We start from the raw sequence: 139799 nt of genomic DNA, 5'->3' as shown, positions 1-139799 counted from the left end.
TTCCCACCTCCAGTTTCTATCCTTGAAGTTGGAGCCCACCCCCAAGTCCACGTCAGCCCCCCTGGACTCCCTCTCTGAGCTAAACTGAGGACTGAACAGAGGGCCAGGAGAGGGGACTGGGAAGAGGCGGGAGGGTGGAGTGGGGGTGGGGGTGGGGCGTAGCTCAGCAGCAGGGTCAGGTGTGGGGGGAGGGGAAGACAGGGCTCTTTGCTGGGAGGAAGGGGCAGGTGCGGGGTGGGGGTGGGCAGGGCCTGGCCGGAGAGGAGAGGACTCACTTTGCAGGCAAAGGAGATTCCATAGGGGGGAGCAGCACACATCATGAACGTTCTCAGCAAGGTAGGGTAGAACCTCCTGCACTCTTTGTAGGAAATGATTTTGACATTCAAGCACATGAGCTCTGGTGCATTTTTCACTGTTAGGAAATTTAAGGGGCTGTCAGTGTCTTGGACCAGAGGACCCCCGGGCGCTGAAGTAAAAGAATGCGGACCTTGGATACTGAAGGAGGCGGGGCTGGGTGACTCAATACTATGGTCAAGAAAAGCGACTTATCTCTTGGACTGCTGGCTCTGAGGGAGGAGGGGACTGGGAGTCTGTGAGAGGTGGGACCTGGGGGCTATTTCCCTTGAGTCTGTCGGAAGTGGGCACTGGGTCCTTGAGATGCTAATAGGGGACAGAGATTCCTTGTTCTGCATGAAGAGGGGCTGGTGTCCTGAACTTCTGGGTCCACAGGATGGAGGCCTGGGATCCAAGGGTTATGGAGCCATGGAGGAGGGTCTAGAGATCAAGGCTCCCGGGTCTGATGGTGGGGGCCTGGGGCCCTGGATTCCTCTGTCTGGGGGAGGAGGGCTTTGGGGGCCTGTTACCTGTCACCTGGGTCTGAGGATAAAGGAGCTGCGTCCTGGGCTACTGGGTCACAGAGGCAGTCTTACCTCTGTACATCGAGGTGCTGCCCCAGCCGGGAACAGTGCAGTTTGTACCAGCTGGTTTGCACCTGGAGGGCACACGAGCAGTCTTCACAGTCTGTGACAACGTGACTGGGCTACTGAGCTTCAGAAGCCTGATGTCATGAACGTTTGTTGCTACGTCATACTTGGGATGGATGAATGATTTTGTAGTGTTGATCCTCTGGGCATTCTCATCAGCCAGAAGACTGCTGCCCAATTGCACGGTGTACTCACTTAAAAAAAAAAAAAAAGCCATATTCGGAGGAAGACACAGTGACTGAGAGAGGGGACAAGTACCCAGAGAGAGGAATGGAGTCCTCATGGCACCCCTGACACGTACTGCATATAACAGTGGGCCACGGTGAGCACCCACTGCTCGTGGATCAGCACGCCTGCACACCGGAACTCACTGCCCTGAAACAGGGCCACCTGCCAGGGTTGGGAGCCTCTTGGACATGGAACTCCATTAACAATCCTTTCCCCTGTGTCCTGGGCTGCATGGAGACATGGAGAAAACATGGGTGGCAGGCAGGCGTCAGGGGAAGACTGAGTCCCCGCGGGTGGATTCCCGGAGACAGTGATGGAGAGAGAGGCAGACAGACAGGGAGGCACGGAGAAGGGCAGAGGCAGAAACTGAGCCCAGCGCACAGAGAGCTGCAGACAGAGACGGAGAGAGATGGAGGGAGCCTGCCCAGAAGCCCAGGGGAGCGTCTGGTCTGCAGGCAGCCCTGGCTGGGCACTGGTGGGAGACACAGTGAGGGCACGGGGCATCATAGGGGTCACACGGACCCCGGGGGTCAGAAGGAAGCAGGAGGAAAGGGGACACAGCAGAAGATCTCCAAGGGAGAAAACTGCTGCAGGGGGAGGGTCCTGACTCAGGGACTCCTTGGAGCGCGGGGCCCTGGGGAGGGGAGGCGGGGACGCTGTGAGGCCCAGGGGCAAGGTCAGGCCCCCCAGTCTGGTCCTCACCTCCTTGTCCAACAGATGCCAGGGCCAAGGACAGCAGTACAACCAGCAGAGGTGAGAGACTGGGACCTGCCATGTGTCCTCTCTGAGCCTCTGTGACTGTCAGTTACAGGAAAGGTCTCTGCTTGTGGGCTGGAAAGAGAAAGAGTTCAGGAACCAGGAGTCCCTGTCCCCAGACCCTTTCTCCTCCCTTAGACCCAGGAGACCTATTCTGTACCCACCTCCTTCCTCAGCCTCAGAAGTCTAAGCCAGAGGCTCCCTTCCACTCAGAACCCAGGGGTCAGGCATCCTATCTCTCTCCATTTATAATTTTATATCCCAAGTTCAATTTAGGTAAAAGAACCAAAACTCTAGACCTCCAGACTGTCCTCCTCAACCAACCAGAATCTCAAGCCCCTACTGCTGTTTTTTTAGGAGCAAGAGTCAGCACCTGCCCCTCAACAAATAGGATTTCTTCTTACCTCCAGCGGGTCTGGTCTGATCTGGGTTTCAGACGAGGTTGGGATTCACCCCTGTCCAGCTCTGTACAGGGTGTCCCTCTTATAGCTCACCCACCCCACCCCTACCCCTAGGGTCATGAAGTGCAGATGCACCCAGCTCTGGGGCGCCCCTACCTGCATTTCTCTTATCTGGAACCCCTGGGGCAGCTACTGCCACAGGCCCGCACTCTCTCCACGCTCACTCCTGATGCCAGGTCAGGGTGGTGCCTAAGGGGTTTGGCCCCAACTGATTCCAATTCCACCATCCCTGGTGGCAGCTGCCAAGGGAGGGACCAGGTGCTGGTTCTGAGAGGAAGGAAACGAGTCAAGGACTTGCACAGCTCAAGAATAGTTTGTGTCGTGGGTCCTCCATTGTGGCCAATATTTCTTCCCTCCATCCCCTTTCAGGGATGGCCTAGATGCCACACCCTAAATCTGAGCAGCCTATGGGGCCTCGTGCAGACTGAACACAACCCCAACCCTTACATTGGGGTATCAATAGCAAAAGCAGGCTTTCCTAACTCCATTCACCAAATGCTCACCAATTACTTACCCTGTGTCTCATATTATGCTTAGATTTCTATACACACTATGTATACATAACAAAAATATGTATAGCAAACATCATTCAATTTAACCTTTTATTTACTCTATAATGTATCCTGAGCTGTTTTCTCTTAGTACATTTGTATCATGTCTTATTCCTGAGGATAGTTCTTTTGGTTCAAGCACTGGCCTCAGACGGGGGTTGCCAGGGGGAGCTCGGTCAAGGCACATGCAAAAGTCTGTCTCTTTATCTCCCTCACCCCTCAGTTAATTAAAAAAAAAAGGAAATAAAACTTATCGAGGTGATATTGGGAAATAAAGTTACACAACTTTCAAATGTATGAGTTGGGGTTTCAAGGTGGGATTTAGGAATGGGTCTGGCACTTAACCCACTGGAGTTTAGGAATCCCATCAATGGGGGGGATTGCGTCATTAATAGGCTCATGTAGCCGTGAATTTGTTTTCAGCCCAATGAGACTCAAAGAGTGTGTGAGGTGTTTCAAGGAAATTTCCTTCCCAGGGTGTGGGCTTGTGTGATGGTGAGATCAACAGCAGTCCCCGTCATTTGATTTCTCTCCCTTCTAACCCCAGAGCTGAGTGACTTTGCTCATGTGACTTTGCCTCTTTTAAGCCTCTCTATTGTCCTCTACATGAATGGAGAAGATGATTTTCACTTGGCCTATAGAAGAATAGTGACAAAGTCCAACAAGTGTTTGACCCGTCACATAAAAGGTACAACAGAAAATTAAAGCTGCTTTATTATTTGGATGACGTGTGGCAAGGGAGCTAATATTAATTTCTTTTTTTCTTTTTTTTTTTTTTTTTTTTTTTTAGTGAGTGAGAGAGATGAGAATGGATAAAGATGAAGCAACAACTTGTATTTGTGTCACTTCAGTTGTTCACTGAATGCTTCTCACATGTGCCTTGACGGGGGACTTTAGATGAGCCTGTGACCCCTTGTTCAAGCCAGAGACCTTGGGCTCACGCCAGCAACCTTGGGCTTCTAACTAGCGATTTCTGGGCTCAAGCAAGCAGTCATGGGATCATTCTGATGATGCCACTCTCAAGTCAGTGACCCTGCTCTCAAGCTGGCGACCTTATGGTTTTTGCTCAGCGTCCCACGTTGATGCTCTATCCACTGTGCCAACACCAGTCAAGAATATAAACATGTTTCATCATATTATTTAATGCTTCCGTTTGCCTTGAGAAATAAGTTTGGGAACTTGGCTTGGATTTATTTAGTCAGTATAGAGTCAGCGTTACAATGCTAATAGTTGATAGACAATGTGAGAGATTTTGTGAAAGTCCAGGTGATGTGTACAGTTGTTGTTATGGCAGTCCTCTGAATAAAGTCTAAGTGGTTCACTGTTCTCCACAACATACACTTCAACTCACTATGACCTACAAGTCTTTCATTGTCTGGTTCCATACAACCTCTGTTCTCTGAGCTCCATCTCAGGACCTTTGCACCTGCTGTTTCCTCTACATGAGTCTCCAGGCCCCTTCCATTCTTTTCTAGTTCATGCTTATTATTCTTTCCACTCTCAGCTCTTTGTTTCTTTCTGGGTCAACCTCCTCACCACAAGTTCATCCACAACCCTGTGCACCTTCACTTCAAAGCACACATTATAGTTGTACATTTACATTTGTATATCAATACTTGAGCCATTTTTTCTCTTACATTTGACTGTCAGTTTCTTGCAGGAAGGGTGTCCAGGTTCAAGCACCACTGTATCTTCAATCTTCATCCCAGCCTGATATACAGCTGGTTTCATACATATTTGCAAGTGAATAAGGGATGAGTCTGAGAGAGGACGCGGCAGGAGAGCAAGAGAATGCGCTATCACGGCAAATAGCACTAAGTTAGTTGGCTAATTTAGATTCTCACACTAAGTTTTAGTGAAAATTATATTGAGATTTCATGGTTTGCGATTAGAGTTGAAATCTGACGAGATTTGAACTCAACACAAAGGTCTTAATAAGCAAGAGTTTTGCTGTAAGAACAACAACAACAAAAAAAAAACTTCAAAGCAAGAAATAAAAATCTGAAGATGATGTAATGTGAATGGGCCCCATGGAGCATTAATTCACCAGCTCAGCAGCCTCATCAAAGACCCTCACTATCTCCACCTCACTGTGTGGCCATCGGTGTTGCTATGGCTTGGTCTACCAGTCAGTCCCCTTCATGACTCCAAGAGGGTTGCCTCACTTCCAGAATTTACATCCAGAAGGGACACCATCTAACAGAAAAAAGAAGAGCTCTTCTCTTGTCTCACTTTGGAAACAAGACAGTGGTTCGCAGAAGTGGTCCAATGATCTTCCCTCATTCCTCATTGGTCAGAACTGCATCACATGTTCATTCCTAAACTAATCCCTGCACAGCAGAATATGGTTGCATGATTGATGCAGGAAACCTTAGCTGTAGTCACATGAGGATTCAAGGTTATCCAACCAAATCAAGGTTCTGACAGAATGGCAGAAGGAGAAATGCTTGGGTAGGCAACAGTAATGTCTATTTTGGGTCAAATTATGGGACAGAGGTAGAATTGGGTTAGAGGTCGGGATTAAGATAAGATCTGGGTTCAGAGCTGAGGAATGAATCACACTTATTCTGACTTAGAAGTGGGGGTCAATTCCACTAGTAGAAATGTGCTATCTAAAATAATGAGGCAATGGTTTCTGCTCACAATAAAGTCGAAGTCCTACCTTGCTCCTCAGTCCCTGTGCCACATGAGTCCTGTGATGGCTCTGACACCAATGCCCGCCCTTCTTACTCACCTCAAGTTAAAAAGTCTTTTCTGCTATGTAAAGTACAGCATATAGAATGTAATCAATAATATGACAACTATGTATGGTGCAAGGTGCGGACTGAAAATATCAGAGGAAAAACTTTGTAAAGTGTGTGATTTTCTAATTACTATGCTGTGCACCTGAAACTAATATGAAATAGTATAGAATGTAAACTGTAATTGATAAATAATAAAAATAATTACACCAAAAAAAAAAAGTCTTTCCTGCTAGAACATTCTAGGTCACACCTTCCTTTCTCAACTCCCTGTTCACTCTGCCAGGTATGCACTGATTGATCCCAAGTAGCTACATGAATCTGTCCACCATCTTCAAGACTATGTTCAATATCTTCTTAATGTGGAATATTTTCAACCACGGTTTCTACTATTATAACCACAGGGGTCCCTGAGAAAAATAAGACCTAATAATTCCCTATTCCTCTTTCTGGTCTTATTTGTCTCCATAGCAATATTTTACTCAAGGTCTCCACCAACGGAATGAAAGCCTCTGTGAAGGAATTTTTGCTATTTGGTTGATGCTGTGTCCTCAGAGCTCAGAGTCAATTCTGGCTCAGGGTAAATGCTGGGTGGATACTAGCAGAATGACTACGACAAGGAAAGATAATCATAGAAAGAAATTCATTCCACTGTTGTTATAATGCAAACTACCCAAATGTACTTCAATGAGGGAAAGATTACATAGATCAGAATAATACTATAATAAGTTATAATAAGAAATAGTAAGCAACAGTATAAAGGAGTAAGAGATGATACAAATATACCGAGAGAAAAATGCTCAAGATATATTATAGAGTAAGTAAAAGGTTAAATTGAATGATGTTTGCTACACATATTTTTCTTACCTATAGATAGCCTGTATAGAAATCTAAGTATAATATGAGACACAGAATAAGTAATGACACTAAAAATTAGGTGAATAAAGTTAAGAAAGCCTTCTCTTTTCTATTGATACCCCAATGTAAGGGTTGGGGTTGTGTTCAGTCTGCACGAGGCCCCATAGGCTGCTCAGATTTAGGGTGTGGCATCTAGGCCATCCCTGAAAGGGGATGGAGGGAAGAAATATTGGCCACAATGGAGGACCCAGGACACAAACTGTTCTTAAGCTGTGCACGTCCTTGACTCGTTTCCTTCCTCTCAGAACCAGCACCTGGTGCCTCCCTTGGCAGCTGCCACCAGGGATGGTGGAATTGGAATCAGTTGGGGCCAAACCCCTTAGGCACCACCCTGACCTGGCATCAGGAGTGAGCGTGGAGAGAGTGCGGGCCTGTGGCAGTAGCTGCCCCAGGGGTTCCAGATAAGAGAAATGCAGGTAGGGGCGCCCCAGAGCTGGGTGCATCTGCACTTCATGAACCTGAGGACTGAGGCAGGATGGGTGTCCTACACAAAGAACACTCTGCACAGGGCTGGACACGGTGGGTCTCAACCTAGTCTGGAGCCCAGATCAGATCAGACCCATGGGAGGTAAGAAGAAATCTTACTTGTGGTGGAGTAAGTGCGTCCGCATGGACAAAAACAATAGAAGGGGCCTGGAGACTGTCATGTAGAAGAAATGCAGGTGCAAAGGTCTGGAGATGGAACAAACTAGAGATGGAGCTCAGAGAACAGAGGTCGTTTGGAACCAGACAATGAAAGAACTTGTAGGTCATAGTGAGTTGGAGTGTATGTTGTGGAAAATGGTGAACCACTTGAACTTTATTCGGAAGACTTCCATAACAATCGTATTTTCAGAATATCAATCTGACTTCTCTGTGAAGGAAGAATTTGAAGGGGATGTGGAAAAACAAAGAGGTGATTTCTGTTGATTTGAGAAATGATAGTCACTAGGTTTAGTCCATTTTGGAGGTGGAAATGGAAATAAGGGAATGGATACAAGATGCATTTAAGAGAGAGAATGAAAAGGCTGTGGCACTAGTTTGAGTGAAAGGTGTGGTGAAAAGATGGAGATGTTAGAGCTTCAAGATCTTTTGCTTGGCCTGACCAGTCAGTGGCACAGTGGTTAAAGTGTCAGACTGGGATGCAGAGGACCCAGGTTCGAGACCCCGAGGTCGCCAGCTTGAACGCGGGCTCATCTGGTTTGAGCAAAGCTCACCAGCTGGGACCCAAGGTCGCTCGCTTGAGCAAGGGGTTACTCGGTCTGCTGTAGCCCCACAGTCAATGAACAACTAAGGTGTCGCAACGAAAAACTAATGATTGATGCTTCTCATCTCTCTTCGTTCCTGTCTGTCTGTTCCTCATTCTGACTCTTTCTCTGTCTCCGGAAAAAAATCCCCAAAAAACAACTCTTGCTTGATGGACATTGCGGTGCCATTCAATAAGGAAGCATGGTCAGATTTAATCAAGAGCTTATGAGAGGATGAGAAAGACCCAAGCTCCTGATGTCGAGTATAATTCTAACTGTACTGTCTACTCTGACACACTCTCAACAACAATCTTGACGCAAGACCAAGTCTTAATCCTTTGAGTTGTATGAACATTCATGTACATCCTCGTGCCTTCTGACCATTCAGAATACAATCGTACATGTACATCTCTAAACTTTGAGCTGGAGGTATGTGAAATTGCATGCGATAACAAAAAAGATTTTATTTTAAAAATGTGTAAGGCAACATTTATAAAAGGCAAATGTATATTCTTCTTGTTTCCATAAATTGGTTATCAAACAAACATGATTTAAGTGAATAAAACTGTAATTGGAACTAATTTCATTTTTAGAAAAAAAAATCACTCCGGGGTCAATGAGCATGAAAAAAACTCACTACTCAAAGAGTGAACCTGTAAACTCATTTCATACCCAATCCCAGTTGTCAGTACTGCTGTATTCTTGAACAAGGCCAATTTATACCTCAAAGTGGTACCTACTTTCTGAGCAAGCTCCTGACTTCAAATATCAACTGAAGTTGCATCTCACACCTCCACCATTTATAACCTTGTCTCTTGACTTGAACCCTGAATCCATATCATAAGCGAAACTCAGTCTTCTTCCAAACACTAGATGTGACCATGCATTTATCCCAATCTTGACCCCCAGGCACGAACTGGACTTTAGTCTGCATCCCTGTCATATTCCAGGAAGTCCACTTTGACATCCTCATGAAATCATCTCCAATTCATGTATGATACCAATCCTAACACTTGGACCACAATCCCAGCCTTTGGCTTATTGCAACCCAATTTCTACTGGAAATCTCATCCTCATTTCCATGCCCAGCTCTTTCCCGAACCCCTTCATCAACAGTACACACCACCTTGACTCAGTCTTCCACAAAATTCCTATCATTATCTACCAACTATTAGCATTCTAATGCTGATTCCTTACTGACTAAATCAATCTCAGCCAAGTTCCCAAACTTACTTCTCAAGGCAAATGGGAGGATTAACTAATATAATGAGGCCTGACTCATGGTGGCACAGTGGATAAAGTGTCAACTTGGAATGCAACGCTGAGGTCACTGGTTCAAAACCCCAGGCTTGCCTGGTCAAGGCACATATGGGAGTTGATGCTTCCTGCTCCTTCCCCTACACCCCCTCCCTCCCTCCTACCACACCTCTCTAAAATGAATAAATTAAAAAAACTTAAATAATATAATGAAAGAAATTAACATGCCTGACTGGTAGTGGCGCAGTAGATAGAGCATCAAACTGGGACACTGAGGTCCCAGGTTTGAAACCCTGAGGTCACCGGCTTAAGTGCAGGCTCATAGGTTTGAGCACAGGGGTCACTGGCTTGAGTGTGAGATCATCAAAATGATCTCATGACCACTGACTTGAGCCTAAAGGTTACTGGCTTGACGCCCAAAGTTGCAGGCTTTGGTCCAAGGTCACTGGCTTGAGCAAGGGGTCACTGACTAGGCTAGAGCCCCCAGGTCAAGGTACGTATGAGAAGCAAGCAATGAACAACTAAAGTGACACAGCTATGAACTGATGCTTTTCATATTTCTTCCTTTCTGTCTGTCTCACTTAAAAAAATTAATATTAGCTGCCTTACCACATATTATACATATGCAATGTGTCAAACACTTATTGGACCTTGCCAACTATTCCTCTATAGGTTCAAGTGAGAATCCCCCCCCCCATTCTTATTGAGAGGTTTAAAAGAGGTAAAGTCACAGGAACAAAGTCACTCAGCTCTGGGGTTAGAAGGGAGAGAAATCAAATGCCGGGGACTGCTGTTGGTCTCACCATCACACAAGCCCAAACCCTGCGAAGGAAATTTCCTTGGGACACCTCACACACTCTTTGAGTCTCATTTGGCTGAAAACAAATTCAGGGCTACATGAGCCTATTAATGACGCAATCCCCCCATTGATGGGATTCCTAAACTCCAGTGGGTTAAGTGCCAGACCCATTCCTAAATCCCACCTTGAAACCCCAACTCATACATTTGAAAGTTGTGTAACTTTATTTCCCAATATCACCTCGATAAGTTTTATTTCCTTTTTTTTTTAATTAACTGAGGGGTGAGGGAGATAAAGAGACAGACTTTTGCATGTGCCTTGACCGAGCTCCACCTGGCAACCCCCGTCTGAGGCCAGTGCTTGAACCAAAAGAACTATCCTCAGGAATAAGACATGATACAAATGTACTAAGAGAAAACAGCTCAGGATACATTATAGAGTAAATAAAAGGTTAAATTGAATGATGTTTGCTATACATATTTTTGTTATGTATACATAGTGTGTATAGAAATCTAAGCATAATATGAGACACAGGGTAAGTAATGACACTGAGCATTTGGTGAATGGAGTTAGGAAAGCCTGCTTTTGCTATTGATACCCCAATGTAAGGGTTGGGGTTGTGTTCAGTCTGCACGAGGCCCCATAGGCTGCTCAGATTTAGGGTGTGGCATCTAGGCCATCCCTGAAAGGGGATGGAGGGAAGAAATATTGGCCACAATGGAGGACCCAGGACACAAACTGTTCTTAAGCTGTGCACGTCCTTGACTCGTTTCCTTCCTCTCAGAACCAGCACCTGGTCCCTCCCTTGGCAGCTGCCACCAGGGATGGTGGAATTGGAATCAGTTGGGACCAAACCCCTTAGGCACCACCCTGACCTGGCATCAGGAGTGAGTGTGGAGAGAGTGCGGGCCTGTGGCAGTAGCTGCTCCAGGGGTTCCAGATAAGAGAAATGCAGGTAGGGGCGCCCCAGAGCTGGGTGCATCTGCACTTCATGACCCTGAGGATTGAGGCAGGATGGGTGTGCTACACAAGGAACACTCTGCACAGGGCTGGACATGGTGGATCTCAACCTAGTCTGGAGCCCAGATCAGATCAGACCCATGGGAGGTAAGAAGAAGTCTTATTTGTGGTGGGGTAAGTGCTTCTGCATGGACGAAAACAATAGAAGGGGCCTGGAGACTGTCATGTAGAAGAAACGCAGGTGCAAAGGTCCGGAGATGGAACAAAGTAGAGATGGAGCTCAGAGAACAGAGGTCGTTTGGAACCAGACAATGAAAGAACTTGTAGGTCATGGTGAGTTGGAGTGTATGTTGTGGAAAATGGTGAACCACTTGGACTATATTCAGAAGACTTCTATAACAATCATATTTTCAGAATATCAATCTGACTTCTCCGTGAAGGAAGAATTTGAAGGGGATGTGGAAACACAAAGAGGTGATTTCTGTTGAGATGATGGTCACTAGGTTTAGTCCATTTTGGAGGTGGAGATGGAAATAAGGGAATGGATACAAGATGCATTTAAGAGAGAGAATGAAAAGGCTGTGGCACTAGTTTGAGTGAAAGGTGTGGTGAAAAGATGGAGATGTTAGAGCTTCAAGATCTTTTGGGTGGCCTGACCAGTCGGTGGCACAGTGGATAGAGCGTCAGACTGGGATGCAGAGGACCCAGGTTCGAGACCCTGAGGTCGTCAGCTTGAGTGCGGGCTTATCTGGTTTGAGCAAAGCTCACCAGCTGGGACCCAAGGTCGCTGGCTTGAGCAAGGAGTTACTCGGTCTGCTGTAGCCCCACAGTCAATGAACAACTAAGGTGTCGCAACAAAAAACTAATGATTGATGCTTCTCATCTCTCTTCGTTCCTGTCTGTCTGTCCCTCACTCTGACTCTCTCTCTGTCTCTGTAAAAAAAACCCCCAAAAAAACAACTCTTGCTTGATGGACATTGCGGTGCCATTCAATAAGGAAGCATGGTCAGATTTAATCAAGAGCTTATGAGAGGATGAGAAAGACCCAAGCTCCTGATGTCGAGTATAATTCTAACTGTACTGTCTACTCTGACACACTCTCAACAACAATCTTGACACAAGACCGAGTCTTAATCCTTTGAGTTGTATGAATATTCATGTACATCCTCGTGCCTTCTGACCATCCAGAATACAATCGTACATGTACATCTCTAAACTTTGAGCTGGAGGTATGTGAAATTGCATGTGATAACAAAAAGATTTTATTTTAAAAATGTGTAAGGCAACATTTATAAAAGGCAAATGTATATTCTTCTTGTTTCCATAAATTGGTTATCAAACAAACATGATTTAAGTGAATAAAACTGTAATTGGAACTAATTACATTTTTAGAAAAAAAAAATCACTCCGGGGGTCAATGAGCATGAAAAAAACTCACTACTCAAAGAGTGAACCTGTAAACTCATTTCATACCCAATCCCAGTTGTCAGTACTGCTGTATTCTTGAACAAGGCCAATTTATACCTCAAAGTGGTACCTACTTTCTGAGCAAGCTCCTGACTTCAAATATCAACTGAAGTTGCATCTCACACCTCAACCATTTTTAACCTTGTCTCTTGACTTGAACCCTGAATCCATATCATAAGTGAAACTCAGTCTTCTTCCAAACACTAGATGTGACCATGCATTTATCCCAATCTTGACCCCCAGGCACGAACTGGACTTTAGTCTGCATCCCTGTCATATTCCAGGAAGTCCACTTTGACATCCTCATGAAATCATCTCCAATTCATGTATGATACCAATCCTAACACTTGGACCACAATCCCAGCCTTTGGCTTATTGCAACCCAATTTCTACTGGAAATCTCATCCTCATTTCCATGCCCAGCTCTTTCCCAAACCCCTTCATCAACAGTACACACCACCTTGACTCAGTCTTCCACAAAATTCCTATCATTATCTACCAACTATTAGCATTTTAATGCTGATTCCTACTGACTAAATCAATCTCAGCCAAGTTCCCAAACTTACTTCTCAAGGCAAATGGGAGGATTAACTAATATAATGAGGCCTGACTCATGGTGGCACAGTGGATAAAGTGTCAACTTGGAATGCAACGCTTAGGTCACTGGTTCAAAACCCCAGGCTTGCCTGGTCAAGGCACATATGGGAGTTGATGCTTCCTGCTCCTTCCCCTACACCCCCTCCCTCCCTCCTACCCCACCTCTCTAAAATGAATAAATTAAAAAAAATTTAAATAATATAATGAAAGAAATTAACAGGCCTGACTGGTAGTGGCGCAGTAGATAGAGCATCAAACTGGGACACTGAGGTCCCAGGTTTGAAACCCTGAGGTCACCGGCTTAAGTGCAGGCTCATAGGTTTGAGCACAGGGGTCACTGGCTTGAGTGTGAGATCATCAAAATGATCTCATGACCACTGACTTGAGCCTAAAGGTTACTGGCTTGACGCCCAAAGTTGCAGGCTTTGGTCCAAGGTCACTGGCTTGAGCAAGGGGTCACTGACTAGGCTAGAGCCCCCAGGTCAAGGTACGTATGAGAAGCAAGCAATGAACAACTAAAGTGACACAGCTATGAACTGATGTCTTTTATATTTCTTCCTTTCTGTCTGTCTCACTTAAAAAAATTAATATTAGCTGCCTTACCACATATTATACATATGCAATGCGTCAAAAACTTATTGGACCTTGCCAACTATTCCTCTATAGGTTCAAGTGAGAATCCCCCCCCCCCATTCTTATTGAGAGGTTTAAAAGAGGTAAAGTCACAGGAACAAAGTCACTCAGCTCTGGGGTTAGAAGGGAGAGAAATCAAATGCCGGGGACTGCTGTTGGTCTCACCATCACACAAGCCCACACCCTGGGAAGGAAATTTCCTTGGGACACCTCACACACTCTTTGAGTCTCATTTGGCTGAAAACAAATTCAGGGCTACATGAGCCTATTAATGACGCAATCCCCCCATTGATGGGATTCCTAAACTCCAGTGGGTTAAGTACCAGACCCATTCCTAAATCCCACCTTGAAACCCCAACTCATACATTTGAAAGTTGTGTAACTTTATTTCCCAATATCACCTCGATAAGTTTTATTTCCTTTTTTTTTTAATTAACTGAGGGGTGAGGGAGATAAAGAGACAGACTTTTGCATGTGCCTTGACCGAGCTCCCCCTGGCAACCCCCGTCTGAGGCCAGTGCTTGAACCAAAAGAACTATCCTCAGGAATAAGACATGATACAAATGTACTAAGAGAAAACAGCTCAGGATACATTATAGAGTAAATAAAAGGTTAAATTGAATGATGTTTGCTATACATATTTTTGTTATGTATACATAGTGTGTATAGAAATCTAAGCATAATATGAGACACAGGGTAAGTAATGACACTGAGCATTTGGTGAATGGAGTTAGGAAAGCCTGCTTTTGCTATTGATACCCCAATGTAAGGGTTGGGGTTGTGTTCAGTCTGCACGAGGCCCCATAGGCTGCTCAGATTTAGGGTGTGGCATCTAGGCCATCCCTGAAAGGGGATGGAGGGAAGAAATATTGGCCACAATGGAGGACCCAGGACACAAACTGTTCTTAAGCTGTGCACGTCCTTGACTCGTTTCCTTCCTCTCAGAACCAGCACCTGGTCCCTCCCTTGGCAGCTGCCACCAGGGATGGTGGAATTGGAATCAGTTGGGGCCAAACCCCTTAGGCATCCACCCTGACCTGGCATCAGGAGTGAGCGTGGAGAGAGTGCGGGCCTGTGGCAGTAGCTGCCCCAGGGGTTCCAGATAAGAGAAATGCAGGTAGGGGCGCCCCAGAGCTGGGTGCATCTGCACTTCATGACCCTGAGGATTGAGGCAGGATGGGTGTGCTACACAAGGAACACTCTGCACAGGGCTGGACATGGTGGATCTCAACCTAGTCTGGAGCCCAGATCAGATCAGACCCATGGGAGGTAAGAAGAAGTCTTATTTGTGGTGGGGTAAGTGCTTCTGCATGGACGAAAACAATAGAAGGGGCCTGGAGACTGTCATGTAGAAGAAACGCAGGTGCAAAGGTCCGGAGATGGAACAAAGTAGAGATGGAGCTCAGAGAACAGAGGTCGTTTGGAACCAGACAATGAAAGAACTTGTAGGTCATGGTGAGTTGGAGTGTATGTTGTGGAAAATGGTGAACCACTTGGACTTTATTCGGAAGACTTCTATAACAATCATATTTTCAGAATATCAATCTGACTTCTCCGTGAAGGAAGAATTTGAAGGGGATGTGGAAACACAAAGAGGTGATTTCTGTTGAGATGATGGTCACTAGGTTTAGTCCATTTTGGAGGTGGAGATGGAAATAAGGGAATGGATACAAGATGCATTTAAGAGAGAGAATGAAAAGGCAGTGGCACTAGTTTGAGTGAAAGGTGTGGTGAAAAGATGGAGATGTTAGATCTTCAAGATCTTTTGCGTGGCCTGACCAGTCGGTGGCACAGTGGATAGAGCGTCAGACTGGGATGCAGAGGACCCAGGTTCGAGACCCTGAGGTCGCCAGCTTGAGTGCGGGCTTATCTGGTTTGAGCAAAGCTCACCAGCTGGGACCCAAGGTCGCTGGCTTGAGCAAGGGGTTACTCGGTCTGCTGTAGCCCCACAGTCAATGAACAACTAAGGTGTCGCAATGAAAAAACTAATGATTGATGCTTCTCATCTCTCTTCGTTCCTGTCTGTCTGTCCCTCACTCTGACTCTCTCTCTGTCTCCGTAAAAAAAAACCCAAAAAAACAACTCTTGCTTGATGGACATTGCGGTGCCATTCAATAAGGAAGCATGGTCAGATTTAATCAAGAGCTTATGAGAGGATGAGAAAGACCCAAGCTCCTGATGTCGAGTATAATTCTAACTGTACTGTCTACTCTGACACACTCTCAACAACAATCTTGACACAAGACCGAGTCTTAATCCTTTGAGTTGTATGAATATTCATGTACATCCTCGTGCCTTCTGACCATCCAGAATACAATCGTACATGTACATCTCTAAACTTTGAGCTGGAGGTATGTGAAATTGCATGCGATAACAAAAAGATTTTATTTTAAAAATGTGTAAGGCAACATTTATAAAAGGCAAATGTATATTCTTCTTGTTTCCATAAATTGGTTATCAAACAAACATGATTTAAGTGAATAAAACTGTAATTGGAACTAATTACATTTTTAGAAAAAAAAAATCACTCCGGGGGTCAATGAGCATGAAAAAAACTCACTACTCAAAGAGTGAACCTGTAAACTCATTTCATACCCAATCCCAGTTGTCAGTACTGCTGTATTCTTGAACAAGGCCAATTTATACCTCAAAGTGGTACCTACTTTCTGAGCAAGCTCCTGACTTCAAATATCAACTGAAGTTGCATCTCACACCTCCACCATTTATAACCTTGTCTCTTGACTTGAACCCTGAATCCATATCATAAGCGAAACTCAGTCTTCTTCCAAACACTAGATGTGACCATGCATTTATCCCAATCTTGACCCCCAGGCACGAACTGGACTTAGTCTGCATCCCTGTCATATTCCAGGAAGTCCACTTTGACATCCTCATGAAATCATCTCCAATTCATGTATGATACCAATCCTAACACTTGGACCACAATCCCAGCCTTTGGCTTATTGCAACCCAATTTCTACTGGAAATCTCATCCTCATTTCCATGCCCAGCTCTTTCCCGAACCCCTTCATCAACAGTACACACCACCTTGACTCAGTCTTCCACAAAATTCCTATCATTATCTACCAACTATTAGCATTCTAATGCTGATTCCTTACTGACTAAATCAATCTCAGCCAAGTTCCCAAACTTACTTCTCAAGGCAAATGGGAGGATTAACTAATATAATGAGGCCTGACTCATGGTGGCACAGTGGATAAAGTGTCAACTTGGAATGCAACGCTGAGGTCACTGGTTCAAAACCCCAGGCTTGCCTGGTCAAGGCACATATGGGAGTTGATGCTTCCTGCTCCTTCCCCTACGCCCCCTCCCTCCCTCCTACCACACCTCTCTAAAGTGAATAAATTAAAAAAACTTAAATAATATAATGAAAGAAATTAACATGCCTGACTGGTAGTGGCGCAGTAGATAGAGCATCAAACTGGGACACTGAGGTCCCAGGTTTGAAACCCTGAGGTCACCGGCTTAAGTGCAGGCTCATAGGTTTGAGCACAGGGGTCACTGGCTTGAGTGTGAGATCATCAAAATGATCTCATGACCACTGACTTGAGCCTAAAGGTTACTGGCTTGACGCCCAAAGTTGCAGGCTTTGGTCCAAGGTCACTGGCTTGAGCAAGGGGTCACTGACTAGGCTAGAGCCCCCAGGTCAAGGTACGTATGAGAAGCAAGCAATGAACAACTAAAGTGACACAGCTATGAACTGATGTCTTTTATATTTCTTCCTTCTGTCTGTCTCACTTAAAAAAATTAATATTAGCTGCCTTACCACATATTATACATATGCAATGTGTCAAACACTTATTGGACCTTGCCAACTATTCCTCTATAGGTTCAAGTGAGAATCCCCCCCCCCCATTCTTATTGAGAGGTTTAAAAGAGGTAAAGTCACAGGAACAAAGTCACTCAGCTCTGGGGTTAGAAGGGAGAGAAATCAAATGCCGGGGACTGCTGTTGGTCTCACCATCACACAAGCCCACACCCTGGGAAGGAAATTTCCTTGGGACACCTCACACACTCTTTGAGTCTCATTTGGCTGAAAACAAATTCAGGGCTACATGAGCCTATTAATGACGCAATCCCCCCATTGATGGGATTCCTAAACTCCAGTGGGTTAAGTGCCAGACCCATTCCTAAATCCCACCTTGAAACCCCAACTCATACATTTGAAAGTTGTGTAACTTTATTTCCCAATATCACCTCGATAAGTTTTATTTCCTTTTTTTTTTAATTAACTGAGGGGTGAGGGAGATAAAGAGACAGACTTTTGCATGTGCCTTGACCGAGCTCCACCTGGCAACCCCCGTCTGAGGCCAGTGCTTGAACCAAAAGAACTATCCTCAGGAATAAGACATGATACAAATGTACTAAGAGAAAACAGCTCAGGATACATTATAGAGTAAATAAAAGGTTAAATTGAATGATGTTTGCTATACATATTTTTGTTATGTATACATAGTGTGTATAGAAATCTAAGCATAATATGAGACACAGGGTAAGTAATGACACTGAGCATTTGGTGAATGGAGTTAGGAAAGCCTGCTTTTGCTATTGATACCCCAATGTAAGGGTTGGGGTTGTGTTCAGTCTGCACGAGGCCCCATAGGCTGCTCAGATTTAGGGTGTGGCATCTAGGCCATCCCTGAAAGGGGATGGAGGGAAGAAATATTGGCCACAATGGAGGACCCAGGACACAAACTGTTCTTAAGCTGTGCACGTCCTTGACTCGTTTCCTTCCTCTCAGAACCAGCACCTGGTCCCTCCCTTGGCAGCTGCCACCAGGGATGGTGGAATTGGAATCAGTTGGGACCAAACCCCTTAGGCACCACCCTGACCTGGCATCAGGAGTGAGTGTGGAGAGAGTGCGGGCCTGTGGCAGTAGCTGCTCCAGGGGTTCCAGATAAGAGAAATGCAGGTAGGGGCGCCCCAGAGCTGGGTGCATCTGCACTTCATGACCCTGAGGATTGAGGCAGGATGGGTGTGCTACACAAGGAACACTCTGCACAGGGCTGGACATGGTGGATCTCAACCTAGTCTGGAGCCCAGATCAGATCAGACCCATGGGAGGTAAGAAGAAGTCTTATTTGTGGTGGGGTAAGTGCTTCTGCATGGACGAAAACAATAGAAGGGGCCTGGAGACTGTCATGTAGAAGAAACGCAGGTGCAAAGGTCCGGAGATGGAACAAAGTAGAGATGGAGCTCAGAGAACAGAGGTCGTTTGGAACCAGACAATGAAAGAACTTGTAGGTCATGGTGAGTTGGAGTGTATGTTGTGGAAAATGGTGAACCACTTGGACTATATTCGGAAGACTTCTATAACAATCATATTTTCAGAATATCAATCTGACTTCTCCGTGAAGGAAGAATTTGAAGGGGATGTGGAAACACAAAGAGGTGATTTCTGTTGAGATGATGGTCACTAGGTTTAGTCCATTTTGGAGGTGGAGATGGAAATAAGGGAATGGATACAAGATGCATTTAAGAGAGAGAATGAAAAGGCTGTGGCACTAGTTTGAGTGAAAGGTGTGGTGAAAAGATGGAGATGTTAGAGCTTCAAGATCTTTTGGGTGGCCTGACCAGTCGGTGGCACAGTGGATAGAGCGTCAGACTGGGATGCAGAGGACCCAGGTTCGAGACCCTGAGGTCGTCAGCTTGAGTGCGGGCTTATCTGGTTTGAGCAAAGCTCACCAGCTGGGACCCAAGGTCGCTGGCTTGAGCAAGGAGTTACTCGGTCTGCTGTAGCCCCACAGTCAATGAACAACTAAGGTGTCGCAACGAAAAAACTAATGATTGATGCTTCTCATCTCTCTTCGTTCCTGTCTGTCTGTCCCTCACTCTGACTCTCTCTCTGTCTCTGTAAAAAAAACCCCCAAAAAAACAACTCTTGCTTGATGGACATTGCGGTGCCATTCAATAAGGAAGCATGGTCAGATTTAATCAAGAGCTTATGAGAGGATGAGAAAGACCCAAGCTCCTGATGTCCAGTATAATTCTAACTGTACTGTCTACTCTGACACACTCTCAACAACAATCTTGACACAAGACCGAGTCTTAATCCTTTGAGTTGTATGAATATTCATGTACATCCTCGTGCCTTCTGACCATCCAGAATACAATCGTACATGTACATCTCTAAACTTTGAGCTGGAGGTATGTGAAATTGCATGTGATAACAAAAAGATTTTATTTTAAAAATGTGTAAGGCAACATTTATAAAAGGCAAATGTATATTCTTCTTGTTTCCATAAATTGGTTATCAAACAAACATGATTTAAGTGAATAAAACTGTAATTGGAACTAATTACATTTTTAGAAAAAAAAAATCACTCCGGGGTCAATGAGCATGAAAAAAACTCACTACTCAAAGAGTGAACCTGTAAACTCATTTCATACCCATTCCCAGTTGTCAGTACTGCTGTATTCTTGAACAAGGCCAATTTATACCTCAAAGTGGTACCTATTTTCTGAGCAAGCTCCTGACTTCAAATATCAACTGAAGTTGCATCTCAAACCTCAACCATTTTTAACCTTGTCTCTTGACTTGAACCCTGAATCCATATCATAAGTGAAACTCAGTCTTCTTCCAAACACTAGATGTGACCATGCATTTATCCCAATCTTGACCCCCAGGCACGAACTGGACTTCAGTCTGCATCCCTGTCATATTCCAGGAAGTCCACTTTGACATCCTCATGAAATCATCTCCAATTCATGTATGATACCAATCCTAACACTTGGACCACAATCCCAGCCTTTGGCTTATTGCAACCCAATTTCTACTGGAAATCTCATCCTCATTTCCATGCCCAGCTCTTTCCCAAACCCCTTCATCAACAGTACACACCACCTTGACTCAGTCTTCCACAAAATTCCCTATCATTATCTACCAACTATTAGCATTTTAATGCTGATTCCTACTGACTAAATCAATCTCAGCCAAGTTCCCAAACTTACTTCTCAAGGCAAATGGGAGGATTAACTAATATAATGAGGCCTGACTCATGGTGGCACAGTGGATAAAGTGTCAACTTGGAATGCAACGCTTAGGTCACTGGTTCAAAACCCCAGGCTTGCCTGGTCAAGGCACATATGGGAGTTGATGCTTCCTGCTCCTTCCCCTACACCCCCTCCCTCCCTCCTACCCCACCTCTCTAAAATGAATAAATTAAAAAAAATTTAAATAATATAATGAAAGAAATTAACAGGCCTGACTGGTAGTGGCGCAGTAGATAGAGCATCAAACTGGGACACTGAGGTCCCAGGTTTGAAACCCTGAGGTCACCGGCTTAAGTGCAGGCTCATAGGTTTGAGCACAGGGGTCACTGGCTTGAGTGTGAGATCATCAAAATGATCTCATGACCACTGACTTGAGCCTAAAGGTTACTGGCTTGACGCCCAAAGTTGCAGGCTTTGGTCCAAGGTCACTGGCTTGAGCAAGGGGTCACTGACTAGGCTAGAGCCCCCAGGTCAAGGTACGTATGAGAAGCAAGCAATGAACAACTAAAGTGACACAGCTATGAACTGATGCTTTTCATATTTCTTCCTTTCTGTCTGTCTCACTTAAAAAAATTAATATTAGCTGCCTTACCACATATTATACATATGCAATGCGTCAAAAACTTATTGGACCTTGCCAACTATTCCTCTATAGGTTCAAGTGAGAATCCCCCCCCCCATTCTTATTGAGAGGTTTAAAAGAGGTAAAGTCACAGGAACAAAGTCACTCAGCTCTGGGGTTAGAAGGGAGAGAAATCAAATGCCGGGGACTGCTGTTGGTCTCACCATCACACAAGCCCACACCCTGCGAAGGAAATTTCCTTGGGACACCTCACACACTCTTTGAGTCTCATTTGGCTGAAAACAAATTCAGGGCTACATGAGCCTATTAATGACGCAATCCCCCCCATTGATGGGATTCCTAAACTCCAGTGGGTTAAGTGCCAGACCCATTCCTAAATCCCACCTTGAAACCCCAACTCATACATTTGAAAGTTGTGTAACTTTATTTCCCAATATCACCTCGATAAATTTATTTTTTTAAATTAACTGAGGGGTGAGGGAGATAAAGAGACAGACTTTTGCATGTGCCTTGACCGAGCTCCACCTGGCAACCCCCGTCTGAGGCCAGTGCTTGAACCAAAAGAACTATCCTCAGGAATAAGACATGATACAAATGTACTAAGAGAAAACAGCTCAGGATACATTATAGAGTAAATAAAAGGTTAAATTGAATGATGTTTGCTATACATATTTTTGTTATGTATACATAGTGTGTATAGAAATCTAAGCATAATATGAGACACAGGGTAAGTAATGACACTGAGCATTTGGTGAATGGAGTTAGGAAAGCCTGCTTTTTCTATTGATACCCCAATGTAAGGGTTGGGGTTGTGTTCAGTCTGCACGAGGCCCCATAGGCTGCTCAGATTTAGGGTGTGGCATCTAGGCCATCCCTGAAAGGGGATGGAGGGAAGAAATATTGGCCACAATGGAGGACCCAGGACACAAACTGTTCTTAAGCTGTGCACGTCCTTGACTCGTTTCCTTCCTCTCAGAACCAGCACCTGGTCCCTCCCTTGGCAGCTGCCACCAGGGATGGTGGAATTGGAATCAGTTGGGGCCAAACCCCTTAGGCACCACCCTGACCTGGCATCAGGAGTGAGCGTGGAGAGAGTGCGGGCCTGTGGCAGTAGCTGCCCCAGGGGTTCCAGATAAGAGAAATGCAGGTAGGGGCGCCCCAGAGCTGGGTGCATCTGCACTTCATGACCCTGAGGATTGAGGCAGGATGGGTGTGCTACACAAGGAACACTCTGCACAGGGCTGGACATGGTGGATCTCAACCTAGTCTGGAGCCCAGATCAGATCAGACCCATGGGAGGTAAGAAGAAGTCTTATTTGTGGTGGGGTAAGTGCTTCTGCATGGACGAAAACAATAGAAGGGGCCTGGAGACTGTCATGTAGAAGAAACGCAGGTGCAAAGGTCCGGAGATGGAACAAAGTAGAGATGGAGCTCAGAGAACAGAGGTCGTTTGGAACCAGACAATGAAAGAACTTGTAGGTCATGGTGAGTTGGAGTGTATGTTGTGGAAAATGGTGAACCACTTGGACTTTATTCGGAAGACTTCTATAACAATCATATTTTCAGAATATCAATCTGACTTCTCCATGAAGGAAGAATGTGAAGGGGATGTGGAAACACAAAGAGGTGATTTCTGTTGAGATGATGGTCACTAGGTTTAGTCCATTTTGGAGGTGGAGATGGAAATAAGGGAATGGATACAAGATGCATTTAAGAGAGAGAATGAAAAGGCAGTGGCACTAGTTTGAGTGAAAGGTGTGGTGAAAAGATGGAGATGTTAGAGCTTCAAGATCTTTTGCGTGGCCTGACCAGTCGGTGGCACAGTGGATAGAGCGTCAGACTGGGATGCAGAGGACCCAGGTTCGAGACCCTGAGGTCGCCAGCTTGAGTGCGGGCTTATCTGGTTTGAGCAAAGCTCACCAGCTGGGACCCAAGGTCGCTGGCTTGAGCAAGGGGTTACTCGGTCTGCTGTAGCCCCACAGTCAATGAACAACTAAGGTGTCGCAATGAAAAACTAATGATTGATGCTTCTCATCTCTCTTCGTTCCTGCCTGTCTGTCCCTCACTCTGACTCTCTCTCTGTCTCCGTAAAAAAAAACCCCCAAAAAACAACTCTTGCTTGATGGACATTGCGGTGCCATTCAATAAGGAAGCATGGTCAGATTTAATCAAGAGCTTATGAGAGGATGAGAAAGACCCAAGCTCCTGATGTCCAGTATAATTCTAACTGTACTGTCTACTCTGACACACTCTCAACAACAATCTTGACACAAGACCGAGTCTTAATCCTTTGAGTTGTATGAATATTCATGTACATCCTCGTGCCTTCTAACCATCCAGAATACAATCGTACATGTACATCTCTAAACTTTGAGCTAGAGGTATGTGAAATTGCATGCGATAACAAAAAGATTTTATTTTAAAAATGTGTAAGGCAACATTTATAAAAGGCAAATGTATATTCTTCTTGTTTCCACAAATTGGTTATCAAACAAACATGATTTAAGTGAATAAAACTGTAATTGGAACTAATTACATTTTTAGAAAAAAAAAAATCACTCCGGGGTCAATGAGCATGAAAAAAACTCACTACTCAAAGAGTGAACCTGTAAACTCATTTCATACCCATTCCCAGTTGTCAGTACTGCTGTATTCTTGAACAAGGCCAATTTATACCTCTAAGTGGTACCTATTTTCTGAGCAAGCTCCTGACTTCAAATATCAACTGAAGTTGCATCTCACACCTCCACCATTTATAACCTTGTCTCTTGACTTGAACCCTGAATCCATATCATAAGCGAAACTCAGTCTTCTTCCAAACACTAGATGTGACCATGCATTTATCCCAATCTGACCCCCAGGCACGAACTGGACTTCAGTCTGCATCCCTGTCATATTCCAGGAAGTCCACTTTGACATCCTCATGAAATCATCTCCAATTCATGTATGATACCAATCCTAACACTTGGACCACAATCCCAGCCTTTGGCTTATTGCAACCCAATTTCTACTGGAAATCTCATCCTCATTTCCATGCCCAGCTCTTTCCCGAACCCCTTCATCAACAGTACACACCACCTTGACTCAGTCTTCCACAAAATTCCTATCATTATCTACCAACTATTAGCATTCTAATGCTGATTCCTTACTGACTAAATCAATCTCAGCCAAGTTCCCAAACTTACTTCTCAAGGCAAATGGGAGGATTAACTAATATAATGAGGCCTGACTCATGGTGGCACAGTGGATAAAGTGTCAACTTGGAATGCAACGCTGAGGTCACTGGTTCAAAACCCCAGGCTTGCCTGGTCAAGGCACATATGGGAGTTGATGCTTCCTGCTCCTTCCCCTACACCCCCTCCCTCCCTCCTACCCCACCTCTCTAAAATGAATAAATTAAAAAAACTTAAATAATATAATGAAAGAAATTAACAGGCCAGACTGGTAGTGGCACAGTAGATAGAGCATCAAACTGGGACACTGAGGTCCCAGGTTTGAAACCCTGAGGTCACCGGCTTAAGTGCAGGCTCATAGGTTTGAGCACAGGGGTCACTGGCTTGAGTGTGAGATCATCAAAATGATCTCATGACCACTGACTTGAGCCTAAAGGTTACTGGCTTGACGCCCAAAGTTGCAGGCTTTGGTCCAAGGTCACTGGCTTGAGCAAGGGGTCACTGACTAGGCTAGAGCCCCCAGGTCAAGGTACGTATGAGAAGCAAGCAATGAACAACTAAAGTGACACAGCTATGAACTGATGCTTTTCATATTTCTTCCTTTCTGTCTGTCTCACTTAAAAAAATTAATATTAGCTGCCTTACCACATATTATACATATGCAATGTGTCAAACACTTATTGGACCTTGCCAACTATTCCTCTATAGGTTCAAGTGAGAATCCCCCCCCCCCATTCTTATTGAGAGGTTTAAAAGAGGTAAAGTCACAGGAACAAAGTCACTCAGCTCTGGGGTTAGAAGGGAGAGAAATCAAATGCCGGGGACTGCTGTTGGTCTCACCATCACACAAGCCCAAACCCTGCGAAGGAAATTTCCTTGGGACACCTCACACACTCTTTGAGTCTCATTTGGCTGAAAACAAATTCAGGGCTACATGAGCCTATTAATGACGCAATCCCCCCATTGATGGGATTCCTAAACTCCAGTGGGTTAAGTACCAGACCCATTCCTAAATCCCACCTTGAAACCCCAACTCATACATTTGAAAGTTGTGTAACTTTATTTCCCAATATCACCTCGATAAGTTTTATTTCCTTTTTTTTTTAATTAACTGAGGGGTGAGGGAGATAAAGAGACAGACTTTTGCATGTGCCTTGACCGAGCTCCACCTGGCAACCCCCGTCTGAGGCCAGTGCTTGAACCAAAAGAACTATCCTCAGGAATAAGACATGATACAAATGTACTAAGAGAAAACAGCTCAGGATACATTATAGAGTAAATAAAAGGTTAAATTGAATGATGTTTGCTATACATATTTTTGTTATGTATACATAGTGTGTATAGAAATCTAAGCATAATATGAGACACAGGGTAAGTAATGACACTGAGCATTTGGTGAATGGAGTTAGGAAAGCCTGCTTTTGCTATTGATACCCCAATGTAAGGGTTGGGGTTGTGTTCAGTCTGCACGAGGCCCCATAGGCTGCTCAGATTTAGGGTGTGGCATCTAGGCCATCCCTGAAAGGGGATGGAGGGAAGAAATATTGGCCACAATGGAGGACCCAGGACACAAACTGTTCTTAAGCTGTGCACGTCCTTGACTTGTTTCCTTCCTCTCAGAACCAGCACCTGGTCCCTCCCTTGGCAGCTGCCACCAGGGATGGTGGAATTGGAATCAGTTGGGACCAAACCCCTTAGGCACCACCCTGACCTGGCATCAGGAGTGAGTGTGGAGAGAGTGCGGGCCTGTGGCAGTAGCTGCTCCAGGGGTTCCAGATAAGAGAAATGCAGGTAGGGGCGCCCCAGAGCTGGGTGCATCTGCACTTCATGACCCTGAGGATTGAGGCATGATGGGTGTGCTACACAAGGAACACTCTGCACAGGGCTGGACATGGTGGATCTCAACCTAGTCTGGAGCCCAGATCAGATCAGACCCATGGGAGGTAAGAAGAAGTCTTATTTGTGGTGGGGTAAGTGCTTCTGCATGGACGAAAACAATAGAAGGGGCCTGGAGACTGTCATGTAGAAGAAACGCAGGTGCAAAGGTCCGGAGATGGAACAAAGTAGAGATGGAGCTCAGAGAACAGAGGTCGTTTGGAACCAGACAATGAAAGAACTTGTAGGTCATGGTGAGTTGGAGTGTATGTTGTGGAAAATGGTGAACCACTTGGACTTTATTCGGAAGACTTCTATAACAATCATATTTTTAGAATATCAATCTGACTTCTCCATGAAGGAAGAATGTGAAGGGGATGTGGAAACACAAAGAGGTGATTTCTGTTGAGATGATGGTCACTAGGTTTAGTCCATTTTGGAGGTGGAGATGGAAATAAGGGAATGGATACAAGATGCATTTAAGAGAGAGAATGAAAAGGCTGTGGCACTAGTTTGAGTGAAATGTGTGGTGAAAAGATGGAGATGTTAGAGCTTCAAGATCTTTTGCGTGGCCTGACCAGTCGGTGGCACAGTGGATAGAGCGTCAGACTGGGATGCAGAGGACCCAGGTTCGAGACCCTGAGGTCGTCAGCTTGAGTGCAGGCTTATCTGGTTTGAGCAAAGCTCACCAGCTGGGACCCAAGGTCGCTGGCTTGAGCAAGGAGTTACTCGGTCTGCTGTAGCCCCACAGTCAATGAACAACTAAGGTGTCGCAACGAAAAACTAATGATTGATGCTTCTCATCTCTCTTCGTTCCTGTCTGTCTGTCCCTCACTCTGACTCTCTCTCTGTCTCTGTAAAAAAAACCCCCAAAAAAACAACTCTTGCTTGATGGACATTGCGGTGCCATTCAATAAGGAAGCATGGTCAGATTTAATCAAGAGCTTATGAGAGGATGAGAAAGACCCAAGCTCCTGATGTCCAGTATAATTCTAACTGTACTGTCTACTCTGACACACTCTCAACAACAATCTTGACACAAGACCGAGTCTTAATCCTTTGAGTTGTATGAATATTCATGTACATCCTCGTGCCTTCTGACCATCCAGAATACAATCGTACATGTACATCTCTAAACTTTGAGCTGGAGGTATGTGAAATTGCATGCGATAACAAAAAGATTTTATTTTAAAAATGTGTAAGGCAACATTTATAAAAGGCAAATGTATATTCTTCTTGTTTCCATAAATTGGTTATCAAACAAACATGATTTAAGTGAATAAAACTGTAATTGGAACTAATTTCATTTTTAGAAAAAAAAAAATCACTCCGGGGGTCAATGAGCATGAAAAAAACTCACTACTCAAAGAGTGAACCTGTAAACTCATTTCATACCCAATCCCAGTTGTCAGTACTGCTGTATTCTTGAACAAGGCCAATTTATACCTCAAAGTGGTACCTACTTTCTGAGCAAGCTCCTGACTTCAAATATCAACTGAAGTTGCATCTCACACCTCAACCATTTTTAACCTTGTCTCTTGACTTGAACCCTGAATCCATATCATAAGCGAAACTCAGTCTTCTTCCAAACACTAGATGTGACCATGCATTTATCCCAATCTTGACCCCCAGGCACGAACTGGACTTCAGTCTGCATCCCTGTCATATTCCAGGAAGTCCACTTTGACATCCTCATGAAATCATCTCCAATTCATGTATGATACCAATCCTAACACTTGGACCACAATCCCAGCCTTTGGCTTATTGCAACCCAATTTCTACTGGAAATCTCATCCTCATTTCCATGCCCAGCTCTTTCCCAAACCCCTTCATCAACAGTACACACCACCTTGACTCAGTCTTCCACAAAATTCCTATCATTATCTACCAACTATTAGCATTTTAATGCTGATTCCTACTGACTAAATCAATCTCAGCCAAGTTCCCAAACTTACTTCTCAAGGCAAATGGGAGGATTAACTAATATAATGAGGCCTGACTCATGGTGGCACAGTGGATAAAGTGTCAACTTGGAATGCAACGCTTAGGTCACTGGTTCAAAACCCCAGGCTTGCCTGGTCAAGGCACATATGGGAGTTGATGCTTCCTGCTCCTTCCCCTACGCCCCCTCCCTCCCTCCTACCCCACCTCTCTAAAATGAATAAATTAAAAAAAATTTAAATAATATAATGAAAGAAATTAACAGGCCTGACTGGTAGTGGCGCAGTAGATAGAGCATCAAACTGGGACACTGAGGTCCCAGGTTTGAAACCCTGAGGTCACCGGCTTAAGTGCAGGCTCATAGGTTTGAGCACAGGGGTCACTGGCTTGAGTGTGAGATCATCAAAATGATCTCATGACCACTGACTTGAGCCTAAAGGTTACTGGCTTGACGCCCAAAGTTGCAGGCTTTGGTCCAAGGTCACTGGCTTGAGCAAGGGGTCACTGACTAGGCTAGAGCCCCCAGGTCAAGGTACGTATGAGAAGCAAGCAATGAACAACTAAAGTGACACAGCTATGAACTGATGCTTTTCATATTTCTTCCTTTCTGTCTGTCTCACTTAAAAAAATTAATATTAGCTGCCTTACCACATATTATACATATGCAATGCGTCAAAAACTTATTGGACCTTGCCAACTATTCCTCTATAGGTTCAAGTGAGAATCCCCCCCCCCATTCTTATTGAGAGGTTTAAAAGAGGTAAAGTCACAGGAACAAAGTCACTCAGCTCTGGGGTTAGAAGGGAGAGAAATCAAATGCCGGGGACTGCTGTTGGTCTCACCATCACACAAGCCCACACCCTGCGAAGGAAATTTCCTTGGGACACCTCACACACTCTTTGAGTCTCATTTGGCTGAAAACAAATTCAGGGCTACATGAGCCTATTAATGACGCAATCCCCCCCATTGATGGGATTCCTAAACTCCAGTGGGTTAAGTACCAGACCCATTCCTAAATCCCACCTTGAAACCCCAACTCATACATTTGAAAGTTGTGTAACTTTATTTCCCAATATCACCTCGATAAGTTTTATTTCCTTTTTTTTTTAATTAACTGAGGGGTGAGGGAGATAAAGAGACAGACTTTTGCATGTGCCTTGACCGAGCTCCCCCTGGCAACCCCCGTCTGAGGCCAGTGCTTGAACCAAAAGAACTATCCTCAGGAATAAGACATGATACAAATGTACTAAGAGAAAACAGCTCAGGATACATTATAGAGTAAATAAAAGGTTAAATTGAATGATGTTTGCTATACATATTTTTGTTATGTATTCATAGTGTGTATAGAAATCTAAGCATATTATGAGACACAGGGTAAGTAATGACACTGAGCATTTGGTGAATGGAGTTAGGAAAGCCTGCTTTTTCTATTGATACCCCAATGTAAGGGTTGGGGTTGTGTTCAGTCTGCACGAGGCCCCATAGGCTGCTCAGATTTAGGGTGTGGCATCTAGGCCATCCCTGAAAGGGGATGGAGGGAAGAAATATTGGCCACAATGGAGGACCCAGGACACAAACTGTTCTTAAGCTGTGCACGTCCTTGACTCGTTTCCTTCCTCTCAGAACCAGCACCTGGTCCCTCCCTTGGCAGCTGCCACCAGGGATGGTGGAATTGGAATCAGTTGGGGCCAAACCCCTTAGGCATCACCCTGACCTGGCATCAGGAGTGAGCGTGGAGAGAGTGCGGGCCTGTGGCAGTAGCTGCCCCAGGGGTTCCAGATAAGAGAAATGCAGGTAGGGGCGCCCCAGAGCTGGGTGCATCTGCACTTCATGACCCTGAGGATTGAGGCAGGATGGGTGTGCTACACAAGGAACACTCTGCACAGGGCTGGACATGGTGGATCTCAACCTAGTCTGGAGCCCAGATCAGATCAGACCCATGGGAGGTAAGAAGAAGTCTTATTTGTGGTGGGGTAAGTGCTTCTGCATGGACGAAAACAATAGAAGGGGCCTGGAGACTGTCATGTAGAAGAAACGCAGGTGCAAAGGTCCGGAGATGGAACAAAGTAGAGATGGAGCTCAGAGAACAGAGGTCGTTTGGAACCAGACAATGAAAGAACTTGTAGGTCATGGTGAGTTGGAGTGTATGTTGTGGAAAATGGTGAACCACTTGGACTATATTCGGAAGACTTCTATAACAATCATATTTTCAGAATATCAATCTGACTTCTCCGTGAAGGAAGAATTTGAAGGGGATGTGGAAACACAAAGAGGTGATTTCTGTTGAGATGATGGTCACTAGGTTTAGTCCATTTTGGAGGTGGAGATGGAAATAAGGGAATGGATACAAGATGCATTTAAGAGAGAGAATGAAAAGGCAGTGGCACTAGTTTGAGTGAAAGGTGTGGTGAAAAGATGGAGATGTTAGATCTTCAAGATCTTTTGCGTGGCCTGACCAGTCGGTGGCACAGTGGATAGAGCGTCAGACTGGGATGCAGAGGACCCAGGTTCGAGACCCTGAGGTCGCCAGCTTGAGTGCGGGCTTATCTGGTTTGAGCAAAGCTCACCAGCTGGGACCCAAGGTCGCTGGCTTGAGCAAGGAGTTACTCGGTCTGCTGTAGCCCCACAGTCAATGAACAACTAAGGTGTCGCAACGAGAAACTAATGATTGATGCTTCTCATCTCTCTTCGTTCCTGCCTGTCTGTCCCTCACTCTGACTCTCTCTCTGTCTCCGTAAAAAAAAAACCCCAAAAAACAACTCTTGCTTGATGGACATTGCGGTGCCATTCAATAAGGAAGCATGGTCAGATTTAATCAAGAGCTTATGAGAGGATGAGAAAGACCCAAGCTCCTGATGTCGAGTATAATTCTAACTGTACTGTCTACTCTGACACACTCTCAACAACAATCTTGACACAAGACCGAGTCTTAATCCTTTGAGTTGTATGAATATTCATGTACATCCTCGTGCCTTCTGACCATCCAGAATACAATCGTACATGTACATCTCTAAACTTTGAGCTGGAGGTATGTGAAATTGCATGCGATAACAAAAAGATTTTATTTTAAAAATGTGTAAGGCAACATTTATAAAAGGCAAATGTATATTCTTCTTGTTTCCACAAATTGGTTATCAAACAAACATGATTTAAGTGAATAAAACTGTAATTGGAACTAATTACATTTTTAGAAAAAAAAAATCACTCCGGGGTCAATGAGCATGAAAAAAACTCACTACTCAAAGAGTGAACCTGTAAACTCATTTCATACCCATTCCCAGTTGTCAGTACTGCTGTATTCTTGAACAAGGCCAATTTATACCTCTAAGTGGTACCTATTTTCTGAGCAAGCTCCTGACTTCAAATATCAACTGAAGTTGCATCTCACACCTCCACCATTTATAACCTTGTCTCTTGACTTGAACCCTGAATCCATATCATAAGCGAAACTCAGTCTTCTTCCAAACACTAGATGTGACCATGCATTTATCCCAATCTGACCCCCAGGCACGAACTGGACTTCAGTCTGCATCCCTGTCATATTCCAGGAAGTCCACTTTGACATCCTCATGAAATCATCTCCAATTCATGTATTATACCAATCCTAACACTTGGACCACAATCCCAGCCTTTGGCTTATTGCAACCCAATTTCTACTGGAAATCTCATCCTCATTTCCATGCCCAGCTCTTTCCCGAACCCCTTCATCAACAGTACACACCACCTTGACTCAGTCTTCCACAAAATTCCTATCATTATCTACCAACTATTAGCATTCTAATGCTGATTTCTTACTGACTAAATCAATCTCAGCCAAGTTCCCAAACTTACTTCTCAAGGCAAATGGGAGGATTAACTAATATAATGAGGCCTGACTCATGGTGGCACAGTGGATAAAGTGTCAACTTGGAATGCAACGCTGAGGTCACTGGTTCAAAACCCCAGGCTTGCCTGGTCAAGGCACATATGGGAGTTGATGCTTCCTGCTCTTTCCCCTACGCCCCCTCCCTCCCTCCTACCCCACCTCTCTAAAATGAATAAATTAAAAAAATTTAAATAATATAATGAAAGAAATTAACAGGCCTGACTGGTAGTGGCGCAGTAGATAGAGCATCAAACTGGGACACTGAGGTCCCAGGTTTGAAACCCTGAGGTCACCGGCTTAAGTGCAGGCTCATAGGTTTGAGCACAGGGGTCACTGGCTTGAGTGTGAGATCATCAAAATGATCTCATGACCACTGACTTGAGCCTAAAGGTTACTGGCTTGACGCCCAAAGTTGCAGGCTTTGGTCCAAGGTCACTGGCTTGAGCAAGGGGTCACTGACTAGGCTAGAGCCCCCAGGTCAAGGTACGTATGAGAAGCAAGCAATGAACAACTAAAGTGACACAGCTCTGAGCTGATGTCTTTTATATTTCTTCCTTCTCTCTGTCTCACTTAAAAAAATTAATATTAGCTGCCTTACCACATATTATACATATGCAATGTGTCAAACACTTATTGGACCTTGCCAACTATTCCTCTATAGGTTCAAGTGAGAATCCCCCTTCCCCATTCTTATAGAAGGGTTTAAAAGAGGTAAAGTCACAGGAACAAAGTCACTCAGCTCTGGGGTTAGAAGGGAGAGAAATCAAATGCCGGGGACTGCTGTTGGTCTCACCATCACACAAGCCCACACCCTGCGAAGAAAATTTCCTTGGGACACCTCACACACTCTTCGAGTCTCATTTGGCTGAAAACAAATTCAGGGCTACATGAGCCTATTAATAATGTAACCCCCCACATTGGTAATATTCCTAAACTCCAGTGGGTTAATTGCCAGACCCATTCCTAAATTCCACCTAGACAACCCAACTCATACATTTGAAAGTTGTATGACTTTTTTTCCCACTGTTACCCCAATAAATTTAACCTTTCTTCCTTCCTTCCTTCCTTCCTTCCTTCCTTCCTTCCTTCCTTCCTTCCTTCCTTCCTTCCTTCCTTCCTTTTTTCCTTCCTTCCTTTTTTCCTTCCTTCCTTTTTTCCTTCCTTCCTTCCTTCCTTCCTTCCTTCCTTCCTTCCTTCCTTCCTTCCTTCCTTCCTTCCTTCCTTCCTTTTTTCCTTCCTTCCTTCCTACCTCCCTCCCTTTCTCCTTCCCTCCCTCCCCTCTCCCTCCCTCCCTCCCTCCCTCCCTCTTTCTTTCTTTCTTTCTTTCTTTCTTTCTTTCTTTCTTTCTTTCCTTCTTTCCTTCCTTCCTTCCTTCCTTCCTTCCTTCCTTCCTTCCTTCCTTCCTTCCTTCCTTCCTTCCTTCCTTCCTTCCTTCCTTCCTTCCTTTCTTTCTTTCTTTCTTTCTTTCTTTCTTTCTTTCTTTCTTTCTTTCTTTCTTTCTTTCTTTCTTTCTTCTTTCTTTTGAAAGGAAGGCAGATAGAGAGACAGACTCCCACATGCGCCCCAACCAGGCTCCACCCAGCAACCCCTGTCTGGGTCCAATGCTCAAACCAATTGAGCCACTGGCTGCAAGAGAGGAGGAGTTAGAGAAGGGGGAGGGGGAGAAGCAGAGGGTCACTGTTCATGTGTGCCTTGACCGGGGATCAAACCAGGACATCCGCACGCCAGGCAACGCTCTATCCACTGAGCCAACCAGCCAGGGCCTAAATTTAATTTAAAATAAAAAGCAATGTCACCTCCAGCATTATAGACAAAAGAGTGGGTGTCACTGTTAAGGTCATAAGAGACACCATGGTTTTCAGTATAGCCCAGGATGCCCTTGAGAGAACCCTTCAACTACAGTTTCACCACCTTCTTTTTTTAATCCATATTTTAAAGACCATTCTGATTTTCTTTTTTTTTTTAAATTGAATTAACTTGGATGACACTGGTCAACATAATTATACAGGGTTAAGATACACATTCCACAACACATCATGTGTACACTGCACCGTGTGCTCACCACCCCATGTCAAGTCTTTGTCCGTCACCATTTATCTGCCCCCTGTCCTCCTTCATCTCCCCCCACTCTGGCCACAAACACCACACTGTTGTCTGTGCCTGTGAGGTTTATATTTTTCTTTAAATCCTTTTCTGCTCAACCCCTCCACCCCTCCCCACCAGCTCCCCACCAGCTGTCAGCCTGCTCTACATCTATGAATCTGTCTCTCTTTTGCTTGTTAGTTCATTTCCTTCATTAGTTTCCACATAAGTGAAATCATATGGTACCTGTTTTTCTCTTACTGGCTTATGTCACTTAGCATAATACTCCCCAGGTTTATCCATGCTGTATCAAAAGGTAAGGTTTCCTTCCTTTTATGACTGTGTAGTATTCCATTGTGTAAATATACCACAGCTTTTTTATCTTCTCATCTACTGATGGGCACTTGGGCTGCTTCCAAGTTTTAGCTATTGTAAATAATGCTGCAGTGATCATAGGGGTGCATTTTTTTCTTTTAAATAGATTTTCTGCTTCTGGGAATTGCTGAGTCACAGGCAGTTTCATTTTTAATTTTTAAAAAATGTTTATTTGTTGACTTTAGAGAGAAGAGGGGAGAGAGAGAGAGAGAGAGACAGGAACATCAACCTATGCCTGTATGAGTCTGACAGGATCAAACCAGCAGCCTCTACACTTTGGGATGATGCTCTAACCAGTGTTTTGCAACCACTGGTCTGTGGACTGGTGCAGGTCCTCCAGAAATTTTGTGCTGGTCCATGAAAGAGTTGACCACTCTAATGTTGTATGAAGATTATGGACTCAGTGATCTTAGTTGAATTTGCCTATGTTCAGGGTGATTTCTGCCTTAGCAGTCCTGGAAATAATTCTCCTACTTTCACGGTCCCCAAGTGTAAGAAGGTTGAAAACCACTGCTCTAACCAACTGAGCTATCTGGCCAGGGACATTTTAATTTTTTTTTTTTTTTAACAGAAACAGAGAGAGTCAGAGAGAGGGATAGACAGGGACAGACAGACAGGAATGGAGAGATGAGAAGCATCAATCATTAGTTTTTCATTGCACATTGCAACACCTAAGTTGTTCATTGATTGCTTTCTCATATGTCCCTTGACCGCAGACCTTCAGCAGACTGAGTAACCCCTTGCTCGAGCCAGTGACCTTGGGTCCAAGCTGATGAGCTTTGCTCAAACCAGATAAGCCTGCGCTCAAGCTGACGACCTTGGGGTCTCGCACCTGGGTCCTCCGCATCCCAGTCTGATCCTCTATCTAGTGCGCCACCGTCTGGTCAGGTGGGACATCTTAAATTTTTTGAGGAACTCCATACTGCTTTCCTCAGAGTCTGCACCAATCTGTGTTCCCACCAACACAGCACAAGGGTTTCCTTTCCTCTGCATTCACTAACACTTGTTTTTTGTTGATTTATTGATGATAGTTTTTCTTACAGGTGTGTGGTGATATCTCCTTGTGTTTTTAATTCACATTTCTCCAATGGTTAGTGACATTGAGCATCTTTTCATACGTCTGTCGGCATGTGAGCTACTGTGCAGGTGCTACCACACAAAGTGGCATTTGCCTCGGCAGGGTCTGGCACCTGACAAGATCTCCCTTTGGATATGCTGACTGTGAAGCTTCTGGATCCTGCTCTGATGTTATCTAAAGCTGGCCACCGGGTGTCTTGGTTCTGGGGGTCTTCAGAAGGACTCTTGTGCTGGTCTGTTTAAGATGCTGCCTGTGATGGCCCTCAGCAACCTATTTGGAGGTACAAGTGGTCCACAGTTTGTGGACCCCTCTGCTAGGCCTGGGTGTCTTCAGGAAAGACCAAGCTGTGTACCAAGGCCAGTTTTTACTAGCACCAGGCCTGGGGGCACGTCAGCTAAAGTCCCAAGGCACCACTAGATCTGCCTTTACCTATTTCCACCTTTTTTTTCTCTTTTTTCTTTTTCTGAAGTGAGAGGCAGGGAGGCAGAGAGACAGACTCCTGCATGTGCCCAACCAGGATCCACCTGGCATGCCCACTAGGGGGCAATGCTCTGCCCATCTGGGGTGTTGCTCTGTTGCAACCGGAGCCTTTCTAGTGCCTGAGGCGGAGACCATAGAGCCATCCTCAGTGCCCGGGCCAACTTTGCTCCAATGGAGCCTTGGCTGTGGGAGGGGAAAGAGAGGTAGAGAGAAAGGAGAGGGTAAGGGTAGAGAAGCAAATGGGCACTTCTTCTGTGTTCCCTGGCCTGGAATCGAACCCAGGACATCCACACGCCTGGCCGACATGCTATCACTGAGCCAACCAGCCAGGGTTGCCTATTTCCACCTTTAGGGTACATGTTAGTCTGTCACTGAAATAACTCTTGGGTGTAGTTCTCAGGAAGGCAAAGGTTCCATAAAGTTGGTCAAGGGGGTAGGTCCAGAGAGGGAGGCTACTGCTTTTCCCCCATTTGTGATGCTGCACAAATGGGAGTGGCCCACCCAAGAAAGATGGCACCTGCGTTGAGGGAGAAAGACTCAGTACAGGGATCTTGGTGGCTGTTTCTTCAGCTCTCTCCTGAGAGTCACAAACCCCAGACTTTCCTCCTGTGACTTTAGTTTGCTCTGCCCTCCCTTTGTGAGAGCCCAGGGTTAGTGGCTCCAAGCAAAATTTTGTTAGTTGGCTCTTTAAGAGAGTGCTGTGTCTGTAGCAAAGTCCTGTCTCTGTCTGTTGGACAGAAAACCTGCTGCTTTTCATAGCATCATGCTATCTGGGTACCTCTTCCTGGCTCCGGTGCTCTGGGAAGGGGAGCCCAGCTTGGGGGTTACACCCCACACTTCTGAGAGGAAACACCCCACAAGTGAGATATCCCTCCAGAACTTCCAGCCACTACTTGTGGGAGCAGGCCCCGCCCTTTTCACATCTCCATTCTTTCTACCATTTTTGATTTGGCTTCTTCTGTAAATCCTTGGTTTTAAGAAGGCTCTTCAGCTGGTCTTCAGGTGGTTATTCAGCATAATTGTTGTATAGTTTCATTGTAACTTCAGTTCGGTATTGGGAAGTAGTGAGTGTAGCTTCCACCAACTCTACCACCATCGTGGACTCCTTATAATTTCCTTCTTGCTTCTATTTGCCAATCTGCACCCATGCTGTTGCATAGAGGCCATGTTTCTGATTGGTTCACAGGGAACTGGACTGGGAGTTCTTGCTGCGGTTCAGCATCTGCTCCCTTGGGTCATGGATTTTGGCCTCAAATCAAACGTAATCTCTCTTTCTTTAAATTCTCAGCTAAAGGGGCCTTAGCACTGAAACAGTGGAGGAGGTGGAAGCATGCCTGGGAGCCAGCTAAAGGGAGCCTAGAAGACTTCCTTCATCATCTTCTTGATGTCATTGGACTTGGCAGCTTCCTCCAGGTAGCAGGTCAGATTTGAGATGGAGACATTGAGATTGAGGACATAGAAGGTCATACCATTGAGCTTCCCATTTAGCTCAGGTATAATCTTGCCCATGGCCTTGGCAGCAACTGTAGAACAGAGACGCTGTTCTAGACAGATCTTCGGCCATCATGCTGCAGCTTCCCAGAGGATTTGTCCACTGTCACCTGGGTGTCAGTGATGGCAAGGACTGTCTGCATAAGATCCTCCACAAGGCCAAAGTTGTCATGGATGGCCTTGGCCAGGGGGATCATGCCATTGGTGATGCAGAAAGCAATGCTGACCATCTCAAGGAAGTTGTCACACTTCTCATGGTGCACACGCATCACAAAAACTTGAGAGCATCTATAGATGGGGTGACAATGGTGACGTTTCTGCCTCTACCCTTCCAGTGAACCCCAGCCTTCTCCAAGTTTGTGGAGACACCAGTGGGCTCCACGTATACTCAGCACCAGCATCACCCCATTTAATGTTGGCAAAGTCCCGCTCCTGTAAAGATGGAGATGGGTTTTCCTTAGATGAACAGCTTCCTGTTCTCAGCATTGACTGAGCCTTTTACCCTTCCATGGGTGGAACCATACTGGATTATGTAGGCCATGTAGTTGAGGTCAATGAAAGGGTCATTGCTGGTGACAACACTGATGTTTCCAGAGCTAAAAATAGCCCTGCCCCTGGCCGGTTGTCTCAGCGGTAGAGCGTCGGCCTGGCGTGTGGGGGACCCGGGTTCGATTTCCGGCCAGGGCACATAGGAGAAGCACCCATTTGCTTCTCCACCCCCCACCCCCTTCTTCCTCTCTGTCTCTCTCTTCCCCTCCTGCAGCCAAGGCTCCATTGGAGCAAAGATGGCTTGGGCGCTGGGGATGGCTCCTTGGCCTCTGCCCCAGGCACTACAGTGGCTCTGGTCGCGGCAGAGCGACGCCCCGGAGGGGCAGAGCATCGCCCCCTGGTGGGCAGAGCATCGCCCCTGGTGGGTGTGCCGGGTGGATCCGGGTCGGGCGCATGCGGGAGTCTGTCTGACTGTCTCTCCCCGTTTCCAGCTTCAGAAAAATTCAAAAACTAAAATAAAATAAAATAAAAATAGCCCTGATGATCAAGTGCCCAATATGTCCAAATCAAATCCCTAGGACCTTAACCAGGTATAACTGGCACTGTCCAGGAGATGTGACATTCTGTGGAATGGGAGGAGCCCAGAGCCCACAATAACTTTTTGAAGGACAGATGGATTCATTCATTCATTTATTTATTCACTCATTTAATAAATGCATTTAACAGGTATTTACTGAGCATCACCCTAGCACTAGGCACACACTATAAAGAAAAACATATATAACATATGCCTTTATAGAGCTTAAAAATCTATTGCTCAGTTATTCCCATTTTGCAGATGAGGAAAGTGAGGCCCAGATAGGCGGAAGGGCTTTCCCAGAGTCCAGGGGCAGAGCCGTGATTTGCCTGGATCTGCCTAATACATGGGCAAGTGGAATTCCATGGTCTCCCTGGAAGTGACTGTCAGACAGGCAGGAACTTGAAACCTAGCTTTGCTGCTTTCCGGTAAACCACATCACCTCTCTGAGATGAGCCCCCATTTCTTCATTGTGAAGAAGGATGAGGGGCTACCGAGACTCCAAAGTCCCAAAGGGAGAGCCTCAAATGATGTCCAGACTTTTCTGTTCAGAATGAAAAGTTCAACTAGACCATCTAGTCATTGGGACCGTCCCAAGTCATTGCAAGAATTTCACCTCCAGACTTGTATAAGGACGCCGAGAGGCGGGGCTGGGCATCTCCAGCCTGGCTTCGCGCAACTGCCCTGCTTTGTTGCTTGTTAAAATTTTAGATTGAATATGGACTTGGGGTAGCATGCTGGAGAGAGGGGGAGACGATGAAGCTTCATGGGTGTGGGTGACTCAAAACCCCAAACATTTTTTTAAACTTATCAGTGATCCAGAGAAAGAAAGAGGCCAGAGGCCCAGACAGTTCAGTCTGAAGGAGGAGGCAGTGAGGCCTGAAATTCTGGCTCTGAGGGAGCAGAGGATTTGAGCCCAGAATCCTGGGGATGAAGGGATTGGGGTTTTTACACTAATGGGTCTGAGGAAGGGGGGCTTGAGGCTTGAACCCTTGGGTCTGAAAAATATGTGAGATTGGGTCCAGAATTTCTCACCTGAGAGACAGTGTCTTGCAGATAAGTGTCCTGGGCTGAGAGAAGCCAGGAGTCTAACTCCTGGTTTGTATAAGGAGGAGGCTAGGGACCCACCATTTTGGGTCTGAGACAGGAAGGGGTTGAAAGAACTGTGGGTCAGAGAGAAGGGTTCTGTGTTCCAGACTCCTGGGCTTGAGATATGAGTAGCTCAAGGATTTGATCTGGGTCTGAGAAAGGGGGGGTCTGGGTGCCCAAACTGCCAGGTCTGAAGGAGAGGTTGGGGGCCTAGACTTTTGGACCTGAGCAAAGAGGGTTTGGGAGCCTAGGATCCTGTATTTTGTGGGAGAAGGGGTCTTGGTTTCCTCTGGGAAGAATATTATTGTCTGCAGAATTTCTGCAATATGGGGGAGTTTAGTTGTGTAGTAAGTGAAACTCTAAAGAAGAGTGAGACAATGAAGAGAGGAAAGATCTGGAAGATGTTGGCCAGAAGGGACTTGAGTGAGTCTTTGGTTGGGGAAGATCCCTGAGTTGGCAGGTTTGTGGTGTGATTGCCTGGGGAGCCCAGGATACCATAAGTCTGGAGACCCTGTCTGGCTCTGTGTCACAGGGGAGTCCTCCCTCCTCTTTTCCAGAGATTGCAGAGTGGACTTGCGATCCACTAATTTGGCCCATCTTCAATGTTTCCAGTTTTTGAGAATAGGAGCCCACCAACCAGAATTTCCACCTCCATTGTTCTCTTTTATTCCAGACTCTGGGTGCTCACTTGTGGCAGGCCCTTGTTGGATTCCAGTGAGCTGTCTGTGTGCCAACCACCTCCCCATCTCCTAGTTTGTCACCTGTGAAATGCTCAGACCCACCTTTATGTCGCTTTGTGTACTTATGAAGAGAGCATTTATGTCCTCCTTCCTTTATTCCCTCTTTCCCTTCTCTCTCTTTCACTCTTTCTCATTTTATGGATGGGGAAAATGATGCTTGGCAAATGTAGAGAAATGTGCCACTGTATTGGTGGGGGGCAAGAGGCAAAGCAAGGTTTCAAAATCAATTACATTTTTCTTCCCTGTCTCTCTCTGTTAAGGTCTCCTCTCCACAACCTTAGCTCTGCAGAGGTTCCCACCATATTTTTCAGGTTATAAAAGTGCACAGGCACAGAGACAAAATTGAAAGAATGAGGCACCCGTGACTACATCCACATGCAGTTTGATTCATGCTCTTTATTCTGGCACTAATTCATTTTATATGAGGATCACATGTATATACATTTCTGTATATTTCTTTTTTTATTTAACAGCAGATAGCATAATCATTCTTGTATGATACTAACAATTCTACATAATCATTGCCCTGACCAGCTTTAGTATCCTTGTCTTTCATCAGTTTATTGTTTACATAAACGATCCTCTAATTTGGGACAGGTTCAGTGTTTCCAGTTTTTGACAGATAATGTGATGAATTCAAACCTTGCCCACATTTTGGATTTACTAGAATTACTAGGTCCAAGTGATGAAGAAGGCCCTGGATTCGCCTTGTTTAACCATTTCTTTGTAAAGCTTGTACCAGTTTGTAGTTCCAGTGTTGAAGACTGCAGGTCTCATGGTATCTTTGCCAGCACGGAGGTTTCTGTGTTTTGCTAATAGCTTTCCGCTACGTGTATTGTTTTATCACGATATGATGGATGTTTTACTCTGACTTTTTAAATGGCAAAGTCAAATGTGGCTGTTAGTCATAGATGTCTTTATTTCTGTAAGTTTCCCATTCAGAGCATAAGGCTGGAGAGATGGGAGTATGGAGAGATTAGGTATTCGCTTTTATGGTTGTACCTATCCATTTGAGATACCTGCAAACACGGGTGTAGACAGCTGGATCAAAGGGTGGTACACAAGGGAAATGTCCCGATGACACCAGGCCTTCCAGGTAGCCGTTGCACATCAGTGGACTTCCTGAGTCACCCTGGAAGGGAGACAGCAGATAAGCGTTGGCTTCAAAGAAACCAGCACTGCGGCCCCACGCTCCCCCGCAGTAATCAAGTCTTTGTCCTGCCAGACCACTGTCTTCCACCTGGACCAATGAGAAGAGACTCAATGTCTCTGTGAACTAAAGAGAGAGCTTAATGCTATCATGGAAAGGACCAACCAGGTTTTCTGAAGACATTGGCTTGAGCCTTGGCCAACCACAGGGAGGGGGCGGAGCTTTCAAGAAGTCAGAACCTCGTTTATTTTCCATCTGGGAGAGGGAGCATTAGGTCCAGGCAGTCTGATACATTCCCTTTCCCAGGCATGGGGCACAGGGTCGTTCTGGAAACCAGGGGCAGGACCAATGACCTAATTTACAGGACACAGTGCAAAATAATGACAAACCACCAGGTTTACATATACAGTATAAAGTTTAAGACAGCAAGATGAGTGCATTAAACCAAATGTGGGTGTGTTCATATTGTGCGGCTCCGTTCCCACATGGCTTGCACAATTAGGTTTAGTTTAGGTGCTAAGTGGGGACAAGGGGGACTCTCCCATTTTTTGAACATGCAGTCTTGTCCCATCACCCCTCTTTCTAACACACACTGTTTCACTGCCCCTGAAAGCTGAGAGCTCATTTTAGCAAATGTATTGGGGATACAAAGAGGCAAAGGGTAAGAGAGAGAGAGAAACAGAGGAAAAGGGAAGAGGAGGGGTACAGAGAAGCAGAAATGTTGAGCTGGAGAAAGAGGCAGAGATGGAGGAAATAAAAAAAGTGACAGAGGTGAAATCCTAAGAGAAAGAGAGAGAGAGACAGAGACAGAGACAGAGACAGAGATAGGAGGGTTACAGATGAGGAAGGGGAGACAAAGAGCAGGAGGGCCCCTTCTTGTCCCAGAACCAGGACCAGATGCAAAGCTATATAAGGAGGACATTAGTCTGGAGCACATCTCAGTGACTGCAATGAGTATTTTAATGCATACCTTAAAAATAAAATTTAATATGAAAACTATCCATGACAAATCTGATTTTTCAATTTTAGATAAACACAGGGTCAGTACCTTGCTGTGCTGGTTTATATAAGAGCCCAAGGAAAGTGTAAAATCCAGTCAACTTTGATTGCTTTTTAAAAAATTTCTTGATATATTGTTCATCATGGATTTTTTTGCATAGATTATTTATTTATTCTTAAATTCTTATTTATTAATTTTTCTTTCTTTTCTTTCTTTTTTTTTAGTGAGAGAGGAAGAAGGAAGGAGAGAGAAAAAAATACTGGTTTGTTGTTCCACTTATCTACGCATTCATTGGTTGAGTCTTGCTTGTGCCTTAACTGAGAATCCAACCTGCAACCTTGGCATATTGGGAAGATGCTCTAACCGAGATCACTGGCCAGAGTGCATGGATTATTTTTAAAAATAGAAAGTGACAGAGGACAATCTGACTTTGGGTGATGGGTATGCAACATAATTGAACGACAAGATAACCTGGACTTGTTATCTTTGAATATATGTATTCTGATTTATTTATTGATGTCGCCTCATTAAAAAAATTAAATTATTTAAAAAAATATTTCATTGGGATATGATTTATTGTGGTCACTGAGCTTTTAGTGCCCCCTTAGTGTTTGTGCTGGTAGCCAGTGCCCCACTCCCCTTCCCGTGGCCCCATCTCCCGTTTCTGTCCTTGAACTCTGTGCCTACCTGCAAGGCCACGCCAGCCCCCTGGGCTCCCACTCTGAGCTAGGCAGAGGATGGAGCCGAGAGCCAGGAGAGCGGGGCTGGGAAGATGGGGGAGGGGGAGCTCAGCAGCAGGGTCAGGTGTGCAGACTGTGAGAAGAGGAGCAGACTCACTGTGCAGATGCAGGAGAGTTTGTCCAGGGAATCAGCACACATCATGAACCTTCCTACAACAGAATCGAAGGTCTTCTTGCACTCTGGGATGGAGATACGGGTGACATTCGAGCACATGAGCTCTGATGAATTTGTTGCTGTTGGGGAAGTTAGGGGTCAGTCAGAGGATTGGTCTTGTTGACCTCTGGATGCTGAAGTAATAGAACAGAGACTTTGGATATTGAAAGGGAAAGGGCTGGGTGAGTCAATACTATGGTCAGGAAAAGGGACGTATCTCTTGGACTGCTGATTCTGAGGGAGGAGGGGGCTTGTTTCTGAACTTCTGGGTGTGAGGGTGCAGAGTACTGGGGTCAAGACTTCTGTGTTTAAGAGGGGGGTGGTGGTGGAGGCCAAGACATCTGGGTCCAAGGGAGAAGAGGTTTGAGTGTCTGGGATCTTGAGGGAGGGTGGGGCTAGGGGCCCGGGCTACTGGGTCACAGGGGTAGTAGACTTACTTGCATTCATGGAGGTGAGGCCCCACCCAGAAACAGTGCAATCTGTATCAATTTCTTGGCAGACATCAGGCAGAAGGACTATCTTCACAGTTGATGACAGTGTGGCTGGGTAGCTTAGCTTCACAAGCATGATGTCGTGTAAGTCTGTGACATTGTTATACTGGGGATGGATGAATGACTTTGTAGCCCTGATACTCTGGACATTCTCATCAAACAGAAGATCACTGCCCATTTGCACCATGTACTCCCTTAAAATACAAAAATAAAACAAAAAAGCAACATTCAGAGGGAGACACTGTGACTGAGGGGGGACAAAGACCCAGAGACAATGGGGCAAACACAGAAAAAGAGGTAGACAAAAATGCAGAGAGAGAGAGAGATGGAGTTCCCGTGGCTCCCCGGCCACGTACCTCATATAACAGTGGGCGACGGTGAGCACCCACTGCTCGTGGATCAGCACGCCGGCACACTCGAACTCACTGCCTTGAAACAGGGCCACCTGCCAGGGTTGGGAGCCTCTTGGACATGGAACTCCATTAATAATCCTTTCCCCTGTATCCTGGGCTGCATGGAGACACGGAGAAAACATGGGTGGCAGACAGGCGTCAGGGGAAGACTGAGTCCCCGCGGATGGATTCCCGGATACAGTGATGGAGAGAGAGGCAGACAGACAGGGAGGCACGGAGAAGGCAGAAACTGAGCCCAGCACACAGAGAGCTGCAGACAGAGACGGAGAGAGACGGAGGGAGCCTGCCCAGAAGCCCAGGGGAGCGTCTGGTCTGCAGGCAGCCCCAGCCAGACGCTGGTGGGAGACACACTGAGGGCAGGGGGCATCCTAGGGGGCACACGGACCCCACGGGTCAGAAGGAAGCAGGAGGAAAGGGGACACAGCAGAAGAGTCTTGTCTCCAAGGGAGAAAACTGCTGCAGGGGGAGGGTCCTGACTCAGGGACTCCTTGGAGCGCGGGGCCCTGGGGAGGGGAGGCGGGGACGCTGTGAGGCCCAGGGGCAAGGTCAGGCCCCCCAGTCTGGCCCTCACCTCCTTGTCCAGCAGATCCCAGGGCCAAGGACAGCAGTACAACCAGCAGGGGTGAGAGACTGGGACCTGCCATGTGTCCTCTCTTAGCTTCTGTGGTCTGTCACTTGCAGGAAGGGTCTCTTCCGCTGGGGCTGGAAAGAGAAAGAGTTCAGGAACCAGGAGTCTTTGTCCCCAGACCCTTTCTCCTCCCAGAACTAGTAGATCTATTCTGCACCCAGCTCTCTCCTCAGACTCAAAAATTTAGGCCGGAGACTTCCTTCCATTCAGAACAGAGGGATTAGGCTTTCTATCCCTCCCCACTTATAATTCTATATCCCAAGTTTCTTTTAAGTTAAAGACAAGAAACTACAGACCTCCAGACCCTCGTTCATAACCAACCAGAAGTTTCAGCCCCTACTGCTTTCCTCTGAGGAGCAAGAGTCGGCTGTCCGTACAAATGCACCAACCCCGCCACAAATAGGACTTCTTCTCACCTCCAGTGGGTCTGATCTGATTAGGGCTTCAGTGAAGATCGCGATTCAACCGTGTCCAGCTCTGTGCAGGGTGTCCCTCTTATAGCTCACCCACTCCACCTCAACCCACAGGGTCATGGAGTGCAGGTGCCCCCAGCTCTGGGCGCCCTTACCTGCATTTCTCTTATCTGGAACCCCTGGGGCAGCCAATGCCACAGGCCCGCACTCTCTGCACCCTCACTTCTGATCACCAGATCAGGGTGGTGCCTAGGGGGTTTGGCCCCAACAGCTTCTAATTCCATCATTCCTGGGGCAGCTATCAGTGGAAGGAGCAGGTGCTGGCGCTGAGGGGCAGGACAGGAGTCAAGGACCTGCTGAGCTCAGGAATTGTCTGAGTGTTGCGTATTCTACTGTGGGCAGTATTCTTGCCCTCAGCCCTCCTCACGTGTGGTCTAGTTCCTACACCTCAACACTGAGCAACCTGTGGAAGCTTTTCAGGCCGAATCCCAGACGCATCCTGCAGCCTGAACCCAACCCCAACCCTAATATATGGGTATGAATCAAAAAAGAGGGTTTCCTATTTCCACCACTAAATGCTTACTGTTTCACTTAGTCTGTGTCTCATACGAAACATTATTTAATGTAATCTTTCACTCACTCTACAGAACATCTTGAACAATTGTTCCTCTTAGTACATTGAGATTATTTCTCCTTCCTTTATATTTTTGTATCATATTCTAAGCTACAGAGAGAGGAACAGACAGACTGAAAGGGAGAGAAATGAGAAGCATCAATTCTTTGTTGCGGTACCTTAGTTTCTCAGTGATTGCTTTCTCATATGTGCCTTGACCGGGGGGCTACAGCAGAGCATGTGACCCCTTGCTCAAGCCAGCGACCTCAGGTTTAAGCTGGTGAGCCTTGCTTAAACCAGATGAGCCCGCGCTCAAACTGGCGACCTCGGGATTTCGAACCTGGGTCCTCCGTGTCTCAGTTTGACACTCTGTCCACTGCTCCACCGCCTGGTCAGGCTAAGCTGCAGATTTACGGGATCTGTTTCATATTGAAGTACCTTGGAATCACTTTCAATGTAGTAATTGTGAAATGGGTTTCTTCATAGAATCATCTTGACTCATTATATTCTTCCCAATAGTAGTCACTGAGCACTTACTCTGAGCCAGAATCGACTCTGGCCTCTGAAGACACAGCATCAACCAATCAGCATAGATTCTTGTACAGAGGCTCTCTCTCCAGAGGGTGGAGACCATGAGTAAAAAAAATTTAAACTTCAAATTTGTAGTTTTTTACTTGGCAGTAAGTGCTGTGGAGAAAAGTAGGACCAGAAGGAGGCATATGTAATTACTGGTTCCTTTTTCTCTCAGGGACCCCTGCGGTTATAATATTAGGATCATTGGTGGGAAAGACTTTATGTGAAGAGGACATTGAACATAATCTTTTTTTTTCTTCAAGTGACAGGAGGGTAGATAGTGAGGCAGACTCCCAGCAAGTACCCTGACCGGGATCCACCTGACAACCCCATCTGGGGCTGATGCTTGCAACTGAGATATTTTTAGCACATGATGATGACATGCTTGGACCAACTGAGCTATCCTCAGCACCCTGGGCCAATGCTCAAACCAATGGAGCCACTGGCTGCAGGAGGAGAAGAGGAAGAAAAGGGGAAGAGGGAGGGGAAGGTTAGCAAATGGTCACCTCTCCTTTGTGCCCTACTGGGAATCGAACTTGGGATGTCTATATGCCAGGCCAATGTTTTATCCACTGGACCAGCCAGCCAGGGCCTGAACATTATTTTGAAGGAGGTGGTGGATGGATTCATGTAGCAACTTGATCCAGTGAGTTCCAGGCACAGTGAACAGACAGATGAGCAGGGAAGGGGTGATCTAGAATGTTCCAGCAGGGAAGACTTTCTGACTGAGTGAGCCAAAGGGAGGAGGGCAGGCAATGAGAGCAGAGACATCACAGGATTCAGATGACACAGGAATTGAGGAAAAGGTACAAGTATGACATTTACTTTGAGTAACACAGGAACCATTATCAGATTATTACTAGACGGCCAATTTTTAATAGTGGATTTGACCTCCATTTTTATATTAGAAACCAACATATGTTTTATTTCTTAGTCTGAGCCCATTTTTTATCTCAATTCTGACCTCTAATCCAATTGTTTTATCTCTCATAATTTGACCCATAATAGACATTGTTGCCTACCCAGGCATTCACTCTCTCTGCCATTTATTGGAAACTTCATTTAATTTGGATAACCTGCTGTCCTCATTGTGATCACACATAAGCTTTACTGCACCATGCATGGGAGCCCATCAGCTTTTCGGGGATTGCTTTAGAAATAAATGGACATGTGATGCAGTTCTGGTCAATGAAGAATGAGGAGAAGACCACTGGGTTACTCCTGGGAAAACTGTTTTCTTCTTCTTTTTTTTTACAAACTATTTTTATTTTTCCATTACAGTTGATATACATTTTATATTAGTTTCAGATATATGCCCCATGTGACTAGTCATCACATAATTTACTATGATTATACCAATAAATCTTGCACCCATCTGACACTGTACATAGTTATTAGAATACTATTGACAATATTCCCTATGGTATACTTTACATCCCCATGATAATTCTGTAACAACCTTTTTGTATTTCTTAATCCCTTTACCTCATTCACTCATTCTCCCAACACACCTCCCATCTGGCAACTGTCAAAATATTCTCTTTCTCTATGAAGTCTGTTTCTGCTCTGCTTGTTCATTTATTTTTATTTTTAGATTCAATTGTTGATAGATAATGTATTTATTGCCATTTTATTGTTCATATTTTTAAAATCTTTTTTTTTCTTTGTCTTAAAGTAGACACCTTTATTATTCAATATAATATTGGTTTGGTGGTAATGAATTCCTTCAGCTTTTTTTTTGGTCTGGGAAGCTCTTTATATGTCCTTTGATCCTAAATGATAGCTTTGCTGGGTAGAGTAATCTTGGTTGTAGGTCTTTGATTTTGATCACTGAATATTTCTTGCTGCTCCCTTCTGGTCTGCAAAGTTTCTGCTGAGAAGTCAGCTGACAGTTTTATAGGAGCTCCCTTGTAGATAACTAGCTGTTTTTCTCTTGCTGCTTTTAAGAGTCTTTGTTTTTAATCTTTTGCACTTTAATTATGATGGGCCTTGGTGTGAGCCACTTTGGGTTCATCTTGTTTGGGATTCCCTGAACTTTCTGGACTTGTATATCTATTTCTCTCACCAGGTTAGGGAAGTTTTTGTCATTATTTTTCAAATAGGTTTTCAATTTATGAAAACCTCTTCTCCTTATGACAACCCCATGATGCAAATGTTGGTATGCTTGAAGTTGTCCCAGAGGCTCCTTACACTATCTTCGTTTTTTTTTCTTTTTTTTTTTCCTTCCTCAATTTTTTTTCTTTTTGATTTTTTTTTTCTGTTCTGATTGGGTGTTTTATGTTTCCGTATATTCTAAATTGCTGATTTGATTTTCAGTGTCATCTACTCTACTGTTGATTCCCTGTAAATTATTCTTTATTTCAGCTAGTGTAGCCTTCATTTCTGACTGGTTCTTTTTTATGGTTTCTATGTTCTTTCTAATGCTGTTGAAGCTTTTACTGGGCTCTTTGAGCATCATTATCACCACTGTTTTGAACTACATATCTTGTAGATTGCTTGCCTCTATTTTCATTTAGTTCTTTTTTCTGGAGATTTCTCCCGTTCTTTCATTTGGGACTTGTTTCTTTAGGCTATTTCACTGTGTTTGTTTCTATGTATTAGGTAGAGATGCTACATCTCCCTGACTTGGTAGAGAGGCCATGTGCAGTAGGGCCCACAGGTACAGCTGCCCTAGGCACCGAAGCTGGGCACCACAAGTATGCCCTGTGTAGGTTGTGTACACTCTCCTCTTGCAGTTGAGCCTTGATTGCTGTTGGCGTCACTAGGAGGGATTGACCCCCAGACCAATTGGCTGTGAGGACCAGCTGTGACTACAGAGGAGGAGATGCTGTGCAGGAGTCACACCAGTGGAGCAGGACTTGCTTTAGTGGGGCTTTGGTACTCACCAAGTCCACCTCTTGAGTGTGTTGCTCACAAAAGTGGTAGGATTATAATTTGGTGTGGTCTGATGCTGTCCACTGGGTGCACTAGCTCTAGGTCCTCCTGGAAGGTGCAAGGTCAACCACCACTGGTGCCCTGCTTAGGCACACCTGGCATGAGCTACATATTGATCTTCAGGTGGCTGCTATTTGTGCTGGGGTTGGAAGTGCCCAGGAGAGGCCAAAATGTGAACCAAAGTGGCTGCCACCAGTGCCAAGCCTGAGGCCACATAGCAAGAGATACTGGGTATGCAGGGGCCAGATGCTGCTTGTTTGAGATTTTAAGAGAGTCGGAAGTATGAGACAAGAGAGGCCAGTTGTATAAAAAAGCCACTGGAAATGGCATGGATGGGCCTACAAGTTGGGTGGGACAAGGTCCAAGGGAGTCACCAGGATGGGGAGAACAGTGTGAGCCAGGTTGATGGAGACTCAGATATGTCACCCACCTATTGGCTCTGTGAGAAGGGTGTCACAAAAGGATTAACGGCCTCTGCCAGCACTTTAGTCTTAGAGAAAGCTATCCCCTCAGCTCTTGCACTGATACCTGACAATTCAGTTCCTCCCCATATGTCCTTGGTGCCCTTTGAGCCGCTTCACTAGTGCTGGAGCTCTGAAGGAGTGAGTCTGAGTATGTCGATGTGTGAGTTCTTTAAGAAGATCACCTGGAACTCTAACAGCCCTGCCTCTGACTCAGCCACCATCTCTGCTGGTTTTTACAGCCAGAACCCAGCACTGGCACCCTGGGCTAGGGGCCCTGATGTGGGGCTGGGACCTTTGCTCCTCACGGGGTGGGGAGGTTCTTCGCAGCCGAGATATAACTCTCAATCTTTTAAAATTTTGATGGGTTGATTGATTGATTTGAAAGAGAGAGAGAGAAATTGATTTGTTGCTCCACTTAGTTGTGCATTCATTAGTTGATTTTTTTCTGTGCTCTGACTAGGGATCAAACGTTGGCGTATGGGGACAACAGTTTAACCAACTCAGCTGAGTGACCAGGGTCATGTATCTCTTCATTTTGAACTGCCAAACTTGCTTCCCCTTCCTATCGGTTTCAATGTGGCTTCTTCATATCGTTAGTTGTAGGATTTCCATTCAGCTAGATTTCAGGCAGTTCTGAATCATGGTTGTTTTGTAGTTAAGTTGTAATTTTGATGTGGTTGTGACAGGACTCAAGTACCACGTTTACCTATGCCACCATCTTGACTAGAAGTCAAACACTGTTATCTCATAATATTTCACAAATTTCTATACATAGTATGTATTTGTAACAAACATATCTATACTAAACATTACCTAATGTAAATGTTTATTCACTCTAAAAATATTTTTAAAAAATTTTCCTCAACACATTCAAATTATATATTCTTTATTTATACTGTTACATAATATTCTATACTACACTATTATTCTGATTTATGTGATCAGTTTCACAGAGAAGTACATTTGGATAGTTTTTATTATAATAATGTTGGGATGAATTTCTTTGAATATTAATCTTTGCTCAGCGTCTTCATTCAAGAAGTATCCACTCATTTACTCAATGCCAAAAACAATTCTGCTCTCTGAGGACACAGGATCAAGAAAACATCAAACATTCATTCCTAGAGGCTGTACTTCTTATGGGTGGAGACCTTGAGTAAAAAAGAAAAAATGTTAAATATACAAAGTTTGTTAGGTAGCAGCAGTTAGCCCCAAGGAGAAAAATAAGAGCAGAAGTAGGGACAGGGAATTACCGGTTCCTTTCCTTCTCAGGATCTTCTGGGGTTATAGTATTAGAAAAGATGGCTGGAAATATATCTTGTATATCTTCATGATCACACCTGAGAACTGGCACCTGCCCCTCCTGACAGCTGTGCCTTGCCCTGGGGGATCTTGGACACTGATCCTGGAATCTTCTGATTTATCACCTTAGATTTGAAGACCGGTTTTATTCTACCTTACTGGATTCACTTTTTCCTTCAACTTCTTGGGAAACTTTGAACTTATCTATTTTGGTGTACCTGCCAAGTATACTTCTCTAAGCCCTTCCACCCACTTGGTTGCATGCGTGAACCAGGCAAAGCTAACAAGAGCATCACTCCTTTCCTAGAAATACTGATTGCTTCAAGAGTGGGGGATTCCGTTCAAGCTGGACCCATTGGAGATCTTTCCTGGGACTAATATCAAGATGCCAAGAGAGAGGAGGTCTTGCTTTTTGCTGGGTTTGCTTAATTGGGTCTATCTGTAGCAGCTATTTTTCCTCCCCAGTTTACAGTGGCTAGAAAGAGGTACATAAGAGAAGGACAGACATAAGAGGTGAACACCTGAGAAATATGGGAGAAACAGAGGCAGACAGAGGTGAGCAGAGCAAGAGAGCAAGAGTGTGCCAGAGGGACAAAAAGAGAACTGATTGGCCTGACTTACCATTTCAACAATGGGACTCCTGTATCCACGTCACTTCATCTGTCATCTTGAGGCAGGTCCACAGCCTTCTTAGCCACCTGAGTGAACCAGTCCTCTCTTATGCATCAGCCAGTTTGAACTGAGGCTCTGACACTTGTACCCAAAGTCTCCCTGAATCGGCTGAAAGAAGCTCCCTGTCTATGTGGGTCCTTCCAGGTTTTGTCCATGTTTTGTCCTCTGGTCCTCTGCCACACTCCACAGTCTATGATTTTATGCCTGAATTTTTGGGTGATCTTGGAAAAACCCCTTCACTGCCTTGACTTCAACCATCCACCTACTTAACACCAGAAACCAATCTTCCAGTCCTTTCTGGTTTATGTTCCACTGGGGACATTTCAATATTACATAAATGTTGAATGATATGAAAGAATATTTCTTAGCTCTATAAGGCATGATGATGTAAGTTCATTATGTTTTAAAATTTTTGTCTTTTAGAGCAGAAGATTGTTAACTTTTCCTATAGAGAGCCAGATAGTATATATTTTAGTTTTTGAGAACTAAGAGACAAAATCAAGGATATTATTAAGATACTTACATACCAAGGGAGAAAATAAGTTTCCACACATTTTTAATTGACATTATTTAACATATAATAACTATTTACTACACATTATTTTGTCATACGGTTTTATATTTAGCCTGTTTTAGTCTGTTTCAGCAAACATGATGAAATATTTAAGAAGGAAATGATAGCCAAATTTTTTTCAAAATATTCCAGCATTAAAGAAGACTGTAGGAGTGTGAGTGAAACAAGAACCCATTTTGCATTGTTCATTGTTAAGACTGGTGGTGGCAGATGAGGGTTCATTATGCTATCTTCTCTATTTTATATAGGTTTGAAATTTTCCAACATAAGCATTGTTATAATTCTTTAGGCTGAGATGACCCTGAGATAGTCCTTTCAGACACACATCCCTTGCACCAGGGATTTAGTGTCAGGCATGAAAGACTTCCTCTGGATTTCTGGCATTAGTGGATTTCCATGGAGGGTGAGGAGGGCTGATGCATTCAAGGCATCTCACACATCCACAGCTCCATCCACAGGACTCACAGAACATGATTGAATAGGATTGGTCACCTGACCAGAATTCAGTCACACCATTGGTTATTCAGTGACCTGTGATGTGGCTGAAGAAGAAAAGGTAAGCTGAATCAATTAGATTTTCTTTCATGAAAATGTGCTCTGAGCAATTCTGGGAGAGTGGAGCAGGTGGTGGTTGAAGGTGACGTTGAAAGGTTGTGAATAGAGAGAGACATGGGGAGCATGGAGAAGCAGACACTGAAAATGCAGAAGCAGTCGAGATAGGAGTTATAGCATTGAATAGACAAATTTGATAGTTGTTAGCAAGAAAGCCATGGACCATACTGGAAGAGCCAGGAGATAGACCTAGAGGGGAGCCAGTCTGCATCTTGTATGTTGTATTTTTTTTTTTTTTTTGCTATCCTCACAAAACTACCCAATTCACACTCATCTTTTTCAATGACTGTCCCAAATTTCCTCTTCTTCGCACTTCAGTTTGGACAACCCCAATAACGTCCCTCACTTCCCTCTACCACAGCAGTTATCTCCTGAGAACTCTAAGCTGTGAGAAGGTTGTTTTCTCCCGAAAGGAAAAAATTGGTGTCTCAGACTTCTGGGGGCTGTCAACGTCTTTTCACACAGGTGGTGGTTTTATGGGTGTTCATGAGTGTATATTTAAGCTTTTTATATATATCCTGCACCCTACTGTGCATATCTCAAAATTTTAGCAATGGGGGAAGTAGAGTTCCCTCCATCATGAATAAAAATACTTGAGCTGCTCAGGAAGAGGAAACATAAATCCTTTAAGTCTGTCTTTCACAGGACAGTGCACTGGATGTTAGAAAACACTTACATGTCTTCTGTCCTTTGAAATTAACTTCCCCTTTCTCTAAATTCTTCCAGGAGAAGGGGGTCCCTTCAGGTAGTGGTAATGGCTAGAGTGGCCATGGGGGTCCTGGTCTCTCTAGACCTCCTGCCAAGCCTCCCATCAGGGGCACAGATTCTGTCCCCCCACTCCTCCCAGCAGGGACAAAGCAAGACAAGCAAAGAGCCAGGCAATGGTTTTAGCTTTATTTGGGGGGGGATCCAAAGCTTGTCCTGGGCTCAGCTCCTGCTGCCTATGGTCTTCTTGATCCAGTCCAGGTAGTGGCAGAGGTTGGTGTAGACACCAGGTTTCTTAGGCTGCCCACAGGGGTCTGATCCCCAGGATGTGATACCTTGGAGAACACCATCACACACCAGTGGGCCCCCGGAATCACCCTGGAGGATGTAGGGGTAGAGTTTCACTTCAGATGCCCAGCTGTACCCAGCATGTAGTACCAGCTCGGTACCATGATTGGTCCCCTCTAGCCATTGGGGATAAGAGTATTGTCCCCTGGTTCCAACTGCTGGTTTGGTGAGAGAGAGATTGAAAGAGACGTGGGGCCTTTCATGTAGGAGGGAACAGACAAATCTAAGGATGGGGAGAGAAATTCTGACCAATAGGAAAGAGAATGCTCTGGAAGGTCCAACCTAGAGAGAAGACAGTGGGGACTGAGCTGATGTGTTCTGCATTCCTGACTTGAGGTGAACAGATCATTGACTCCAGTCACCAAACAGGAGATAGGGACAGGGATCTTTAAAACACACACACACACACACACACACACACACACACACACACACACACCAACTGCAAGTCTTTGTGGGAAGACACCATTGTTTCTATGAACCCCCCTCATTTAGTCTTCAAGACAGCTTTTGGAAAGAGGGATGTAGTCATTCATTCCATCATCCAGAGAAATCAATGTTAAGACAACATCATTCAGAAAATGACTATGTTTCTGGTCACTGGAGAAGAAGACATTGGAGCATTGTCTTAAGGTCCAATCATTGTCAAGGGAAGGGAATAAAGCCAGGGAGAACTTCAGGACTGAAGGTCAGCCAATGGGAAAGAGTGTTAAATCAGTGGATAATTGTAGGATTTGTCATCTTGGGGATGGGAGTCAATGAAGGAGCACTGAAGTCCATAAAACCATTTCCTGGACAACAAGGAAGAGAGAATTGTTCCCCTGAAACCAATCATAGGAGCAGGCAGCTGTGCTAGGGAACCCAGTCAGGTGCCAGAAAGAAGTGGTTGACTAACTGGTCAATGACAGAGTCAGCACAAGTGTCAGGAACTAACACTCAGAAAAGAGAGCAGAAGGCTGTGTGCCCTCCAGCCTCAGACTCTCCATCATGGACTCTCCTCTCACCCCCTTTAACTGCCCCCACCCTGTGAACTGAACATCACTCAGCAGATGGGGATTCCCAAGAAAATGGCAGCAGCTATCTGCACAGAGATTGTGGCCTCCTCTGAATCTTCTTCCCACTTTGTAGAGAAGGGAATGACCTCTTCTGGGTTCTATCTCTTTGGGGTCACCAGCTGCCACGACTCCAGCCTCTACAACGGTAAAAGAGGAGGGAAGAAAAAGGTTTCTGATTGGTTAATTCAGAAGTAATTTCCATTGGTTAATTAGGAAGTCACTCATCTGGCATAAATAAGCTCCTCTGCTGTCACCTGCCCAGACCATACCCTCTGTGACTTGCCCAAGATAGATATCTTCATATCTCAGTCGGGGAAAGATTTCCACTTCTGCACAGATGAGGGTGTCAGGAAAATTCTCTGAGGAGGTAGAGATTGTTAGTTACATGAGAGAACAACGTTTTCCTTCCATCCTTGTCTGGATCGAACATTTATTCTGTGAATCCACAGATGCCCAGGAAAGTTTCTGAACATTTCAGGCCTCACTACTTTGCACCACATTAAACAAATCCATGGCTCCTGCTGTTTCCTTTTTCCACCCAGAGTGTGACCAGTGGACTCTACTGTTTGATTTTTGCTCAGTCATTCTCAAATTAAGAATTGAGAGTGGGCTCTGTCCAGATAGTTGGGTTGGGTAGAGCATCATCCTGATACACAAAGGTTGCAGGTTCGATCTCTGGTCAGGGCACAGACAAAAACACATTGATGTCTCCCTCTCAGTCTCTTTCTCTATCTTTCTCTCCCTCATCCTCTCTCAAATCAATCAATAAAAAAATAAATCAGGGGAATGGGGGACTTGGAGGTGCCCCCTTGGGGACACCTCTGTCCCACTTTTTCCAGTTTTCCTATTCCCAGACCACCAGGATCTCAATCTCAGCTACATCCTACTTCTTCCAAATGTCACCTTCTCCTAGAAGTCTTCTCTGACCATTTTAATTAAAACACCATCCCTTCTTTATTCCCTATCTTCCTACCATCCACGATATTTCACTGTAGCCCTTAACTCTACCTCCTCTTTTGTGTTATATGTATTTGCTTATTTTTTATTCCCCCCTCCCACTGCCAGCATGCATTCCATAAGGATCAGGATCCATATACAGCTTGGCACTTAGGGCCTGTCAGGTCCTCACAAGTAAGTGTTGAGTTAATGACTGATACTCATTCTTTAATTATTAATTAATGAGTGAAATTCATCTTTCTTGTTAGCCTTTGACAATGGACTTGATGGGAAAATGTCTATCTGGCACTTTGATGTGTCAGAATTTCTCTTATGTGTACCATCTCATTTAGTCTTCATGACAGCTTTTGAAAAGAGGGATGTATTCACTCATTCCATCATTCACTCATCCACATAATCATTCAATAACTATGTATTTATTGAGCACCACCCTGAGCACTAGGAATACACAGTGAAAAAAATAGATGCAACACAAGCCCTTATAGAACTTATTGTAAAAATCTATTGGTTAGTTAACCCCATTTTGCAGATGAGGAAAGTGAGTTCAAGAGTCAGGAAGGGACTTGTCTGAGAAAAATGGACAGAGCCACGGTTCACACAAATCTTCCTGGTTCCTGAGCAGGCGGGTTTTCCCATAATCTCATTTTCTTCCTAGAAATGAGAGTCAGATAGGCAGAGACGTGAATCCCGGCTCTGCGACTTCTTGGTGAATCTCAGTGCCTCTCTGAGATGAACCCCAATTTCCTCACTGTGCAGCACAAGTTGGGGCTACATGGACTCCAAGTCCCAAAGGGAGCAACTCTGTGAGAGTCCAGAGTTTTTGGTCCAAGATGATGATGGAGCTGGGAATCTAGACAATGGGTCCCGAGACAGGAAGGGCTTGGACTTTGAATTTTGCCAATGACTTGTAGTCCACTGGCCAACCAGCTCCTCCTCTCCCTGATGCTACCCTGGGGCCTGGTAACAGTGCTTGAGCCTGAACTAATGTAGTTCTGGCCATCTCGAGGGCAGTGATCTGTCAGGTTGATGGGCTTCACTTTGGGCCCTAGGGATGCTGGACTACGTAGTCGAACGAGCATCAGATCATGGTTGTTGTCTCCACTGCTGTAGCTGTAGCAGGGGTGTGGGATGGACTGAGCCACAGCCTTTTCTTGCTCTGGCCCATTCTTATTCTGCAGGCTGTAATCTCCTAAGCGTACTGTGTACCTCCTGTAATGAGGGGGTTATTCTGAGATCCAGCCCCATCATTACAGCCTCCTCATTCCAGAGCCCAAGACCCGGCCCCTCCCCCCTTAGTCCCAGGAGTCTAAGCCTTTCACCCCCTCCTCTCTCAGGCCTCCTCTCTTAGAGGCCTGCCACCAAGCTCTCTCTTTCCTGAGGTTAGTTCCCAGTACCCCCTACCCCAAACCCAGCCCACCTCCGCCCCAGGCATCCACTCACGGTTTTTTACAGTGGGCTGCTGTGAGGACCCAGTTTCCATCTACGAGGACACCCCCACATAGGAGCTGGACACCCTGGAACAAGGCCGACTGCCAAGGCTACGAATGGGGCTTGCACGGCTGGCTCCCCAACACTTTGGTCTCCTCTGCCCTCCAGTGTCCTGCAGCAAGAAGGAGAGGGTTGGATCCCCACTTCTGGGGCAGTTTAGGGGGGGTTGGATGGCAGCAAAACCACAGTATGTTCAAAAGGACACACCTCCAGTTGTCTGTTTGCCTCCTCATGTGTCCAAACATTGTCACATGAAGGGCTCCCGGTTTGCACACGCAGTCGCAAGGATATACACGTACACTCATTGAAGGCTAAAAGTGATCAATCAGAGCCACACACCCAAGCATGCTACCACATGCCTTCACATGCATCCATATGTTCCTACACTCCTGTGTGTATGTGCACCCCTCAGCCAGCAGCCTGCAGGCTTGGTACACTCATGCAAATTAGCAGCACAATCTGACACACTCCTACCTACGCCTACCAGTGCCATGCCCCTTTCTGCCTTCTCACCTGCACAGGCTTCCAGCAGCAAGAGCAGGAACACCCAGGTCCACATGGCAGCAGCCAGTAGGCGTCCCATGCTGGGGCCTGGGGGAGGGAGAGCAGGGGCTGAGAGTAGAGGATGGAGGAACCTGAAATCCTATTTGGCTCTAAGGGATGGGGAGGGAGTAGAGCATCCAGAGCTGTTCTTCTGGGTCCTGCGGGAGGCAGGGGCTGACACCTGGATTCTTGGGTCTGAGGAGAGAGGGTGCTGCTGGTCTAGGTTTTTATGTGCCCGGAAAAGGGAGGTAGTAGCCTAGACTCCTGAATCTCGGGGAAGAGGAGGCTGGGGCTCAGATTCCCGGGTCTTGAAGAAGGAACGGATCTGAGGTTAATGCCATGGGTCTGAAGGAGGAGGGGTCTGGGGTGCAGATGTCAGCGTGGGAGACTTGACAGAGTCCAGGGGGCGGGGTCACCTACTGATTCGTCCCCTGTGGAAGAGGTCCCAGTACTTCATCTCTCTGACAGGTCCGGAAATCTGGAGCCTTTTAACTGGGAATCCCCGCCTCCTGCTCCGCCTCCTCCTGCGCTGGAGCTGGCAGAGCGTCCCTGGGCTTGAGTGAGTAGGGACTGAGGGGCGGAAGGGACATTCTTGAGGGAGGAGGGGCTGGAATCTCGGGGTTGGCAGGCCAGGGAGAGGGGCTCAGTGCTGTGACTCCTGGGCCTGAACCAGAAAGGGCTGGGGGCTCGACATCTGGGGTGGGAGGAGGGGCCGGAGTCCCGGATTCCTGGGTCTGAGGGAGGAGGGGCTAGGGGCCCTGGACTCTGAGCCTGAGGAAAGGGGGGGCTGCTGCCAAAACCCCAAAGAAAAGAAAGGCAAGTCTTCGTGGTCCCAACATCTGAAGGCGGAAGGGCCCCGCCCGCTGTCCCCTGAGAGGACCGGGATCTGGGAAGGCAGGTTTGGGAGGCACCGTGACCTGGTTTCTCTTCCCTGAGCAGAACCCAGGAGGCTTGCTGCAACAGAACTGATGGAGACAGACTTCAGGTAGGACGGACTAAGGTAAGGGCTCAAGGGAAATATTAACTCAGAGGCGTTCCCAATCTGCCCTCCACAGCCCATTCCGTTGCCCTTCCTCCATCCCACAACGCAGCCAGAAAGAAGAAACAACCACGTGCGTTTATTACAAAATCATCCATTGTATCTGAAGAGATCGAGAGCCTCCCATTCACTTTTCCCAGAACCCCTGGTCAGGAGGGGTGGAGCCACACCCTTCCTGCGTTCTACTGCGGGAAATTATAGCGCCCTTGACGTCATGGGGCGGGGTCTCTGCGGAGGAGGCGGGGTCACACGGGTAAGGTCCAGCGGGAACGTCTCATTGGGCAAAGTTCCGAGGGGAAGAGTTATTTGCTAGACACGACCTAGATTTCGTGTCTAGGTCAGAACCACCTGGCAATGCTGTTCCACATGAAGGTGACAGTTCTTGGGTGAAATCATTGAGATTGGGACATGATGTTGGAGATATCTCCCTAATTTCATCCCGAGGGGGCGGAGCCTAAATATCCCAAAGGCTTCTCTCTAGAACTGCTGATGAAAAGAGCGGAGACTTTTGAAGCTGGAGACCCCCTTGGCTTGCACCCACCGTCCTCTCTTGGCCATTCAAGGCACCAGGGTTCAATTTTTCTCCATTGTTGTTCTGATCCAGTGCACGTAGTGGCATACGCTAGTATAGACGGCAGGGCGCTGGGGTCTGGAACAGGGCTCCGCACCTCCAGACACCACACCAGCCAGAGCCCCATGGCAAACCAGGGGGCCCCCAGAGTCACCCTGTGTGCGTGAGAAGAGCAGAGAAACTGTTAGAAATCTAGCAAATAGCTAATTATGACTACTTCCTCTCCTGTGCATCCCCAGTTTGTAACTCCCCTGACACCTGGACATCCAAGCCTCCAGGACCTTCCCCCCTCAGACCCAGGAATAAAAGTTCATAACCTCTCCCTTGGACCTAGCATTTTGGGCCCTAACACCTTCTTCCCCTAGGACTCAGAGTCCAGACCTCCAGTTTCCTCCTTCTTTAGATCCAGAAATTCTGGTATTGCCCCCACCCTCTCCCAGGACCCTGATGTCCCAGGGCATACCATCCTCCTCCTCCTCCTCCCCCCCCTCCTCCTCCTCTTCCTCTTCCTCCTCTCCTCCTCCTCCTCCTCCTCCTCCTCCTCCTCCTCCTCCCCTCCTCCTCCTCCTCCTCCTCACCTGGCAGGATCCCCTGCCTCCCTCCCACACGCCAGCACAGAGCATGCTCTTGGAGATGTGGCCTGGATAAGCCCGACGGCAGAGATGAGGCTCCAGGATGCTGATGTTGGCGCACTGCAGCGTGACTGGGTACTGCACTGTTGGGGAAGGAGGTCATAGAGGATCAATAGCTGTCCCTGTCGCACTCAATGCACACACCCTTTCTTAAGAAGAGACAGTGACACAGAGACAGAATCACAACATGCAAGAGAAACAGATATATATGGAGAGGGAGAGAGGGAGGAAAATAGAGAAACAGAAAGATGCCAAGAGCCAACAGACAAGAAGAGAAACATATATACTGCTCACAAAAATTAGGGGATATTTCAAAATAAATATGAAGCTATAAAATATCCCCTAATTTTTGTGAGCAGTATATAAATTACATAGAGAAAAACAGAGACCATGGGAGGAGCTAGGAGACTTCTTAGGGTGAAAGAAGTTCTCAGAGGAGACCATGAAGAAATAGAAATGGGCCAGAGATATTCAGTGAGAAGGCCATGTGTTAAAGCAGTGGAGGCTATTATAGGGAGATGGTCATTGATAGAGATGAAGATTTAGAGATAGTAGGTGGAGATGGAGTTGTGGCATATAGAGGTAGATATGGATGTAAATGTACATATATCATATATCCACCTATTGATATATAACATATGAGTGCAAACTCAGATGCATCTAGAGACTCCATGGGTAAATGGAGTGGGGGAGGGGAGGACAGTCCAGGTTTGGTGAGCAGGGGACCACCTTCACTCTCTCTATCCGAAAATGGTCACTATTTTGGGAAAGTGAGCTCAGCAGCATTGCCAGTTCTTCCCAAGTAAATCCAGAAACTTGGCTTTTATGTAAAATCTCCAGGTTTTAGATGTTGGCAGCAACAAATTCAGACTTATTTTTTTAAGACACTTTGAAAACCAGCACTAATGTGGAAAGCCAAATGTGGCTAATAGGTTATTGATTTGTGACTGAGAGATGTAGGCCTTGTTACCATTCTAAGAGATGTGTATTTTCACATTTAAATATCTTGAAATAGGGATATGTCTTCCCATAAATGGTGTCACATGAGGATCAATGGGTCCTTTTCCCCCCCTTTCTCAGTGGGTTGTGAAATAACAATTGACCTTATAATTTATAACATCTTAGATTTGATAAAATATGTGGGTGGATAGATAGCTAGATAGTTAGAGATTAGACATAAAAAGGCAGAGACAGAGAAGGAGAAGGGGTTTAGACCATCAGCATGAAACAAGGGAGTGAGTCATGGGAAAGGCTATACCCTTGGGACTGGACACAGCCCCCCAGCCTGAGATGAGGCACTGGGTGCCTGGGGGGGAGAAGCAGGTTTTGCTGAAGTTGAGGGGCTGTACAGCAGGTCCCAGGTGTGCCTTCCTGGGCAGACGGATCAACATGATGTCATCGTTGTGGTCTTGGGCACTGAGATCCTTGTTGAACCCGGGGTGGGGGAAGAAGTCTGTGACCCGGAACAGCTGCTCTGGACCTTCCCATTTCCAGAGGTGGTGCTCCCCAAGGCGGACCCACAGATACCTGCTGGGACAAGACTCAGGGGTCAAGATGAGTGTCCACCAAGGTGTTGTGTGACTCTCCACAAACCAGATATCCTCTCTTGGTCCCCACCATTTATGTGTGACCCAAGAGTTCTGATGATTTTAAGCAAGGCACACACCCTCTCTGGGCCCCTGCTCTCCACTTTAACCCTTTGTCTGCCTCTGCTTTCTTAGCTGTCTCCCCAAAGTCACACCCTTCCCTAGGTCCATGCCAAGTGAACCTCCTTCTTCCTTGCCCCTCCTGGAGCCTTGGTGGTGACCTGGGTCCCCTGGAACCCTGTAGGCACATGGGTGCTCTTCTTACAACACAACAGCCCCACCCCCTGTCCCCACAGGTCTGGTGACTTCTGTGGGGAGTGGCTCTGTGTGTGTTCTGGTGTGTATGTGTGGAGGGAGATGGGATATGGAAAATCCCCAAATAGGGGTCATGTGTAGCTTCAGGCTTTTCCTGTCTGCCATATCTCTCACCCCTCAATGTATTTCTTCCTGAGGTCTAACCTCAAGCCTTCTCACTGTAGTTTTAGTCCACTTGTTCTGTTCTGTTCATGCCCTGGACAGCTGGGGACCATCTGGGATCCACATATCAGCCCCCAACCTCTGACCTCTCAGGTTAGAGACCAGGCTAGTCACTGAGAAGTTCAGGTTTGTGTAGTATAAGGTTATTTTTATCCCTTTGCTTTTCTGTTACCTTGCTGCCTTCGCTGCATATCTGGGAAATTAGCCCTTCCTCACCCCGACTCTTCCTTGCCCCTGAATTCTTCCTTACCTCCCTATCTCTTCTTTTCTCCTTCTTTGTCTTTGGGCTGAAATCTAAAGATTGCCCTCCTAGCCTGGTGTACAGAACTTGAGCTGAAAGAGGCCCCATCATGGAACAATGCATGATGGGAAATTCCCACATAGCATCCTGTAGGAGCAACTTTACTTATACTTCCTTGCTGGACAGAACATTGGAACAGGATGTACAGACGTTTCTAGAGATATGTAGACAGTATTTCTGCCTCAGGTAGATTCTAGGATTCAGGCACCCCAGGAATCCACAAGTTCTAGAACTCTACAAGGCTCAAGTTCTAGAATATTATGGATCCAAGATTGTAACGTTCTAGATTTCTCTGGATCAAACATGCTGGAATTCTTAATTTACTTTATGTAAATCTATGACCCAATGAGCTTAGAATTCTAATACTTTAGGGCAATAAGACTAGAATGTCATCATTCTAGAATTCTATAAATCTATGATTTTGGAAATTTAAAAATCTAAAATTAAAATATTTTGATACTCTAGAATTCTTTGAATTAAAAATTTGAAGAGTTAAAGAATTTGGAATAATAGCATTTTGGGATATTAAATTCACCAAATTCTATACATTTATGAATATAAACTTCTAGAATTTTCTTAGTTCGATATTCTGAAATTCTATAAGTCACAGTATTCCAGGATAATGTGAATCAAAGATTCTAGGTCTTAATCATCTATATTCAATGAACCTAGCCAGATTATTGTGAATCTAAGATTCTAGTATTGCTCTATGCAATACCACTATTTATTGAGCACTTGAAATGAGTTAGTTCAAATAGAGATGTGTCATATGTATAAAATACATGTTTGATTTCAAAGGCTTACACCAAAAAAAAAAAAAAAAGAAAGAAAGAAAGAAAGAAACTATGGCAGTCAAAGATATTTAAACATTGAGTACATATTAAAATAATATTTTGAGTATATAAAGTTAAATCTATTATTTAAATTAAATTTTGTTTTCTGTTACTTTTTTACTGTGTCTACTAGACATCTATTTACATGACTAACATCATATTTCATGGGCAGTGCTGCTCCAAACACTGAGATTCTAGCAGGGTCTGAATCCATACATTCTAGAATTATCTGAGGCTAACATACAATCTCATGGATCCAAGATTTTAGGGGTCCAAGATCTGGATTTCTCTGTGTCAGAGTCTAGGACTCTAAGAGTATAAATTTTGAATTGTAGACTTTAGAACCAGATTATTTAAAACTCTAGAATAAAGAAAAGTTGACTTTTTGTAAGTCCGAGTTGAACTTCTGAGAGCACTAGAGGCTCAGCTCTTCTTGCCTACAACTCCCTCCCTCCTCTACCAAAGGCACCCTAACCCTTTCCTTACCCCCAGGCCCTGCCCAGAGTGGTCACTCACCGTTTGTGGCAGTGGGCAGCTGTGAGCAGCCAGCGGTCACTGATGAGGGTCGCTCCACAGAAGAGGTGGGTGCGGTGGAAGAGTCCAGCCTGCCAGGGCTGAGAGTTGGGTTGGCATTCCTGAGCCCCAATGGCTCTGGTGTCTGCCCAGCTGGTCCCTGGGGGCAAGTGGGAGGCAGAGGGGTCAATGAAGAGCAGGGTGAGAGAGCTGGGGAAAGATGCTGAGATGCCAAAGGGGCAGGAACAAAAGGCTGGCGGTGAGAAGGGCAATGAGGAGAGACAATTGTGGCAGCAAAGGGGCAGTGGGGTGATCAGGATGGATGGCAGGAGCCTCACCTGCCAGGAGAGAAAGCAGAGCACAGACAAATCCCAGCTTCATGACCTCTGGGCGCCTGGACCCTGGAGCTCGTTTCTAGTATCCCTGCTTCTTTATGGTAAGCCATGTCATCTCCTTCCTCCTCCCTGGGGCCACCCTCTGATTAATTAGAATTGAGAAATGTCACTGGGGGAGGAGGAAGCCCTGGGGCCTTGTTTGGAGGCCCTGAGAAGGGAGACCATACAGAGGGACCCCCTGTTGGGAAGAGCTGGTTGGCCGCTGAATGAAGGCTTGGCTACATAGCAGAGGGGGTCTAAAATATGAAATCCTCTTGGGACTCCCACAAAGAAGAAGAGCCCTCATTCTTCATGACTTCTCAATGCAGGATCTAGATACAGGATATTCTGTGGCCTGGAGGAGGAAGTAGGTGGGAAGGAAGATCCTGAAGGCGGGGCCCTGGGTTGGAAGCAAGTTTATCTTATGAAGCTGTGGTGAGCTGGGACCAAAGTACAGGAGCACTGCCCAGAAATCAGGCTGGAGGAGGTGGGAAGAACCAGAACTCAGAGGGAAGAAGCCACACAAATAGACAGGATGGGGGTGTGGCGGGGAAAGAGAAATAAGTTAGAGAGGGAGTTAGAGCACAGAAATATCCAGGGAGAGTAAGAGAAAGAAGAGAGAGAGAGAGAGAGACTCAGACTGAGGGGGGCAGAGACCACAAAGATGTTTGAGAAATATGGTGCCAACCAGATTAACCCACTCTGTCATAACCCACTCCCTTCACGTCCTCAGCAGTGCCAGGACCCAGGTGGTCGACCTGCCTGGGACTGAGCACATTTCCCTTTTTCTTATTACCACCAGATCTTGGCTAAGTCCGGAGAACATTCTCTTGTTTTTTCTCACTCCCCTCCTCCCCTCCATTGTTCTTTCCATCACCCCATTCTTACTGCCTCTCCTCCTATCCCTTATCATCAGGTGGGTCACCCCGGAAGGGCCAAGCCCAGGTCTGATTCATCGCTGTGCCCTCAGAATCACCTAGTTCCGGCTGGGCTCATGGGAGGTTTCAGAATATGTTAATTGAATGGGTGACTGTCTTTCTCAAGATCCTTTTTTTCCAGGTGAACTCCTACTCATCCCTCAAGACCCAACCTAAATATCCCCTCCACTGGAAAACCTTCTCTGATTTCTCCAGAGTCTATTTATTTCTCCCATGAGCACTCACAACCACCTCTGCTTGCCACAGCCCTGATGAACATGCATGGCCTGTGTTCCCTGCAAATGCATCTTCAGTTGGATGCAATTGGTGCATGAATTCTGGACCTGGACTACCTGGGTCCAAATCTCAATGCTGAAAATTATTAGGTGTGTGAACTTGAGCGAGTCACTGGACCTCTCTCTGTTGTCCATCTATTAAGTAGCAATAGTAGGAAGGTTGTAGAGGGATTGGTGAATTAGCATTTATGAAGTGGCTGGCACATTGTAAGCATTCGGAAAATATTATATGGGACTACTGGGAGCTACGGTGAGCCGGAGGGATCAGATGGTCACCACCGCATCGACGGGGACAAGGGGAGATGCATGCAGGGGTAGGGGACACACATGGCTGCCCCCATTCAGGAGTTTGGCCTCGGCAGCAGAAGGAGGCTTAGAAAATTCTCAGTCTCTCTTTATCACTCTCCCCAGCCTTGGGAGAGGGACATTTGCCTGTCAAGGATGGACTCCTGCCATGCAGATAAATGGCCACATGGGTGGCTTTTGAAGATTTCAGCTTGGGGCTCCCACATAGGGCCAGAGGTCCATGGGAGGATTTAAATTTCCGTGAAGCAAAGCATGCCCCTCCTGCAGCATCTTGGTCACTCCTCTGCCCCGTACCCTTTGTGGACAGAGAAACAACCGGGCTCACTTGGTTTCCTGCTCCTAGGCTCTGAGAAACATCATTATCGATATAGAAACGGTAATCATTGCAACAATAAAATGAATGATTGTCTTTCTCAAGATCCATTTTTTCCAGGTGAACTCCAACTCATCCATCAAGACCCAACCCATCAAGACCCAACCCATCAAGACCAAATAAGGATAGATTAAATGTATAGATAAGTGTTTAAGTGTGCAAATAATGAAAAAATAAGTGTATAAACAAATGAATAAATGTATAAATAAATAAATATATACATAAATAAATCAATAAATAATTTAACTACATAAATTTAAAACTATATATTATATAGTATGTCTGTGTGTCTCCTATAGAGCCAGGCACTGCCTTCTATGGCTGGTGTTGTCTTATTCCCTCTCCAGACAAGGAGGTCTTGAGACTAACGACTGAATACGCACCATGTGCTAAGTGCTGTACAACCTGCTTTTAAGAACATCTCACAGCTACCTTTATTGATATTGACTCTGTACCTAGCAGGTAGGAAAGCATTTCCTGTATACTTCCTCATTACTTCTCACAAAGAATCTTTTCAACCTCTAATTCACAGTGTGTGTGTTGGGGGGTGTGGGGGGGGCTTGAAGTAGAGCATTCCAGGCCACACAGGAAGTGATAGCAATACATTTCCTTCTGTAACTGGTGAACTCCTACTTATTCTTTAAAATGTCATGCAATGAATGCCTCCTCATCTGAGAAGACTTCCCTCCCTGCCTCCTTTGGGAAGAGTCCTTGGCCCCTCCTTGGACCACTGTATTTTTTTCTGTTACAGCAATGATTTATTTGTGTTATTTTTTTTTTAATTTTTTAAAATTTATTTATGTATTTTTTTACAGAGACAGAGAGTCAGAGAGAGGGATAGACAAGGACAGACAGGAACGGAGAGAGATGAGAAGCATCAATCATTAGTTTTTCATTGCGTGTTGCAACACCTTAGTTGTTCATTGATTGCTTTCTCATATGTGCCTTGACTGCAGGCCTTCAGCAGACTGAGTAACCCCTTGTTGGACCCAGCGACCTTGAGTTCAAGCTGGTAGGCTTTTGCTCAAACCAGATGAGCCCGCGCTCAAGCTGGCGACCTCGGGGTCTCGAACCTGGGTCCTCTGCATCCCAGTCCGACGCTCTATCCACTGCGCCACCACCTGGTCAGACAATTTGTGTTATTTTTTTAATTCAACAATGTTCTGAGTAGTCCTGTATGCCAGGAACTGTATTAGGTGCTTAGAAAACCACAATGAATAAATCGGAGCCCTGCCGTTGTGGACAGGGTGAGAAAAGGGAGGAGACAGATCATTATACAGTAGGCAAATAAATGAGATAATTTCAGCTATAACAAATGCCTCAAAAGAAGTAAAACAATGGACTGGTGACTTTGGGTGGGTGGGGAGACCCTTATGGAGGGGAATCCTGGAAGGCCTCCTTAAGGAGGTGACCTTTGAGTGGAGCCGTGAATGCCAAGAATGTAAGGCTCGCCTGTCTCCCTGACCTGACTGGCAGCTCCTTGGGGTTAGGACCCAGTCTGACTCATCTTTAGGATCTGACGTAGGTCAGAGTTCAGTAAACACTTGAGGCATGACTAAAGGATCAGGTGAATTGCCTTTAAAAATGAATCAAGTTTTCGAGTTAACACCCACTTTGCTTATGATCCTTGCATTACCAACTCAGCTGATATGCCCCCTTGCTGTTTCCGGGGTGTGCTAATGGGAGCAGAGGAAGAGTCAGAGGAACGGACTGTGCACCATCCTTCTGTGGCCGGTGAGGGCAGGGACCTTACAGTCACCACTCTGTTCCCAGCCCAGCACCAGGCCTGCCATCTAAGAAATGCTCAATAAGTTGGTGTTTGAAAGGGAAAATGTAAACACCTGTACTGGATAAAAAATTTCTCCTGTGCATGTGTTCAGTTTATGTCACCACGACGAAATCCAGGCTGAGTGGAGATGGCAGAACATTTGTTAGCTTTACCTGGATTCTCACTTTTCACCCAACTTCAGTCTGTGTTCCCATGCCTACCTCCGTGCTCACTCTTTCCTTCACCCGTTCATCAACCCTACATTCCACCCCGAGTCTTCCTTTCACACACACAAAAATCTAAAATGAAGTCCACTAACAACATACTGACGTTAATCCCATAATGATGAATTCATTTAAGCTGAGTCCCCGAATGTACTTTCTTAGGTAAACTGAAGAATTACAAAGATGATGAAAGAAAAATGGATGGGGACCTAACACACAGCGAATTAATATCAGCCGTCTTACCACCTCACCCAGAGAATACAGCAACTTTGGTTTCTTGTTGTACCTTCCAAGTGATGTGTCAGACACTTGTTTGATCGTGTATTTATTCCTCACATAGATCCAAGCGATGATTGCATTCCTTGTTTTTATAAATGAGAAAACGGTGGTTTGAAAGAGATGAACTCACTTGAGCCAAGTCATTCAGCTGAAGAGTCAGAAGGAGCTGAATTCAGATGCTGGAGAGACTGCACCTGGTCTGACCATTGCCCAAGCCCACACTCTGAGAGGACATTTCCCTGAACACCCTGACATGTTCTCAGGGTCTCATATGGCCAAAAACAAATTGAGGACCCCATGAGCCTATTCATGATGCCACCCCACAGTTTGGCAAGTGTCCTATACCCCAGCCCTGACATGCCCTTCAGTTTAGTCCTTGATCTTTTCCCAAATTTTACGCAGACACCCAGACTTCTACCACCCTCACACTCAGATCTGTCCCTTGAACCTTTGCCTGGTGACGCATCCCCTAGCTCACAATCACACCAGAGCACTGGTACCTGCCTGTCCTGCCAGCTGTGCCTTGCCCTGGGGGACTCGGGACACTCTTGGGACCCTCTGATTTAGCACCTTGGGCTCTGGATGCCAATTGTTTCTAAATTTCTGAAATTGCTTCCCCTTCTGTAAGACCAACTTTTTGGCACCATCCATTGCCATGTCTTCACCTTTTATAGGGTGTGAGAAATGAGGGAAGAAAGAGGTTTCAGAGGTCACTCACCTGGCATGCCTCCATGACCTGCCCACGGTACACATCCTAACACAGCTTCTGGGGAAAGATTTCAAAGTCTGCACTATTTAGGTCATCAGGAAATGTCTCTGAGGGGCAGAGTTTGTTAGTTTCTAGGGAGAGCAACCCTTTTCTCCATCTCTGTTATGACCTACCTTTCTTCTGTGAATCCATGGCTGCATAAGGGAATTTCTTTTTCTTTCTTCTTCTTGTTCTTTTTTTTTTTTTTTTTTTGGTATTTTTCTGAAATGAGAAGTGGGGAGGCAGAGAGACAGCCTCTCACATGCACTTGACCAGGACCCAACCGGCATGCCCATCAGGGAGCGATGCTCTGCCCATCTGGGATGTTGCTCTGTTGCAACCAGAGCCATTCTAGTGCCTGAGGCAGAAGCCATGGAGCCATCCTCAGCACCCGGGCCAACTTTGCTCCAATGGAGTCTTGGCTGCTGGAGGGGAAGAGAGAGATATAGTGAAAGGAGAGGGGAAGGGTGCAGAAGCAGACGGGTGCTTCTCCTCCATGCCCTGGCCGGGAATGGAACCTGGGATTTCCACACGCCGGGCCAACGCTCTACCACTGAGCCAGCTGGCCAGGGCCAGCATAGGGGAGTTTCTGACCCATTTCACAGAGCTTATCACTTCTCACCACATTAAACAAAGCCATGGTTCCTGGTGTTTCCTTTTTTCCACCTAGAGTAGGACCACTTGACCCTACTTTTGTTCCTTTTTCTTTTTTTTCAAGAGGATAGTAAATTGTTTATTGATTACACATTATGATGAATAATACACAAGCTCCATTCCCATCTATAATTTTATCTGGTAACATAATTCAATTTACATATGTAGCATGTGACATGCCAACACTCACTGATAACCAGATAACCCTATGACTCTGCTTGGGTGACCCTTTTAATGATGAACTCCAGGTTACAACACAGTAACTGTCATGCCAACTAAGGTTTCTGGAGACAATGGCTTTTGTGCCCAAGCAGGTTGTAGATGAATTTCCCATGAAACTTGGCACCACCCTGAAGGAATACTAATTTCACACTGTTGGGGTAATTTACCGAGATGGCTTCAGAGCATACTAACTTTACACAGCACATTTAATAAAGGATACATTTATTCAGCATCATGATTAGACTATTAACACTTAGCAATGAACAGAAACTAAGATAACCTGTTATGTAATACAATTAGTCTTAAATACAGCCCTCAAGTTTTTTTTCCCATTCACACAAATATTGTCTGAAACATGTCATCCTTGTAGCAGCTGGACCCTGCCACCACTACGCTTGGCTGAGTTCACAGATTTGCTGTGACCTATGGCTTCCCTGTCACTTCTCTGGCTCTCTTCTCGTGCCAAGCTCTGTTTCCTGGTGACAATTATAACCTTCTTGGGAGACGATGAGCACACAACACAATCAACAGTTCCAATGCTATAAAATGTTTACTAAAACCTATGTACCCTTTTTATTGATCAATGTCATTCCATGAAATTTAATTTTCTAAATAAAATGAAAACAAAACAAAACAAAAAAGTCTTCTGCCACTGCCATAGCTAGAACTGCCACAGCCACTCTGGTTTTGTGGTTTGGCAAAGTATCGGCCTCCACCAGTATAGGGGCCGGAGCTTCTGTCGTCCAAATGTCCTCTTCTCATGCATCTAGAATTTGAGATTTATTGTTTTAATTGCCAAAATCATTGTAGCTTCTGCCACCTCCAAAATTGCTTATATCATTACCAAATCCATATACCCATCCCCCACCACTGCCAGCATATCCACCATCATCCACCACACATCAAGGCCACCCCGAATATTGAAGTTTCTTCTGTGACCAAAGTTGTTATTCCCACCAAAACCACCTCCACGACCACCTCCCAAGTTTCCAGACCAACTTGGACCTCTTTAGCTGCATGGAACACTAGCCATCTCTTGCTTAGGGCTTTTCTGACTTCACTGTTGTGGCTGTTCACAGGATGGAATTTCTGAATATCGTGTCTACAGAATCATGGTCATCAAAGGTTAAAAAGCAAAGCCTCTCTTTTCACCACTGCCTTGGTCAGTCATGATTTCGCCCACTTTAATTTTCCCATCCTGTTCAAAATGATCTCATTGGTGACGTTCTTCAGTGTCTTCTTAAATACCACAGACACTGACAAAATTTGTTTTTTCACTGTTAAGGGGGCAACAGGTCTTTGAGAATCTTCTCTGGAGGCAGCCCTGTTTGGTCCCACAACTCTTCCACCCACCTCATGTGGCCTTGCCCTCACAGCTGCACCCACCTCCTCCACAGTGGCAACCGTGACAGACCCAAAGCCTCTGGAGTGCTGGGTGCTTGGGTTTCTCTACCCACACAGTCTGTGAGCATGCCCCAATGCTCACCGTGTCTCCTCAGACTCTAATCAGTTGTTTCAAAGCTCAGAACTCTAATGAAGAGCTTCCACATCTATTCTGGGTCTTTGGAAGATTGACCCCAGCATGACAAATGCAGAAAGGGAGGCTTCAACGATACTTATTCTAAATTCAGTTTCTCTTTTCAAATATCACTTCCTGCTGGAAGTGTTCTCTGACCATTCTAAATAAAACACCCTGTCCTCTTACCATCCATGATATTTCATTATAATACTTAACTCTACATCACATTTTATTTTATATGATTTCTCATTGTCTGTTTTCACCACCTGGCATGCAATTCTATAAGGTAAGAGACTCACACAGTGTGGTACCCGAGACATACTTAATCCTCACACAAATAAGTGTTGAATTAATGACTAAAAGTGGAGTTCATGTTTTTTCTTAGCCTATGAGCAACAGGCTTGAGGAGGAAAATGTTTGTCTGTCACCTCTATGTGCTAGAAGGTATATGCTCACATCTCATTTAATCTTCACGTAAAATGTATTGATGATTCATGAAAAAGTCTGGGTCTAGGATGGTAACTGCAGAGGTCAGGAGACTCTCAGTGTGTTGGGGTCAATCTGAGGTAAGGACTACCCATTAGCTGAGGGCCACCCCCTTTCTTGCTGGAACTGGTGGTCCCAGGGCCCTTACTCTTTGGAGGCTGTGTGGACCATGAGGTTGAACACCCTGTTGCTGTTGCAAATTTCATAGTCATCCTAGGAAATGAGCTTGTCAAGGGGTCCTAGAGGGAAATCACAACCCAGCATCAGAGGTGGAAGTGTAAGTGTAAACTTGGACTTTAGTGTAGCCCAAGATGCATTGAAGGGGCCCTACAACACCTGCTTCACCACCTTCTTGATATCATCATGTTTAGTGGCTTTCTGTCCATGGCTGATCAATCTACAACCAACACATTGGGGGTGGAAACATGGAAGGTCATGCCAGTAAGCTTCCCATTCAGCTCAGGGATGACCTTGCCCACAAACTTTCACAGGAAACACCTGTGGAAGCAGAGCTGATGTTCTGAGAAACCCCTGGGCCATCACACCACAGCTTCTAGAGGGGTCATCCACAGTCATCTGGGTGGCAGTGATGACATTGATTCTTTTTTTGTGTGTGACAGAGACAGAGAGAGACAGAGAGAGGAACAGATAGGGATAGACAGATAGGAAGGGAGAGAGATGAGAAGCATAAATTCTTTGTTGTGGCATCTTAATTGTTCCTTGATTGATTTCTCATATGTGCCTTTACTGGGGGGCTTCAGCAGACTGATTGACCCCTTGCTCAAGCCATTGACCTTGGGCTCAATTTGGTGAGCCTTGCTCAAACCAGAAGAGCCCGCGCACAAGCTGACGACCTCGGGGTTTCAAACCTGGGTCCTCTGCGTCCCAGTCCAACAGTCTATCCACTGTGCCACTGCCTGGTCAGGTGATGGCATTGATTCATGTCATGAGCCCCTCCACAAGGCTAAATTTGTCATGGTGACTTTGGCCAGGGTGCCCATACAGTTGGTGGTACAGGGGGGCATTGCTGACAATCTTGAGAGTGTTGTGATACTTCCCATGGTGCACACATTTCACAAACTGGGGGCATCCACAGAAGAAGCAGAGATGATGACCCTCTTGGCTCCATCCTTCAAATGAGTCCCAATCTTCAAGGTAATGAAGACCCCAGAGAACCTCACTCCAGTAACATCACATTTGTTGATAGAGGAATCTCACTCCAGGTAGATGGAGATGGGCTTTCTTTTGATGAACAGCTTTCTGTTCTCAGCATTGACTGAGCCTGTTACCCTTCCATGGGTGGGCTCATACTGGATCATGTAGATTATGTAGTTGAGGTCAATGAAGGGGTCATTGCTAGTGACACTATTCAGTTTTCCAGTGTTAAATGCAACCCTGGTGATCAGGCACACTATAACGCCAAATTTGTTCACTGTGACATTCACCGTCATGTCTCAGGGTCCCAGCTGGCATGGCGAGGAGACAAGGCACTTGAATAGAGGAGCAGAGAGCCTACAACAAGTTTTTGCATGTGCGAAAGACTGATTTCTTCATTCACTCCTGTAAAACATTCATTCAACAAATATTTATTAAGCCTCACCCTGAATACTGTACTAGGAATACACAATAAAGAAAACAGATATAACATAAGCTTTCATAGACCTAAAAAAGCTATTGGTTAGTTATCTCCAATTTGCAGATGAGGAAAGAGAGATGGAAAAAGACTTGCCCAGAGACAAGGGCCAGAGCCATGATTGGCATGGATCTGTCTGATAAATGAGCGGGTGGGTTTCCACAGACTTCCCAGGTCTCACTAAAAATGAGAGTCAGACAGGGAGGAATCTGAATCCTGGCTTTGCTGCTTCCTGGTGAATCACATCACCTCTCTAAGATGAACTCCAATTTTTTCACTATGAAGAAGGATAAAAGGCTACCCGAATTCCAAAGTTCCAAAAGGAAGACCTCCATGGTTGTCCAGACATTGCATTCAGAATGAAAGGGAGTTGGGACGTTGATGGTGGGTCCTGTAGTAGGAAGGACCTGGACTCCGGAGTATAATGGATAAGGTCTGGGAGATAATGGGCTTTAACCTCGTGTATACAGTGAAATCAGTGGCTGCAGAATTTCCACAATATGGAGAAGGGGGATGAGTTGGGACTAGGAGAGAGAGGTGAAAGTGATGAGAAGTGAAGAAATATGAACAAGAACTGGACTATTGAGTCTATCTCAGTCACTGAAAGTTAACTTCAAGGGATGTTCTGATCATAAAAAAAAAAAAATGTCTAACTGAGTATTACCTGAAATCATGTCCTAAGGTCTATATGGTAAGTTAACTTTTATCTTCAGTAAGCCATCCATCATTTTTTCTGCATCTGAGATAATAACATACTTTAAATGTCAGCATGATCTCTTCTCCAGACCCGCAGATACAGATACCCTGATACTGGGAGGAGATGCCCACAACATTCCTCATGGTTATCTTTTACCCACATGCCTGTAAACTATTCATGTGGGCTGTTAACTATCCTGCATCACCCTGTAAAAGAAACAGGTATCTCTCCATTTTACTTTCCATGCAATCCTAGAGATATTGCCGGCTTTACTTTGAAAAAATCAACAGGGGACTGTCCAAAGTCATTGCAAAGAATTTCACCTCCAGACTTGTATAAGGAAGCTGAGAGGCGGAGCTCGGTGTCTCCAGCCTGACTTGGTGCAACTGCCATGCTTTGTTATTTGTTAAAATTTTAGATTAAATATGGACTTGGAATAGCATGCTGGAGAGAGGAGTTGATGGAGCTTCATGGGGGTGGGTGGCCAAATATCTCAACCATTGTCTAACTTGTCACTGATCCAGAAAAAGAACAAGCCTAGAGGTCTCAACTCTTGAATCTGAGGGATGAATGGATTGGGGAAAAAACTTCTTTTTTAAAAAATCTTATTTTTATTAATGTTAATGCAATGACATTGATAAATCAGGGTATATATGTTCCAAGAAAACATCTCCAGATTATTTTGACATTTGATTATGCTGCATACCCCTCACCCAAAGTCAAATTGTCTTTTGTCACCTTCTATCTGGTTTTCTTTGTGCCCCTCCCCTCCCCACCCACTCTCTCTCCTTTCTTGCCCCCACCCCCCCCACCTCACCCCCTGTTTCCATCACATTCTTGTCCATGTCTCTGAGTCTCATTTTTATGCCCCATCTATGTATGGGTTCATATAGTTCTTAGTTTTTTCTGATTTACTTATTTCACTCCGTATAATGTTATCAAGGTCCATCCATGTTATTGTAAATGATCCGATGTCATCATTTCTTATGGCTGAGTAGTATTCCATAGTATATATGTACCAAAGCTTTTTAATCCACTCGTCCTCTGACGGACACTTGGGCTGTTTCCAGATCTTCGCTATTGTGAACAATGCTGCTATAAACATGGGGGTGCATTTCTCCTTCTGGGACAGTTCTATGGTGTTCTTGGGGTATATTCCTAAAAGTGGGATAGCTGGGTCAAAGGCAGTTCAATTTTCAATTTTTTGAGGAATCTCCATACTGTTTTCCACAGTGGCTGCACCAGTCTGCATTCCCACCAGCAGTGTAGGAGGGTTCCCTTTTCTTCACATCCTCGCCAGCACTTACTCTGTGTTGTTTTGTTGATGAGTGCCATTCTGACCGGTGTGAGATGATATCTCATTGTGGTTTTAATTTGCATTTCTCTAATGATTAGTGATGTTGAGCATTTTTTCCTATGCCTATTGGCCATCTGTATGTCCTCTTTGGAGAAGTGTCTATTCATTTCTTTTTCCCATTTTTTGATTGGATTGTTTGTCTTTCTGGTGTTGAGATTTACAAGTCCTTTATAAATTTTGGTTATTAGCCCCTTATTAGATGTACTGTCAAATATGTTCTCCCATTGTGTAGTTTGTCTTTTTGTTCTGTTCTTATTGTCTTTGGCTGTGCAAAAGCTTTTTCATTTGATATAGTCCCATTTGTTTATCCTGTCTTTTATTTCACTTGCCTGTGGAGATAAATCAGCAAATATATTGCTGCGAGAGATGTCGGAGAGCTTACTGCCTATGTTTTCTTCTAAAATGCTTATGGTTTCACGGCTTACATTTAAGTCTTTTATCCATTTTGAGTTTATTTTTGTGAATGGTGTAAGTTGGTGGTCTAGTTTCATTTTTTTGCAGGTAGCTGTCCAATTTTCCCAACACCATTTATTAAAGAGGCTGTCTTTACTCCATTGTATGCCATTACCTCCTTTGTCAAATATCAGTTGTCCATAGAGCTGTGGGTTTATTTCTGGGTTCTCCGTTCTGTTCCATTGATCTATGCGCCTGTTCTTATTGCAGTACCAGGCTGTTTTGAGTACAATGGCCTTGTAGTATAGCTTGATATCAGGAAGTGTGATACCTCCCACTTTATTCTTCTTTTTAAGATTGCTGAGACTATTTGTGTTCTCTTTTGGTTCCATATAAATTTTTGGAATATGTGATCTATATCTTTAAAGTATGTCATTGGTATTTTATGGTATTGCATTGAATTTATAAATTGCTTTGGGTAATATAGACATTTTAATGATGTTTATTCTTCTTAACCATGAGCATGTTATATGCTTCCACTTATTTGTATCTTCCTAGATTTCTTTTATAAATGTTTTATAATTTTCCGAGTACAAGTCTTTAGTCTCCTTGGTTAAATGTACTCCTAGGTACTTTATTTTTTTGGTTATAATAGTGAAGGGGATTGTTTCCTTAATTTCTCTTTCTGATTGTTCATTGTTGGTGAATAAAAATGCCTCTGATTTCTGAGTATTAATTTTATATTCTACCACTTTGCTGAAATCATTTATCAGGTCCAGTAGTTTTTAGACTGAGACTTCGGGGTTTTCTATATACAATATCATATCATCTGCAAATAATGATAGCTTTACTTCTTCTTTTCCAACTTGAATGCCTTTTATTTCTTCTTGTTGTGTGATTGCTGTGGCTAGGACTTTCAGGACTATGTTGAATAAGAGTGATGAAAGGGAGCACCCCTGCCTTGTTCCTGATCTTAAGGGGATTGCTTTTAATTTTTGCCCATTGAGTATGATGTTGGTTGTGAGTTTGTCATAGATGGCTTTTATCATGTTGAGGTATATTCCCTGTATTCCCACTTTGTTGAGAGTTTTGATCATGAATGGGTGCTGGATTTTATCAAATGCTTTTTCTGCATCTATTGAAATTATCATGTGGTTTTTCTCCTTTCTTTTGTTTATGTGATGAATCACATTGATTGATTTGCGAATATTGTACCAGCCTTGCCTCCCCAGAATAAATCCCACTTGATCATGGTGTATGATTTTTTCCATATATTGTTGGATCCAATTTGCTAATATTTTGTTGAGGATTTTAGCATCTATATTCATCATGGATATTGGCCTATAATTTTCTTTCTTTGTGTTGTCTTTGCCTGGTTTTGGAACCAGAATTATGTTCGCCTCATAAAAGGAGCTTGGAAGTCTTCCTTCCTCTTGAATTTTTTGAAATAGCTTGAGAAGGATAGCAGTTAGTTCCTCTTTGAATATTTGGTAGAATTCACTTGTGAAGCCATCTGGCCCAGGACTTTTTTTTTGTTGGGAGTTTTTTTGATAACTGTTTTGATTTCATTTGGTGTAATCGGTCTGTTTAGGTTTTCTGATTCTTCCAGATTGATTTTTGGAAGATTGTATGTTTCAAGGAATTTGTCCATTTCATCTAGGTTATCTAGTTTTTTGGCATACAGTTCTTCATAGTATTTTTGTACAATATTTTGTATTTCTGTTGTGTCAGTTATTTCTCCACTCTCATTTCTAATTTTATTTATTTGAGTCTTCTCTCTCTTTTTCTTGGTGAGTCTAGTTAAAGGTTCATCGATCTTGTTTACCTTTTCAAAGAACCAGCTCCTGGTTTCACTGATCCTCTGTATTGTTTTTTTAGCCTCTATGTCATTTATTTCTGCTCTGATCTTTATTATTTCCTTTCTTCTACTAGCTCTGGGTTTTACTTGCTGTTCTTTTTCTAGTTCTTTTAAATGCAGGGTTAAGTTGTTTATTTGAGCTTTTTCTAGCTTCTTAAAGTGTGCCTGTAGTGCTATGAACTTCCCTCTCAGTACTGCTTTCGCTGTGTCCCATGAATTTTGAGTTGTATGCTCATTAGCATTTGTTTCTAGGAATGTTTTTATTTCTTCTTTGATCTCATTCTTAATCCATTTGTTATCTAACAACCTGCTATTTAGTTTCCATGTGTTTGAGAATTTTTGAGTTTTTCTGTTGTGGTTGATTTCTAGTTTCATGCCATTGTGATCAGAGAAAGTGCTTGATATGATTTCAAGCTTCTTAAATTTGTTGAGATCACTTGCACCCTAACATGTGGTCTATCCTAGAGAATGTACCATGAACACTTGAAAAGAATGTGTATTCTGCTGCTTTAGGGTGAAAGGTTCTGAAGATATCTATTCAATCAAGTTGATCTAGTGTGTCCTTTAAGTCTGTTGTTTCTTTGTTAATTTTCTTTCTTGAGGATCTATCTAGTGATGTTAGTGGGGTATTAAAATCCCTCACTATTATAGTATTGCTATTGATCTCATACTTTATATTCATCAAAGTCTGCTTTATATATTTAGGTGCTCCTATATTAGGTGCATAGATATTTATAATAGTTATATCTTCCTGTTGGATTGTTGCCTTTATCATTATGTATTGGCCTTCTTTATCTCTTACTATATTCTTTGTTTTAAAGTACATTTTGTCTGATATAAGTATTGCTACCCCAGCTTTTTTTTTCATTTCCATTTGCATAAAATGTTTTTTTTCCATCCTTTTACCTTCAGTCTATGTGCATCTTCTGTTTTAAGGTGTGTCGCTTGTAGACAGCATATGTACGGGTCCTGTTTTCTTATTCATGCAGCTACCCTATGTCTTTTGATTGGATCATTTAATCCATTTACATTTAAGGTTATTATTGATATGTAGTTGTTTATTGCCATTTTATTCTTTAAAGCTGTATTCCTCTTTTGCTATATTCTTTTCCCACTTTGATCTGTTTACAACAGGCCCCTTAACATTTCCTGCAACATTGGTTTGATTGTAATGAATTCCTTGATTTTTTTTGTCTGGGAAGCTTTTTATTTCTCCTTCAATTTTAAATGATAGCCTTGCTGAATAAAGTAGTCTTTGTTGTAGGTTCTTGTTCTGCATTACTTTGAATATATCTTGCCATTCCCTTCTGGCCTCAAGTGTTTCTGTTGAGAAATCTGATACCATCCTTATGGGGGATCCTTTGTAGGTGATGGCTTTTTTTTCTCTAGCAGCTTTTAATATTTTCTCTTTATCACTTTGCTTTGGTATTTTAATTATGATGTGTCTTGGTGTAGGTTTCTTTGGATTTCTCTTTAATGGAGTTCTCTGTGCTTCTAGGACTTGTGAGAGTTTCTCCTGTATTAATTTAGGGAAGTTTTCAGCTATGATATGATTGAACAAAGTCTCTATCCCTTGTTCTTTCTCTTTTTCTTCAGGAACCCTTATAATGCGGATGTTATTTCTCTTCATGTTGTCACAGAACTCTCTAAGAGTTTCCTCAGACTTTTTGAGTCTCTTTTCTTTTTTCTTCTCTGCTTTCATGCCTTCATTCCAGTTGTCCTCCAACTCGCTGATTTGATTCTCAGCTCCATTCATCCTGTTCTTAATTCTTTCCATTGTGGTCTTAATTTCTGATATTGTATTTGTCATCTCCGACTGATTCTTTTTTAATTTTTCAATATCCTTTTCTATACTTGCTATTTCTTTATTTAGGTGTTTGTAATGACCATCCATTGTTGTTCTAAGATCCCTAAGCATCCTTACAATCGTTATTTTGAACTCCACATCTGGAAGTTTGGTTATTTCCATATCACTCAGTTCATTTCCTGGATGTTTCTCTTGTGGTTTCATTTGGATTGCACTTCTCTGTCTTCCCATTATATCTGTGTATTTTGGTGTTTTGTTTGTAGAGCTGATTGAGCCTAAGTTTGTTGTTGTCTGCCTCCAGTTTTCAATTGTGTTATTTCTAGGTCTTCTTGGGTTGGCATCACTATTATTTGTAATCCACTTTTGGATTTGGGCAGCTTTGAAGTCTTGATTTGTTTGTTTTCTTAACAGGTGATTGTCTTGTTTGCTGATCTCAGCAGGGAGCTTATTTGAAACTGTATCCAGGAATGCCAATGGGTGTAACCTGAGACTCTGAAGTCCTCTTCTGCTAGTTACTCTCTCTGGGAGCAGGGTGTTTTCTCAGCTTCAGTAGGGGGAGGTGAATCTCAGATCTCCATGGAGACCTGAGTTATTGCCCCTCTTCCCCACTTCTTGTTTTTAGCTGTGTCTTGTTACACTGATTGGAGCTGGAGAGATGTCTGGAGATCTGTGACCTGGAAGCACTTTGTATTTTGCTTTTGGAAGGATTAGCCCCTCCCCCAGCTATGGCTACCTCCAGCACTGAATGAGTCAGCTTTTCAGGTCATTTCCTGCATTCCTCTGGCCCTCACCGTCTGTCTCTCTCCCTCCCCTTTCTTTTTGGAAGACAAGACAGCCCTTTCAACACACCTCATTCCCTGGTCGCCAGGCAAGTGGCTGTGAGCAGTATTTACTGCTCTTTTCCTTGGAGTGAAATCCCTTCTGGTCTCTCAGCCTCACCCCCCCCCCCATTCCTGTAAGCAGGGGAGATTCAGGCGCTCCCTACTAGGTTTGTTGTGGCTTCTTCTTTGCTCCTTGGTTTTTGAGAGCTGTTCTTGTAGTCCAGATTTGGTTTTTCATGCTGATTGTTCATAAATTAGTTTATAGTCCAGTTTGGTCGTGTGAGCTAGGAGTCTGTGCATCTGCCTACTCTGCTGCCATCTTCAGGTCTCAGGGAAAAAACTTCTTACATGAGAGAGAAGTGTGTTGGGGACATGGGTTCAGGGAAGTAGGGCCAGAGGGCTTAAAATCTTGGGTTTACACCAGGAGGAAACTGGGGTCCCACACATTTGGGTCTGACATAGGAAGGGGTGAAGTCTGGAATTCTGAGACTGAGAGAGGTTATTGGGTCCCAAGCTCCTGAGTCTGAAATATGAGTGGCCCAAGAGTTTGAACTCCTGGGCCTGAGAAAAAGGTGGTCTGGTTACCCAAATTCCTGGGTCTGAAGGAAAGGCTGGGGGCCTAGATATTTGGGCCTGAGGAAGGAAGGTTTAGGAGCCTAAGCTTCTGTATTTTGTGAAAGAAGGGCTCCTTTCCTCTGTGCAGAATGTTGTTGTCTGCAGAATTTCTGCAATACGGGTGATTTTAGTTGTGGATTATGGGAAACTCAAAAGAAAGGTGAGATGAGGAGAGGAAAGATCTGGAGGATGTTTGCCAGAAGGGACTTGGGAGAAAAAGTGGAAAGATGGTGGGAGGGGTGAGTCTTTGATTGGAGAAGATCCCTGAGTCAGCAGGATCTGCGGAGTGATTGCCTTGGGAACCCAGGAACCAGGAGTCTGGAGACTCTGCTTGGCTCTGAGTCACAGAAGAGTCCTTTCTTCTTTTTTCCAAAGATCCCTACCCTACATTTTTTTGAGAACATGAGCCCACCTATCTGAGTTTCTACCCCCATTCTTCTCTCTTACTCCAGATTCTGAGCTCTCACTTGTGGCAGGCCCTTGTTGAATTCCAGTGACCTGTTTGTGTGCCAACCATATCCTTTCTGAAAACCACCTCCTTGTCTCCCAGTTTGACACCTGTGAAATGCTCAGAACCACTTTCTCATCTATTTGCACAATTATGAAGCAAGCACTTTTGTCCTCCTTCCCTCCTTTTCTCTCTTCCTTTTCTCTCTCTCTCTCTCTCTCTCTCTCTCTGTGTGTGTGTGTGTGTGTGTGTGTGTGTGTGTATCTCTGTCTCTCTCATTTTATGGCTGGGGAAAATCGATGTCTGGGAAATGTAGAGAAACATGCCACTGTATTGGTGGAGGGCAGGAGGTAGAGTTAGGGTTTAAAATTAGTTACATTTTCCTTCTCTGTCTCCCTCTTTTTAAGTCTCCTCTCCCCAACCTTAGCTCTTCAGAGGTTCCCACCCACATTTTATCCTATGAATATAAATTCATAGGAAAGGAAAATGGAAGAAAAGAGGCAGCCATGCCTACGTCCACATGCGGTTTGGTTCATGCTCTTTATTCTGTGAATATTTCATCATAATGGTGAGGATCACTTGCGTATACATTTTTGTATATTTCTCTTTTTCATTTAACAGCAGATAGCATAATCATTCTAGTATGACACTAACAATTCTACGTAATCATTGCCCTGACCAGCTTCATTAGTATCCTTGTCTTACATCAGTTTATTGTTTACACTAACAATCCACTTATTTGGGACATGTTCAGTGTATCCACTGTATTGCTATGACCAATAAGTGATGAATTCAAATTTCGTTCATATTTTGGATTTATTAAAATTACTAAGTGGAAAGTGATGAAGAAGACTCTGGATTCACGTTGCCTAACCTTTTTAAATAAAACTTGTAACAATTTACACTTCTAGTGGTAAAGACGGTACATCTTACTGTGTCTTTACCAAGAATTGAAGTTTCTGTGTTTTGCATATAGGTTTTTTTTTTAAGATTTTTTAGTTTTTTACTTTTTATTTTTTTTACAGGGACAAAGAGAGAGTCAGATAGAGGGATAGACAGGGATAGACAGACAGGAACGGAGAGAGATGAGAAGCATCAATCATCAGTTTTTCGTTGCAACACCATAGTTGTTCATTGATTGCTTTCTCATATGTGCCTTGACCGAGGGCCTTCAGCAGACTGAGTAACCCCCCGCTTGAGCCAGTGACCTTGGGTCCAAGCTGATGAGCTCTTTTGCTCAAGCCAGATGAGCCCTTGCTCAAGCTGGCTATCCTGGGGTCTCGAACCTGGGTCCTTCCGCATCCCAGTCCGACGCTCTATCCACTGCACCACCGCCTGGTCAGGCAAGGTTTTTTGTGTTTTTTTTTTAACTAAAAGCAAAAATGTATTTAGAAGGTTATACAGGTAGTAGGCCAGGTCTTTGCTAATTTTATTGCTTTATTAGAATATTGTTGAAAATGGTAAATTCAAATATGGGTATAAGTTGTGGGTGTCTTTATTTTTGTGAATTTTCTGTTCAGGGCATAGGAATGGACAGATGGGAGTATGGAGAGATTAGGAATTATTTATCATGGTTTCATTTATCCATTTGCCATACTTGCATAGGCGGGTATAGACAATTGGTCCAAAGGGTGGTACACAAGGGAAATATCCGGTAGATATCAGGCCTTGCAAGGAGCCTTCACACATCAGCGGTCCCCCAGAGTCACCCTGCAGAAGAGAGAGCAGATTAGCTTTAGTTTCAGAGCGACCAGCACTGAGGTCTCACACTCCCCACAGTTACCAAGTCTTTCCATGCCAGATCATAGCCTGCCACTCTGGCCAATGGGAAGAGACATATTGTCTCTGTGCACCAATGGGAAAGCAGAACTTAAACTACCATTGAAAGGACAAACCAGATTTTCTGAAGACATTGGTTTGAGTCCTAATCAATCACAGGTAGAGGGCAGAACTTTCAGGAAGCGGAGTCCCATTTATTTTCCATCTGGGAAGACTCTCAGTCAAGTCACTGGGAGAGGGAGCATTAGGTCCAGGGAGTCTCTGATAGATCTCTTTCCCAGGCATGGGGCACAGGGTCGTTCTGGAAACCAGGGGCAGGACCAATGACCTAATTTACAGGACACAGTGCAAAATAATGACAAACCACCAGGTTTAAATATATAAAGTTGAAGACAGCAAGAGGAGTGCATTAAACCAAATATGGGGGTGTCCATATCTTGGGGCTCTGTTTGCATGGTTTGCACAATAAGGTTTAGTTCAGGACCTGAGTTGGGGTGAGGGGGACCCGCCCGTTTTTTAGAACATACTGCCTTGTCCCATCACCCTTCTTCCTACACACACCATTTCACAGCCCCTAAAAGCTGAGAGCACTCATTTTAGGAAATGTATTGGGGATACGAAGAGGCAAAGGATAAAAAGGGGGCAGAGTGAAGAAAAAGGAGGAGGAGGGGGACAGAGACACAGAAAGGCTGGGCTGGGAAAAGAGGCAGCGATGGAAGAAATAAAAAGGATGACAGAGGCAGAATAGAGAGAGAGAGAGAGAGAGAGAGAGAAAGAGAGAGAGAAATCCTAACACAGAGCGGACACAGGAAAAGAAGGAAATTAAATGAGGTGTAGAAAGAGGTGAGGGAAGATGATTCTCAGAGGCAGAGCGGGGTGGGGGGGTTACAGATGAGGAAGGGGGTACCAAGAGGAGGAGGAGCCCCTTCTTTTCCCAGAACCAGGACCAGATGCAAAGATGTATCAGGAGGACGTTAGCCCTGAGAACATCGCAGTGACTGCAATAAGTATTTTAATGCATACCTTAAAAACAAAATTCAATATGAAAAAAAAATCCATGACAAACATGGCATTCCACTTTTAGATAAAAACAAGGTTGTATTTTGCTGTGCTGATTTATATAGAAGCCCAAAGTAAATGAAAATTTTAGTAAACTCTGATTACTTCATGTTGGGAATCTTGATATTTTGTTCATCAAATTTTTTTCCATGCAGATTACATAAAAATATTTCATTGGGATATGATTTATCGTGGTCACTGAGCTTTTAGTGCCCCCTTACTGTTTGTGCTGGTAGCCAGTGCCTCACTCCCCTTCCCGTGGCCCCATCTCCCGTTTCTGTCCTTGAACTCTGTGCCCACCCGCAAGGCCACACCAGCCCCCCTGGGCTCCCACTCTGAGCTAGGCAGAGGATGGAGCCGAGAGCCAGGAGAGCGGGGCTGGGAAGATGGGGAAGGGGGTGCTCAGCAGTAGGGTTAGGCGTGCAGACTGTGGGGGGAGGGGAAGACGGGGTTCCGTGCTGGGAGGGGACAGGGCCGGAGAGGAGGGGACTCACTTTGCAGGGGAAGGTGAGTCCGTTGGGGTGAGCAGCACACATCATGAATTTTCTCAACACAATAGGGTAATACTTCCTGCAGTCCTTGAAGGAAATGAGGCTTACATTCGAGCACATGAGCTTTGTTGGATTGGTCACTGTTGGGAGAGTTAGAGGGTAGTCAGAGGCTTGTGCCAATGGACCCTGGGGGCTAAAGTAAAAGAATGAGAGTCCTGGATATTGAAGCAGGAGGGGAGAGGTGACTCAGTACTTGGGTGTTGAAAAGGGACCGATTGCTTGGACTGCTTGTTCTCAGGATCTGAGTGTGGAGGGTACTGGGGCCAGGACTCGTTTGTCTAACAGAGAAGGTGGCTGGAGGGCAAGACTCCTGGGTCAGAGATCTTGGGTGTGTTGCCTGTCTCTTGGATCTGAGAAAAAACCAATCTGGGGCTTTGGCTGCTGGGTCACACAGAGGCAGTCTTACCTGTATCCGTGGTGTTTCTGCCCCAGCCAGAAACAGAGCAATTGGTCCCAGGGTCTTTGCAGCTGGAGGGTAACTCAGCTATTTTCACAGTCGATGTCAGCTTAGCTGGGCTGCTTAACTTCACAAGCATGATGTCATGAATGTTTATGATGTTAACATATCCGTGATGGATGAATGACTCGTTAGCCCTGATCCTCTGGGCATTCTCATCGACCAGACTATCACTGCCCAATTGCACGATGTATTCACTTCAAAAAAATAAAAGCCACATTCAGAAGGAGACACTGTGACTGAGAGAGAAGGACAAGGACCCAGAGAGAGGAATGGAATCCTCGTGGCACCCCTGACACGTACCTCAGATAGCAGTGGGCCACGGTGAGCACCCACTGCTCGTGGATCAGCACACCTGCACACCCAAACTTATCGCCCTGAAACAGGGCCACCTGCCAGGGACTGAAGCCTCTTGGACATAGAACTCCATTAACAATCCTTTCCCCTGTGTCCAGGGCTGCATGGAGACATGGAGAAAACATGAGTGGCAGGCAGGCGTCAGGGGAAGTCTGAGGTCCCCGCGGATGGATTCCCGGAGACAGTGATGGAGAGAGAGGCAGACAGACAGGGAGGCACGGAGAAGGGCAGAGGCAGAAACTGAGCCCAGCGCACAGAGAGCTGCAGACAGAGACGGAGAGAGACGGAGGGAGCCTGCCCAGAAGCCCAGGGGAGCGTCTGGTCTGCAGGCAGCCCCAGCCAGACGCTGGTGGGAGACACACTGAGGGCAGGGAGCATCCTGGAGGGCACCCGGACCTCAGGGGTCAGAAGGAAGAAGGAGGAAAGGGGACACAGCAGAAGAGTCTTGTCTCCAAGGGAGAAAGCTGCTGCAGGGGGAGGGTCCTGACTCAGGGACTCCTTGGAGCGCGGGGCCCTGGGGAGGGGAGGCGGGGACGCTGTGAGGCCCAGGGGCAAGGTCAGGCCCCCCAGTCTGGCCCTCACCTCCTTGTCCAGCAGATCCCAGGGCCAAGGACAGCAGTACAACCAGCAGGGGTGAGAGACTGGGACCTGCCATGTGTCCTCTCTTAGCTTTTGTGGTCTGTCACTTGCAGGAAGGGTCTCTTCTGCTGGGGCTGGAAAGAGAAAGAGTTCAGGAACCAGGAGTCCTTGTCCCCAGACCCTTTCTCCTCCCAGAACTAGTAGATCTATTCTGCACCTAGCTCTCTCCTCAGACTCAAAAATTTAGGCTGGAGACTCCCTTCCATTCCGAACAGAGGGATTAGGCTTTCTATCCCTCCCCATTTATAATTCTATATTCCAAGTTTCTTTTAAGTTAAAGATAAGAAACTACAGACCTCCAGACCCTCGTTCATAACTAACCAGAAGTTTCAGCCCCTACTGCTTTCCTCTGAGGAGCAAGAGTCGGCTGTCCGTACAAATGCACCAACCCCACCACAAATAGGACTTCTTCTCACCTCCAGTGGGTCTGATCTGATTAGGGCTTCAGTGAAGATCGCGATTCAACCGTGTCCAGCTCTGTGCAGGGTGTCCCTCTTATAGCTCACCCACTCCACCTCAACCCACAGGGTCATGGAGTGCAGGTGCCCCCAGCTCTGGGCGCCCTTACCTGCATTTCTCTTATCTGGAACCCCTGGGGCAGCCAATGCCACAGGCCCGCACTCTCTGCACCCTCACTTCTGATCACCAGATCAGGGTGGTGCCTAGGGGGTTTGGCCCCAACAGATTTTAATTCCATCATTCCTGGGGCAGCTATCAGTGGAAGGAGCAGGTGCTGGCGCTGAGGGGCAGGACAGGAGTCAAGGACCTGCTGAGCTCAGGAATAGTCTGAGTCTTGGGTATTCTACTGTGGGCAATATTCTTGCCCTCATCCCCTCCTACATATGGTCTAGACCAGTGGTCCCCAACCCCCGGGCCATGGATCGGTACCTATCCGTGGGCCATTTGGTACCTGTCTGCAGAGAAAGAATAAATAACTTACATTATTTCCGTTTTATTTATATTTAAGTCTGAACGATGTTTTATTTTTTAAAAATGACCAGATTTCCTCTGTTACATCGGTCTAAGACTCACTGTTGACACTTGTCTTGGTCACGTGATACATTTATCCTTCCACCCTAAAGGCCGGTCCATGAAAATATCTTCTGACATTAAACCGGTCCGTGGCCCAAAAAAGGTTGGGGACCACTGGTCTAGATCCTACACTGCAACCTCTGAAACTTATCCTGGCTGAATCCCTGCTATTTATTTGAGCCTGAACTCAACCCTAACCCTAATATATGGGTATGAATCAATACAGAAGGCTTTCCTATTTCCACCCACTAAATGCTTACTATTTTAATTCATCTGTTTCTCGTACAAATCATTATGTAATGTAATCCTTTATTCCGGTGGTTCTCAAACGTTTTGAAGTTGGGGTGCATTTAAGATTCTACAAATAATTGTAGGTACACTATATACAAATTTCTGAGAAATATGTTATAATAATTAAGTCAAATATTAAAGAAAAATATATAGCCCAAGCATGCTTTTATGGTAATTAAATGAAATTAATATGACAAAATTACATTTATTCTGATATTGAAAAACATTTTTATGTTACATTTTTTGTTATGCTTTTTAGAATTTGTAAAAAAGAGGGGTTAAAAAAAGACAAAAAAGTTATCTTTTTATATATATAGATACATTTTTAGTAAGATTTAGTAAATTCAGCAGGTCCCAGCATGAATGTGTTGTTTTCATTCTTGTGTTTATGAAAAACATGAGCCTGATGTGTCCTAGTGATTTCTTCAATATTTGGGCATATATCTGAAAGGCATTCTCCTTTCTTTATACTTTTTTTTTTAACAGAGACAGAGAAAGACAGAGAAAGGGACAGACAGACAGGAAGGAAGAGAGATGAGAAGCATCAATTCTTCGTTGCGGCACCTTAGTTTTTCATTGATTGCTTTCTTATATGTGCCTTGACCAGGGGGCTACAGCAGAACGAGTGATGCCTTGCTTAAGCCAGTAACCTTGGGCTTCAAGCCAGTGGCCTTTGGGCTCAAGCCAGCAACCATGGGGTCATGCCTATGATCCCATGCTCAAGCCAGTGACCCCACGCTCAAGCTGGTGAGCCCATGCTCAAGCCTGATGAGCCCGCACTCGAGCCTATGACCTCGAGGTTTCAAACTTGGGTCCTCTGCATTCCAGTCTAATGCTCTATCCACTGCACCACCACCTGGTCAGGCTCTCCTTCCTTTATATTTTTGTATAATATTTTATGCTATAGTTTTATTCTGATTTATAGGATCTGTTTCACACTGAAGAACTTTTGAATCACTTTCATCGTAATAATGTTGGGATGGGTTTCTTCATAGAATCATCTTGATTTATTGTATTCATCCCAGTAGTAGCCTCTGAGCACTTACTCTGAGCCGGAATCGACTCTGGCCTCTGAGGACACAACATTAACCAAATAACAAATATTCCTTCACAGAGGCTCTTACTCCAGAGGGTGAAGACAGTGATTAAAAAAGATAAGAACTTCAAATTTATAGTTTTTTACTTGGCAGTAAGTGCTGTGAAGAAAAGAACCAAAAGGAGAGATAGAGAAGTATTAGCTCTTATTTTTACTCAGGGATCCCTGTGATTATAATATTAGGAATGGTGGTTCATTCAAAAGCTCCATGTTAAGAGGACATTGAACATAATCTTGAAGGAGGTGGTGGATGAATTCATGTAGCTACTGGGTCAGTGAGTTCCAGGCATAGTGAACAGACAGATGAGCAGGGAAGGGGTGATCTAGAATGTTCCAGCAGGGAAGACTTTCGGACCGAGTGAGCCAAAGTAGGAAGGCAGGCAAGGAGATCAGAAATATCACAGGACTTGGATGACACAGGAATTGAGGAAATGGCACAACTCTGGCATTTACATTGGATAACACAGAAACCACTATCAGATTATTACTAGACTGCCAATTTCTTTTTTTTTAATTTTTAGAAAATTTATTTCTTGCGTACATAGACACTTTATGCAACCAGGGCAGAGGCTGTGGATGACTCATATTTCCAATTGGGTGGGAGGACTCGTTTGGTCTTATAATAGCGAGCCAACCGGTGAATACAGCTCTTGATCAGAATCAGATGGAACTTAGCATCCTTAACCTTTCTGTTCCTCTCAAAATGTTTTCAAATAGCAAAAGTTTTCTTAATTAAATGGTAGAGATCCTCAGGAAGATCAGGAGCAAGTCCTTTGGACTTAAGAATTCTCAAGATTTTATTGCCTGTCACAAAACGTACTTGTGCAACACCATGTGAGTCTCTCAGGATCACACCGATTTGTGAGGGAGTCAGGCTCTTCTTGGCCAGTTTGTAGATCTGCTCCTTCATGTCATCAGACGTCAACTTCATCCAGGTGGGGATGCTGCGGCGGTAGGGCAAAGCCGACTGGGACAGGCCCTTTCCGGGAGTGTGCATGCGACCCATGATGGCAGCGGACAGGCCGACTGCCAATTTCTAATAGTAGAATTGACCCCCACTTCTCCCTCAGACACCAGATATGTTTCATGCCAGCCATAATCAAAAAATTTCCCACAAAGGAGTCCTGAGCGAGATGGCTTCACAGGCAAATTTTATCAAACATCCAAAAAGGAATTAATGCCTATCCTCAAGCTATTCCAAAAAAATTAAAAAGGAGGGAAGACTCATAAGGTCTTCTGATGAGACCAACATGATCCTCACTCCAAAACCAGACAAAGAGAGAAAACTATAGGCCAATATCCCAGATGAACATAGATGCAATACTGTATTTCCCCATGTATCAGATGCACCTTTATTCAAAAAGTTTGAAGTCTAAGAACTGGATGCATCTTATACACTGGTTGTAGATTTTTTTTTTTTACTTGCATTTCCCATTTTTTAACACGGATGAGGAGTTGTATGAATTTTATGATGAATAAAACTTGAGTTCAATAACTTTATGTAATACAGTTTTTTTTCAAATTTCAGGCCTCCAAATTAAGGTGTGTCTTATACATAGGAAAATATGGTAACTAGCAAACCAGATGCATTAAAAATATATTAAGAAGATTATACACAATGATCTGACTGGATTTATTTCAGGGATGCAAGGTTGGTACATATTCACAAATCAATAAAAGTGATACTTTACATAAAATGAAAAATAAAATTACATGATAATATCAATAGATGAAGGAAAAGCATTTGATAAAATTCAGCACTCCTCTGAGCAAGGTGGGAATAGAGGGATCATTTCTCAATATATTAAAGGTCCTATATGATGAATCTACAGCCAACATCATACTCAATGGGAAATCTGAAAGCATTTATGCTAAGATAAGGAACAAGACAGGATGTCCACTTTCACCACTCTTATTCAACATGATATTGGAAGTTCTAACCATAGCAATCAGAAAAGATGAAGAAATAAATTTGGAAAGGAGGAAGTAAAACTGTCATTATTTCCAGATGACATGATATTGTGCACAGAAAACCCTAAAGACTCAATGGGCAATGGGTTCAATGCAACTTGTGATGAGGAAGATAGAGATGTTAGGGTTTTAAGATCTCTTGCTTGATGAACATTCAGTGCATATCATAGTCAGAGTTTATCAAGAGCTTATAACAGAGTGCCTGACCAGTGGTGGCGCCATAGATTGAGCATTGGCCCAGGACACTGAAGGCCCTGGTAAACTGAAGTTGCTGGTTAACTCTGACATACCAGCTTGAGCCTGGGGTCACTGACTTGAGCATGGGATCACCAACATGACCCCAAGATCACTGGCTTGAACTCAAAGGTCACTAGCTTGAGCCCAAGGATTCTGGCTTGAGCAAGGGGTTGCTGGCTTGAGCAAGGGGTCACTGGCTCAGCTCGAGCATCCCTTACCCCCTTTCAAAACATGTATGAGAATCAACTAAAAAAAAAAATAACTAGGCCCTGGCCGGTTGGCTCAGTGGTAGAGCATCGGCCTGGCATGCAGAAGTCCTGGGTTCGATTCCCGGCCAGGGCACACAGAAGAGGCGCCCATCTGCTTCTCCACCCCTCCCCCCCTCCTTCCTCTCTGTCTCTCTCTTCCCCTCCCGCAGCCGAGGCTCCATTGGAGCAAAAGATGGCCCAGGCGCTGGGGATGGCTCCTTGGCCTCTGCCCCAGGTGCTAGAGTGGCTCTGGTCGCGACAGAGTGATGCCCCAGATGGGCAGAGCATCGCCCCCTGGTGAGTGTACTGGGTGAATCCCTGTCGGGCGCATGTAGGAGTCTGTCTGACTGCCTCCCCGTTTCCAGCTTCAGAAAAATACAAACAAACAAACAAACAACTAAAGTGAAGCATATGAGTTGTTGCTTCTCAGCTCTCTCCTTCCCCCTTCTCTTCCCTCTACTCTCTCTCTCTTTCTCAAAAAAAAGAGCTTATGAGAGGGTGACAAAGGTTTCTGACCCTAATTTCAAGCATAATTTTAACTCTAGCCTTTACTTTCACACAATTCTCAACTTCAATCTCAACACAAGCCCAAGACTCAACCTATGGCTTCAGTTGTAACTAATCCTAAACCTTAGTACTGCTTTATTTACATCTCAACATGGCACCTACTTCTTGACCAAGTTCCCGACTCCAAATATCAATTCAAGCTCCCTCTCATACCACAATCAACCTTAAACTTGACTCTGGACTTGAACCCTGGCACCATAATTATAAGCTATACTAAACCCTGTACTAGACACTAGATGTCACCATAGAGTTATCCCAAATGTCACCCAGGTACAACTCAGACTCCATTCCGTATCGTTATCATACATATTTCAGGAAGTCAACATGGACATCCTCTTCATGAAACCACCTCCAATTCACATCTGACACCAATCTTAACACTCTGACCCCAACCCCAGCCCTATTCCCATTCTACACCCAATTTCTACCTGAAATCCCAAACTCCTTTTCATACCCAGCTCTTCCCTTCCTTTTGTCAACTCTGCACACTACCTTGACTCTTCCTTTCACAAAAACTCTAACAGAGTCTACCAAATAACAACACACCAAAGTTGACACCATACACACTAAATAAATCCAAGCCAAATTACCAAAATTACTTTTTAAGGCAAATGGGAGGATTAAATAAAATGGTGAAAGGATGGGCATTCGCGGGCACTGAATTAGTATCAGCTGTCTTACCACACCATCCGAGAATACAGCAACTTCAATTTCTTGTACTTCTGAATGATGTGTCAGACACTTGTTGGAACTTGTCATTATTTCTCACATAGATTCAAGCGAGTATTGTCTTCCTTGTTTTTTTATATATGAGAAAAGGGAGTTTTAAAATAGGTGAGGTCACTGGAGCAAACTCGCTCAGCTAAGGCAGAATTTGAAGGCTGGAAAATTGCTCAGGGTCTCACCATTGCACAAGTCTACACTCTGTGACAGAGATTTCCCTGAGAAACTCTCCCTCACTGTCGGATTCTCAGTTGGCTGAAAACAAATTTAGGACCCCATGAGTCTCTTAATGATGCCACCCATCTCATTGGCAAGAATCTCAAACCTCAGGGCTGTCATGCTCTTCAGTTTAGTCCCTGACCCATCCCTGAATTCTTCCCAGACACCCTGGCTCATACCACCTTTAAACTCTGACCTGTCTCCTGAACCTCTGTCTGATGGCTCATTCAGGTGTCCCCAAACTATGGCCCGCGGGCCGCAATGCGGCCCCCTGAGGCCATTTATCCAGCCCCCACTGCACTTCTGGAAGGGGCGCCTCTTTCATTGGTGGTCAGTGAGAGGACCACTGTATTTGGCAGCCCTCCAATGGTCTGAGGGACAGTGAACTGGCCCCCTGTGTAAAAAGTTTGGAGACCCCTGCAACTGGCATCTGCTTGTCCCAACAACATTCCCTTGCCCTAGGGGGATCCAGGACACTGACCTTGGAAATTTCTCATTTATCACCTTGGGTTCTAAGGACCAATTGTTCCTGACTTACTGGATTTACTTTCTCTTTCTTTAAAAACATCACCCAAAATTAAAACAAAAAAGAAAAAAAAATTAAGAGAAAAAAACATTACTTCGCTTCTTGGGAAGCTACTCCTTCATATATTTTGGTGTTAACTGTCCACTATACTTCTTTAAGCCCTCTCACCCACTTGTTTGAAAGCATCAACAAAGATAAGCTAACGAGAGCACCACTTCTTCCTTAGAAATGATTGATTCAAGAGTGGGGGGTTCTGTTCAAACTGGACCCATCAGAGATCTTTCCTGGGACTAATATCAAGATGCCAGGAGAAAAGAAGTCTTGCTTTTTGCTGAGTTTGCTTAATTGGGTCTGTCTGTAGTTGCTGTGTTTCCTCCCAAGTTTACAGTGGCTAGAAAGAGATACATAAGAGAAGGGCAGACACAGAGGTGAACAGCTGAGAAATATGGGAGAGAGAAACAGAGGCAGACAGAGGTGAGCAGAGCAAGAGAGCAAGAGTGTGCCAGAGGGACAAAAAGAGAACTGATTGGCCTGACTTACCATTTCAACAATGGGAGACTCCTGTATCTGTCATCTTGAGCCAGGTCCACAGCCTTCTTAGCCACCTGAGTGAACCAGTCCTCTCTTATGCATCAGCCAGTTTGAACTGAGGCTCTGACACTTGTACCCAAAGTCTCCCTGAATCGGCTGAAAGAAGCTCCCTGTCTATGTGGGTCCTTCCAGGTTTTGTCCATGTTTTGTCCTCTGGTCCTCTGCCACACTCCACAGTCTATGATTTTATGCCTGAATTTTTGGGTGATCTTGGAAAAACCCCTTCACTGCCTTGACTTCAACCATCCACCTACTTAACACCAGAAACCAATCTTCCAGTCCTTTCTGGTTTATGTTCCACTGGGGACATTTCAATATTATATAAATGTTGAATGCTATGAAGGAATATTTCTTAGCTCTATAAGATGTGATGATGTAAGTTTGTTATGTTTTTAAATTCTTGACTTTTAGAGCAGAGGATTGTTAACTTTTCCTTTAGAGAGCCAGATAGTATATATTTTAGTTTTTGAGAACTAAGAGACAAAATCAAGGATATTATGTAGATACTGACATACCAAGGGAGAAAGTAAATTTCCACACATTTTTAATTGACATTATTCAAAATATAATAATTAACTATTTACTACGCATTATTTTTTTGTCATACAGGTCCATTTTTAGCCTGTGGGATTTGGCCTATCATCTGTAGTCTGTTTCAGCAACATATAATGAAATATTAAAGAAGGAAATGATGTCCAAATTTACTTCAAAACAATGGGGGGGCCCTGGTCGGTTGGCTCAGTGGTAGAGCGTCGGCCTGGCGTGCAGAGGTCCTGGGTTCGATTCCCGGCCAGGGCACACAGGAGAAGCGCCCATCTGCTTCTTCACCCCTCCCCCTCTCCTTCCTCTCTGTCTCTCTCTTCCCCTCCCGCAGCGACGCTCCATTGGAGCAAAGATGGCCCGGGCGCTGGGGATGGCTCCTTGGCCTCTGCCCCAGGTGCTGGAGTGGCTCTGGTCGCGACAGAGCAACGCCCCGGAGGGGCAGAGCATCGCCCCCTGGTGGGCGTGCCGGGTGGATCCCGGTCGGTCGCATGCGGGAGTCTGTCTGACTGTCTCTCCCCGTTTCCAGCTTCAGAAAAATACAAAAACAAACAAACAAACAAAAAACCAATGTGGGAAGTAGAGTCTCCCTCCACCATGGTTAAAAAAATTTGAGCTGCTCAGGAAGAGGAAACATAAACCCTTTAAGTCTGTCTTTCACAGGACAGTGCACTGGATATTAGAAAACACTTATATGACTTCTGTCTGCTGAACTTAACTGCCTCTTCCTCCAAGCTCTTCCTGGAGAAGGGGTCCCTTCAGGTAGTGGTAATGGCTAGAGTGGCCATGGGGGTTCTGGTTCTCTCCAGACCTCCTGCCAAGCCTCCCATCAGGGGCACAGATTCTGTCCCCCCACTCCTCCCAGCAGGGACAAAGCAAGACAAGTAAAGAGCCAGGCAATGGTTTTAGCTTTATTTGGGGGGGGGATCCAAAGCTTGTCCTGGGCTCAGCTCCTGTTGCCTATGGTCTTCTTGATCCAGTCCAGGTAGCGGCAGAGGTTGGTATAGACACCAGGTTTATTAGGCTGCCCACAGGGGTCCGATCCCCAGGATGTGATACCTTGGAGAACACCATCACACACCAGTGGGCCCCCGGAATCACCCTGGAGGATGTAGGGGTAGAGTTTCACTTCAGATGCCCAGCTGTACCCAGCATGTAGTACCAGCTCAGTACCATGATTGGTCCCCTCTAGCCATTGGAGATAAGAGTATTGTCTCCTGGTTCCAACTGCTCGTTAGAATGAGAGAGAGATTGAAAGAGACATGGGGCCTTTCATGTAGGAGGGAACAGACAAATCTAAGGATGGGGAGAGAAATCCTGACCAATAGGAAAGAGAATGCTCTGGAAGGTCCAACCTAGAGAGAAGACAGTGGGAACTGAGCTGATGTGTTCTGCATTCCTGACTTGAGGTGAACAGATCATTGACTCCAGTCACCAAACATAGGAGATAGGGACAGGGATCTTTGAACACACACACACACACACACACACACACACACACACACACACACACGACATTGTGGGAGTCTTTGTAGGAAGAAGCCGTTGTTCCTGTGAACCACTTAGAGACATTAATTCCAAGGCAAGATCACTCAGAAAATGGCTGTTTCTGGTCACTGGGAAGAACGCAGTAGAGCATTCATTGTCTTAGAGTCCGATCATTGTCAAAGAATGGGGCTTCCATGAAGGGGACAAGCCAGGGAGAGCCTTGCAGGATTGAAGTTCCAATAATGGGGAAAATGGTGTTATATCTACAGCAAATCCCAAGATGAAAAATGGATGGGGAGTCTTGAAGGAGCACTGAAGTCCATGAAACCATTTCCTGGACAACAGGGAAGAGAGACTTGTTCCCCTAAAACCAATCATAGGAGCAGGCAGCTGTGCTAGGGAACCCAGTCAGGTGCCAGAAAGAAGTGGTTGACTAACTGGTCAATGGCAGAGTCAGCACAAGTGTCAGGAACTAACACTCAGAAAAGGGAGCAGAAGGCTGTGTGCCCTCCAGCCTCAGACTCTCCATCATGGACTCTCCTCTCATCCCCTTTAACTGCCCCCACCCTGTGAACCTCATCCAGAAGACAGGGATTCCAAAGAAAATGACAGAAACTATTCAATGCTCTGATCTTGTGCTGTGTGACCTGTGGGGAGAGTGTGGCCTTCTTTTGATATTCTTCCCACTTTATAGAGATGGGAATGACCTCTGTAAGAGCTAACTCTTTGGAGTCACCTGCTGCTATGCCTCTGGTCTCTACAGAAAGAGGGAAGAAAGAGGTTTCTGACTGGTTAATTCAGAAGTAATTTTATCACTGGCCCAGTAGCTCAGTTGGTTAAAGTGTTGTCCCTATATGTCAAGGTTGTGGGTTTCATCTCTAGTCAGGGCACATACAAGAATCAACAAATGAATGAGCAAATAAGTGGAACAATAAATCAATATTTCTCTCTCTCTCTCTCTCTCTCTCCCCCTCCTCTCTAAAATAATAAACACTTCAAAGAAAATAAAAGTAATTTTAATTAGTTAATTAGAAAGTCACTCACCTGGCATGAGTCAGCCCCACTACTGTCACCTGCACAGACCATGCCCTCTGTGATTTTCCCGGGGTAGTCATCTTCACACTCTTTCCGGGGAAATATTTCTACTTCTGCACAGTTGAGGGTGTCAGGAAAATTCTCTGTGGGGATAGAAGTTGTAAGTTTCCAGAGAGAGAGCAACCTTTTCTCTCCATCCCTGTCTGGATCTAACCTTTCTTCTGTGAATCCACAACCACACAGTGGAGTTTTTGACACATTTCTCAAGGCTACTCAATACATGAAACAAAGCCATAGCTTGGGCTGTTTCCTCTTCCCCACCCAGAGTAGAACCATTGGACTCTACCTTTTTGTGTGTGTGTGCCCTGAGTCATTTTTAAATTAAGAATCAAGGCCTGACCTGTGGTGACGCAGTGGATCAAGTGTCGACCTGGAACACTGAGGTTGCTGGTTCAAAACCCTGGGCTTGCCTGGTCAAGGCACATATAGGAGTTAAGGCTTCCTGCTCCTCCCCCCTTCTCTTTCTCTTTCTCTTTCTCTTTCTCTCTCTCTCTCTCTCCTCTAAAATGAAAAAATAATTTAAAATAATTTAAAAAATAAAAAAAATTTAAATTTAAAAAAAATCAGGGGAATGGGGGACTTGGAAGTATCCTCTTGTGACACCTCTGTCCCACTATCTCCAGTCTTCCCATCCCCAGACCACTAGCTTCTCAATATCAGTTAAATCCTACTTCTTCCAAATGTTACCTCCTCCTAGAAGCCTGCTTTGACCATTTTAATTAAAACACCACACCTCCATCACTCCCTATCTTCTTAGCATCTATGGTATTTCATTATAGCCCTTAACTCTCCTTCACATTTTATTTTATATGTATTTGTTTATTGTCTACTCCTCCCACCTATCATGTAACTTCATAGGAATCAGGACCCATACAGTACAGTACCTGGGGCATGCCAGATCCCAGAGGTAAGTGTTGAATGAATGACTAGAATTCATTCTTTAATTATTAATGAGTGCAATTCATTTTTTTATTAGCCTTTGACAATGGACTTAATGGGAAATGTCTCTCTGGCACTTTGATGTGCCAGAAGCTCTATAATGTGCTCCATCTCATTGAGTTTTCACAACAGCTTTTGGAAGGAGGGTTGTATTCATTCATTCCATCATTCACTCATCCACATAATCATTCAACAACTATTTATTGAGCACCACCCTGAGCACTAGGAACACCCAATGAGGAAAATAGATACAACACAAGCTCTTACGGAACTTAAAAATCTATTGGTTAGTTATCCCATTTTGCAGATAAGGAAAGTAAGTTCACGAGTTGGGAAGGGACTTGCTCTGAGAAAAATGGACAGAGCCATGGTTTGCACAAATTTGCTTGGATCCTGAGCAGGTGGGTTTTCCCATCATCCGATTTCTTTTTTTTTTCTAGAAGTGAGAGTCATACAGGCAGGGACCTGAACCCTGGCTGTGTGACTTCCTGGTGAATCACATCGCCTCTCTGAGATGAGCCCAATTTCTTCACTATGAAGCAGGATAAAAAGCTACCTGGACTCTGACATCCAGAGTTTTTGGTCCAGAATGAAGAGGGAACTGGAAACCTAGACATGGGTCCTGGGCATGAAGGGTCTGTGAGTGATCTGGGGCCGGGAATCTTGGGGTGTTAAAGGAAAAAGTGCTGAGAAGTCCATTTTCTTGGACTGCAGCAGATCTTTTGTATCCCAAAGTCTATTAATGAGATTATATAAAGTCCTATACAACAAAGGTCTCATAACAGGGTTCTCTCTGCCATAAAAGAGAGATGTATTCATTTATCCATTCATTCACTCACCCATTTATGTTTTTGAACCCTGCATAACAATGTGTTAGCTTGCTTCCTTTCTCCCATCATTCTTAATAATATTCTGGCCTTGAAGCTTCCTTACATGGGCCACTTGTGAATTTCAACCTCAGCATTCACCTTCCCTTCCATATTCCCTTCTCGGAGTAAAGTTTTGCCAATTGCTTGGGGTTCGCTGGGCCAACCAGCTCCTCCTCCCCCTCCTACTACCTTGGGGGCTGGTAACAGTGCCCCAGCCTGATATGGTGCACTTCTGGCCATCTCGAGGGCAGTGATCTGTCAGGTTGATGGGCTTCACTTTGGGCCCTAGGGATGCTGGACTACGTAGTCGAACGAGCATCAGATCATGGTTGTTGTCTCCACTGCTGTAGCTGTAGCAGGGGTGTGGGATGGACTGAGCCACAGCCTTTTCTTGCTCTGGCCCATTCTTATTCTGCAGGCTGTAATCTCCTAAGCGTACTGTGTACCTCCTGTAATGAGGGGGTTATTCTGAGATCCAGCCCCATCATTACAGCCTCCTCATTCCAGAGCCCAAGACCCGGCCCCTCCCCCCTCAGTCCCAGGAGTCTAAGCCTTTCACCCCCTCCTCTCTCAGGCCTCCTCTCTTAGAGGCCTGCCACCAAGCTCTCTCTTTCCTGAGGTTAGTTCCCAGTACCCCCTACCCCAAACCCAGCCCACCTCCGCCCCAGGCATCCACTCACGGTTTTTTACAGTGGGCTGCTGTGAGGACCCAGTTTTCATCTACAAGGACACCCCCACATAGGAGCTGGACGCCCTGGAACAAGGCCGACTGCCAAGGCTGCGAATGGGGCTTGCACGTCTGGCCTTTCAGAATTTTGGACTCCTCTGCCATCCAGTGTCCTGCAGCGAGAGGGAAAGGGTTGGATCCCCATTCCTAGGGCAGTGGGGGGGGGCGGTTAGAGAGCAGGAAAACCACTGTGTGTTCAAAGGGACACAACCCAAGTTCTGTTTGTCTTCTCATGTGTCCACACACACTCCCATGTGTGGCTTTCTGTTTGCACATGCCACATGGATACACACATATACTCAGTGAAACCGACAAGTCATCACACAGAGCCACACACCTGAGCATGCTCCCACATGTGTTCACATGCTCCTATACTCCTGTGTGTATGTACACACCCATCAACAAGCAACCCGCAGTGCCATGTTTCTGCCTGCCCCCAGGAAAGCAAGCCCACAGATGCCCCCACATGCGATTGTACACTTCACACATCCCACTGCACGCACCCACATGGCCACCACGGCATGCCCACAGGCCCACGCATGTGCCTTCTGGCCCTCCTCACCTGCACAGGCTTCCAGCAGCAAGAGCAGGAACATCCAGGTCCGCATGGCAGCAGCCGGTGGGCGTCCCATGCTGGGGCCTGGGGGAGGGAGAGCAGGGGCTGAGAGTAGAGGATGGAGGGACCTGAGATCCTATTTCGATCTAAGGGATGGGGAGGGAGTAGAGCATCCAGAGCTGTTCTTTTGGGTCTTGCGGGAGGCTGACACCTGGATTCTTGGGTCTGAGGAGAGAGGGTGCTGCTGGTCTAGGTTTTTATGTGCCCGGAAAAGGGAGGTAGGATCCTGAACTCCTGAATCTCGGGGAAGAGGAGGCTGGGGCTCAGATTCCCGGGTCTTGAAGGAAGAAGGGATATGAGGTTAATGCCATGGGTCTGAAGGAGGAGGGGTCTGGGGTGCAGATGTCAGCGTGGGAGACTTGACAGAGTCCAGGGGGCGGGGTCACCTACTGATTCGTCCCCTGTGGAAGAGGTCCCAGTACTTCATCTCTCTGCCAGGTTCGGAAATCTGGAGCCTTTTAACTGGGAATCCCCGCCTCCTGCTCCGCCTCCTCCTGCGCTGGAGCTGGCAGAGCGTCCCTGGGCTTGAGTGAGTAGGGACTGAGGGGCGGAAGGGACATTCTTGAGGGAGGAGGGGCTGGAATCTCGGGGTTGGCAGGCCAGGGAGAGGGGCTCAGTGCTGTGACTCCTGGGCCTGAACCAGAAAGGGCTGGGGGCTCGACATCTGGGGTGGGAGGAGGGGCCGGAGTCCCGGATTCCTGGGTCTGAGGGAGGAGGGGCTAGGGGCCCTGGACTCTGAGCCTGAGGAAAGAGGGGGCTGCTGCCAAAACCCCAAAGAAAAGAAAGGCAAGTCTTCGTGGTCCCAACATCTGAAGGCGGAAGGGCCCCGCCCGCTGTCCCCTGAGAGGACCGGGATCTGGGAAGGCAGGTTTGGGAGGCACCGTGACCTGGTTTCTCTTCCCTGAGCAGAACCCAGGAGGCTTGCTGCAACAGAACTGATGGAGACAGACTTCAGGCAGGACCGACAAAAGGCTCAAGGGAAATATTAAGGTAGTGGCGGTCGCGGATCTGCCCTCCACCGCCCACCCGATTGCCCTTCCTCCATCCTACAGCACAGCCAGAAAGAAGAAACAGCTCCGCGCGTTTATTGCAAAATTATCCATTGGCTCTGAAGAGATCATGATCCTCCCCTCAACTTCTTCCAGACGGTCCCGGTCAAGTTTCAAGCCCAGGACACGTATAAAGATGAACCACGAGGGGCTGAGCTAGACCGACGCCCCGATTCATTGGGAGAAATTGAAGAGCCTCTGAAGCCATGGGGGCGGGGCCACACGGGGTGCAGTCCATTGGGAGCGTCTCATTGGGCAATGAACCGTGGGGAGGAGCTATTTGGTGGATTTCGTGTCTAGGCCAGAGCCACCAGGTGGTGATAGTTTTTGGTGAAATCATAGAGACTATATACTACTAGGGTAGAGTTGTCTCTCTGCTCCATTTCCCGAAAGGGCGGAGCCTAAATACTGTGAAGGCTTCTCTAGGACTGCTGAGGAAAAGAGCGGACATATATGAAGCTGCAGACCCCCTTGGCTTGCGCCCACCCTCTTCTCTTGGTCGTCCAAGGCACCAGGGTTCAGTTTTCCTCCATCGTCTTTCTGATCCAGTGTACATAGTGGCATACGCCAGCATAGACCGCAGGGCGCCAGTGGCTGGAGCAGGGCTCCCCGCCCCCAGACACCACACCAGCCAGAGCTCCATGGCAAACCAGAGGGCCCCCAGAGTCGCCCTGTGCGCAGTAAAAGAGCAGAGAAACTGTTAGGCCAGCCTAATCATGACATTACACAGACCATTTTCTCTCCCCCGTGGATGCCCAGTTCTAATTCCTGCCACACCCAGACGACCAAGCCTCCAGGACTTCTCCCCTCAGACCCAGGAATAAAAGCTCATAGCCTCCACCTCTCCCTTGGACCTAACATTTTGGGCCCAAACACCCTCTTCTCCCAGGACTCAGAGTCCAGACCCCCAGTTCCGTCCTTCTTTAGATCCAGAAATTCTGGTCCTGACCTCATTCTCTCCCAAGAGCCATGTGTCCCAGCAGGATAGCCCCGTCCTCCCTTTCCCACATGAAATCTCACCTTACAGGAGCCTCGGCCTCCCTCCCACACGCCGGCACAGAGCATGTTCTTGGAGATGTGGCCTGGATATGCAAAATGGCAGAAAATAGGCTTCAAGATGCTGATGTTGGCGCACTGCAGCGTGACTGGGTACTGCACTGTTGGGGAAGGAGGTCATAGAGGATCAACAACTGTCCCTCTCACACTCAGCACATACACCCTTTCTTAAGGAGGATCCATGGAGCCATAGCGTAAGATTCTCCAACAGAAGAGCTAGTGACACAGAGCGTGAAAGAGAAACAGATGTATATGGAGAGGGAGGGGGGAAGGAAACAGAGAAACAGAAAGATGCCAAGAGTCTATAGACAAGAAGAGACACATATATAATTTACATAGAAAAAAACAGAGACCGTGGGAGGAGCTAGAGACCTCTTAAGGTGAAAGAAGTTCTCAGAGGGGACCATGAAGAAATAGAAACGGGCCAGAGATACCCAGTGAGAAGGCCACATGTAAAAGGAGTGGAGGCTCTTATAGGGAGATGGTCATTGATAGAGATGAAGATTTAGAGATAGTAGGTGGAGATGGAGTTGCAGCATATAGAGATAGATTTGGATGTAAATATGCATATATAATCTATATTACATATGAGTGCAAACTCAGATGCATCTAGGGGCTCGATGGGTAAATGAAGGTGGGGGAGGGGAGGACAGTCCAGGTTTGGTAAGCAGGAGACCACTTTCGCTCTTTCTATCTGGCAATGGTTGCTATTTTGGGAAAGTGAGCTCAGCATCGCCAGTTCTTCCCAAGTGAGTACAGAAACTTGGCTTTTATGAAATAGGGACAGACAGACAGGAATGGAGAGAGATGAGAAGCATCAATCATCAGTTTTTCGTTGCGACACCGTAGTTGTTCATTGATTGCTTTCTCATATGTGCCATGACTGTGGGCCTTCAGCAGACTGAGTAACCCCCTGCTCGAGCCAGTGACCTTGGGTCCATGCTAGTGAGCTTTTTCCTCAAGCCAGATGAGCCCGCGTTCAAGCTGGCAACCCCGGGGTCTCGAACCTGGGTCCTTCCGCATCCCAGTCTGACGCTCTATCCACTGCGCCACCGCCTGGTCAGAAACTCTCCAGGTTTTAGCCTGACCTGTGGTGGCGCAGTGGATAAAGCGTCGACCTGGAAATGCTGAGGTCGCCAGTTCGAAACCCTGGGCTTGCCTGGTCAGGCATGTATGGGAGTTGATGCTTCCAGCTCCTCCCCCCTGTCTCTCTCTCTCTCTCTCTCTCTGTCTCTGTCTCTTTCTCCCTCCCTCTCTCCTCTCTAAAATGAATAAATAAAATAAAATAAAAAACTAAAAAAAAACCCAAACATTTGAAACTCTCCAGGTTTTAGATGTTGGCAGCAACAAATTCAGAAATACTGTTCTTTAAAGACACTTTGAAAGCCAGCACTAGGCCCTGGCTGGTTGGCTCAGCGGTAGACCACTGGCCAGGCATATAGATGTCCCGGGTTAGATTCCTGGTCAGGGCACACAGGAGAAGCAACCATCTGTTTCTCCACCCCTCCCTGTTCTCTCTCTCTCTCTCTCTCTCTCTCTCTCTCTCTCTCTCATCCCCTCCCACAGCCATGGCTCCATTGGTTGTTCAAGTGAGTTGGCTCGAGCACTGTGAATGATTATGTGGCCTCTGCCTCAGAGGCTCAGGTGCTAAAAAAAAAAAATGGCTCCCTTGCCGAGCAACAGCCCCAGATGAGCAGAGCATCGCCACCTAGTGGGGTTGTCAGGTGGATCCCCGTCTGGGCGCATGCGGAGTCTGTCTCTCTGCCTTCCTCTTTCACTTTAAAAGAAAATAAAGGAAAAAGAAAACCAGCACTAATGTGGAAAGCCAAACACGTGGCTAATATGGTGTTGATTTGTGACTGAGAGATGCAGCCTTTATTATCATTCTAAGAGACATGTATTTTCATATTTAAATACCCTAAAATCAGGATATGTCTTCCAGTAAATGGTGTCACATGAGGATCAATAAGTCCCCCCCTCCATTGTCAGTGGGCTGTGAAAATACAATGCACTTATAATTTGTAGCATCTTAGATTTGATAAAATATGTGGGTAGATGGGTAGATCAATAGAGGATAAACATAAAAAGGGAGAGACAGAGAAGGAGGAGGAATTTAGTTTCTCAGCATAAGACACAAGGGAGTGTGTCATGGACAAGACCGTACCCTGGGTGCTGGACACGGACCCCCAGCCTGAGATGAGGCACTCGGTGCCTGGGGAGACGCAGGTCTTGCTGAAGTTGAGGGGCTGTACAGCAGGTCCCAGCTGTGCCTTCCTGGGCAGACGGATCAGCATAATGTCATCGTTGTGGTCTTGGGGGCTAAGGTTGTTTTTGAATCCGGGGTGGGGGAAGAAGTCTGTGACCCGAAACAGCTGCTCTGGACCTTCCAATTTCCAGAGGTGGTGCTCCCCAAGGCGGACCCACAGATACCTGCTGGGACAAGGCTCAGGGGTCAAGATGAGTGTCCACCAAGGTGTTGTGCGACTCTCCACAAACCAGATATCCTCTCTTGGTCCCCACCATTTATGTGTGACCCAAGAGTTCTGATTGATTTTAAGCAAGGCACACACCCTCTCTGGGCCCCTGCTCTCCACTTTAACCCTTTGTCTGCCTCTGCTTTCTTAGCTGTCTCCCCAAAGTCACACCCTTTCCTAGGTCCATGCCAAGTGAACCTCCTTCTTCCTTGCCCCTCCTGGAGCCTTGGTGGCGACCTGGGTCCCCTGGAACCCTGTAGGCATATGGGTGCTCTTCTTACAACACAACAGCCCCACCCCCTGTCCCCACAGGTCTGGTGACTTCTGTGGGGAGTGGCTCTGTGTGTGTTCTGGTGTGTATGTGTGGAGGGAGATGGGATATGGAAAATCCCCAAATTGGGGTCATCTGTGGCCTCAGGCTTTTCCTGTGTGCCATATCTCTCACCCCTCAATGCATTTCCTCTTGAGGTCTACTTATTCTGCTCTGGGTTCATGCCCTGGACAGCTGGGACCATTTGGGATCCACATATCAGCCCCCAGCCTCTGACCTCTCAGGTTAGAGACCAGGCTAGTGAATGAGAAGTTCGGGTTTGTGTAGCACATGGTTATTTTTATCCCTTTGCCTCTCTGTCACCTTGCTGCCATGGCTGCATATCTGGGAAATGAGCCCTTCCCCACCCCAACTTGTCCTTGCCCCCGAATTTTTTCTACCTCCATAGCTCTTCTTTTCTCCATCTTTGTCTGTGAGGCTGGATTCTGAAGATTGCCCTCCTAGCCTGGTGTACAGAGCTTGAGCTGAAAGAATCCCCATCATGGAACAATGCATGATGGGAAATTCCCACATAGCATCCTGTAGGAGCAACTTTACTTACACTTCATTCCTGGACGAAAGAGCATCAGAGCAGGATGGACAGATATTTCCAGAGATATGTAGGCAGGGTTTCTGCCTCAGGTACATTCTAGGTTTCTGTTAGAATGCCCAGAATCTAAAATTCTAGTGGTCTAGGATGTAGGCACCACAGGAATCCACAAATTCTAGAATTCTACAAGGCTCAGGTTCTAGAATGTTATGAATCCAAGATTGTAATGTTCTAGATTTCTCTGGCTTAAACATGCTAAGGTTTTAAAATTATCTAAATTAAATCTGGAACCTAATGAACCTAGAATTCTAATGTTTTGGGACAACAAGACTGAAATATCATCGTTTTAGAATATAATTTTGGAAATTTAAGAATCAAGGATTCAAATAGTTTGAGACTCTAGAATGCTTGCAATTAAAAGTTTGGAGAGTTAAAGAATTTGGAGTGATAGCATTCTGGTATATTAAGTCCACCAAATTCTAGACATTTATCAATATAACTTTGTAGAATTTTCTTGGTTCAAGATTCTGGAATTCTATAAATCACAATATTCCAAGATACTGTGAGTGAAAGATTCTAAGACTATGAGCATCTATATTTGGTGAACCAAGCCACGATACTCTGAATCTAAGATTCTAGTATTGCTCCATCCAGTACAACTACTGTATTGAGTAGTTGAAATGTGGTAAGTTCAAATTGAGATGTCATATGTATAAAATACATGTTTGATTTCAAAGCCTTATACACAAAAAAGAGTAAATTATGACATTCATAGATGGTTAGACATTGATTACATGTTAAAATAATATATTTGAGTATATAAAGTTAAATCTATTAAAATTTTTTTGTTTGTTTTTTGTTACTTTTTTAATGTTTCTACTAGATATCTTCAACTTACCTGGCTAGCATCATATTTCCTGGGCAGTGCTGTCCTAAACACTGAGATTCTAGTAGTGCCTGAATCCATGCATTCTAGAATTATCTGAGGGTAATGTAGAATCTTATGGAACCAAGATTTTAGGAGTCTATGATTCTGAATTTCCCTGGGTTAGAGTCTAGTATTCTAAGAGTGTAAATTTTGAATCTTAGTCTCTTAGAACTAGAATACTTAAAAGTATAAAATTAGGAAAACTTGACCCTTTGTAAGTCTGAGTTAAGCACTAGAGGCTCAGCCCTTCTTGCCTACAACTCCCTCCCTCCTCTACCAAAGACACCCTAACCCTTTCCTTACCCCCAGGCCCTGCCCAGAGTGGTCACTCACCGTTTGTGGCAGTGGGCAGCTGTGAGCAGCCAGCGGTCACTGATGAGGGTCGCTCCGCAGAAATAGTCGGTGCGGTGGAAGAGTCCAGCCTGCCAGGGCTGCGAGTTGGGTTGGCATTCCTGAGCCCCAATGGCTCTGGTGTCTGCCCGGCTGGTCCCTGGGGGCAGGTGGGAGGCAGAGGGATCAATGAAGAGCAGGGTGGGAGGGCTGGGGAAGGATGCTGAGATGCCTAGAGGGCAGGAACCAAAGGCTGGGGGTGCAAAGGGCGATGAGGAGAGACAGTTATGGCAGCAAAAGGGCAGTGGGGTGATCAGGATGGATGGCAGGATCCTCACCTGCCAGGAGAGAAAGCAGAGCACAGACAAGTCCCAGCTTCATGACCTCTGGGTGCCTGGACCCTGGAGTCTGGTTCTAGTATCTTTGCCTCTTTATGGTAAACTATGCCATCTCCTTCCTCCTCCCTGGGACACCCTGTGATTAATGGGGGTTGGGGAATGTCACTGGGGGAGGAGGAATCCTTGGGCATTTACTTGAGGCCCTGAGAAGGGAGGCCATGCAGGGGGACCCCCTGTTGGGAAGAGCTGGCTGGCTGCTGAGTCAGAGCTTGGCTACATAAGGGATGGGGCCTAGGATATGAAATCCTCCCGGTGTCTCTAAAGAGGGGATGCCTCATTCTTCATGACCTCTCAATGCAGGATCTAGATACAGGATATTCTGTGGCCTGGAGGAGGAAGTGGGTGGGAAGGAAGATCCCTAAGGCGGAGTCTTGGGTTAGAAGCAAGTTTATCTAATGAAGCTGTGGTGAGCTGGGACCAAAGTACAGGAGCACTGCCCAGAAATCAGGCTGGAGGAGGCGGGAAGAACCAGAACTCAGAGGGAAGAAGCCACACAAATAGACAGGATGGGGGTGCGGCGGGGAAAGAGAAAGAAATAAGTTAGAGAGGGAGTTAGAGCACAGAAATATCCAGGGAGAGTAAGAGAAAGGAGAGAGAGAGAGAGAGAGAGAGAGAGAGAGAGAGACTGACTCAGACTGAGGGGGGCAGAGACCACAAAGATGTTTGAGAAATATGGTGCCAACCAGATTAACCCACTCTGTCATAACCCACTCCCTTCACGTCCTCAGCAGCGCCAGGACCCAGGTGGTCGACCTGCCTGGGACTGAGCACATTTCCCTTTTTCTTATTACCACCAGATCTTGGCTAAGTCCGGAGAACATTCTCTTGTTTTTTCTCACTCCCCTCCTCCCCTCCATTGTTCTTCCCATCACCCCATTCTCACTGCCTCTCCTCCCATCCCTCACCATCAGGTAGGTCACCCCAGAGGGGCCAAGCTCTGGTCTGACTTCTCTCTTTGTCCTCAGAATCACACAGTGCTGGCTGGGCTCATGGGAGGTTTTGGAATATGTTCATCCAAAGACTGAATGTCTTTCTCAAGGTCCTTCTTTTCCTGGTGAACTCCTACTCATCCTTCAAGACCCAATCTAAACAACCCTCCCTTCTCTAGAAAGCCTTCACTGCTGCTCCAGAGTCCTTTTTTATTTTATTTTTTTTCCCATTAGCACTCACAACCTCTTCTACTTGTCACAACCCTGATGAACACGCCTGGTCTGTGTTCCCTGTGAATGCATCCGCATAATGGCATAGCAGCTTGGAGCATGAATTGTGGACCTTGACTGCCTGGGTCCAGATCTCAACATTGACAATAACTAGGTGTGTGAACTTGAGCAGGTCACTGGACCTTTATTCATTGCCCCATTCATTAGGTAGCAGTAGTAACAGGGTGGTAGAGGGATTAGTGAATTCCCACTTAAGAAGAACTATAGTGTCTGACACATTGTAAGTATTCAATAACTATATGTCTGTCTGTCTGTCTCCTACAGAGCCAGGCACTGCCTCCTATGGCTGGTGTTGACTTATTTCTTCTCCAGATAAGGAGGTCTTGCGACTAAGGATTAAATACCTTCATGAGCTAAGTGCCGTACCACCTACTTTTAAGAACATCTCAAACAGCTACCTTTACTGGTATTGACTCTGTATTTGGCAGGTAGGGAAGCATTTCCTGTATACTTCCTTATTACGTCTCAAAAGAGTCTTTTCAGCCTCTAATTCACAATGTGTGTGTGTGTGGGAGGGGGGCGGTTGAAGTAGAGCATTCCAGGTCACACAGGAAGTGATAGCAATACACTTCCTTCTGTAACTGGTGAACTCTTACTTATCCTTTAAAACCTCACACAATGCCTCCTCATCTGAGAAGACTTACTTGACTCCTTCAGAAAGAGTCCTTGGTGCCTCCCTGGGGCACTCTGTACCTCTTTCTGTTACAGCATTGATCAATCTGTGTTTACTCATTTTAAAAAAATTTTATTGATTGATTTGAGAGAGACAGGAGAAAGAGAGAAAGGCTGGGGAGGATCAGAAAGCATCAACTCATAGCAGTTGCTTCTCATATGTGCCTTGACCAGGCAAACCCAGGGTTTTAAACCAACAACCTCAGCATTCCAGGTCAATGCTTTACCCACTATACCACCACAGGTCAGGCTGACCTGTGTTATTTTTTTTAATTCAACAATGTGTTAAATTACTTCTGTGTTGGCCCTGGCTGCTTGGCTCAGTGGTAGAGCGTTGGCCTGGCGTGCAGGAGTCCGGGTTTGATTCCCAGCCAGGGCACACAGGAGAAGCACCCATCTGCTTCTCCACCCCTCCCCCTCTCCTTCCTCTCTGTCTCTCTCTTCCCCTCCCGCAACCAAGGCTTCATTGGAGCAAAGTTGGCCCTGGCACTGAGGATGGCTCCATGGCCTCTGCCTCAGGTGCTAGAATGGCTCTGGTTGTGACAGAGCGACGCTCCGGATGGGCAGAGCATTGCCCCCTGGTGGGCATGCTGGGTGGATCCTGGTTGGGCGCATGCAGGAGTCTGTCTGACTGCCTCCCTGTTTCTAACTTCAGAAAAATACAAAAAAAAAAAATTACTTCTGTGTTCCAGGCAGTGTACTAGATGCTTAGAAAATCACAGTGAAGAAATCAAAGTTCTTGCCCTCATAGATTGGGTAGGAGGAAAGAGGAAACAGATCATTGTAAACAAATCAATTAGACCTTTTCAGCTATAACAAGTGCTGCAAAAGACAGAAAGCAATGGCCCTGGCTGGATAATTCAATTGGTTCGAGTTGTCCTGATATGCAAAGGTTGTGGGTTTGATTCCTGGTTAGGACACATACAGGAAGAGGTGGATGGTTCTGTCTCATACATCCCCCCCCCTCTAAAATCAATAAATAAAATTTTAAAATAAAAAAAAATAAAATAAATTGGTGACTTTGGGTGGGGGGGGACCCTTATGGAGGGCAATCCTGGAAGGCCTCCTTAAGGAGGTGACCTTTGAGTAGAGCTGTGAATGCCAAGAATGTAAGGCTCTCCTGTCTTTCTGACCTGACTGGCAGCTCCTTGTGTGTAGGGCCCAGTCTGATTCATCTCTAGGACCTGACGTAGGTCAGAGTTCAGTAAACACTTGAGGCATGATTAAATGATCGGGTGAATTGCCTTTAAACAAATCAAGTTTTTGAATTCTGATCTTTGCATTACAAACTTGGCTGATATGCCCCCTTGCTGTTTCCTGGGTGTGCTAATGGGAGCGGGGAAGAGTCAGAGGACTGTGCACCATCCTTCTGTGGCCGGTGAGGGCAGGGACCTTACAGTCACCACTCTGTTCCCAGCCCAGCACCAGGCTCCTAAGAAATGCTCAATATATTGGTGTTTGAAAGGGGATACATGGAGGAGAGTAGAAGGGGGATGAATGGTGATGGACAAAGACTTGACTTAGAATTGGAGGGAAACACCCAGTAGGGTCCACAGAGATGTGTTGTAGAATTGGGCGCCTGAGACCTGTAGAATTGCCTGTACACTTACAATATATATATTAACCAGTGTTACTCCACTAAGTTCAACTGAAAAAAAAAAAAAGGAAGGAAACAAAAACAATGTGTGCCAGATGGTAAGTTTCTCTTGTACGTATGTTCAGTTTACATCACGGCTACGTAATCCAGGCGGAGTGGAGAAGGCAGAACGTTTGTTAGCTTCATCTGGATGCTGTGTATAACTGCCCCATCCACCAGCCCACCCCCGGCCCGACCCGAGCTCGCCTCCAGCCCAGGCACAGTCTCACAGAGACAGTTTCAGAGAGTGGAAAAGAAGCCCTCCTTCCCCATTTTCAGAACAAATCTGAAACAGTTTGGGATGGGGGCGGGGATGGAATTAGACTTGGATTATGAGCTTGGATAGGGATGAGCATGAAGACACGATTGGCTGGGGTGCAGCCCTCCTCTGGTGAGGGGGTGCAGGTGGATTTAACAAACAAACAGACAGAAGAAGTTCCCCTAAATGGCAGTGGGCTTTTTTGTGTGAACCTAACAACTGAGGTGAGGAGAGTTCCCCTGGTGCTAGAGGCTGGCACGGATGCAGGGTGAGGCCCCTTGGGTCCCAGGGGCCCCAGGAAGGCAGAGAAGGTACCAGATGACTCAGAGCCAGCCCAGCTCGTGCTGGGACAGGACGAACTGGTGTTGGGTGGACCCAGACATGGGGAACAGTGGGAGGGGAGGAGGAAATGGTTAAGAAGTGCTTCATAGAACTTCAGAAGAGGATGGACATGATTTTCCCCTTAGCCTTGAGGGACGGACATGCGGATGGTGCGAAGGGGGTAGGATTGGGGGCCACCCCTGTGCTTTTCTCACCAAGTCCATGGTCTCCCAGGACCTCTTCACAGATCGCGACATCAAGTAATATTTAGTCAGAGCTCACCACCTACCGTGCTAATTAATGCTTTACTGGGAATTAATAATCTACACTCAGACATACATTACATCAGTCTCCTCACAACACATCTATGAGGTAGGTACTTCTTTGTCCCTGTTTTCCAGGTGAGGAAGCCAAGGCTCAGAGAGGTCCTTGACTTGCCCAATGTCACACAGCAGAGAATGGTAGAGGAAGCCAGTCTGGGTGACTGATAACCTCTCTCAGAAACCAGGTGACCACCTGCTACCTTGCCTCTCTCGAACAAAACGTTGTCCTCGCTTCCCACACTCCAGCTTCATCGGGGGCAGGGAACATAAGTGGGCAGGAAGATGAGGGAAGAGAAGAAATGTTAGCAGGTCAGGGTGTGGGGCAGTGTTTGGAATGGGGAGGAGAAGCGTCTAGCTGACTGTGCCAGAAACACAGCGGACAGTGAAGGAGTCACAGGACCACTGGGTCAGTTGGAGCGAATGGTTTTCTCGATCCAAGAGGTGTACTTGCAGATCGGTGTGTAGACCGCTGGATGTGGCACGGAGCCGCAGGGGTAGACACCCCAGGAAAGGATGCCTTGCAGGGTCTCATCACAGACCAGAGGGCCACCGGAGTCGCTCTGGGGGCAGGAGGAAGTGGAGATCAAATAAATACACGGAAGTGAGGGCTGCCACTTGGGGGCCAGAGACAGTGATGGAGAAGGAGGGGGTAGAGATGAAGATGGGGTTTGGGTGCATTAGGCACGAAGCAGGGCGAGATGGGGTGGAGCTGAACTCGGGTTATGGGTGTTGGATCAAGTAGTGAGAATGAAGACAAGATGGAGCTGAGATTCTAGCTCCTGATGGGGTAGGGGGCGATGGAGATGGATCTGCAGAGACGGGCGGGGATGGTGGTGCAGGAATGGCTTAAGGATGGGAATGAAGTTCAAGATGGCATGGGAAGGGGGCAAGGCTGGGGACAAGGTTGGGCAGGAGGAGACGGGCTCAAGGAGGCAGAGTTGGATGTGGGGTTTGAGTAGAAAAGGGGCTTTGTCATAAGTCTGACCAGCTCAGGGGGCTACAGGACAGGCCTGACCAATGCTGAGACTGAACGTCACCACTCAGGATGGCCTGCTGACACATTCCTAACTGGGCAGGTCATGGCAGGTCACCATGTCCCTGGCCCACAGCTTGCTTACCAAAGGTCAACCTTGACCTTAATCAAACCCTGGCCATCTTTCTTATGCATCTAGGTTGACATGCCTTTGAAATGTGAGAGTACCCTTCTTTTCCAAACCCCCTGGAGGTAGGTACAGCTGCTGGCACCAGATCAAAACCCCAGAACTTGTTATCTTGTGGCCCGCATACCTTCTCTGGATCATTTAGTGCAAATGCGAGAGGCTAACTCTCTTGTGCCCGCCAATGTGAAATCCAGAGATCTCCCAGCTTTGCTTTCTCCTGCCTCCTTGCTCTGCCACCCACAGGCTTCATGTAACCCCCTTCGATCCTGAATGTATAAAATAAACTGCAGGCCTGCTCTTCTCTGAGCATTTTCCCAATTCGTTGAGATCTTGCTCCCAGGGATGTCCTGAAAATTTTGATTCAAATAAACTCATAGAAATTTTATATAGGTTTGGGTGTATTTTTGTTGACAAGGATGAAACTGAGGTAAGGATGGGATAGCGTTGGACATGGGGATGATGTTGGGCTGGGTGGCTATGGGGTTGGGGACAAGAATGGGGTTAATTGCTTTCCCATAATCTCCCGATACTCAGTTCCACGGGTCTGAGATCCTCACTGGACAGACCCTACCTGACAGGGGTCCTGGCCCTGGTCCAGTCCCGCACACATCATGTTGTTGGTGATAACGCCAGGGTAGAAGACCTCGCATTCTTTAGGGCTCAGGATAGTGACCCTGGAGCAGCTCAGGCCCTTGTTGTACTTCACTAATGGGAGAAAACATCACGTTATCCCAGGATCCTGACCCAATGCTCCAGGATACAGGAGTCCAGACAAGCAAACTGTTTCCATCCCTACTGCCAAGGCCCCGCCCCTCCTCCCTCAGGCCCCTCCCCCTCAGACCCGGAGTCCGGCCCCCAGCCCCTCCCACCTCAGACCCGGGAGTCTAGGGCCCCAGCTCTTGCCTCTTCGGGAGGCGGTGGTGCCCCAGCCAGCGACCTGGCACTGCTCTCCGGGCTGGGCACAGCTGTAGGGCAGGCGCAGGGTCTGGATGCGAGGCCCAAGCACAGCAGGCCTGCCCAGCTTCAGCAACATGACATCATGCTCATCTGTCCGCCTGGGCAGGATGGGGCCTGAGCCCTGGTGGTATTTGGGGTGCATAATAAAGCGAGTGGTTCTGCGGAGCTGCTCACCCTGGAGAAGCAGCAGATGGTCGTCCCCAACTCGAGCCCACAGCTGCCTGGGGAGGGAAGAGCCATCTGGAGGCAAAGCCTTTGTAGAGACTGTACCTTTTTGGGAAGGAGGGTTCAGGCAGCAGGGTTGGGGTAGAGCCCTGGGTCCTAGAAGGGGCCTGGGACTTCTGGATCTGAGGGAGGAGGGGACTGGGGACCCAGAATCCTTAGAAAGGAGTGAGTGGAGCAGAGGATATCTGGGGACCTGACTTCTTGGGACATGGGGAAGAACAATCAGGTATTTGGGTCCCTTGATTCTGCTGGGGGTCAACCTGGGTAAGCCTATCCTTTCCTGCATCCCCGATGAGGACTCATGAGATGAACAATTTCTTTTAGTTCTAAATTCCTAACCACACCAGGCCTCAACTTTTGCCTGTTGCACACACCTGTCTACACCTAAATGGAACCCAAGGAGAATCAGGTGGCCAGAGGTGATGGAAGGGCCTAGAAATGATAAGGACCACAGCGCCTCCTGGTGGCCACAGCACAGCCCTCTCCCCACCTCTCTTTTTACAGGAAGCCCTCCAGGACTGACCCTACAAGGAGCAGGGACAATTCTGTACCCTCAAGTGTCCCAGCTCTCCCAGCCCCCTCCCCGGCCCTGCCTCCACAGCGCCTCTGTGGCGATCCGAGGAGCTCCCCTACTTGTTGTTCCCGCAGTGCGCGGCCGTGAGCACCCAACTCTTGTCCACCAGGACACCCGCGCAGTGGAACGAGAGGCCATTGAAGAGGGAGACCTGCCAGGGCTGCGAGCCGCGCGCGCACGGGGCACCAGAGACCTCGGGGTCCCAAGCCGTGTCGTTTCTGGGAAACGCCGCCTCTGCAGCTGGAGAAAGAGGTGGCGATCAGAGAAGGCAGGGCAGGGCAAAGGCTGGGTTTTAGGGTCCGAGTGAGGCCACGGACGTAGGAGGGGTGCGGGGAGGGGCGCAACCAGAACTCGTGAGAAGGTGGGAAGTGGGGGAGGGGGGTGGTATCTGGCTGGGAACTAATAGAAGTGGGAGAAGAAAATAGGATTGAACAGGGAAGAAGGCGGGCACAGGGCGGGATGGAGAAACAGGGTGGGTCCGGAGTGGCCGGGACAGAGGAGGCGGGGATAGAGCGCGGGGCGGGGTAGGTGAGGAGTAGGTGTGGGAATAACGCCAAGTCCTGGCATAGGGGCGCAAAAAGCGCTAAGGCAAGACTTGGGATAAAATAGGGCGGAGTAAGAAGGGACCGGCGCAGAATGGAGCGGAGTGAGAGGACGGGATTGGCACCGGGTGGAGTTAGGGGCGAGGAAAGGACGCGGGCTGGAAGAAAAGGGAGAGAGGATACACGCAGCGTGGGGGGCGCGGCACCGGGGCGGAGCTAGACGGGGCGGGGCTGGCTCGGGGGCGCGGTCTGCCCCGGGCCGGTGGGTGGGTGCTGGGGTCCCCAGGGCAGGAGCGGAGTGCGGAGGTTGGTAGTGAGAGCTCACTGTCCCATCGCCCCCGGCTTCGGAGCATCCCGCCGAGCCCTGACCCCGCCTCACCCCAGAGTTGCGCCATCAGCAGCGGCAGCAGCAGCCTCACCGGGGCCCGGGCTCCAGAGGCGCCGGAGAGGCGAAAGTGCAGGGGTCTCATGGCCAAGACCTGGGCTAGGGGGACAAGGGGCGGGTTTAAAAAGATGTCCTAACAGAGACCCTCATCGCGCCGTGCCCGTCTGCCCAGCCTAAGCCACCCCATCCCGCGGGGACTAGTGTAACCTGCCTGCGACCCACAACCTTAGGGGCGGGTGGAAGGGCGAATCCAACCGGAACAGCGGTAATGGGTGCAATTATCCTAATGATGCCCCTGGCTGCGTCGTCCTGACCTCCCTACAGCGGAGGGGAGCGCCCTCCCGGCCGGGGCCGTCCCGGCACGGCAGACAGCCTCTTTGGGCGTGAGGTTTCGCTCTCCTTCACAGCTAGGGTGGGGGGGTCTGAAAGGAAACGGAGGCTCCAGCTGGGCTGCTGCCTGCCGTTCGAAGGTCCTCAGCCAGAGTGAGGTGCGTCCCGCCTCACCTGGGAGTCGCCGAGGGGAAGAAGGAAGGACACCAAGGAGTGATTCTGCCCTGCCTTGTGGGTCGCTGGGATCCTCTGCCCAGGGACCCCTGGCCAGGCCTTCCCTTTTAACCTCGGAGAGCCCGGAAACTTCCTCACCCTCCCCCGCGGGGGTCACCCCCTCCCTTTCCCTCTCCTTAATTATACCGTGGGTGCGGTTGTCACTCAACCTGGGCCTCAGATTCCTGCTCTGGGAGGGGCCCGGGAATACAGGCTTCTCCCAATGCCCGAAACACCCTTTTTGGAGCTGGGTTCCGTGGGGGATTTCCCTAGGTCTCCAGTTCCAAGAAATCTTCCCGGGTAGGAAGAAAGAGTACCAGGGGGTCTGAAGGTGGCGGGGACAGTACTGGAGATAGGTGATCGTGAGCAAAAGGGAAGGAAATAAACAGGAAAATGCTTGCCTGGGAAACAAATATACAGGGAGATGAAAACCTGGAGTGGCAACATAGGAAAGTCCAGAAGGCTGGCAGGGAGAGGGGGAGGCAGAGACTGCGGCCTAGAGGGATGTTCTGTGCCTGAGCCCAACCCTACAGCCAGAGCAGTGGGCTCAGTGTGTGCTGGGGGCTCTGCGTCGTCCCCATGTGTGGTCATGTCACCTCCTCCCTGCCACCCGTGTACCTCCAGGCCCATGAATCACAGGAGGCTGTGTCCACATCACCTCAGCCAACTCCCTTATTTCAGGTGAGACATGAGAGGCTCAGAGAGGGCACTGACTCACGGAGGTCACACACAGCAAGTCCACCTAACAACCAGGAGGCTCCCGCTCCAGCTCTGGGCTCTTCCCCCCCCCCCACACACACACACCCCATGCCAGCTACCTCCCCTGCGAAGGGAGCAGGACAATGGCTAAGGACCTAGGTGCTGGACTATCTGCCCTGCCACTTCTCCAGTGAGAAGTCAGTTCCAGAGCGTGTCCAGCTCAGCGCTATGAAGTCAGGCTCTGCGACAATGGCAATGCTCTTCTATGCCACCCAACATGGCAGCCAACAGACACATGTGGCTATGGCACATTTGATAAGTGTCAAGTGGGTCTAAAGAATGACATTTCTGGGCTCTGACCAGGTAGCTCAGTTGGTTATACCATTGTCTCAATGCACCAAGGCTGTGGGTTTGATCCCCAGTCAGGGAACATACAAGAATCAACCAATGAATGCATAGATAAGTGGAACAACAAGTCGGTATTTCTCTCTCTCTCAAATCAATCAATAAAATATTTAAAGATAATTTAGAATGACACTTCTGATTTTACGTAATTTTAATGTAAATAGTCACATGTGGTTAGTGGCTACAGTATTGGCCTGTGCGAGTCTCATGCCAGGACTGTGCCAGGACTGTCTCTGGGGCTGGGGATAATACAATAGTGAACCACCCCATCATGGAGGCCGGAAAGGTCCCATCATTCAGTGTTCTTTGTATGCGGACGGACTGATTTTGCCTACTAGCGTACCTTTTGCATGCATGAACGTCTTGACAGGTAAGGAGACAAACTGAGTATCAAGATGGTACTGCTTAATAGTGAAGACCCCCACCCCCACCACCCTGGCCCTGGCTGGGTAGCTCAGTTGGTTGGAGCGTCATCCTAATATACCAAGGTTGTGGGTTCAGTCCCCAGTCAGAACACATATGAGAATCAACCAATGAATGCATAACTAAGTGGGACAACAAATTGATCTCTCTCTCTCTCTCTCTCTCTCTCTCCCTTTATCTCTAAAAATGAATAAATTTAAAAAGAAAAGAAATCACCCCTGTTTCAAACTTTTTGCTTTTCTGCTTACTGGCTGTTTGACCATGAGCAAGTGACTTCATTTCACTGTGCCTTAGTTTTCCCATCTGCAAAATAGGTAAAACAATAGTGCTGACCTCGTTAGGCTTTTGTGAAGATTAAGTTCATTGATCCTTCTAACTCAGTGGTCAACCTGGTCCCTACCACCCACTAGTGGGTGTTCCAGTTTTCATGGTGGGCGATAGCGGAGCAACCAAAGTATAAATAAAAAGATATTAACTATAGTAAGTTGTTTTATAAAGATTTATTCTGCCAAACTTAGCAAAAATCCAACATAAAGTACTTGGTAAGTAATTATTATTATATGCTTTAACTTGCTGTAACTCTGCTTTATAAATTTTATTTTATTTTATTTTAAGATTTATTTTTTATTTTAAGGTTTTTTTTTAAGATTTTATTTATTTAATTTTTAGAAAGGAGAGAGAGAGAGAGAGAGAGAGAGAAAGGGGAGGAGCAGGAAGCATCAACTCCCATATGTGCCTTGACTAGGGAAGCCCAGGATATCGAACAGGCGGCCTCAGCGTTCCAGGTCGACGCTCTATCCCACTACGCCACCACAGGTCAGGCCTGCTTTATAAATTTTAGAAAGTAAAGTTACTTCCCTACTTTATAAATCACCATTACTGTGGAACTGGTGGGCAGTTAGAAAATTTTATTACTAACAGGGATACAAAAGTGAGCGGTAGGTATAAAAAAGTTGACTACCCCTGTTCTAACTGAATACATTGATACATTTTTTCCTTTGACTTTAGCCAGTGGGGCAGGGAGAGGGAAAGGGAGAAAGAGAAAGAAGTATCATCTCGTTGTTCCACTCAGTTGTGCATTTTGGTTGCTTCTTCTATGTGCCCTGACCGGGGATCAAATCCATGACCTTGGCACGCTGGCATGATGCTCTATCCACCGAGCCACCCTGCTAGGGCTCATGGATACATTTCAAAGCCCTAGGCCAGGATCTGGCACATGGTAAGCATTCAGAATTCATTTGTTTATTGAAATCTTGTGCCAGTATTGTCTTTGGGGCTGGGGATAATACAATAGTGAACCAAACAGCTGTTAATAATCACTCCGAGTCACAAATTACTAACAGGCTGGATTTGAAACCCGAGTTCCTTGTTGAGCTCCAGTATCTCTCTGAAGGCCCCAAGAAAACATATAAAGTTGTCCTGGCTCAGCTCAATAACAAACAGGAACCGCATCACCACGCAAGGATGGGGTGCTGGTGAGGGCGGTGAGCTGGTCCCGGCTAATTGGTCTTCATTGTCTCCTGGATCCAGTCCATGTATTTGCAGACCTTCGTGTAGACACCAGGTTTCCTGGTGACAGCACAGGGGTCCTGACCCCAGGAGATAATGCCTTGAAGAGACCCGTTACAGACCAGAGGACCTCCAGAGTCACCCTGGGGATGGGGAGAGATACCCAATCAGAGAGGACAAGAGGCTAAGGGAGAGGGGAAGGTGTCTGGTGTGGTGTTCTGGGAGGAGGTGGGGATGGTGTTGGAAGTGTGGTGGAGATTGAAGAGGGGCTTGAGGATGAGGCTGGGGTTATGGGTAGGAACAAAGATGGAGTTAGGATTGAAAATGGATTTCAGGCTGGTTAGGGTAGAAATAAGGATGGCATTAGTTAGGAATGGGAACCAAGTGTGAAAATGGATTTGGGATGGCAGGGGACCGAGAGGGTTAGAATCGGGATGAGTGTGTGGATAGAGATGGAGACACTGGAGGTTGGAGACGGAGGCCCTGCCCTCTGACCTGGCACGAGTCCTTGCCCTCTTCCTGAACACTGGCACACACCATGGTGTCTGTGATGTTTCTGGGGTACGCGTTCTCACACTCCCTGTGATCCATGATGGTGATGTTCGCACACCGCAAGGTATTGGGCAGGTGCACTGTGGAAACGGCAGGATGTGGGAAACGAGCCTCCTGGCTCACTTTCCCACACTGCTGGGCTCTCCCTCTGCACCCAGCGCCTGGGACCTTGCTCTGAAGCCCGTCCCTGCGCTTGCTTGCTCGCTTGCTTACAGCCAACTCCTCTCTCCCTCTGCTTGTCGCAATAGCTATCGAGTAAATTCTTCGTTGCCCTATATACATATCTCTAATCCGGCCCTGGTAGGTGGGTGTGGTTATTCTTGTTTTATAGAGAAGAAAACCAAGGTTGAGAGAGGTGAAGCCGCCTGCCCGAGGTCCTGCAACGGCAGGTTGTGGACCTGGGGCTGCACAGCCTAACTGTCTGACTCCGAGGCCCAGACTTCTGTCTCTACGGCCTCACTCCCCCCGCCCCCCCAGCACACCGGCCCTCACTCTTCCTGCCACCTGGTCCCACCACCGACATCCTCTCTTCTATCACTGTGACTCATTTGGCTTCCCATGGCCTTCCACAACCACGACCACGCTACCCCCACCACGTTCCCCCGCGGGGCGCCTACACTGGGGGCTGGACGTGGAGCCCCAGCCGGAAATGGTGCAGCGGGTGCCCGGAGCGACACAGTGTCTGGACAGGGTGAGGGGTCGCACGGCCCAGGTGATGAAGGCTGGCGCCGCCATCTTCACCAGCATGATGTCATTGCGGTGGTCTTTGTTGGGGAGGCTGTTGTTGAAGTCTGGGTGGGGGAAGGACTCAGTGGCGATTCGGATCTGCTCATGGCTGTCGGGACACTGAAGGCTGTGCTCCCCCAGGCGCGCTACGTATCGGCTGAGGTGGGAGAGACGGTGGTCAGAGCTGGGAGGGTCGGGAGAGGCATGGGGTGTGGGGTCCGGGAGACACAGATGCACCCGAGGGGCTGAGGGGCCACACGTTCGCTTGCAACCTCACTCCTGTCCGAAGCCCTCTTCCAGACTGTACCCCGCCCAGCGCCCAGCCTCAGGCCCTCAGGGAGGAACATCGTCCACCCCCCCCCCCCTCCGTCCCAAGTGGCCCCCACCATCGATGCTAAGGCCACCCCACTCCCGTGCGCACCTGGAGCCTGACTCTCCTCACCCTATGCACACTCTCCCCGCCCCTCTGCCCTCTCCTCCCATCCCTCCATCCAGCCCCCTCCCGGCCCGCCCCGGCCCCCGCACCCACGGCTTGCGGCAGTGGGCGGCTGTCAGCAGCCACTTGGGGGCGATGAGGGTGGCTCCGCAGAGCAGCCGCGTCTTCTGGAACAGAGCCACCTGCCAGGGCATGGAATGAGGACGACACTCGTGCCCCTGGATGATCCTGGTCTCTCCCCCTACATGCCCTGGAGGGGGTGAGAGCAAAAGAGCGGGCTCAGGCACGCGAGGGCTCCCAGGAGAGGGGGAGGGAGGTGTCTGCGCCCGGGCCTGCTGTCCGCCTGGACGCACTGCGAGGACAGGCCGGAAGTCCAATGCCTGAGCTCCTTCCAGAGCGGCTGGCCGGTAGCCACTGACTGGAGCTTCTTGAATGTCCTCCAGGCCAGCAGGCCACCTACCGTGGCCCCTCTCCTTGGACCCTCTCCCCATTCCCGCATCTGAAGGGGTGATACCTGCTACAGCAAAGGGCCTCTAGGACCTCATTATGGCTCATACATCCATTCAGATGCCTTCTGGGTTATTCTAGATTTGGAATATTGGCCTTGTCTGTGTCCAGACACAGAGGGTGAGGGGGTTTTAGAGATTGGAGAGGGAGGCCCATGCCTTTCCCCATGACCCACCGTACCTGTCACCAGAGCAAGCATGATTAATCGCAGAATCGTCATAGCCTGGAGTGGGGGAGGGCAGGCCCCAGCTTCTTCTGGGAACAAGGAAGTACAAGGGGCCAAATCACTTTGTGGGGAGATGGCCAGCTGATCTATGCCCTCTCCACTCTCCCTGGCCTGTGCTGACTGTCCCCAGGGGGAAACAACCGGGCTTGAAGAACCCCCTCGTTCTCACAGCACCCCAGCCTCCAAAATCTGGAGGTGAATCTTTGGTATGAAGGGTGTCCTTGTATGGACCTGATCTCGGCTAGAAACTTCTGGTATCCAAGGAGGATGTGGAGTTGGCTAGGAGAGCCTGGGCCTAGAGCAGGTGGTGGGTTGGCCCTGTTTTAAGTCAACTGCTGACTCTCTGAGGTTTGTTTTGGAGGATGTTTTTCTCCTTGCCCCCCTGCAACCTGGCCAGGCCCCAGCAGCTTGGGGCAGGATGAGAAAGGAAACTAGCACCATTCAGCAACAACCAGCCAGGGTGATATGGGCCCGTCACAGGCTCCCTGGGGAGCAGAGGGGGCTCAGCTTGGGATGGAGTACTGGATCCCGCCCTGCTGAACCTCTGCCCCTTGGAAGGACAGCTGGACAGAGCTGGGCAGGGCTGGAAGGCTCAGTGCCCTCATCTGCCCTGGGCAGCAGGAGTGGAGGTGGAGGGCTAGACTCAGTGACAGAAGCGGAGGATTGGAGGTCACTGAGATTGGGGACAGCCGGTTGGAGAGGCAGAGAGAGACAGAGAGCTCCCACCCAAGCCTAGAAGGACAGAGCAGAGGGAGAAAGGGTGCCGAGACCCAGGACACCTGGTGCTCTCTGTCTGGTCCTGGAGGGCGACCTTCCCTTCCCTCCCAGACTCACGGGCTCTGGGGCTGGGGCTCCGGGAGCCCACAATGGTGGTGGCAGCTGCGGCAAGCTGGGTCAGAGCAGGGAGCGCGAGGCACCAGGCAGGCAGGAGGGAGTGGGGTGGCCCAGGATGACGGGGCCTCCCAGCCCTGCCTTATCGCCCTGGGGGCGGGGTGTGTGTGGGGGCCCTCCCCAGATGAGCCCTGGGCCTCAAAGACGCTGCTGCCTGCCTGTCTCCTCTCCAAGCCCCTCTCCTCTCAGAGTCTTTCAGTTTCTCCTGTTGTTTATCTGTCTACATCCTGCCCTGTCTCTCTGAATCTCTCTCTTCATCTATCATTCACTGCCTCTTTGTAATTCTGCATGCATGTCATTTTTCTGTGTCTCTGTGACTCTGTGCCTTTCTGTCTGTCTCTCTGTTTTTATCTCCCAGGCTGTAGCTGCAGGTCTCCTCTTATGCTTTGTCTCTGTGTCCCTGCCTCCCTCTTTTTATCTGTCTGTCTCTCTCCCTGTGTCTAAACCTCTGTTTTTCTACCTGATCACCTCTTGTGCCTGCCTCTCCCTCCACATAGCCCAAGCCCAGGTGGGCCCCTGGCCTCTTTTTGGCCCCTCCCTTCTCCATTCCAAGGAGGGGGGAACTGGGGCGTCCCAGAGGTGGGGCTGCTGCCAGGCGAAGGGGCAGGACAGGAGGGTGGGGGAGGCAGGCTAGGGCCTGTGGGAGTAAAGGCCCAAGAATGGGAAACCAGAGCTCCTCTGCCCACCTTGCCTTCTGCTCCTCTCTTCCACCTCCCAGTCCTCCAGTAACACCAGGGCCCTTGGAGTCCAGCCATGGCACTTACTTGTTATGTGACCTGGGTCCGATGACTTCCCAAATCTAAGCCACATCAATTTCCTCATCTGCAAACTCGAGTGACAATCCTGACTTCCCCTGGCTTGTTATCAGTTAGATCTCCCTGTCTTGCCCTCTTCTCTCCCTTAACCAGATGCAGAGCAGGACTGCCGGGTAGGCCTGGGTTCTCACAGCAGCCGGCCCTGGCCCCAAACTTCAGCAATGCCTCTTCCCAGCATGGTGACGTGGGATGAGGGACTCCACCCCAGTGAGGCTCAGTTTCTTCATCTGTGACATGGGGGTTACAGCCCTGCCTTGGGGGGTTGGGATGAGGACTTCAGGAGAGCCACGAATAGTAAGCACTCAGCAAATGTTTCCACAGCTGTCGTGATCACACCTCAAATTCCCCTTCCATTTATTGCAGAGAAATTCTCTTTCCACCTCCCGGAGAGGTGGTGCAGACATTTTATAGACATTTAATTAAATGGTCATGAATTTTGATTTCACAGTTGTCATTTGGTATATTGCAGCCAGTATTGTTCCCCCTTCGGGTACTTATGGGCCTTTGGAAAGATTGTAAGTGCTGGGTTACTGTTCCTGTCGTGTCAGGTGGAGAAAAAGAGCCCTTCTTTTTATTGTTACAAGTAACTTTTTTTAAAAACTAACTTTCCTACTCCGCTCCTCTCTGAAGTTGACCCTGAAGGAAACCTCTCATCTTCTCTGATCTCTATCTATCCACCTGTGAGTAATGAAACTGATGAACTCTCGTTCCACTCTCAACCAAACAGACAGACATTACCCCTTCTCGAGTTATATTTATTCCAAATAGTCACATACTCCCTCCTCCCTGAACCATGGGTCTTAGAAGGGCTGGTTGGAGTTGGAGTTCTGAAGAGAAGATTCCCCAAACCAAGAAGAGTGAGAGCTGGAGTTGATGATGGAGGAAGTGTTGGAGCTCTGAGGGTCAGAGTGGCCCCCAAGCTGAGAGGTGGAGGTAGAAGGAGCAGGTCAGTTGTTCTTTATGACCCTCCGGATCCAGCCCACATATTTGCAAATTTTGGTGTAGACTCCTGGGATGCCACTTTGCCCACAAGGTCCCACGGACCCCCAGGACACCAGCCCCTGAAGGACTCCTCCACACACCAAGGGGCCACCAGAATCACCCTAGAAGGAAAAAGAGAAATGAACATGGCCTGAAGATGGGAGAAGTCCTTTTCCAATTTTTCTCTCCCCAACCCATTTCTGGGCCTTGAGGACAGTGGCTCCAAGCCTGGTCATCAGAGAAAGAGCACAGCCAGGTTCTGTTAGGACAGCATCAATGACGGGACAGTAGAGAAGAACACAAGGTTCCTAGAGGCCAGACCCAGGGAAAGAGGGCAGGACTTCACAAAGAGTAGAGTTTCTTCAAAGACAATGACTGGAGCTCTGACAAATGAACGCAGAGAGCACCATCACCAATGACCAATCCCAGGGAGGGGAGGGTGGAACTCTATAAAGGGTAGAGAGTTCCCTTAAGGACAGTGGCTGAACCCCTGACCAATGAGGGAAGAGAATATGGGCACCAATAACCAATCCCAGCAAAGGAGGGCGGTACTTCATGAGAATTCTGATGGCTGGGGCCTTGCTAGTCGGGCGGGGCAGACCTCCTCTCTGGAGGACCCAAGAGGACAGGGCGAGGTAACAATTTTGGGGATGAGAGAGCTGTTCAACCCCCTTTCCTGCCTGCATGCCGGAAACTCTCACCTGGGGCTGCATCAGCTGGAGGATGGTATGAGAAGGACTCAGGCCAGGAGAGGCAGTCAGTCACCTGCCTGAGCTCCCCTTACAGGCTGTTTTTTTTTGCCCTCCCCATTTCCCTCTCCTCTCTCCACCCACCCTCCCTCTCTCTGTCTTCCATTCCCTGGCTCTTCTTGTTCTGTCTCCCTCCCTTATTCTGTGCCTCCCGTTCTTTCTGACCTCATCTTTCTCTTCTACCTTCCTTCCCCTGACTCACCCTCCTCTTCGTTCCCCTCCCCCTCCCGTCTCTGTCCTCCACTTCCTGTCCCAGGTGAAGACACATTGCCTGCACCCACTCACCTGGCAGGCATCCTTTCCCGGGAGGCCGCCCGCACACACCATATTGTCTGTGATTCTCCCGGGGAACACGGCTTGGCAGGCGGCACTGGAGACAATGGAGATGTTGAGGCACTGGAGCAGGTCTGGGAATGGATCTGGGGGTGGAAGATGGATGTTGCAGGTTCCTCCCCCATGGCTCCTCACTTTGGGGCCCAATCCCTCCTCTCAAGGAAGCTCAATCCAAGTCTGGGCTTCATCCCCTCTGTGTGACCCCCACTATAATCTTCAAACCTCCAAATTTTAGATTTGTGACTTGCTTTCACCTCAGTCCATTGGCCCAGTCCCCTGACCTTTAACCTCTGACTTGGAGTGCCATAACTCTAGAGCCTCCTTGTCCCTCCAACCTCAGATACAGTGAATCTACCTCTGACCCCTCCTTCAGTCTCAACTCTGTGACTTTCAACCTTCCATCCTATCATTGCCTCTTGATCTCGTATCTTCTCTCTCTGTCGTCACCTCAAGGTCCAACCCTAGTTCTACATTCTCTAAACCATAGATTCATACTTTTCTTTAACTTTTTAAAAAAGATTTTATTTCTTGATTTTTAGAAAGAGGAGAGAAAGAGAAAGAAAAAGGAGGAGCAGGAAGCATCAATTCATAGTAGTCGCTTCTCTGTATATGCTCTAAGCCAGCGAGCCTAGGGGTTTGAACCAGCAACCTCAGCATTCCAGGTCAATGCTTTATCCACTGCGCCACCACAGGTCAGACTCTTTTGGTCCATACTTTAAAGTGACCTCTGATCTTGGTTTACTTGAACCCTGATTCCATGGCTGCACACCCCATACTCTATGGCTTTCAATCTCAGACCAATGATCCCTAATTTTCGTTTGTAGATTGTGGTCAGCTTTTGCAACATGTAGACCTCATGACCTCAACTCTTCAATGACCTCTTTGTGGACCAACAGAGTCCATGACCCATGGCCCCATGATCCTATTTATATATGCCTTTTTCTCCAGTCTAATGACCCCTGACAGCTCTCTGACTTCTAACCACGTTGCTGGTCCATGACTTCTCACTCCATACTCAATTCCTAACCACATGGACTCCACAGACCTGACCCACTGTGACCGCAAACTACAATCCTGATGTTTGACCATTTACCCATCCTTTCTCTGAAATGGCATGACTCCTGACCTCTCGCTGTATAACCAGACTTTTGCCCATCCTGACCCCGATCCCAGGGCCCCCTTACTCCATGGGCGGTTGGTGGTGCCCCAGCCCGAGATGTGGCACTCAGTGCCAGCCTCTGCACAGGCAGTGGGCAGGGCCAGGGGCTGGACACTGCGGGTCAGGCGGACGGGGGTGCCCAGTCTCAGGAGCCGCAGATCGTGGTCATGGTTCCCCACGCCTCCCTGGTAGTTGGGGTGGGTCACGGAGAAGCCACTGCGCCGGATCTGTTCCGTCCAGTCCAGACGGCTGAGGCTGTGTTCCCCCAGGCGCACCCAGTACCTGCTGGAGGTTATGTTGGCTCAGCAGGCGGGCTCCCCCCACCCCGGGCTCCCAGGCCCTCCTGCCCTTCCCTGCTCTCCACCCCTCTGCACCTTAGCCAGCTCTGCCCCACGCCCATTGTCTGTCATCTTGGTCCCTCACCCATTTGCTTTCCTTCTCTGTCTAAGGTGCTCAGTCTCTCGGCCTCTATCTCTATCACCCAGGTCCCCGTACGCCACTACATTTTGTATCCCCTTCTGATCCTCTTAGCTGGTGAGGCCCTCAGGGGTAAGGACGTCTGTCAGTCTTGTTCACTGCTCTGTCCCCATCCCCTAAGCGACTGCCTGGGTTGTCCATGCTGTCAACTGAGTGAGTGCTCTCTGTCTTCCTGTGTCTCTCCCTGTCCCCAAATCTCTCCATCTCTTTGTGTCTGAAACTTCCTTTGCACATAAAATCTGGAGTGCCAGACACAGAAAGCCCAATCCCATCATTTTACATGTGGGACCACTGAGGTTGCACAGAGTTTGGTGACAGATGACACAGAGGGAGAAGCTGGGACTGGAAGGAGTGGGAGGAGGTGGGTGGGCAGGTCCCAGGACCCCTACCCGCTCTCCACCCCTCTGCACCTTAGCCAACTCTGCCCCACGCCCATTGTTGAAAAAGTCCTACTCCCTCTCTAACCTCAGACTCTCTTGTGGCAGGGCCATTTCCTTTCTTCTTGACCCTCCCATGAACCCCTACCCCCAGCGCTCTCTTCCCTGTCACCCTGTTTTTCCCACTCCAGGAAGGGACCCAGACAAGGGGCTTACCTGCCACTGCAGTGAGCAGCTGTGAGGACCCACCTGCGGTCAATAAGGACCCCCCCGCAGCGCAGGTTGGCACCTTCAAACAGCCCCACCTGCCAGGGCTGCGAGTGAGGGACACACTCCGTGCCGTTGTAAATCTTCTCTGTCCTCTCTGTGAGCGTGTGGCTGAGCCCTGCGGACAGGATATGAGCCAGAGAGACAAGGTCAGAGCCCCAGAGATGGGAACAGAGATACAGAGATGGAGAGACACAGAAAGAAAAAGTAGCAAGAGGAAGACACAGAGACCCCCCCGACAGAGAGCCAGACACAGGGAGACACGTAGTGATGCCCATAAAGAGACACAGTGTGACACACCCAGAGAGACAGGGAAGAAGAGAGAGAGGAAAACAGAGAGAGAGGGGGGGAGAGATGCTTAAAGATAGAGGGAAAATGCAGATTCAGAGAGAGAAAGAGGACAGAGATGTAGTGACAAGAAGGGACAGAGGGGAGATGGAGCAGAAGACAGAGGGAGCGGTGAGAGGACCCTGGGAGCTGGAGGTGAGTGGGGGCGCAGAGTCAGCCCCCGACCGCCTCACGGCCCGGCTGGGCCAGAGCCGACATGGGGTGCCGGGGGCCCCCTCATGGGGGAGGGACAGGCTCTCCTTCTCCACGGGGAACTCACCAGTAACACACAGGAGCAAAAAGATGTTGGACCCCATGGTGGGCCACCTCCAGGTCCTGGGGAAAAGGCGGAGGTTTCTCTGAGATGGCCTTTTCCTGGTCACCCTGCCCCTCCCTCCCTCATCCTTCCCACATGGGCTTCAGGAGGATGGTTTGCCCCCTCCCCTCTTTCCCCCAGTCTCCTGCTCCCACCCCCTCACCTGGGACTGCCTGCCCCCTCCTCACCTTGGCTCTCTGCCTGCCGGGTCCTCCATGTGGCTTGTTGCCCTTCTAGCTTGTCTGTCTGTTATCAGTCTGTCCGCCTACCTGCCTGTCTTGTCATCAGCGGCTGGTCACTGCTCCTACTCTCCACCTGGCTTCTCAGCCAGCTGTCATTGCTTCTTCTGCTGTCCCCCTCCTTCAGTCTGTCTGTCCCAGGCGGCAGCTGACACAGCTTTTAACTCTCTTTGTTCCAGCCCATTCAGTTTCCTGGTTGAGGGAAGGGGACAAGGAAACATGGGGTGGGGCACCCTCTAATCCCCAGCAAACTCTTCCTGACTCTAATGAGGCTTAATCAAGCTTCACAGGCAGATGGCAGAAGGGGAGCAGGGAAGGAGCCCAGGAAGGCTCTGGGGGGGGAAGACCCGGTCCCTGACCCCAGGTCTTCTTTCCTCTTCAAGCCGACCAGCAACCCCCGCTCTCCCTGCTGATAACTCAAGGTGATCTGGGGGCTGGGTTCTAATCCCAATCCCAATCCCAGTGACAAATGCTCAGGGAGGGTGGGGTGCATGGACACCTGGGCCCCTTCCCATGCAGCACAGGGAAGGGACAAGAGGGTGGGAGAGAAAGGCAGGGAAACCTAAGGTAGAGCCAGGGAAAGAGACGAGGAGAAGGAAGAGATTTCACAAGAGGTGCCCGGAAGAGACAGAAGAGGGTTTCCAAACTGAGCTCCATGGAAGTCTGATTCTAACTAAAATGTTTGATACTATTTCTTTTATTGCTTTTTAGAGAGGGGAATGGGAGGGGGAGAGAGAGAAACATTGATTTGTGTCCCACTTATTTATACATTCATTGGTTGATTCCTGTATGTGCCCTGACCAAGGATCAAACCCAGAAAGTTGGCATATTGGGAAGATACTTGATCCAATTGAGCTAGCCAGCCAAGCCCTAACTGAATTATTTTTTTATGGTTTCTTCTTTCCTTTTTTTCTTTAGTTTTCTTTATTCCTCCCTCCCTCCCTCCCTCCTTCACTCCTTCCTTCTATCCCTCCCTTCCTCCCTTCTTTCCTTCCTTCTTTTCTTCTTTCTTGTTAACTAACTGAACTTTTTAGATGCACAGTCAACTCTGCTCCCTGCTTCAAAGGTTTTTTTATATGTATAGCATTGATTTATTGAATTCTATTAAAGCTTTTGTTTTCTTTTGCCTGAAGGCTTCCACTGAGAAAGAAAGGGAGGAGAGTGAAGAGAGAGAGAGAGAGAAACAAAGAGGAGAGGGCTCCGCATTCTACTATCTCTTTGGGTGATCATGCGTCTCTTTTCCTCTCTGAATTCAGAATCACAAAACTTCAGCTTTTTTCAAAAGAAGAAAAAAGTTCAACATTCGATTTGTTCTGAAACACCACCTAACTCAGCCTTTCCTTTTCTGTGGATTTTTTGGGAGATCTGGATTATTGGGATGCAATTTACACACAATAAAATTCACCCTTTAGCTTCAGTCAGGAGCTGCCCATCTGGGAGCCTGGGCCCAGTGTTGCTGTATCTTCTGACTTTTCAAGGAGAGCTGGAAATTCACATTCATGTTGGAACATTTCCCAGCTTTAAACATTAATCAATTCCTGTCCCCCCACCCACCCTGAAAACACAAGTATGACTCCACTCCAACACAGATTTCTCTCTCTTCCCTTCCCTCTCCCTGCTTCCCTCTCCTTCTCTCTGCCTTTACCTTTTTTTAAGTAAAATTCACAAAACATAAAATGGGTATTTGAACCACTTTTTAAATTTTTTATTTATTTGATTGGTTGATTTTAGAGAGGAAGGGAGAAGAAGAGAAACAAACATGAAATTATTTTCCTACTTATTTATGCATCAATTGGTTGATTCTTGGATGTGCCCTGACCAGGAATCAAACCTGCAACCTTGGTGTATCGGGACAGTCTTCTAACCGACTGAGCTACCCGGCTAGGGCTCGAACCATTTTAAAATCTATTCAGTGAATTCGGCTACGCTCACCATGTTGTGCAACCATCACCACATCTAATTCAAGAACGTTTGATCACCCCCAAGAGACCCCATACCCATTAAGCTGGTGTCCATCTACCTGGGTAAATAAAATATGACCCATCCACACAATAGAATATCTGTCATCCATAAAAAGGAATGAAGTACTGAGATGTGCTACAATATGGATGAACCTTGAAAACATGAGGCTGGGCAAAACACACACACAAAAAACCAAAGAGAAAGACACAAGAGGTCACATGCTAGTATTCCATTTATATGAAATGTGCAGAATAGGCAAAGCCATGGAGACAGATTAGTGGTTGCCAGGGCCTGAGGGGAATGGGGGCTGAGAAGTGACTGCTCAGTGGTTCTCTTTGACACACAGACCCACAGGCTGTGGCTTCTGGCCAAATAAAGCCCGTCCCATCTTTTTTCTCACAGGAAGCTCAGAGAGCAAGGATTGGCTTGCAGCTCTGAGCACCTTTGCCAGGTCTCCCCAGGAAGCCCCCATACCTCCCGCTTTACTCATAAACACAATATGAAGATCATTGCCCAGAGAGAACTCAACCACCCCAACACCTGGTTGTAGATGTGGAAACTGAGGCACCACGAGATGAAGTCACCCACATAGCTGGTAAGTGGCAGAACCAGAGTTTGAACCCACACAGGTTGTCTCCAGGGGCTCTAGTGTTAATCACTGTCCAAATATATGAATGAACAAACAATGACTGACTGAATGAGTACACGTGTGAATAGAGGAATGTATGACCTTTCCCATAGACTTTAAAGAAAGAGAATCATGCAGACTGGGTTGAATGCTCAGTTCATCCCATGACTCACTGGGGGCCACTGAGCTACTTGCTTATCCTGATCTCAGTTGGCCCATCTGAAAAGTGGGACTGGGAGGAAGTTAAATGTCTACACATGGCTTCCTCTTGGGGTCATCAAACATGGTTACACAGACAAGCGGGCTATCAGGTAAGTAAACTGTAGACACTATCAAAGTTACTCTTATCAATTTACCTTTTATTTTTTTGCATTTTATTTTTTTAATTACAATTAAGTATCCATCAGTAGATTACTGAATAAAGAAGATATGGGCCCTGACTCAGCCAGCTCAGTTGGTTAGAACATCGTCCCAATGTGCCAAGGTTGTGGGTTTGATCACCAGTCAGGGCACATACGAGAGTCAACCAATGAATGCATAAATAAGTGAAACAACAAATTGATGTTTCTCTCTCTCCTCCTCCTCCTCCTCCTCCCCCCCTTTCTCTCTCTTTTTAAATAAAAATTAAAAAGAATGAAGAGGTGGTACATATAAACAATGGAATACTACTTGGCCATGAAAAGAAAGGAATCTTACCATTTGTGACAACAGGGATGAAGCTAGAGGTTATTATGCTAAGTGAAATAAAGTCAGACAGGGAAAGTCAATGTCTTTATTAAAAATGTGGCAAGTTGACATAGATGACAGAATCTTTTTTTCTTCAGATGTGAAGAAATATCAGCTACAACTTGATGCTACGATTTCTTTCTTTTCCGTCCACCTTTCCACCTCTCTCATTTGTTTCCTCTGCTGATTCACTCATTCACTCACTTAGTCACTCCACAAGCACTCGGAGATGCCTGTGTGGCTGATGCTCTGCTGGGTGATGCTGGGACCACAGAGTGACCAGAAGCAGCCCCGCAACCCTACCGTCCTCCCCAGCAAAACTTCTCCACGGAGAGCTCCGCACTGCTGGCACCCTGCAGACACGCTCTGTCTGCGTTTCCACCAGCTTCCATGTTGAGCAACCCAGTGGTCACCTGCCTGCCTCTTTCTTACTCAACCCTCTGCAGCATTCCACATGCTGGCCGCTCCTCTCCCGGCTCCCGGACGCCACGCATTTCTGGTTTTCCTCCTACTTTGTTGGCTCTCCTTCCAGCCTCCTGCATGAATAGGCCTTTTTTTCCTTCCCTGGTGTCTGTACAAACAAGGGTGTTCCCAGGACTCTGTCCTAAACCACTGACTGCATGCACCTGACAGTTCCATCAGTCACCTGTCATTGGGGTAGGCTGGTTCTCAGGCCTCTCCCCAGCTTCAGGCTTGTGCTTCCAACAGCTTCCTGGAGTAACCCGAACCGAGATCACCTTCTGTCCCCACTGACATGTTTTCAGACCCCACTCTGTCTGTGCGGTGGTCCCACCAAACACCTAGTCCCCTGGTTTAGACCCTCGGGACTCTAATTCTATCAAGGGCCTACGTTACTTTATTTCTTTTGAACTACCTGCTCCCTGTCTCTGAGATCTGTCTCCTGAGCTCCTGGGGTCCGAGTCTGTCTTGCTTCCCAAAAGCCTGACATTGCCTTGGTCAGATAGCTCATTGTATTTTCTATTATAAAGTATGAAGACGCCCTGGCTGGTTCGCTCAGTCGGTTGAGTGTCCTGAAACAACAAGGTTGCGGGCTCAATCCCGGGTCAGGGCACACACGGGAGGCAACCAATGAGTGCACGACAGAGTGGAACATCAAACTGATGTTTCCTTTTCCCCTCCTTCCTCTCTCCTTCTCTCTTTCTCTGTCAATGAATAAAAAATATTGAGCCCTGGCCAGATAGCTCAGTTGGTTGGAGCGTCATCCCGGAGCACAGAGGTTGCCGGTTCGATTTCCCGGTTAGGGCACATACAGGAGCAGCTTGATGTTCCTGTCTCTCTCTCCCTGCCTCACTCTAAAAAAAATAAATAATAACAATAAGTTATGAAGAAATATAAATTATAAAAAATATATAAGATTGTGCGTTCAATTCCTGATCAGGGCACATACAAGACTCAACCAATAAATGCATAAATAAGTGGAACAAGTTGATGTTTCTTTCTCTCTCTCTCTCTCTCTCTCTCTGTCCCCCTTCCTCTCTCTCTAAAATCAATCAATTAAAAAAAAACCCCAAAAGCCTGACCTGAATCTCTTGCCTTCTCAATCCTCCCACAACCTGTTTGCCTCTCCTATCACTGAACTTGTTAAATCAAAGCTTGGAGTTAAAGCCCATTGTACCCTGTGATATTATAATTTACACTCAGAAATGTACGTTTGGCCCTGGCTGGGTAGCTTGGTTGGTTGGAGCGTCATCCCAAAGCTCAGAGGTTGGTGGTTTGATCCCTAGTCAGGCACATCCAGGAATGAATCGATGTTCCTCTCTCAAATCAATAAATAAAACTTTTAAAAAAAGTAGAAATATATATGTTTAATTTTCATCCTCAATTCTGGCACAGAATCTCTAATACCTTTAGCATTTCCTAAGTGGAAAGAACACAAAGGTATCTTTTGTTAGGATGATGAGATAAAGATTTCTTTTTAAAGATTTTATTTATTGATTTAAGAGAGAGAGAGGAGAGGGGAGAGAGAGAGAGAGAGGAAGAATGAGAAGCATCAACTCATAGTTGCTTCTTCTATGTGCCTGGCCGAGGTAAACCCAGTGTTTTGGAATAGGGGACCTCAGAGTTCCACGTAGACACTCTATCCACTGCACCACCACACCACAGGTCAGGCTTTTTTTTTCCCACTGGGGGGGGGGTTAGAAATTTCAAGCCCCTTCCCACATATCTTGCCCTCTGCATCTCTTCCATCTGGCTCCTCCTGAGTTATATATATATTATAATAAACCAGCAAGCAATCTGGTAAGTAAAATATTCCTCTGAGTTCTATGAGCCGCTCTAGCAAAAAAAAAAATTTTTAACTTATTGATTTTAGCTAGAGAGGGAGGGAGAGAGAAAGAGAAAGAGAGACAGGAACATTGATCTGTTTCTGTATGTGGCCCTGATCAGGGATACAACTGGCCACCTTGATTTTTTAGAAAGATGCTCTAACCAACCAGCTATCTGACTAGGCCTGCTTTAGCAAATTAATTGAAACGAAAGAGAGGGTCATTGGAACCTTAGATCTATAGCTGGTGTTCAGAAGCACAGGTGACAACCTGGACTTTTGATTGGCATCTGAAGATGAGCAGGAGGTGGGGACGGTAGTGGGGGGGAGGAAGGGACAATCTTGTAGGACTGAGCCTGTAATCCATGGGCTATAACTATCTTGGGGTAGACAGTGTCAGAGTTGAGTTTGTAGGACACTCAGCTGGTGTCTAAGAGTTGCTTGGTAAAGTGGAGGAAACCCAGCCTCCACACTGGAATTGGATGCAGAAACCAATAACCCCTATTAGCTTGGGAAAGTCCCCCCTCTTTCCTTCTGTACCAGACTCACGTTGGGGCACTGTCTGAGCTTGGCCTGGACCCTCCGGACTACAAGAGAGAAGCCCCTGGGAACGTTCTTAGGGAAGAAGTACAAGAATGTGTCCCCATCTGCTGGGATGGGTTCAATCCACTGGTGAATGTTCCCTAGTCTAGTGGACACATCTGTAAACCCAATGGGAGCTTTGGGTGAATGGAAAGGGCTTTATATGCCAGACCAGTGTCTGCAAGCATTGTCATCCCTTCGACACCCCTCCCTCCTTGTGCCCCTGCCCCCAGCTTTCCAAATTCCTCTCTCCCCAGGTCTCCCATTGTTGTGAATATTTCCCAGAGCAAAAACAGGAAAAGATCACTTAGCTTTTAGGGGAGGAGAAAAGGCTGAGAAGCCTCAAAGCCTGGCCACCTAGCTGGCCTTCCTGATTTAAGGTGTGGGCAGTCACAATCTCCAGCTCAGGTATGTCATTATTTTCTGTTTCACAGGAAGGATTTGGGCGGCCGCCTCTCCCTCTCACAAATCCTCAGCTGTCGCCCAAGGCAGCCTGCTCTAGTCCTGGCATCCTGGGAGACATAGTATCATAACAATTATATCAATGAGAACAACAATACTAATGACAGCTGTCACTAAGCATGCACTCAGTACTCTGTGTTCTTCTGAGAGCTTTCTTTTATGTGTGTGTGTGTGTGTGTGTGTGTGTGTGTGTATATATATATATATATATATATATATTATTTTGAGAGTACATTTATTAAAGCCGGGGACAGTGAAACAAGGAAGGGTTTAGGATAGAAGAAGCAACAGGGGAGTCAGAGAAAAGGGGGCCTTGGAGAAAGATTTAGGGGAACAGTCCCATAGCTGCTGCTGCCCACTGCTCCCCTGGTTGCAAGGGGACCCTTAGACTTTAAGAGATGCACGCCTGTGAAGGAAGAAGAGGGGGACTTAGAGGGACAGATGGGGAACAGTGCCTGGAGTGCTTTTCACATATTAACACTATTTTTTTTATTTTAATTTTTTACAGAGACAGAGAGAGGGATAGATAGAGACAGACAGGAACAGAGAGAGATGAGAAGCATCAATTATCAGTTTTTTGTTGTGACACCTTAGTTGTTCATTGATTGCTTTCTCATATGTGCCTTGATCGTGGGCCTTCAGCAGACCGAGTAACTCCTTGCTCTAGCCAGTGACCTTGGGTTCAAGCTGGTGAGTCTTGCTCAAACCAGATGAGCCCGTGCTCAAGCTGGCGACCTCGGGGTCTCAAACCTGGGTCCTCTGCATCCCAGTCCCACACTCTATCCACTGCGCACTGCCTGGTCAGGCCATATTAACACTATTAATCTCTCCAAGAGCCCACTGAAGCTTGTGATATCTTTAAAAAAATGTTTATTTATACAGCTCTTAATCTTCAAATGGAGAAAGCTCAATTGGTGATTTGTATAAGAACTCTTTTTTAAAAAATTGTATTTCTTGCCTGACCTGTGGTGGCGCAGTGGATAAAGCATCGACCTGGAATGCTGAGGTCACCAATTCAAAACCTCGGGCTTGCCTGGTCAAGGCACATAGGGGAGCTGATGCTCCCTGTTCTATCTCTTCCTCTCTCTCTCTCTCTCCTCTCTCTCTAATAAAAATGAATAAATAAAAAACATCTAAAAAAAGAAATAAAAAATATTGTATTTCTTGATTTTAGAGAGAAGAGAGAGATGGAGAAACCTAGAGTTGTTCTACTTAATGCACTCATGGGTTGATTCTTGTCTGTGCCCGACTGTGGATTGAATCTGCTTTGTTGGTGTATTGGGACGATACTCTAACCCAGTGGTAGTCAACCTGGTCCCTACTGCCCACTAGTGGGTGCTCCAGCTTTCATGGTGGACGGTAGCAGAACAACCAAAGTATAAATAAAAAGATAGATTTAACTATAGGAAGTTGTTTTATAAAGATTTATTCTGCCAAATTAGCGAAAACCCGACATAAAGTACTTGGTAAATAATTATCATATGCTTTAACTTGCTGTAACTCTGCTTTATAAATTTTATAAAGTAAAGTTACTTCCCTACTTTATAAATCACCATTACTGTGGAACCGGTGGACGGTTAGAAAATTTTACTAATAGAGATACAAATGTGGCGGTAGGTATAAAAAAATTGACTACCCCTGCTCTAACCAACTGAGTTACCTGGCTAGGACACAGTCGATTTCTCTGTTCATCTTCTTTATTATGTGTCACCCCACCAAAAAAAAAAAAAAAAAAAAAAGTAAGCTCTACATGGGCAGAAATTTCTAATTCACTGTTTATCACCAGTGTCTACTAAGGTGCCTAAACATTTGAATAAACAAAATCATACTTACTAACACTTAGGAGAGTGCCTACACACCTCAGTACTAAATAAATGTTTGCTGAGCAAGTTAAATACATACAATACCTTTTGGACATTCTGCAAAGGGGTTGTTATTGACACCCAAAGGTAGTATTTTATAGGGAACCATGCAAATAACAGTGGTAAGTCCTCAACATTTATCCTCATAACAATACTATGAGGAAAAATTATGAGCCCCATTTTACAGATGAGAAAAGACAGGCGATGAACTTTATGTCTTGTTCAAAGCAGGAACTCCGGTGGCATGAGCAGGTGATCATTGTATTCTAGGGTCATATAACAATAGTAAAAGGTATTGAACAAGGGTGTCTGTGGAAATATCCAGCTGGACAGGATATTTGGTGGACAGTAGGGTCCAGGCATGGAGGCCCCCTTGGATACTGAACCCCATCACTCTAGATTCCAGAGTATTAATCAATTTAAGTGAGCATGGGAATTAATTCAGAGACAGGAACTATTGCCAGAGGCCAGAATTTGACAGAATGTGGAATGTAGGTGGGGATGGGACATTTGGGAGGTTCAGATCTATGTGAGAATGAACCATTAGGAGGACCCACACGTTAGCTGTGATGTCATTCATTCAGAAGGGCATAGCATGTTGTCAGGGCAGAAGGTTGCAGGCACAAGAGGATATTTGCAGAATGAAATGTCATGGGAGTCTAGAACCTTCTTGAGTACAAAGAGGGGTCTAGAACATTGGCAAGGAATAGATATCTGAAGTGGTATAGAATGTTTTCAAGGCCATGGGACACAGAATGTCATTGGGATGGGCTGAAGGTATTTAAGTGTTCCACAGATAAAACAGATGGTGATCTGGGTTTATGTTGAAACAGTTGGGAGACCAGGCACGTGTCTGGGTTGAGACATTCAAGGGACCACGATGTTTCCGGTGATGCTGGCGGTGACCGAGTGCTTTTGAAACACGGAATGTCAGCTGGGATGGGACGTTTTGAGAACAGGGATCTCTGATTCCAGTGGAACACTCTGGGAGGGGCAGAGAAGGGCTGGGCAAACTGGGAGAGGCCGTGGGTAAGTCAACCCGATTTTTATTGTGGGCCCTTCGTCCATTTCCGCTCCTGAGTATTCTGTTTTCTGATAGTTTCTTGGATCCATGAAACATATTGAGAGACTCGAGTGTAGACGCCAGGCCGGTTGGGCTGCCCGCAGGGGAAGTCTCCCCAGGAGATGATGCCATAGAGTGTTCCATTACAGACCAGGGGGCCACCGGAGTCACCCTGTGTGGGGGAGATAGAGATGTGGGGGGCTCGTTAGAACCAAACAAAGGAAGAGGTGCAGCTCTATGCTGAGAGAGGGAAAGATGGAGCTAGACAGACATGGAGGCAGAGACAGAGGAATATGGGGAGACAGTGGGATACAGACAAGGCAAAAACACAGAGGGACAGAGAATGCGAGACAGAAATAGGAAGACAGAGACGGACAGGAAGAGACTTTTGTGTCTCTCCATTTCTCTGTCCCTCTGTGTTTTATTAAAGTGGTGGCAGCTTACCTCACACACGTGTTCTTGTTCCCCTGGCAACTAAATCCCACCTTGTGCCCCTGCACCCCTGCGTTATGGTTTCTCCTGCCATCTCACTTTTTTTGGGGGGGGGGGCGAAAAAGGAAGAGACAGAGAGAGAGAGAGACAGAGGCAAGGGAGAGAGTTGAGAAGCATCAATTCTTTGTTGCAGCACCTTAGTTGTTCATTGATTGTTTTCTCATATGTGCCTTAACCAGGGGGCTATAGCAGAGCCAGTGACCCCCTTGCTCAAGCCAGTGACCTTGGGCTTAACCTGGTGAGCCTTGCTTAAACCAGATGAGCCTGAGCTCAAGTTGGCAACCTCGAGGATTAGAACCTGGGTCCTGGGTCCTCTGCATCCCAGGCTGATGCTCTATCCACTGTACCACCTCCTGGTCAGGCCCTGCCATCTTACTGTTGAGTTCCAGTGGTCAGCAAACTGCTGCTCGCGAGACACATGCAGCTCTTTGGCCCCTTGAGTGTGACTCTTCCACAATATACCATGTACAGGCGCTACCTCAATAAGGAATGTATCTACTTATATAGTTTAAGTTTAAAAAAAAATTGGCTCTCAAAAGAAATTTCAATCATTGTACTGTTGATATTTGGCTCTGTTGACTAATGAGTTTGCTGACCACTGGATCTGGGCAGGGTTGGTGCCCATGTCTGCTGTCTCTCCCCCTGAGCCCACATTAACCTTATTATATAGTAATAGTAACACATAGTAACACATTATCATTATTGATAAAACACTCAGCATGGATTCATTATCATATCCTTTCCCACTGAAACAAACCTCAAGCTAAGAGACCTCTTCCATGCGCTCCCT

The 139799-nt window shown here is 46.5% G+C and overlaps 9 protein-coding genes, 1 long non-coding RNA gene and 1 pseudogene across 18 annotated transcripts in view; 1 reads left to right on the top strand and 10 right to left on the bottom strand.

Moving 5' to 3' along the window:
* Positions 1 to 37587: 37587 nt before the first annotated feature.
* On the bottom strand, positions 37588 to 58811 carry LOC136330177 (uncharacterized). Its single transcript, XM_066266673.1, is given in 12 exon segments — positions 37588 to 37822; positions 41449 to 41561; positions 43267 to 43305; positions 43417 to 43567; positions 43925 to 44158; positions 44321 to 44474; positions 44949 to 45045; positions 45574 to 45643; positions 56948 to 57436; positions 57668 to 57827; positions 58229 to 58306; positions 58679 to 58811. Coding segments are annotated over 12 exon segments (1857 nt in total). The 5' UTR covers positions 58716 to 58811.
* A 92-nt stretch (positions 58812 to 58903) lies between these two features.
* LOC136332111 (uncharacterized) lies at positions 58904 to 66704 on the top strand. Its single transcript, XR_010730596.1, has 3 exons — positions 58904 to 59074; positions 59198 to 59258; positions 65644 to 66704. It is a non-coding gene; the product is annotated as an uncharacterized lncRNA (long non-coding RNA).
* KLK9 (kallikrein related peptidase 9) lies at positions 59352 to 64606 on the bottom strand. The gene is made up of 5 exons (XM_066271394.1): positions 64549 to 64606; positions 64214 to 64370; positions 61759 to 62027; positions 60447 to 60583; positions 59352 to 60023 (listed from the first exon to the last, which is right to left on the bottom strand). Exons 1-5 carry the CDS (start codon positions 64589 to 64591, stop codon positions 59871 to 59873), a joined length of 759 nt encoding a protein of 252 aa, XP_066127491.1. The 5' UTR covers positions 64592 to 64606; the 3' UTR covers positions 59352 to 59870.
* A 5999-nt stretch (positions 66705 to 72703) lies between the features above and the next one.
* LOC136330176 (kallikrein-7-like) lies at positions 72704 to 86863 on the bottom strand. Its single transcript, XM_066266672.1, has 6 exons — positions 86791 to 86863; positions 86155 to 86308; positions 85801 to 86048; positions 85338 to 85474; positions 73380 to 73456; positions 72704 to 72773 (listed from the first exon to the last, which is right to left on the bottom strand). The coding sequence occupies exons 1-6, from the start codon at positions 86861 to 86863 to the stop codon at positions 72704 to 72706; spliced, it is 759 nt and encodes a 252-aa protein (XP_066122769.1).
* A 2928-nt stretch (positions 86864 to 89791) lies between these two features.
* LOC136329284 (small ribosomal subunit protein uS15-like) lies at positions 89792 to 90286 on the bottom strand (annotated as a pseudogene).
* Positions 90287 to 95789: 5503 nt separating this feature from the next.
* LOC136332109 (kallikrein-8-like) lies at positions 95790 to 101111 on the bottom strand. Of its 3 annotated transcripts, none has more exons than XM_066271395.1 (6): positions 101013 to 101111; positions 100569 to 100646; positions 99960 to 100119; positions 99469 to 99728; positions 97421 to 97554; positions 95790 to 95990 (listed from the first exon to the last, which is right to left on the bottom strand). In XM_066271395.1, the coding sequence occupies exons 1-6, from the start codon at positions 101047 to 101049 to the stop codon at positions 95835 to 95837; spliced, it is 825 nt and encodes a 274-aa protein (XP_066127492.1). In that variant the 5' UTR covers positions 101050 to 101111; the 3' UTR covers positions 95790 to 95834. The 3 variants fall into 3 exon arrangements, with proteins under 3 accessions (XP_066127492.1, XP_066127493.1, XP_066127494.1); XM_066271396.1 differs by having other exon boundaries at positions 99469 to 99629; positions 100569 to 100667; positions 101013 to 101029; XM_066271397.1 differs by lacking the exons at positions 100569 to 100646; positions 101013 to 101111 and having other exon boundaries at positions 99469 to 99725; positions 99956 to 100118.
* Positions 101112 to 101288: 177 nt separating this feature from the next.
* On the bottom strand, positions 101289 to 107708 carry LOC136332110 (kallikrein-9-like). Its single transcript, XM_066271398.1, has 5 exons — positions 107658 to 107708; positions 107323 to 107479; positions 104887 to 105157; positions 102692 to 102823; positions 101289 to 102342 (listed from the first exon to the last, which is right to left on the bottom strand). The coding sequence occupies exons 1-5, from the start codon at positions 107698 to 107700 to the stop codon at positions 102190 to 102192; spliced, it is 756 nt and encodes a 251-aa protein (XP_066127495.1). The 5' UTR covers positions 107701 to 107708; the 3' UTR covers positions 101289 to 102189.
* Positions 107709 to 112111: 4403 nt separating this feature from the next.
* KLK10 (kallikrein related peptidase 10) lies at positions 112112 to 116575 on the bottom strand. 3 transcript variants are annotated; one of them, XM_066271392.1, is made up of 7 exons: positions 116496 to 116562; positions 116203 to 116413; positions 115986 to 116090; positions 115124 to 115304; positions 114212 to 114486; positions 113880 to 114013; positions 112112 to 112708 (listed from the first exon to the last, which is right to left on the bottom strand). In XM_066271392.1, exons 3-7 carry the CDS (start codon positions 116074 to 116076, stop codon positions 112556 to 112558), a joined length of 834 nt encoding a protein of 277 aa, XP_066127489.1. In that variant the 5' UTR covers positions 116077 to 116090; positions 116203 to 116413; positions 116496 to 116562; the 3' UTR covers positions 112112 to 112555. The 3 variants fall into 3 exon arrangements, with proteins under 3 accessions (XP_066127489.1, XP_066127490.1, XP_066127488.1); XM_066271393.1 differs by having other exon boundaries at positions 116217 to 116413; XM_066271391.1 differs by lacking the exon at positions 116203 to 116413 and having other exon boundaries at positions 116496 to 116575.
* Positions 116576 to 118912: 2337 nt separating this feature from the next.
* On the bottom strand, positions 118913 to 122969 carry KLK11 (kallikrein related peptidase 11). The gene is made up of 6 exons (XM_066265263.1): positions 122852 to 122969; positions 121972 to 122046; positions 121378 to 121534; positions 120740 to 121005; positions 120066 to 120202; positions 118913 to 119713 (listed from the first exon to the last, which is right to left on the bottom strand). Exons 2-6 carry the CDS (start codon positions 122009 to 122011, stop codon positions 119561 to 119563), a joined length of 753 nt encoding a protein of 250 aa, XP_066121360.1. The 5' UTR covers positions 122012 to 122046; positions 122852 to 122969; the 3' UTR covers positions 118913 to 119560.
* Positions 122970 to 124462: 1493 nt separating this feature from the next.
* On the bottom strand, positions 124463 to 129098 carry KLK12 (kallikrein related peptidase 12). Of its 3 annotated transcripts, none has more exons than XM_066271389.1 (6): positions 128898 to 129098; positions 128674 to 128729; positions 128016 to 128184; positions 126971 to 127227; positions 125739 to 125872; positions 124463 to 124826 (listed from the first exon to the last, which is right to left on the bottom strand). In XM_066271389.1, the coding sequence occupies exons 1-6, from the start codon at positions 128924 to 128926 to the stop codon at positions 124671 to 124673; spliced, it is 801 nt and encodes a 266-aa protein (XP_066127486.1). In that variant the 5' UTR covers positions 128927 to 129098; the 3' UTR covers positions 124463 to 124670. The 3 variants fall into 3 exon arrangements, with proteins under 3 accessions (XP_066127486.1, XP_066127485.1, XP_066127487.1); XM_066271388.1 differs by having other exon boundaries at positions 126971 to 127230; positions 128898 to 129092; XM_066271390.1 differs by having other exon boundaries at positions 126971 to 127230; positions 128979 to 129083.
* Positions 129099 to 137018: 7920 nt separating this feature from the next.
* The window catches only part of KLK13 (kallikrein related peptidase 13), a 16825-nt gene continuing 14044 nt past the window's right edge, over positions 137019 to 139799 (bottom strand). For all 3 annotated transcript variants that reach the window (XM_066271387.1, XM_066271386.1, XM_066271383.1), the window contains exon 6: positions 137019 to 138689. In XM_066271387.1, coding sequence (XP_066127484.1) covers positions 138501 to 138689 — 189 coding nt within the window. In that variant the 3' untranslated portion in view covers positions 137019 to 138500. The remainder of the gene's footprint in view (positions 138690 to 139799) is intronic.

This window comes from Saccopteryx bilineata, chromosome 3 (assembly GCF_036850765.1).
Source record: "Saccopteryx bilineata isolate mSacBil1 chromosome 3, mSacBil1_pri_phased_curated, whole genome shotgun sequence".
Taxonomy (NCBI): Eukaryota; Metazoa; Chordata; class Mammalia; order Chiroptera; family Emballonuridae; genus Saccopteryx; species Saccopteryx bilineata.
This window is presented reverse-complemented; position numbering and strand designations above follow the sequence as displayed.

Coding starts and splice junctions, on each gene's coding strand:
- KLK10 (XM_066271391.1), bottom strand. CDS start 116,076: ATGAGACCCCTGCACTTTCGCCTCTCCGGCGCCTCTGGAGCCCGGGCC. Junction 114,487..115,123: donor GCGCACTGCGGGAACAACAA/GTAGGGGAGCTC, acceptor TTCCCTCCCCAG/GCAGCTGTGGGCTCGAGTTG. Junction 112,709..113,879: donor AGGGCCAGGACCCCTGTCAG/GTAGGGTCTGTC, acceptor TCCTGCCCCCAG/AGCGACTCCGGTGGCCCTCT.
- LOC136332110 (XM_066271398.1), bottom strand. CDS start 107,700: ATGAAGCTGGGACTTGTCTGTGCTCTGCTTTCTCTCCTGGCAG. Junction 107,480..107,657: donor TCTGCTTTCTCTCCTGGCAG/GTGAGGATCCTG, acceptor ACCTGCCCCCAG/GGACCAGCCGGGCAGACACC. Junction 102,824..104,886: donor TGTCCAGCACCCAGGGTACG/GTCTTGTCCATG, acceptor CCAACAGTGCAG/TACCCAGTCACGCTGCAGTG.
- LOC136330176 (XM_066266672.1), bottom strand. CDS start 86,863: ATGGCAGGTCCCAGTCTCTCACCCCTGCTGGTTGTACTGCTGTCCTTG. Junction 86,049..86,154: donor GTGGCCCACTGCTATCTGAG/GTACGTGTCAGG, acceptor ATTTTTTTGAAG/TGAATACATCGTGCAATTGG. Junction 85,475..85,800: donor CAGAAACACCACGGATACAG/GTAAGACTGCCT, acceptor CTCTCCCAACAG/TGACCAATCCAACAAAGCTC.
- KLK9 (XM_066271394.1), bottom strand. CDS start 64,591: ATGAAGCTGGGATTTGTCTGTGCTCTGCTTTCTCTCCTGGCAG. Junction 62,028..64,213: donor GCTGCCCACTGCCACAAACG/GTGAGTGACCAC, acceptor TTGTCCCAGCAG/GTATCTGTGGGTCCGCCTTG. Junction 60,584..61,758: donor GGCTGTGTCCAGTCCCAAGG/GTATAGCCTTTC, acceptor CTTCCCCAACAG/TGCAGTACCCAGTCACGCTG.
- KLK11 (XM_066265263.1), bottom strand. CDS start 122,011: ATGACGATTCTGCGATTAATCATGCTTGCTCTGGTGACAG. Junction 121,535..121,971: donor CATGCTTGCTCTGGTGACAG/GTACGGTGGGTC, acceptor CACCCCCTCCAG/GGCATGTAGGGGGAGAGACC. Junction 121,006..121,377: donor GCCGCCCACTGCCGCAAGCC/GTGGGTGCGGGG, acceptor CTCCCACCTCAG/CCGATACGTAGCGCGCCTGG.
- LOC136332109 (XM_066271395.1), bottom strand. CDS start 101,049: ATGAAGTACTGGGACCTCTTCCACAGGGGACGAATCA. Junction 100,647..101,012: donor CTTCCACAGGGGACGAATCA/GTAGGTGACCCC, acceptor TCCCTCCCCCAG/GCCCCAGCATGGGACGCCCA. Junction 95,991..97,420: donor GTGGGGCTGACTCATGCCAG/GTGAGTGACTTT, acceptor TACATCCTCCAG/GGTGATTCCGGGGGCCCACT.
- KLK12 (XM_066271388.1), bottom strand. CDS start 128,926: ATGGAGGACCCGGCAGGCAGAGAGCCAAG. Junction 128,185..128,673: donor TTTGCTCCTGTGTGTTACTG/GTGAGTTCCCCG, acceptor TCCTGTCCGCAG/GGCTCAGCCACACGCTCACA. Junction 127,231..128,015: donor GCTGCTCACTGCAGTGGCAG/GTAAGCCCCTTG, acceptor CATAACCTCCAG/CAGGTACTGGGTGCGCCTGG.